A 122,215-nucleotide genomic window follows, 5' to 3' on the forward strand; every position below is an offset into this window, starting at 1 on the left:
TAAGGGAGTGTGAGTTTTATTCATTCAAAGGCACGAGGGATAGACATCGGGACTCCATCTCAGACGCTCTGCCAACTGTACGAGTGCAATATCGTTGCTATTGTCGGTTGCGTTGTAGGCGTAGTGCTTGACAGCAGTCCTTACTTGAAGCGTGTAGGTTCTTCCTTTTACAATTAGTTTTATATCATCCGGAACGACTCCTCTAAGACATCTGGCTGTGGTCAAAATTATACTTCTCGTTATGATAGTGCCCACGCATTTGAAATCCAAACCATATCGCCCAACCCAACCTATGTGAACCTTAAGGTAAAAATAGAAAATAGTTTTCATCTGAAAAAGCACAAACCTTTTCATCAATTCATACCAGTGATCCTTCTGACGACCTTGGCCGAATATTTTGCAGAACATTCGGACAAGCAGCTAACTCCGGATGGATATCGGACTCATCTTCAATATCATCGAGAGAACAGCAAATCACTGAGGTGGAAGAACAAAAATGGACACTGCCAGAGGATAACAATTGTTTGAGCTTTCTCTGACATTTAGAAACAGCCACGCAACGACCCACTTTTCTATTATCGTTACTACCCGGACAGGACAAAATATCATTCTAATATCACAACCAAATATTGGAAATACACCTCATTTTGATCTTAATATGGTTTACATAGTTGGTAAAATAACAAAAAATAATACCAAAATATTGTTCCTCCAAGACTATATGAATAACAAAGCTTGATATTTCAATAACAAACCATGAATTTGCATTAAAAATCACGAAAATGACCGATTCAGATATTTTCAACTTATTGAACACTGAATGCATAACTGATACATTATAAATAATCAATATCAAAAAATTTTACTTAAAATCTTACTTTTAATCAGATATTTTAAAATCATGTCAAACATCTCATTAAAGGCATGGCGAGATATGATATCAAAATTTTATGATATTTTCATAAGCACGTTTGAAACGTGAATATCTTTCGAATAACACGATGAGTCCTTATAACTAAATATGTTATTGATGAGTTATGATTTTGTTATCCTCTCCTGCCCGGGTAGCACAGGCATCTCCTTCGCGCAGTTCATGATCTAGAAACTGAAGCCCGTCATTTCTTTCGGTACTCGTACGATTGATCACAGACAGATTTCATCCAGTCAAGATGATTGGCGTATCCGGTTGCAACTGTGTGTTCCCCAAATCCACAATCTCTTCCAAACTGCACTAATCCGAATGTTGTGGGATACTCATTCCCTGCACGTAGCATAATTGCATCGATAGATCCCTCAATCAACAGGTCACAAGATTTTGGCACCAAGAAGAAATCTTCTCCGATACAAATCTGCTCGTTTTTCAATCCAGTTTTAAGTCTGCTTTGGTATCGATTGGAAATAGCACATGTAGATGAATTCTGGACAGTCAGACGGGGCTTCAGTAGAGTTATTGTGGGATCTAAAATTATCGATAAAATTGATTCATATTTGGTCCAAAGGCAGACATATTACCAATCAAAGGATCTTCAAGCTGAAGTCTGTTGATGTCCTCTCTACCGGTTCCGAAAACGTGCACTTCATTGGATGGCAGCTCTTTTTGGTGCCAAATGCATGCAGTTTGCAATCCATTAACATCCAAAAATTGTTCCATAAACAAAAATGCGATATTATTATATGCAGATCCATTGGTGTGTCCAGGGTGAACTTGAAATCCGGCAACTTTCATCCGTAGGTCTTTCGAATATAAAATATTATCAACAAGGTTTCTGGAATTATTATTATATAAGTCATAGTTAGTCATAAACGCAACAATGAAAAACGCATTCAGCCAATGTCAAAATTGTAGTTTCGTCGATTATGGCACCGTAGCAATCTTCACGACCTCCAGAACGGAATACCAGTTTCGCTACGTAGCTTGGAAAATCATCAGCAGCTTGCACATGCAGCTGGTCTAAGTCTGTCATAACGTAAGAATCAGTTCTTGAGGTGATAATGCCATCCTCGTTTTCACGTCAGTTTACATATCGGAATGCACAAAACGTAGCATTTTAAGTATTTTCTGAAATTTAGACAGAAAAATAATTATCTTCCTGGTTAAACCCAGTAGCGATAAATCTAACCGTTTACATTTTTCCCTAAAGTTCGCATGGTATCAATGACCCAGTCATAGTAGGACGACACCTTCGTGTACACACCAGGAGAAGAGGTGCCCCAAACCGTTCCAAAAGATGTTACTCCAACAATGAAAGGAGTCACCCTTCCATTGTACATCAGTTTGATTTGAAGTGGACCCCCTGAATCACCCTTCAAATATTGAAGCGTAAGAACATGATTCATTTTTTCAACGTGAAACAGTATACCGTCAAAGTGCATACCTCACATGTATCCATTTTTTCATCTACAGCACAAATGTGCTGATCCTGAAGGCCTTGGCGTAATTTGTGGTTGGTTTCATTTGTGTAAGTTTTACTACACTCTTCGTTGTCTATCGGCTTGAGGGATACCTTCAGCAGCGCCGGTGTTTGTGCATCGACTTAAAAATAAAACAATACGTGATAACGATAAGCTTTAAGATCGTGAATAATTACGAACCAAAACCCGTTTGTCCCCAGCCAGCAGCGTCCAATCGTTTGAATCTAACTTCCTCGTCAGTCCAAAGACAAGCGGGAGCAACCGTTTCATGAAGGCTATACAATAATCAGAAACAAACGAAACCAAATTCTGTTTATAAGAAGCACCTTTCAACTCTAGTATTCAGTACTAAGTTCGAAAAAAACACCTTTCGAGTTGAAAATTGAAAATCACTCAATTCGGAATCGCTTACTCACGTAACGTATTTCTCCAGCTTCATCAGTGCAATATCATGATACTGAGCAACATATCGATGTTTAGGGTGTCCAATAATGTCAATTATTTTGAGCTGTTGTGCATAATCGTCGTCCTCGGAGCTGTAGATATTCAGATCACCAAATCTAATAACATCAGGTCGATTACCGCTAAAAATAATTGAATAAAGTTGGAAATTCAATTCCCCTGGGAATTTAATGTGTGGCACTTAGAATCGACGGCACAATGGGCAGCTGTTAATACAATGTTATCCCAGATCAGGGTTCCACCGCATTTCCACGCAATGCTGCCATTCGACTGGACCCAGCCTATCGCTCCAATATGGGCGAACTCCTTCAGCCGTGCTGGTTCCCTGAAGCAGGTGCCACGGATGAACTTTGCGAATGTATAGGAAACCGGAGATGACAGTCTGTTACAAGCAAAATTCTTTTAGGATGCTTGAATCTTTCCATGCCAGAAATCGTACCATCTAAAGTTAGTCGATCGTTTGGGAGCATCAACAATGCGGAATCATCTACTGCTTGAACTGAAATGAACAAACGCAGTATTCGTTCATGTATGTAAATTTATATGAATTCATAACAAAGATATTGAAGAGCACATTAACGCTCGTAATTACCATAGTGAATAAAATACCAAAAGATCACCAGGTTCTTGACCGATGCCATGATAAATGCGCTTTAGTACTACACCTGACCTTAGTTACACCCTGAACATTACAACAGTAAACTCAAATTTGCTCGAATCAGCTCTAACAAGTCATAATCAATTACCGCTACGAGCCGCAACCTGATTCCAACTACCGCAAATAAATCGAAAGCCGCCGTTTGATATAAGTTGTCATAGACTAGTTTAATTGTGCTGCCAGGTTTTGTCTCACGAACAACGAATGCGATGAACCGGCCCCTTTGCGTCGCCATGCGTTCATTGTTGCGATGTGTAGCGGCTAGATGCCGTGTATTAATGTGATTCATTCGATAAAAACAGTGAACAGTGAAAACCCGATAATTACAGTAGCTAAATGCGGATGACGCTCATGCGTTTATGCTAATCAGGGGGTGGATAAAAGCGAAGTCGAAGCAGTTGCATTCACTTGCTCGGTAATCGTTGAAGAATGATCGGAAGGGTGATGAATAGTTTTACGTACGTTTTTGCGTCTTTACAGTAAGACGTTGTTAGCTTTAGAAGGTAATAATGTTAAGCACATATTTGTATATCATTGAAAAACACAACTTTGTAGAGGACACGAAACAGATAACTTTCACTTAGACCGAAAAATTGCCAAAAATGAGCTTAAAATCGTGTTTTTTCTTTCATTTGTACCCTAAACAGTAGTTTAATATACATGCTATCTTTAAAAGATATTCAATATATAGAAAACCTCATAGAACGGCAACAAGCTATAATTCGTAATACCCCCGCTAGGGGTCCTGCAAAATCTAACTTTTGAGTTTTGCACTTTAGAGAAATTGTGTTTTCAAGAAAGTTGTAGATAATGCTATCACAAATAACTTTGCTAATGACACTTTTCTAGTGTCACTTTTTATTTTGGAGAATAACATTTTAAACATTTCTAATATAAATTAAAATTAGAATTAAATTAGATATTTGAAAAATCATCTAAAAACGGTAATATTAAGAAGGTAACTATTTTCAGCATATATTTGTATATCATCCAAACACACAACTTTGTAGAAGATACGAAAAAGATAACATTTACACAGATCAAGTCAATGCCAAACATATATAAAAAACATGTCTTTGAATTGCAACAAACGATTCAATCAATTTCGTAGAGTGATTATGATACTTATTCATCCTATGTCCGTCTGCTAGGTTTTGCCTAAATGCGATCTGGGGATGTACAAACACAGTAAAAAATTCTGAATATCACACGTCACGTGAAATATTTTCACATTTGCATTTCTGTTGCTTCCGACGAAAACCACGATTTTAAATGAAAATTATATGCAATGTTATTTGAATTTCAGTTGTTTCTGACGTAAATCATGGTTTTGTTTGAAAATTACACGGAATATCATTCAAATTTACGTGGAATGTTATGGAATTTTCTATCATAAGCGATGGAGGCAATTCTTTACATGCGATTCGACATAAAGTTTTCTTACTGTGAACAATGATATAAATTTTTTATATTTTTTTGACGTCACTCAGTCTTTGTAGAAGCTATCATTTTTGAGTCTTCTACAAATTTGTGTGTTTCAATGATGTGCAAATATATACTGAACATTAGTGCCTTAAAAATCAGACAACTTTCTAGATATTCAAAATATGGAATTTTAAGGCAAGTCTTATACAAAACAGAGTATCTCCGAAACAAGAAAAGTTAGAAGAAAAATGTCTACAATCAACGATCTCGCACGACGCTTCGTCACTGACACCTCAAACGGCGTTCTATTTCACCTGTAACAGAATATAAAAATATTTTTATTTTCAGAAGGACGTTCTGTGTATAACTGTGCACTATTCCGTCCAAAAATAATTATTCAAAATATGTAGATTTGAAAATACTCACTTTTCTCTACTTTTTTCGCAATAATAATGTTAAAAAATTTAAAAAAATTTATTTTCCAATAACTGTGGTGAAATAAATGCACATTTTAGTTGTTTTTGTAACGAATGAAATTTTATATAAATAGCTTAAATAGTTTTTTTTTTTCAAACAATTTTTTCTCACGCCTATTTCTCTGTGTCGCTTTTTCGTCTGGATTACAAACTCAATAGGGAACTGCTCCATTATTCATCTCAGCTCATATATTCATCTTATGAAACATGAAGACACAATGGGACACCCGAAACAATGTTAAATTCTAAGAGATGGCGCTGTGGTGGTAGTGGTAGTAAAATCGAAATTTCTACGAGCATTTTGCTTATTGACCGGAAAAACTGCGATTACAGGAAAAACGCATATTTTCTTCTTAAACCAATCTGCTAATCCATTGAATGGACTATTCTTAGTTCACTTTAGATTCCTCATAAAGTATAACCATCTAAAACTCACTTAAAAGCACCAAAATTGATATTATAGTCGGGCATCTGCACTCGAAAACTCATTTAATTCAATCACCTAAATCACTCACTACACTAAGAATACTTTAACCCTCTAGTGCTCAAGTTAATTTTCGGACGGACTTCGAGCAAATCACTATGAATTTTTATAAACATTTTTTAAGTATTGATTGAAGCTTTTTAGATGTTCAACTGAAGACCGTCTAAAGGCGGCACTGAGCACTAGAGGATTAATCTTTGGAATGTTCTCCTCAAATTTCCTAAAACAAGCTTGAATTAGCAAAAAGCGTCTACTATTCAAAGAATTCACTTCCAGAGGCAGCCATGCAAGAGTTTCAACGGAAAAGCTCTATATAGTTCTAAGTCAATCTTCTGGCCGTAGTTTACTGCTTCTGCTTGCATACGCTGCGCACTGCGCAAATTTCTCGATCTCTTTTGTTCTCACACAGTAAACGACAGAGTGGCTTTTTTACAATTAATTTAAGAAGCTCAGTTGAACTTTTTGTGTCTTTTCTTAATTTTTCCAATAAGATAAAAAGTTGGAAAGTATGATAAAAAAATAATATATGAAATTAGGCAGCTTACTAAAGAAGATGACAGTTTAAAACATTACAATCGACATAGACTGACGAGAATGGGTAATTTACCCTATATCAAAAACCGAAACCATCGAGAGCGTCACGGAAATTGTCCTCTTGTGTATGTTTAAAACTGAGTCAGTTTCCAACGGATTTTCTTGATTTTTATAGCAATCGATTGAAAAATCGGCTGTGTGTCCACCAAAACGCGAAAAATTGTGATTTTGTGATGCTATTTATTGTTCTATTGAAAAATGTAGACTTATTGAACTCATGTTTCGACCAGTCAGAGCTAAAAAAGCAAGTGCACAAACGCAGGTTCGACCAGAAGTTCCAGAAAGAACCGTTCGCTTTGCCGGCCAAGGAACGAATGAGAAATTCAATTCTATGGTGTGCGCTTTTATAAGCGACCAATATTTGCCTTGCCACCACAGAAAACCGGTGGTGGCTTCTGCTGCTTCGGAAAAAACAGAACCTTTCTCCTCCTTTCTGCTTAAGAACGAGACAGCACACACGCTTTTGAGATACTCTTTCTTCTTCATGCATTCCCCTGAGTAGCAGCAAGCACGCACCGACACGAAAATACTCTTTTGTATTGCTACTCAGCCACTGTAAAAGAATACGCGAGTTCCTGCAAGTGAGTAAGTATACTCGACTAAAATTGCTCGACTAGGAGGAGTGCTTGGAAAACTGTGCTCGAAAACGGAAATGCTTTCTACCCGGTTTTGCTTTGTGCACTGACAGCCGAACATGGGGGAAGAATCTGTAAAGTATCGCATACTGGAACGTGTAGGGTATCGAACTGCTTTGGTAAGTTTTTTATCTCTAATCTGTCTAAGGGGCCATCCATATACCACGTGGACAGATATTTAACGATTTTGACCCCCTCCCCCTCCGTGGACAACAGTCCATATAAATTCTAAAAAAAAATGTATGGACCGTGGACATTAGCCACCCCCCCCTTTCCAAAGCTGTCCACGTGGTATGTGGATGGCCCCTTAATGCAAAACCAGCCACAGCTAACCGCTACCGGAGTAGTTCGTTACTCTATTTGAAATATTTTTTTGTCTCTCCGCAACTATCGTAATGCATCTTGAAACAATTATACTCGGTTGGTTGTGCTCGTGAGAAGGGGACTACACGCGAGTAAAAGAGTAGGCACGCGTGGGTTCATATGATCTCGGGAGCAAATGCGAGCAAAAAGGACAGCGAGAAAGAACGAGAAATAGCTTGAATGGAGAATGCTCAAGTGTGTGATATCGGCAGCTACGAGAACCTTACTTGAGGTAATGCATGCTGTTCATGAGTGATTACTGTACCAAGAGGATGATTACTGTACCAAGAGGATGATTTACTGGACCAAGAGTAAGCGGCAGATCAGCAGCTGATTTTAGCGTAGCCAGCTTCACACCATTCAATTGGCTAACCCCAATCGAGTGTATTCCCTAACCTATTGCAAAACATACATTCACATATTCTACATTCTTCATTAACCATGTGGTTGTTATAAACAAAGTCTTCAACTATTTATTTCTATGCAGTAAGAAAATTCCTCAGAATGAAACATTCTACCCATCAATTGGTATTATTAAGCAGCTTGCAAAGGGTTTTAGAACGATCTTTTCTTGTTCCAAAAAGTGACAAAATGGATCAAAACATATAGCTGGTATGAAACGAAATTTACAATATCGGTACAATAATGAACTTGTGTTAAACTATTTTTAAATTATTTCAGTTATGCTATGGTTTTATGGTGATGTTCAGTTTATGCTCGATATAAACTGTTGATAACTTTTCAAGTTATTTTATTGTGGAATTCATCTTAGCTAAAATTCAACTAATAAACTGTCCATTGCTGTGCTAGAGTTATCCTCACAAATACCATTCATCAAATAGAATATCACTTATCCACTGTGAGTAGGATGAAAATCTGGTGAATATCATATAGTAACGATCTTCACAATCCGGCAGAGTTGTTGATAAGCCAACAACAAACACTACTCCATCACTCCGCTGCCAGGACAACATGCTGGACAACCCAGAACAGGTGTAATTTTTGAAAGGATCTCGCGCGCAAAGCTGAGTTTCGGGTAGCTGATAGTCGTTTGTTCTCTGACAGTCCGAATTGTACATCGCTAGCACGGGTCGATTGAGTAACTCAGCTTCTTCATCTACACTAGAAATAAACAATATTTAAAATATACTTTCTTGGAATATCTCAGTTTGAAGTAATAAAACTTTCCCATGAATGCCATATCCAATACTAACGGAGTGTGAGTTTTATTCGTCCATAGGCACGATGGGTATACATCCGAACTCCATTCAAGCTCATCTGTCAACTTCACGAGCCCAATGTCGTTACTATTGTCGGTTGAATTGTAAGCGCTGTGTTTTAGAATAGCATTAATTTCAAAAAAATATTCTGTATCGTTCGAAATTAAGTTTATAACATCTGGTGCAACATCCTCAAGACAACTTGCAGTAGTTAAAATTATACTTTTTGTGATGATAGAACCTATACAACTGATCGTCATTTCGTCATCTCGATCGATCCAGCCTATGTATACCTGTGTGATTGTCAAAGTAAATATTTCTACTAAGAAAACACGTACACCCAATTTGACCCTTCCCTACCAATGAGCCAAATGGCGCCTCCGGCTGAATATTTCGTAATATATCTGGACAAGCTGCCAAATCCGAATGTAAAACAGATACATCTTCGATTGCATCAACTGGACAGCAAATAACAGAGGTGGAAGAACAAAATTTAACACTTCCCGTAGTCAAAAACTGCTTCCATTCTCGTTGACATCTAGGAACAGCAACACAAACCCCACTTTTTCTATTGTCGTTAAAAACACAGGAATCGCCTTCGTGCAGTTCTTGATCTAAGAATTGAATCGCATCGTTTTTACCGACATGATTATCCAGCAGTACAGATTTCATCCATTCAAGATGCGTTGCGAATCCCGTTGCAACTGTATGTTCGCCGAATCCACAATCTCTTCCGAATTGCACTAATCCGAGAACTGTAGGATAATCAGCATCAGCGCGCCGGTCAATTACATCTATGGAACCACCAATCAACAAATCACAGGACTTGGGTACCAAAAAGAAATCTTTCCCTACACAAACGTGCTCCTCTTTCAAACCGGTTTTAAGTCTGGACTCATATAACTTAGGAATAGCACATGTAGACCTGTTCTGAAGAGCTAAACGAGGCCTTAAAAGTCCTATTGCAGGATCTAAAAATAGCAATAATGTCGGTATGTTCTTGGCAAACGTAGGCATCTTACTAATCAACGGAGGCTTCAGTAAAAAGTTGTTTATATCTTCTCTACCAGTTCCGAAAACGTGCACTTCTTCGTAATCAGCCGGTATCTTTTGTTCATACCAAATGCATGCAGGTTGTAGTTTATGAACATCTAGCAAATACTCCAGAGACAAAATAGCGATGTTGTTGTACCCAGATCCAACCGTGTACTCAGGGTGGATATGAATCTTAGTCACGTTTATTTTTTCGTCTTCTAAATATGATATGTAATCAACAGGGTTCCTAAAATTTACGACATTGTAGTTCGTGAAAGCTACATTGAATGCATTATCCTACCCTTCATAGAAAACGCATTCAGCTAACGTCAAAACCGTAGTTTCATCAATTATTGCACCGTAACAATCATCACGTCCACTTAAACGATACCCTAGTTTGGCAACGTAACCAGGAAGATAGCCATCTTGCACATGAAGGTTGTCAAAGCTTGTCGAAACGTACGAATTATTTATTCTATTGATGATGGCATCTTCATATTCGCGAAATTTCACGTATCGCAACGCACAGAATGTGGCATTATAGGTGAACTCTGAAATTAGGAATTATCAAAAATTCATTTTTAAAGTTTACAACAGTAATACCAACCGTTTACGTATGCCCCGAGGCTCTGCATTGTATCAATAATCCAATCGTGGTAGGAAGACACCTTGGTGTATACACCTGGAGCTGAGGTGCCACAAACCGTTCCGAACGATGTAACTCCAACTAGGAAAGGAGTTACCCTTCCATTGTGCATCAATTTGATTTGAAGTGGACCTCCTGAATCACCCTGCAAAAATTGTGTATAAACACTTGTAACAGTCTATATTGCAATAGATTCACTTCGCAAGTATCCATTTTCTCATCAACAGCACAGATGTGATGATCCTGAAGACCAAGACGTAATTTGGGGTTTGTATCGTTCGTGTAAGTTTTACCACATTCTTCGTTGTCTATCGGTCTCAGGGATACCTTCATTAGCACCGATGATTTTTCATCAGCTAGAATGTAAACTAGCTTTATTCGTGTCGCAATGTAAAAAACATTAATTACGAACCAAAACCAGTTCGACCCCAGCCAGCAGCCTCCAACCTTCTGAATCTGACTTCTTCATCAATCCAAAGGCAAGCTGGAGCTACCATTTCATCTAGACTGTATAAAAAGGAATGTTAAACAAAATTAATTGTCGAAACATAATCTAACATAATTTAACAATAATAATTTTATAAACATATCTAAGTACAGGAGCTGATTCATTAAAAAATAGATCATAAGTTACATTTCATCCGTATATATTTACGTAATATTTTTCTCCAGCTTCAGTAGCGCAATATCATGATATTGAGCCGCATATCGATGTTTAGGATGCCTCACAATGTCAGTAATTTTGAGCTGTTGAGCATAATCGTCGTCCTCGGAGCTGTAGATGTTCAGATCGCCAAATCTAATAACGTCCGGTCGTACACCGCTAAAATTAGATTAAACATGATAATCATTCTTTCGAGTGTTTTGAAAACCACACCTGGAGTCGGTTGCACAATGGGCAGCTGTTAATACAATGTTATCCCAGATCAGGGTTCCACCGCATTTCCACTCAACGCTACCATTCGACAGAGTCCAGCCAATAGCACCTATGTGAGCGAACTCTTTGAGCCTTGCAGGCTGTCCGTTAGCTGCTCCCCTCCCACTGAACTCCGGAAACAGGTGATATCGAAGATGGCAATCTGTAACAAATAAAGTTTTTCCCGATTTGAATAAATACATTCTAGGGTTCGAATCTTTCGTTGGAAAATGTACCATCCAGTGTGAAGCGATCATTTGGAAGCATCAAACTTGAAGAATCATCTTGCGCTTGAGCTAAAATATAAAAATAGATTTACTATTGAAAAACTTGATTATCCTTCTAAAAACAAGTTGTACTTCTTGGTACTTAAAGATTGGTTTTTAACATGAGAGTAAATAAACATTTGTACTTACCATAGTAAATGAAATATCCAAAGGCTACCAGATATTTGACCGTCTCCATGATGAATGATAAAACGATGAAATTGTACTTTATTTGAAGTAACTTGAACCCTCACTCGAGCTACCGCTCGACGCTTTCCCGGCATCAACAGAGTGCATGAAACTGCCGTCACTGACTAAAACGTTATTACAACTACTGCCAATGTATCGTGTGGTGCAATGCGTTGCAACCGAGATAATTTACGCAATCAGTGATGTCACGAACAATGCACGGAATATGAAACTGTTTTATAGTGCACCTTAGGATTTTACTTGCATCTGTGCTTTAGGTGAATGTAGAATCATATACCCATTCCAGGTGCTAGTAGCGCCTTGTCGATATTTCTGCGAGAGACTCATTAGCATTGAGTTCCATAATGGAACAACTTTTTACTTTTTCATTAACTGCTACCGCCATTAATTTCGCGCTGGCGTGCCGCTGAGCTGAAGTTAAGGTAAATTTTGTGTCGATATCCTGCCTCCAGTCGGTCCAGTGTGTAGAATTAAAATTATTAAAAGGTTTATTATTATTAAAAAAAAGGTTTATTAACCTTATTATTAAAAGGTTATTATTAAAAGGTTTATTAACCTTATAATATTTATTAATCATTTATGGTTCATCATTCAGTGTATTGAAATCTAATCCCACTATTAAAACCAGTCAAAGTAACAAAATAAATCGAATTCTTGAGAAAGTTAGTTTTGAACTTCACAGCATTCTTTCTTTTCCCATTTTGTCTGAAATTTTGTGATTTGAATTAGTTGCCTTTCATACTGCTTTTTAGTACTTTTTATACTACTTTTGATTTTGGAATCTAGATAAATTTTTATAATTTTAATATTAGTTCTAACTCTCGCTGACACATTCTTTTTTACTTTTCCACACTCTCCGTTAACTTGGCTATTTTACACCAGTGCATCCCACTGTGTGCAACTTGCATACCAGCCGCTTAAAAGTGATAGCTCAAAGGGTGGAAGTAAGTCCTCCACACGGGCAGTCAAGTCATCCGAAATCAACAAGCTGTTCGAAGTTATATATACCTAGAATACTACTTTACTTAAACTAAAGGTAAAGATAAAATTTATTTCTAGTTAAACCCAAACTAAGCGACAGGGACATTTACGAATAATTATCGATGATTCTTAATTTTGTACTGTAAAACACATGCGCTAAGCTAAACCCAATTGAAATAACTTGATTAGAATTATCTAAATCAACTTAACTCTAAGATGTAGTACGGACTGGAGTCCGTACTACATCTTACAGTAGTCTAATAGTTTTTAACCTTAACTAGCAATAAATCTATAACCAACAGCTGTTATATACCTCACAGAAAATTATAATCCCTCTTATTAGAGAATCCCAAATCACGGTCAATATATTTGGGGATTATTATCTGACATGCACAAAATTGTCAAAATGGTGATCAGAATATTAGGAACATTCATGGTAGCGCCCATCATAATGAAGAGTAGAAAGCTTAATATGAATGTGACTATCGAAAATGTGAATCAATCTACAACAATAAATCAGTATTTCGTCTACTATTGAACCCTATCGGAGTAGCAGAAAATTTAATATACATTCATGTTGGTGTTTACACTTTTAATCACAAAATTAACCGGTTTTCTTCTGTATTATGTTTATTAGCATCTTGTTAATTTGCAAAATGAACATTTTTCAGTAACGTTATAGAAAAACCTGTATATTATTGGATTTTGAACGTGCTGTCAACCAGTTACGTAGACATACTTATTTTATATCGTTAAAAAAATAAAACATTCCGTTAAATTTTATCATCAACTAAATATCAGAGCCAGTTCACGAGAGGCACAATCGCACGTTGTATCGAGGGTCCTATCGTGCACGTTCATGCCATAGCGGGTACAATTCCTAGATATTACTATGACATCTTGGTTATTTTATCGCTGAAATTTGTAAAATCTAGAGAAGCATTTCGAAAAGTCCTACCTGTTATGATCGATTCTTTGATCGATCACTCTCATTTAATCACCATAACTCATTGAACACCTTTTACGACACGTTATTTGCACCAGTTGATAGCGAAGGGAACCCTCTAACCTTTTGAAAAAAAAAACACGCTTGGGAGAGTTACTAGAGTTGAACCATTACCAAAATGAAAGAACACTCCGGAAAAACGATGGAAGAAGAATTCTCTCAGTAAATCTTGAGTTACGTTTTTCCATCGAGCACTGTTGGTTACCAAATCTGTGTAGAATAATGTTGAACAGTTCCACAAAAAATGTCCATTTTAATATATTTTTTTGAATTGACATTTTCGATTAGGCTGAAATTTTGCTTAGACGTTTCTATAGGCAAGAGTTGCCATTTTGTGCTGTTGGTTTAATTTTTTAGAACACGACTCATTTTTGAGAAGCTGTTGAAAACACTATTTTGGGAAGGTATTGATGATGACAAATATTTTTAGGGCGGTTTGTTTGATCGGTGTGACGTTTTCGACGAAGTTGTAGATCATAGTTTTGTCTTTTAGAAAAAATATACACTCAAAAAAAATATTAATTTTTTGCAAAAACCCAAATCAATCCACCTAGTGGTGAGACCCAGCCTTTCTCATTCGAACTTATTATATTTTGGTAAATACACCTTGAAAATTTCTGCTGGATTTATTTTCCACTTTAAATAACGAATTTCTGGTAGCCAACAGCACTATTATATCGACTATTCAAAACCTAACATTCACACACATATGAGCGTACATTAACACTTACACATCCAAATACCATGAAACAAATATGTTTCATATACATCACGCGAAAAATCCACTGCAAACTTATTCCATTGCTCACCCCTAACTACACACACTGCTGTGGAGGCGTTGTTTATGCGACTGAAAGGAATGTCTCATCACACACAGGAGAGTCAGCTGACGCTGATAACTCTTATAGACCTGTGTGATCGAGACCGAAGCCAGTCTGAGTCTTCAAGACAGGCCGTTCATTTGGCACCAGTTTTGTTTAAATTGGTTGTTTAGTTTCTGAGATAATGAAATTTCGTGATTTTCACATTTTGATACACGGTGCCTGAACTAAAAATCCGATTACAATGAAGTTCAATAGGGTGTTATGAGGCCACTAGACCTTTCATTTTCAACTAATTTCGTGAAAACCGGTCAAGCCATTACTGAGAAAAGTAAGTGAGTTTAAGCAGGTTTTGGTTTATACTTTGCTTTTATAACGTGATTTGACATTTTTATAAATAACGGACAAAGTTACAAACCGATTATAATAAAATTCAATAGCAACCTATGGGACAGCTAGGCCTTCCATTCGAGACTAGTTTTGTGGAAATCGGTCCAGCCATCTCTGAGAAAAGTGAGTGAGAAAAAAAGTTGCACATACACACATACGCACACACACACACATACACACATACACACATGCATACATACACACATACATACAGAAAATGCTAAGCTCGTCGAACTAAGTCGAGTGATATACGACATTCGGCCCTCTGGAGCACTTTAATATCTTTAGTTTTTTTCAGGCGAAAGGCAATAGGAGAAAGGCAAAAACACAAAAGATTACCTGAACAATACAACCGGTTCGATCATGGAGAAATCAGGAAAAAAAGTTATGTTATTTTGAAAAAAAAAATGATTTTTTTTCACAGGGTACGTTTTTTATGGAAAGACAAAATTATTATCGGACCAGTTGCATTGTTTAAGTAATCTTTTATAGTTTTAAGGAAAATAAATTATATTTTAATTTTAATTGTAATTAATTGTGCTTTAAGTTTTTTTATTCTAAAAATAAATTTTCAGAGTCTATATTTTTTTTCGGAAAGACAAAATTATTATCTACAACTTCAAACTCTCTCTTTCTCTCTGTATATATATATATATATATATATATATATATATATATATATATATATATATATATATATATATATATATATATATATATATATATATATATATATATATATATATATATATATATAGGAGAGATATATATTCCCCTATTTTTATTTCTCTATTTCTCTCTCTTTCTCTATCTCTCTCTCTCTCTCTATCTATCTATTTATCTCTCTTGTTCTCTCCCTCTGACTCTCTATCTCTCTCTCTTCCCTCTCTCTTTCACACTCTCTCTTCCTTTCTCTCTCCCTCCATCCCCATCTCTCTCCCTCTCTCTCTATTTCTCTCTTTCTCTCTCTATTTCTCTCTATTTCTCTCTTTCTCTCTCTATTTCTCTCTCTCTCTCTCTATTTCTCCCTCTCTCTCTATTCCTTTCTTCCTCTCAATTTTTTTCTCTCTCTATTTGTCTCTCTTTCTCTTTCTCTCTCTTTCTCTTTTTCTCTCTCTCTATTTCTCTCCCTTTCCTTCTTACTCTTTATTTTTCTCTTTGTTTCTCTCTCTCTCTTTCTCTCTCTATTTCTTTTTTTCTCTTTCTCTTTCTTTCTTTCTCTCCCCCGATCCCTATCTCTTTCTCTCTATTTCTCTTTCTCTCTCTATCATTCTCTCTCTCGCTCTCTTCTTCTCTGAACGTCAAATTCACTGTTTTCTAGCTCACTACGTGCATGTCAACATCGCAGGTACTACAAAAACTGGAAAAAACCGTAGCGAACAACTAAAATCAATTTCCTCAATAAATCCAAGTTTTTGCAAGCGTTAGATACCCTGGCATCACATGTTACGTGTAAACTAACTGTGTGTCTTAGGATTTTCAAAGTTTTAGCAAACGTCATGAAATTTTTTTCCACAAGGTACATATGGATTTTAAACTGCGCTACTACACGATGCTCCGCGCGTAATGTGTATCTGGAAGAAAACCAAAATTAGCCAAGCTCTATCAAATATGGATATTTCCGGGATCGGGATGATTTAAGATGGTGACTTCCGGTTTCCGAAAAATAGCTGAAATTGTCCAAAAACCACCTCATATGAGTAATTTCGGAATTGGGACGATGTCCAGAGACCTGAAAACTAACTTAGTGGCCATTTTGGATATCAAAATGGTGACTCCCGATTTTTGGAGAAAAACTAAAATTGGCCGAATACCGACGAATATGGGTAATTCTGGAATCGGGATCAAAGACCGCAAATCAACTCCAGATGGCATTTTGAAAATTAAAATGGTAACTCCCGGGAAACTTCCAAAATTGACTAAATACCACAAAAACAAACAAAAAATCGTTTTTACTTCTATACACGGACAAAGCAGAAAAATCTTCAAAATTATTTGCTACAGTCGACAAACAAACAAGTTGTATATTAGTGTTTACAGTTAAAGATAAGTAAAAAGTAATTTGATCGTTCGGATTTCTGTTGAACAAAGCTCTAAGCATTTTTGGAATAATGAGTTGAGAAGAAGTGTAACAAGGTGTCTCTCCATGTCTCACGGGTTCTGTTCAAGCACGTTACAAAGCGTTACAAGGTTCCGTTCGGTCGATAAATATCGTGATTAATCTATGGACTAAGCGATGTATACTTTTCAAACATCCGCGTTTGCTGAAGTGCGTTTGCTTTCTCGAAGATATTCGGGATTGGTAGGTATGGAATTTAAAACAGATAATTAGATGCTTCGGTTGGTAGATGATTTCGGTGTTTGAATCATTCATTCGTTCCAATAATGCGCTAGCTTCGCGCGCAACATCATTGGATTCCGTCAATTACCGCAGAGACATGATAACAAAAACCTCTCTTTTTCCCGCAGTCGTAGAGATATAGAAATAAACTCGGTCTCGGTATGACCGTTTAGCCGGAAATTGCTAATCCGTTACTTGTATATAGGCGTGATGCAAATCGGAGCAGATTTCTTTCGATCCACAAAAAACGTGATTAATCTAACGACTACGCGATATACACTTCAGTGCGATTTCGTAATAAGGTCACTTCGCGCGCAACTTTGTTCGATTCGTCACTTACCTCGGTGACCAAACCCTACCTTTTTGTCGCAGTCGTGGAGATGCAGAGGCAAACTAGGGTCTCCGATAACAACGACTGTTACACATCCTTCCTTACAATACCCTTCCTTACCCTAACAATCGTAAGGACGTGGCCGGTACCGTTATCGATCTATACTAAGCGGTAGCTACTAAACTGTTATACACTGAAGATGGCAAACTAATCCCAGGTAGCCATATACGTGGTTCCTTCTGCAACTTTACTAGCTCAGATCGATCACGGAGGAGCAACTACGAAATGTGCGGTCGTCAAGCTCAACTATACAACCGATTTGAACAAAATTGGTGTCAAAGGAACGAGCCGATGATGAATTTGGTAATGATGAAACATGTGGTTTGAAAGTTATGAAGAGAATGTGTTCCGGAGGCTGTATAAACTAACTTACCTTTTTTCAGATATGACTTATTTGAACAAAACTAGTGTCAAACGACCGGGTTGTCTCTCAAACTCACAAGTAATTTTATATTGAGTTATTATGTGATTTGAATGTTATGGAAAGAAACGTAACACAAAAACTGTTTGAAAACAACTGCTTTGACCAAAATATGTGGTCTCACATCATTTATATTTGATGAGATACCAGTTGAACGTTTCCGGTGCTCGGGATTAAATTGTTTGAAATCATTACTTTCATTTCACTACCTCACCAATTCTACATATTATACTTCAGTTATTACTATAAATACAACATTAATATGAGTGGAAATACCTATATCGGGTTGTATTCGCTAATTTTCGAATGTTTTCCAGAAAACGTCTGAAGTTGATTTCCGGCGTACAGGATAATTACGGGGCTGGCGCTACGATCCTTCTTACACTAACAGTTTCTTTCAAGTCTGGCTTTTTAGGCCAGCATCGCACGTCGAAGTAAACTGGAAGTAAGCCTCTGAGTATCATATATATTAAAATGTTATTTGCATGCGTGTGTATCTTAAGATGTTAGTATTTGTGAATGTATGTTCATATATGTGTGAATGTTTAGTTTGAAATATTCGGTGTAGATGTGCTTTTAACTTCCAAAAATTTATTATTCAGAGCAGAGGTTCCCAAAACCTTCGGCGGAGCACTTTTTCCGGCCAAAACATTTATTGTATAATATATAATATGCAAAAAGTGCCGAGTGAAGGATAATAATTTCTGACTTGATGAAATGGTATTTGATGACAATAGTGAAATATAAAAATCATAAATAATAGAGACCAAGAGGTTTGTTCTTTAACACCCCTACCCTGCTGCGTGGTCTTCCGTAGTATTTTGAGTATTCCATCCCGAAAATGACCACTCTCCCCGAAAATGACCACGTGGTTAAGGTACAACTCTCCATCACTAATCCATTGCGAGTAGGCTGAAAATCTGGTGAATATCATATAATAACGCTCTTTGCAATCCGGTAGAGTCGTTGACAAGCCAATAACGAATGTTACTCTATCGCTTCGTGTCCAGTGCAATACGCTGGGCAATCCCGAACAGGTTGGCCTCCGCAAAGGGTCACGCACGCAAAGCTGACTTTCCGGTAACTGATAGGCGTTTGTTCTCTGGCAGTCCGAGTTGTGAATCGCAGGCACGCAACGATAAGATTCATCAACCGGTCGACCTACGTGAGAGATAAGAATCAATCATATACATTTTTCTTATAATTTTAGTCTCAAAACAAATACTTGGAGAAAACATATTCAGTACTAACGGAGTGTGAGTATTATTCGTCCATAGGCATGATGGATAAACATTCGGATTCCATTCAAGATTATTGACTAACTTTACGAGACCGATATCATTACTGTTGTCGTTTGAATTATAGTCTCGATGTATGAGAATAGCATAAATGTAGTACAATGAATCTATATCGTTTGAAATCAATTTTATAACATCTGGTACAACATCTCCAAGACAACTCGCTGTAGATGAAATTATGCTTTTTGTTATTATAGAACCAACACAACTGAAAATCAGTTTGTCATCTTTCTCTTTTCAACTTATGTAAACCTGTGTAATAGTAAAAATAAAAACATTTTTACGAAAGTAACTCCAAGAAACTTCCACTCATCCCTACCAATGATCCATATGGCGATTCCGGCTTAATATTGTGTAAATAATCTTAGCAAGCTGTTAACTCCTCATGTAGGTTTGATACATCTTCGATTGAATCATATGGACAGCAAATTACTGAAGTGGAGAAACAAAATTGAACTTTTCCTATGGATGAAAACTGCTGTAATTGTCGGAAACATCTCGATTCATCAACGCAAATGCCCGCTTGTCCATTTTTGTAATTTATACATGCATCCTCTTCATGCAAGTCTCCATCAAGAAAGTGGAGCTTGCTCTTTTTTGCGATTTGATTATCCAAGAGCATAGATTTCATCCAATCAAGATGATTCGCAAATCCAGTTGCAACTGTGTGTTCCCCAAATCCACAATTTCTACCAAACTGCACCAATCCGAAAATTGTGGGATAATAATGATCTTCGCGCCATACAATTGCTTCAACTGCTCCACCCATCAACAGTTCGCAAGACTTGGGCACCAGGAAAAAATCCTTTCCAACACAAACGTGCTCCTTTTTCAATCCAGTTTTGAGTCTGGTTTCGTACTGAATAGGAATAACACAGGTAGAAGAGTTCTGGACAGATAAAAAGGAAGTGAGAAATGTTATTGCAGGATCTGAAAATATCAATAATTTAGTGTACGTTCTAGCCAAATGCAGACGTATTACCAGCCAAGGATGAGTTATCTTCATGGCTGTTTATGTCTTTTCTACCAGTCCCAAAAACATTCACATCATCAAATGGTATCCTCTGTTCGTGCCAAATGCATGCTGGTTGAATTTGTTGTACATCGAGCAAATGTTCCAAAATCAAAATGGCGATGTTGTTATAACCAGATCCGACTGTGTATTTAGGGTGAATATGAAACTTGTTAACGTGCATCTTCTTGTTTTTCAAATATAAAATGGAATCAACAGTTGTTCTGGAATTTCAGACATTTCAGTCATCGAAAGCTGCAATAAACATATTATATTACCCATTATGATAAACGCATTCAGCCAATGTCAGAACAGTAGTTTCGTCAATGATTGCACCATAGCAATCATCACGGCTACCGGAACGATATCCTAGTTTTACTGTGTAACTTGGAACATCGACAGCTTTCACACGTTCTACGTCGCAACCTATCGATCCGTACGACAAAATTTTAGCACCGTCGAATTCGCGAAAATATTTATATCGCAATGCACAATACGTAGCGTTAAACGTGAGCTCTGAAATACAGAAACACCAAGCATGTGTTTTTTGTTAAAATCTAAATCAACAACTCAACCAACCGTTTACATCTGCGCCAAGGCTTTGCATGGTGCCAACAATCCAATCGTGGTAGGGAGCAATCTTCGTGTATACGCCAGGGACTGCAGTGCCACAAACCCTTCCGAACGATGTAACTCCAACAATGAAAGGAGTAAGCCTACTATTGTGCATCAATTTCACTAGGAGTGGACCTCCTGAATCACCCTACAAATGTATACAGATTATTGTTACATATAACGGGTAGAAGAAGACCGACTGAAAGTCTCGATTCTCTGCATGTGACAATCTCTCTCTCAGTCAACAAGCAGAACTCTCGCGAGATAGTGTGTGTAGCTTATAGAAATGTATTTGTAACGGGACGCAATAATAGAGGGAGATACGATGTTGGGCTCTGAAGCACGTACCTTTCCAGTAGTTTAACTGGATAAAACACTATGCTGGAGACATCGGAGATTGCGGGTACGAATCCCGTCTTGATGAGGTATAAATTTTTCAAAGCCAAATTCACATCCTCAGTTTTCAATAATTTTTCGCATTTTGCCTGCTTTACAAAAACATAAGTTGAAGTGATTTGAGATGCGACATCAAATTTGTTCATATCGTTTGAGATTTGAACCATAAACAACATTCAATCTCTTTTAGTACAACATTAGGCTCAATTTAAAAGTTAGCTGAGTCCGCTAGTCAATCAATTACAAAGAAAATAAACATACCTCGCACGTATCCATTATTTCGTCAACAGCACAGATGTGTTGATCCTGAAGACCAAACTGTAATTTATGGTTTGTATCGCATGAGTGAATTTTACTACACTCCTCGTTGTTTACTGGTTTGAGGGTTACCTTCAGCAGCACCGATGATTTCTCAGCAGCTAGATTAGTACCAGATACTTGTCTTTACATAACGAAAAACTTAATTCATTACAAACCATAGCCTGTTCGACCCCATCCAGCAGACTCCAACGTTTTGAATCTCATTTCCTCATCAGTCCAAAGGCAAGCTGGAACTACTGTTTCGTGGAGGCTAACCAATTATGGAAATTAATCAAAACTTAACTTAGACGTTAAAAGATATTTTCACCATTTAGCTATTTTAAATTAACCTACAAAGCTCAGTTCAAAATGAACAGATTAAAATCTTTATTCTAAATTTTTTATAGGAACCTAACTGAAACTCAACCATTCAATCCTAAATAGTCATGAATACTTACATTACATTTTTCTCCAATTCCATCAGTGCAATATCGTGATAATGAGCCAAATAACTATGTTCAGGATGTCTAATAATATTGACAACTCTAAGCTGTTGCGCGTAACGGTCGTCAATGGACTACATCAGGTCTCTCACCGCTAGAATTAGGTAAAACATGACGATGAACTCTGTATGCTTTTTAAAAGCTGTACCTAGAATCTACTGCGCAATGGGCAGCTGTTAACACAAAATTTACCCAGATTAGGGTTCCCCCACAGTTCCACTCGACAGTACCATCCGATTGAATCCAACCATTGGCTCGCTCATGGGTAAACAGTTTGTGATATCGAAGATGACAATCTGCAGCCAAAATGGTTTTCAAATATTAAACTTTTTTTCGAAGAATTTCTTTTTATTGACAACGTACCGTCGAGAGTATTACGAACATTTGGAAGCATCAATTCATGCGTTTGTGCTAAAAAAAACGATTCGCTTGTTGTTCATTACCATTATTATCCAAAAATCGCACTATTTATTACTACTATTTTCTTATGAACCGCATTTTGAAATTAAAATAAATAAGGGTCGGGCATCGAACTTCTTCGGCAGCGGTTTTTCTAACAGTTTTCGTGGAAATCCTACCGAAGTAGTCCCATACACCGCACGGAAGTAAAAATCAATATGTAACTGAAATGCAGTTATGCGCGATAACACTACATTTTCACTCATCATAGTTAATAAAACACCACAAAGTCACCAGATATTTAAACAACTTCATGATGAATGCGAAAAATGAAAAATATTCGATTGGTTTGAACCTCACTACTCACCAATCTCTCGACGATTGTTCAACCTGAAAAGTTGAAAGGTTGTTTGGATTCACCCTGATTTTCAAAAATGCAAATGAATGTATTAAAGGGTTACAACCGATGCATCGATATGCCTCAATCGTAACTACTCTAACTAGTTTGTGTTATCTTTTTGTTTAGGTCGACAAACTTAAATTTCGAAAACAAACATGAGCCGTATTTGAAAAAAAAACTTTGCTACTTACTTTACATTACTGTATTGCACACCAAGCAAAAACAACAGCTGAGCTTTTTAGAATTTTGAACAAAATGTTTCTTATTCAAGCTCGCATATAACCCCTTAATAAAACTGATCGACTAATGGGCATCTTTGAATATACAACAAATCATAAATTTTCAAGTCATCCTACTTCTTGGCGCTAATAAAGTCAGGCGCTAGTAAACTTCCTTAATGATTCATTATTACCGTATTCGCTTTATAAATCCATACGCTTGCCCGACCTTATGAACGCGAGAGCTTTTATAAATGGACTTTATTTGACACAACACGACACAATTTGAGTTCGAATGAGCCAGATAAGAGACGTGTTAACTGGAAACCCGATGCGAATAGCCGATACGAATACGTATCGATTACGCTCGCCTAAGACGTCAAAGCAAAAGCGACTTTATGATAATTCAAGCTTAGCGTTCAATCCATTCTCTCGACTGCGAATCGCATGGATGAGCCGAAACATCTCTTTTCTACGTCACTATTGTTGGCACCCACGTCACTGTGTTCTTCTTAAACAGAAGGCACGATTAAAACCTGATTCACTTTTGACGTAGGGCTCCTTTTTTTGTTTCCCACGCTGGAGTTCATTCTGTAAGAGTGAAATTGAACCCGGCAAAATTCCGTCACTGGTTAGAAAAACAAACTATATGGAGCAGAAAAAAGTCGACTATCAGTGTAACGGAACACCTGATTTTTTAATTGTTTTTGAGTTGCTTTTTTGAGTTGCAAAAATAACGAAGAAAACCGTTTTAAAATGTTTAAACCAAAATTCAACATAATAAATTTTCAGTATTTACACGAACATTTGTGAGTTTTTTTGTTTTATTTTGAAAACGGGCACATTTGATTATTTTTGGCCTAAAACGGAAAACGTGATTGAAATGAGGTAGATATCGTGTACCGTTTTTGAGTAATTAAGAAAAGCAGCCCGCGTAAAAAAGACCTTACTGTATTTTAAATCCAGAGAAAGTCGTTTAGGTATTGTAAAATAAAAAATAAATTTATGGGGAGCGTGGTAATATTTAAACCCACACTAAAGTCACTGGACATCGAATAGTCTAAAAATGATTCTTCTGAGATTCAAACCTCGCTATTAACCAGGCACGCGGCAGGCCACTTCCTGGATTTTTTTGAAGTAGAATACTTCTCTCAGGAAGTTCGGCTACATAGGGATGTGAAATGAAAATCTAAAACAGAAAAAAGTGAAAAATATGTCCAATTTCAAATGCTAATAAATCGGTTAGTATTCGATGGGTTTCCTTCGTTCTTGCAGCAATAGATTGGAAAGTCTTCTAAGATTCTTCCCAAAATAAGATAATTGTAATTTTATTATTCACACTATTGTACTATTGAAAATAGTCAAGCCTTGTCAAAACGAAAAATTCGACCTCTGATTGGTCGTTACATGCTTGCTTCCCAAGCACGGTCGACAGGATCATATACCTTACAATTGAAAACATGCTATTTGGCCTATATAAGAGCCTGTTTCAGCCGGAGCCGCTCATAATAGGTCTAGACAGTGACAACAGCAGTCGTCCTTCCTTAGCAGCAGCGCTAGCCCTGTGGTTGGTCACCACGTCTCAGGAGCAGCGCGGGCTTTCTCAGCGTGTGTCGCCAGACAGCCATTATTCCCCCCGTGTTGGGGCAGCATGAAGATTGCCATCAGGAAATCTAATTTTGAACATCAAAATGCCTTTTTGAAGGCAAATAAACAAGTCATTAAATTTAATAATTTTTGTCAACGCAAGCAAGCATTCTGTGTTGCATATTAGCAATTTAAATTTGTCGCACCCGTCTAATTAACTGAATGTGAAATAGCTTCCATAGTGCATGTTGTCCGTGTATCTTAATTCCCCCAATGTTAGGGCAGCTCAAAGGTTGTAATTAGCAACCGATTTTGAACCGCAAAATGCTTTTTTTTTAAGGCAAATAAAAAAATAATTGAAGGTTAATAATTTTCTGGCATCAACACAAGCAGACATTCTGTGCGGGATGCAATCAAATTCTGTTGTAGTTGTCTAATTTTTACTTTATTTAGTAAACCCCCCACTGTAGGGTCAGCGCAAAGGCTGCGATCAGCATAACAAACTTTGAATAACAAACTGCCCTGTTAGACCGCATTGACAAAGACAGTTAGTTCGACTATGCAGAGCTAATATGAAGTCGATTCAATCAATCAGCAGTAACAGAATTTCGTCTCCCAGTTGCCAAGTTGGCAACATGATGCAACACGCAACAGCGAGCAAACGAAATCGCTTGATGTTACAAACCGCAATAAGATACGGGGTAAAACCGTTGCGTGTGTGAGAGCACCATCGGTGTTTAATCGCTGGATACAAAAATCAAATGTGAACTGTGGAATAATTCGTCTAAAGCAGCGGTTCTCAACCTTTTTTTGTCCGCGTACCCCTTGGCGATATTTTTCATATCAATTGTACCCCCTGGCTTGAAATGTTCTTGCAGAGTGGGAGAGAGTAATGGTAATTCATGTTGTGGTAGTCTAGTTAAGGTTCCAAATTAAACTGTAGCTTGTTTGATTGCTACAATCATGTTTTAGGGGCTAGATTGACCAACAAATGAAGTATTATTGAGACTAATTGCTTTGTCCGCCACTACTGATTTTTCTTTCGCGTACCCCCTGAAGGCTTTCGAGTACCCCCAGGGGTACGCGTACCCCAGGTTGAGAACCGCTGGTCTAAAGAACATAAGGAAATGGTAAACCTAAACTGAAAGGCGTGGCCTATTACGTAGCACCCATTCTGTGTTGCATCCTAGCAATTTAAATCTGTCGCACCCGTCGAATTTACTGAATGTGAAATAGCTTCCACAGTGCATGTTGTCCGTGTATCTTAATTCCCCCAATGTTATGGCAGCTCAAAAGTTGTAATCAGCAACCGATTTTGAACCGCAAAATGCTTTTGAAGTAGAATACTTCTCTCAGGAAGTTCGGCTACATAGGGATGTGAAATGAAAATCTAAAACTGAAAAAAGTGAGAAATACGTCCAACTTCAAATGCTAATAAATCGGTTAGTTTTCAATGGTTTCATTCGTTTTTGCAGCAATCGATTAGAAAATCTTCTAAGATTTTTACCAAATGCATGAAATTGCAATTTTATTATTCGAACTATTGTACAATTGAAAATTCTTAAGCCTTGTCAAAACACAAAATTCGACCTCCGATTGGTCGTTATACGATGGCTTTCTTAAGCTCGGTCGGCAGAGTTATGGACCTAGTAAATTGGGAATGCATCATCTGGCCTATATAAGAACTTCATCAGATAATAAACAGACATTTCATCGGATATTAAATTGAACAACTGAAATTTGAAGAACACAAATGAATATTTGAAGAGTTAATATTTTCTCGTTTTGCGCTATAATCCAAAGTTAATTATCTTCATCTACATGCATACTCTGACTATTATTACGTGTTTGCGTCGCTTAGTGTTTGGCTACGGTTATGCAGAACGCAAATAACGGCACGATGCGATTCGGCAAGACGAAATGTGTTGAAATGTATAGCTCTACTTCGCCTTAAAAAGAGCTGTACATTTCACCACGGTAAGGCGAATCGCATCGCGCCGTCATTCGCGTTCTGCATAACCGTAGCCTTTGTTCCGTTTCCGTTTAATGATGTCGTATTAAATGTGCATATTACAATTCGGCAACACCTCAACTTTTCATTTGCACAAAATTTATAAATATTCAATGAACTTCATTCAAAATATCAAACAAAAAGAAATTACAATACTGCCATTGAACGGTCAACGTTTATATACTAGAAAAAATGACTGACACGCATGAAGCCGGGTTATCTTTCTTGTAAAAGTATTCTATTTCAACCTTGCGGTCGTGGCTTTGCATACAACCTTCCTGTGATTTTTTTTTTGTTCTAACCTTGGTAAATCTGTTTGATTCTTAAAAAAACTGATGCATTTGGCCGGCGAAGAGACTTTGTTGGAATTGATCGCGAATATGTCCGATGAATTGCGTTGGAGAGAAAGAAGATCTGTATAAGGAAAGTAATTCGATCTCTTGCAGATGTCGGTGTGCGGCCGCATGATTTCGAAGAGAAATGAATACCGAAAGTATAATCGAGATCGAAGCTGATAAGCATTCTTGCGCGCCGATAGCCACGAAGATTTGCGATGCGATCTTCCAAAGTGGGAGTGGTTTGGAAGATATTGCGCTCTGAATTTGAGCATTTCTGTCTGTCGCTTAAAACGTGATGTTCTCTGTGTGAATACGAGAAAAATTCGCTATTTAGCAATGATATCGGGCGATATAATCCAGCTGTGCTTCCACATACGACGGAGAGAGATTATCGCTTATTGCCTCGTTCTCCATCAGATTCGTCTCTCGGTGGATGCTATCAAATATGCGGTGGTAAAGTTCTCTCAGAATACCATTGCACCCGGGTGATTTTCGGGGTGCGCTTGTTCATATTGCTGACTATATATCTGCCGCCATGATGTCATTCGAGCAGGCTTCGTTTGACTAAGTTCTCTGGATTCCGAACCGGAAATAGGTGATATCGAAAATGATAATCTAAAACAGAATTTTCTTTTCTTTTCGATTTCAATATCTAATGAAAAGCTTTAGAGCGGTTTCAGACCGCAGCAGTTAACCACCGTCTTTTTTAAAGCTAGACTTCGCGATACGAATTTTATGAAAATCGTTCGCCTACATCTGGTATTTATAAACAGCTAGCAGCCAATATTATGTGCTGGTTGGTTACACTTCAACTAGTATCCGAAATTCGGATATATGAATTTGTTTCACTTCTACGGATGCACAAGTATACGTGAATTCGGTGGAAATCAGAGAAAATCAGGGGAAATCCGTAGAATCTACGGTCAGCTGAGCAATAATTTGAAAAAAAAAATTCAAGAAAATTTCCACATTCATTACTCCAAGTTCGAAGCATGATTGTTCAGCTAACATCGTGCAGTTTTCATAGAAAATTAAATCTTTGAGAAGTTTTATTTATCACTTTGAACATTTTTTGATCTTTTTTTAAGAACATGATAAAACTGGGACATTTTTTGTGGAAACGCTCATGTAAAAAATCAATGAAATACAAATCTGGACCTTATTATCCAAACCATTCTGAGCTCTCTAGAAAGGGAAATGCAAATAATGAGCTTTCTCATACAAATTCCCATACAAATTTGAAATGTAATGCGCCAAACGGAGACAGAACCAATAGACTTTTGATAAATTTTTGAATTGTTTGGTGCCTCAAATGGAACAAAAAAATTGGTTCTGGCTTTATGCTATCAAGTTTCATTTTTTCCATATACCGACGCCCCACTCATTTATTCATTTTTATTACATGCTTCATATTTTCGTTACAATAAGAGCTCTAATAATTATAGCTGAGTATACGTTATGTGAAAAATCACCCGCTAATTTCACTCACGAAGAAGAATATTACTGATCCATTGCGAATTGGCTGAAAATCTGGTGAATATCATATAATAACGCTCATCACAATCAGGTAGAATTGTTGATAAGCCAACCACAAATATAACTCCATCGCTCCGTTGCCAGTGTAGTATGCTGGGCAATCCCGAACAGGTGGGCTTTTTCAGAGGATCTCGCACACAGAGCTGACTTTCTGGCAACTGATAAGCGTTCGTTCTCTGACAGTCCGAATTGAACATCGCTAGCACGCGTCGATGGAATACTATCAACCGGTCCACCTACAAAGAAAAACAGAATAATTAAAAAATCATTTTCTTCGGATAACTCTTTAACATTATATACACAAGCATCGCCTTCGTGTAGTTCATGATCTAAGAACTGAAACTTATCATTTTGTCCGTTATGATTATCCAAGAGTACCGATTTCATCCATTCAAGATGAGTAGCAAATGCAGTTGCAATGGTGTGTTCCCCAAATCCACAATCTCTTCCAAATTGCACTAATCCGTAAACTAAAGGATATGCATAATTAGCGCGCCATACAGATTTATCAATGGAACCACCAATCAATATGTCACACGATTTTGGCACCAGAAAAAAATCCTTTCCAATACAAAAATGTTCTTTAACCAATCCGGTTTTTAATCTGTTTATGATCGGAGATAATGCATGATGACGAGTTCTGAACAGCTACACGTGGTCTGAGATGCGTTATTGAAGAGTCTAAAATTGATGAAGAATTTTCGCATGTTCATACTAATAGTAGAATCTTACCAATCGAGGGTTGTTTAACTACAAAGCCATTCACATCTCTTCTACCAGTCCCAAAAAAGTGCACCTCCTTCGATGGTAACTCTTGTTGGTGCCAAATGCATGCCGGTTGAATTTGATGAACATCCAGCAAATGCTTCAGTGACAGAATTACAATGTTATTATACCCAGATCCTTCAGTATATTCAGGGTGAATGTGAAACTTGGAAACGTTCATCTCTTTATCTTTTGAATATAAAATATGATCTACTGGGAGCCTTGGTCCCCGTGGCTCTGTGGTTAGCGATGTCGGTCGGCTAGCTTCCCACACGGTTGTGATATCGGGTTCGATTCCCGATCGAGTCGAGGATCTTTTCGAGCTGGAAATGGGGCACGGTGTATCGTTGTACTTATCCTACACATACAAAATATGCCAAAAACAATATCGATAACGAATTCTCTCAACTAATCTAGTTGATCGAGACCGCTATTAGCCCCAAGGCTAAGCGTGCGATATTGTTGTTGTTGGGAGCCTGAAATTATGACCAATTTGGTTAGAAAACAATCTACGTTCAACAATCTGAATTCACCCATTATGAAAAACGCATTCAGCCAATGTCATCACCGTAGTTTCATCAATTATTGCTCCGTAACAGTCATCACGACCTCCAGAGTGCCATGCAAGTTTCGCTACGTAGCCTGGAAGAGATGCAGTTTTCACATGCATTTGTTGCAAGTCAACCGAAACATACGAATCAGTTCCACTGCTAATAATGATATCTTCAAATTCGCGCAAAAGTACATTCCGCAGTGCACAAAACGTGGCATTGTAAGTGAATTCTGATATATGAAGTCGTTAAGCGTGATACTATAGATGACCCCTACAGCATTAGTGTCAACCGTTCACATTTTCCCCGAGACTCTGCATTGTACCAATGATCCAGTCGTGGTAGGAAGCAACCTTGGTGTATACGCCAGGAGCTGCAGTGCCACAAACCGTTCCGAACGATGTAACTCCAACAATGAAGGGGGTTACCCTTCCGTTGTGCAACAGTTTAATTTGCAGAGGGCCTCCTGAGTCACCCTGTAAATTTTTACATATTGCAAATGTTCACATATTAATATTGATTACGAATATTTTACATATTAAAACCAAATGCATACCTCACAAGTATCCATTTTCTTATCCACAGCACAGATGTGATGATCCCGAAGCCCAAGTCCCAATTTGTGATTGGTATCGTTCGTATAAGTTTTACCACACTCTTCGTTATTGATTGGCTTGAGGGCTACCTTCAGCAGTACGGGTGATTGTTCATCGGCTAGAGTATGACCCAATTTTATAAGTGTGCTGTGTGGGGAACGATAATTACGTACCAAAACCTATTCGGCCCCAGCCCGCAGCTTCTAACGTTTTGAATCTGACCTCCTCGTCAATCCACAGACAAGCTGGAGCTACTGTGTCATGGAGACTTTTCAATTGTAAACGTTAAAAGTATTAGCGACTTCGGGTATAAGAGAATGATTACACAATTTGATGAACTAGAACTCGACTATTAAATCCATGATCAGTAGTAATTACCTACGTAACATTTTTCTCCAGCTTCATCAATGCACTATCATGGTATTAAGCAGCATATCTATGTTTGGGGTGTCTAATAATGTTGACAATTCTAAGCTGTTGCGCATACTCGTCGTCATCAGAGCTATAGATATTCAGATCACCAAATCTAACTACATCAGGTTTCTCACCACTAAAATAAGATCAAACATTAAAATGAACTCTAAGTTTGTTTTAACAACTGCACCTAGAATCCACTGCACAATGGGCAGCCGTTGAAACCGATCCAGCCGATGGCGCCAATGTGAGCGAATTCCTTCAGTCGTGCTGGTTGACCGTAAGCTGCTCCTCCACTCCACGAGATCGGAAATCGGTGATATCGAAGGTGGCAATCTGCAAAAGGTTTTTGATTCCCTAAACTTTCTTTTAACATTATTAATACCTTAAACGGAAACATACCGTCCAGAGTGAAACGTTCATTTGGAAGCATCAAATCATCTTGCGCTTGAGCTAAAGTAAATCAATTCGTATGTTATTTTTAACATAAGAACATTTAACATTTTTACTAACCACACAGAATAAAATAATCCAAGGTCACCAGGTATTTTAACAACCTCATGATCGACGCGGCAGATCACATTTAACCTTGCGTTAGCTTGAACCGTACAATCTGCTCGATCACTCGGTGCTCGGCTAAAACAGATCGCATATGGGATGTCTTATGATGACTGCAACTTGATTACAACTACTGAAAATGTATCTATTACTGAATCGAATATTGGATACTTGTTTCGCGATCGGTGCAAGTAACTACAGGTACATCACCAGTTTAGCGGTACATCCCAGTTATTGTTATGCAACGAAACGTCAGTTGACGCCTGCTAGCTTTCGTGCCGTTGCAAATATACATTCAGTGCTTTAGTAGAGAAAACAAAACTTCACCTTGTAGAATCGAATGATCGATTTTAAATTCTCGGACGGTGTTGTAGAACGAGATGCACTTTCAACTTCAAACAGTGGAAAAAGGTCATTCTTATTCTAATGAATTGGATGGTTAATGAATGGTTCGGAGAGGCGAAACCGGTACAGCTAGGGGATGTGGTTTTGATTATCGATGATTCAAAACGAAATGGATAAGTTCGAGGAAAAGTACTGGTGGTAATAACAGCGAAAGATTTCACAGGCCAGTATCCAAGTTGGCAGTACTAGAAGTGAACAGAAGCGATGAAGCTGAGGCAAATACCCATCTTTACGGGGCGGGGGATGTAGGACTACTGGCAACTTCTTAACCAGATAATATTTTAGATAAAATATTGAGAAAAATAGAAATTGTTAGGAGAAGAGAAAGGAAGTAAGAGAGAAAAAAAATCATTCTTTGGTGGAAGAAGCATTTTACAACGTGTATGCAAATAAAGCTCAGTAGTCCTGCTAGAAAACTTAGCAGATTAAGTTATTGCCTACTAAATAAAAGGATAAGTTATTGCCTTTTAAATGAAAGGTAAAACTTTATAAATAATAATATACAGCAATTAAAAAATCCTCTCTACTTACAGAACTAATCTTAAGTAAGAAGCTAATCGCTAAACCTAACCTAACGTTAACCTTGTTCGTGGGATAAGAAAACCGTAATCCGCTGAATTTGTATGTATATTTATCGTAAAAGCTATCTAACATACTAAAAAAACTATCCTTGCAGCTTAAAGCATTGGAGTAACGGGGATATTTTAGCCAGCTTTTAGAAGTGATTGCACAATTTATTAGAAAAAAGCACGATTTTTCACCATAAACTTCTACTCTGTTATACTATTGTTAAGAACTTCATGTCTATTTTAAAATATATCGTTCAACAATGCAATTTATCGGAAAAAAACCTAAAAATATCAAAATTTCTACGCAGTTATTTTGGCCCACCTCTATATTAAGGACCCTGTGTGGGAATATTTCGGACTAATTATATTTATAGATCAGCATCGATATTATTAAAGCACAAATAACGGATTTGAGGAGATCATCCTTCTGCTGCGAGTTTTTCGATATTTTAGGCATCTAAAAATGGAAAGAGCGGGCTTATAGCGGTTTGACTGGCATTCCCAGGCAATTATATATCGTATAATAATGTAAGTATAATAAACCAAAAAGTAATTAACTGTAAATTGCCACAAGTTACTTCTCCGTTCAGCGCGTAACGGCCGAATGGTGAACGAAGAGCTGGCAAAATATGACATGGTCTAAATATATTCGCTTCAGATATCGACTTCAGACATATTGTGGCCATGCCTAAAACAACTATTTTGACTTTTTCCAACTTGTTAGAGTATACAAACTGTTTCTATGGTATTTTATAGATGTTTCTACAACAATGACTTGTTTTTAAAGCAAACGTATCTGTTACAATAGCTTTCGGAAGTTGACTTAATTATGACCACTTCCTCTTGACTTTGGGTTGACTCAGACATATCTTAGAATATGTATGAACTAATTTCAAAAAATGCTACCTAGAGTCCGTATTTTGCCAAAAACTGCAGTGTTTGTTATGATTCTCAGGTATAGTTTTTTAATGATGCATGCATAGCTTGCTAATATTCATTGGATTTATCAGTTAAAATGCGTATAATATTTCCGGGTGTGCTTAAATATACAAGTGAGCCAAAATACCCCGTTTCCCTACGCTAAACAGAATTAGTGCATTTTACCTATTCGTCCCTCAACACCTACACGCAAAACTTTTTCTTATTACTTTAAAACCAACAGTGCAAAATTGCCCTTAAGGTAACAAATACGTTACTAAAAAGGCAATAAAGTTCTTCCCCAGTCAAGTAACAACACATACTGTCATATATTTCACACGTGTTACGGGAGTACGACTACCTAATAATAGTCGTTTCGATCACATGCAAAATTTTCTCTGTCGAAAAATGCTCCCTTTCCATCTACAGTCAAGAAAAATCACACACCGTCGCATATGTTGCACATGTTAGGCCTGAAACATGCTGAATGCTAACGGGAGCAATCGGGCGAGATTCTTGCCGTAGATTGATGAACAGCCGTAAGTAGAGCGGTTCATTAACCTACGGCAAGAATCTCGTCAGATCGTTCGCGTTAGCGGTCAGCATGTTTCAGACCGTTTCTTCTATCTTCAATTCATCCGGTATGCGTGTATTAGTTCGCTCGTTGTATGCATACGGAGTAGAGAAATAATTTGACAAGAGCTGCCAAGCAGCATTTTTCCCTGTCATGCAGTATGCAAACGTTGATGATTTCAAAGACTTCAAATGCGTCTTGAAATCACATCACGATCTGTAAACTGCGTAAGAGAAAAACACAAACATTCGCTTTCTTGCAAGCTATCTAAAACACACACTCATTGGTTCATGGAAACTCATTTGAACCTGTTTAAAGATACAAAACTCGTGCCCGTCTAGAACAATATTCGCAAATCCGGCAACTCTGATCACATGGTATTACATATTTTCATTTCATGTAAACACTGGGGAACGAAACGAAAGTGTTTCTAATTAGACATCTGAGGTTGACGGTTGAGATTCTGATTATGTGTGGATGAAGGAGACAGAAATAAACCTGATCGTTGCATCAATACAAATGCAGCGAGTGAAGTCTCGGTACACATGCGTTGCGGTTCTTGGTTGTATGTTCGCCGGCAGAAACACATACATGCTTGTAGCTGTCATATATTTTGTTACTTTTCGGTTATTAGGTTTTGTGTATAATGCGGGTCATAGAACACAAAAAGTAATGAAATATTGCAATAAAGTAATAAAATCTTCCTCGTTTCTGTTGGGTGTATACATTTATATTTTTTTATATAATGATCATTATAACGAATGTAATTTTGTAGAAATAGCCTAATAAGTTTTATTTGATCATGTAATCTAATGCAACAAATTTGTGTTTTTTTTTTGGCTGTTCACACTTTCTTTGTTATAATTGTACAAGGTTATTTCCCTATGTCGCTCTTTTCACTTGAAAAAAAAAGATTGATGAGGAGACTCACTTGAGATAACGCAATGGATTTCTCGCTGTTTGTCAAAAGATGTCGCTAGCCATAAGTGCTGGTCGATTTGGCAGATCTAAAACTAATGGAACCAAGCTGATGTATATGATAGAAAACTGCTTTGACACGTTAGTCTTTTAGTTGTGTAAGAATGCCTGATTTTATACCAAATAATCAGAGCCAGGAAATGGTTACCTCTCTCATTTTTTTTCAAAGAAAACGGCGATTAAGCGCATCGAGTGTTAAAAAAAGATTAGTTCCGTCGCTTTAAAAACGGCAATTTCGATGTTGATGACTGTTCGCGAAAACCTCCGAAGACACGGAATGGGGGCAATCACTCGATGGGGGTCCATGAAAAACGCAAGAACAGCTTGCTTCGGTATTAGAAGTTACCCGTCCATTTATTTTTATGCAGCGGCTTGGCTCGCCTAAGCACCATCCTTCCAGGATGCCAACTCACCGTTTAAAAGCAAATTCTTAATTTTAAATCACACTTTGAAGGCTCTAGAATGATTTAAAAACCACACTGAGTACGTAGCAAAATGTTAAATAAATTTATTATTTTTCAAATTTGAAAAAAGGACCACCACTTTCGGAAAGATGAAACTTTTCCAAAACACGTGCGTACAAGTATAGAATACGCTCTGAACTGTTATTTTGAACCAAGGTGAACTCAAGTTTTGTTGCAAAACGTTTGATTCGATATTTCATCAACATTGACGCCATCTGTAGAACACATAATTAAAATTTTCATGCCAACATAAGTTTTAAAAGACGGTGGTACAAGTTTTATAACCAATATTCCGTAAGACCTCAAGTTATTTCACTGTTTCATCATGTCTCCAATCCCATAAATCAATCGATTGCAAAAGTTAGGCATCTTACACAAATTACGCAACGCATGAAGGGGGGGAAGGGCGTTACTTATTGCTACAGAGGAGGGAAGGGAGGTTGTTGAGACCGTTACGTTACTGAAATGTTTGCTCGAAATTGAAATTTTGGAGGGGGATCAGGTTGTTCAGAATTACGTAATTTTAGAGGGAGAGGTGGGCAGAATCAAACGTTACTTATTGTTACATAGGGGAGGAGAGGGTCTGAAATCTAGATTATTAGCGTTACGTAATTTGTGTACGACGCCTTAATAGAGTCACTATCGCCGGCGATTTTCAGTTAAAAATGACTTCTTCAAGCCTTCAAGGTTGTGATATCAACTCAAGATTTGTCAAATTAAAAAATCCAGCAAAAGAATCATAAAAGTTTAATTCGTTACAAACAAATGAATTTCATAGGAAATTACAACGTATATCATTTTCCTAGCATATTCGTTTAACTAAACATCTATGGATGTATAACCCTAATATAATGCATAATATAATGGAGTGACAAAATTTCTCTAATCAATTCAACTTTTGGAGAATGTTGCTTATCCATTGAGAGTAGGCTGAAAATCTGGTGTATATCATATAATAGCGCTCATCACAATCCGGTAGAACTGTTGACAAGCCAACAGCAAATATAACTCCATCATCCCGTTGCCAGTGCAATATGCTGGGCAATCCCGGACAGGTGGATTTATCCCGAGGATCTCGCACGCAGAGCTGACTTTCTGTTAACTGATAAGCGTTCGTTCTCTGACAGTCCGAATTATACATCGCTAGCACGCGTCGATAGAATACGTCAACGGGTCCACCTATTCGAGAAATAACAATCATTAAAACAAAATTTCCTAAAATGAGTTATTCCCGAAAAAACTACTTGGAAAAACCATATCCAATATTAACGGAGTGTGCGTATTATTTGTCCATAGGCACGATGGGTACACATCCGAACTCCATTTAAATTCATCTCTCAACCTCACGAGACCGATATCGTTACTGTTGTCGGTTGCATTGTAGGCGTAATGTGTAAGAGTAGCATTAATTTGATAATAAGAATTTGTATCGTTCGAAATCAATTTTACAACATCTGGTACAATTTCTCCAAGACAACTGGCTGTAGTTAAAATTATGCTTTTCGTGATGATAGAACCTATACATTTGAATGTCAAACTGTTATCGTCCTCGACCCAGCCTATGTGAACCTGTGTTTTTTGTAAAAAAAAGAATTTTGGTTTGTAAAAAATATCAAACCATTCCTACCAGTGATCCTGTAGTCATCTTCGATTTCATATTTCGTACAACATTTGGACAAGCGACTAAATCCGGATGAATATCGTATGTACTTTCGATTGCATCCAATGGACAACAAATTACCGAGGTGGAAGAGCAAAATTGAATACGTCGTGTGGATAAAAATTGCCTCCATTGTCGTGGACATCCAGAAACAGCAACACAAAAACCAGATTTGTTATCATCTACACAGGCGTCACCTTCGTGCAGCTCGTGATCTAGGAACTGAAGCGCACTATTTCCTTCGGTATGATTAGCTAAAATCACTGATTTCATCCAGTCAAGATGATCGGCAAAGCCTGTTGCAACGGTGTGTTCCCCAAATCCACAATCTCTTCCAAACTGCACTAATCCGAATATTGTAGGATAGGTATTACTTACACGCCACATGGTTTCATCAATGGGACCACCAACCAACAGATCACAAGACTTTGGTACCAGAAAAAAATCCTTCCCAGTACAAACGAGTTCCCTTTTTAACCCAGTCTGGAGTCTGGGTTTATACAGGTCAGGAATTGCACACGAAGATGAATTGTGGACAGCTAACCGAGGCCTGAGTAGGGTTATTGTGGGATCTAAAATTATCAAATAATTAGTGTATGTCCATGCTAAGAGCGGACGTTTTACCGATCAAAGGATTTCCCGGCCAGAAAGTGTTAATATCCTCTCTACCCTTCCCAAAAATGTGTACTTCATTCTTTGGTAACTCCTGTTCATGCCAAAAACATGCAGGTTGAATTTGATGTACATCCAGTAAATGCTCCAGTGACAGAATTGCAATGTTATTATACCCAGATCCTTCGGTATATTCAGGGTGAATGTGATACTTGGTTACGTTCATCTTTTTGTCCTCTAAGTATACAATATGATCAACAGGAGCCCTGAATGTATGGCCGTTACAATTATAGCATGACTTAAGCTAAACATTTACGAAGCTTACCCATTGTGAAAAACGCATTCAGCCAATGTCAAAACTGTAGTTTCATCGATTATTGCACCATAACAGTTATCCCGACCTCCGGAACCCCAAGAAAGTTTCACTACGTACGATGGAAGCTTGTCGGCAGCTTTCATATGTCGCAAGCTTGAGTCTGCAGAGACGTACGAATCAGTTCTACTGGTGATAACGGCATCCTCATATTCTCTCAAATGAACATACCGTAATGCACAAAATGTAGCATTAAAAGTGGACTCTGCAATGCAAAAGAATTGTGCTAGCTTCAGAACAAAACACATAGCAACAGTACCCACCGCTTACGTTTCCCCCAAGAGTTCGCATTGTTTCGATAATCCAGTCGTGATAGGAAGACACCTTCGTGTATACGCCAGGAGATGAGGTGCCGCAAACCGTCCCAAACGATGTTACTCCAACTAGAAAAGGAGTCACCCTTCCATTGTGCATCAATTTAATCTGAAGTGGACCTCCTGAATCACCCTACAAAAATTGTGTTCAAGAATTATCACGGCCTACATTACAATAGATTCACCTCGCAAGTATCCATTTTTTCATCCACAGCACAGATATGATGATCCTGGAGACCAAGGCGTAACCTGCGGTTTGTATCATTCATGTAAATCTTACCACACTCTTCATTGTTCATTGGTTTAAGGGTTATTTTCAGCAGCACTGGGGTCTGTGCTTCGGCTAGAGTGCGAACAAAAATTTTATCATTAATCAGTACGAAGATCGTCGATCAGCACAAACCAAATCCTGTCTTGCCCCAGCCAGCTGCTTCTAACGATCTAAATCTTATTTCTTCATCAGTCCAAAGGCATGCTGGAGCTACTGTTTCATGAAGGCTAGGTAATTTTGAAAGATCAGAAAAAGAAAAATATTTTCAAATGCGTTGTAGTCGAAAATCGAGTACTAATTTTTTAATCACCCAGAAATACTCACGCAACATTTTTCTCCAACTTCATCAATGCAATATCATGGTATTGAGCAGCATACCGATGTTTAGGGTGTCTTATAACATCAATGATTTTAAGCTGTTGAGCATACTCATCGTCATCGGAGCTGTAGATATTCAAATCCCCAAATCTAATCACGTCCGGTCGTTTATTGCTGAAAATAAGATCGAAAATAATATTTCGTTTTAAAAATAATTTTCACACTGCACTTGAAATCCACGGCACAATGGGCAGCTGTTAGTACAAAGTTATCCCATATTAGTGTTCCACCGCAGTTCCACGAAATGGTGCCATCCGACTGAGTCCACCCGATTGCTCCAATGTGAGCAAATTCTTTCAACCGCGCGGGATGACCAAACGCTGGTTTCGGTAAAGGGCTGTATACCAGTTTGTGAAACCGAAGATGGCAATCTATGGACAACAAAGTTTTCAAATATTTTTTTATTGCTTGAACTATTGGGCTGAAAACATACCATCTAAAGTTAAACGCTCATTTGAAAGCATCAACAGTGAAGCAGAATCTTGTCCTTGAGCTAAAATAAACAAGTTAGTGGAAAAACCCATATAATTCAACGTCATACAAAAACACCATCGAAACACTTTGAACAGTATTGTTTTTTATATAGAAATACAACATTGGAACTGACCAGACTGTATAAAATACCCAAAGGTCACCAGGTATGCTGCCAACAACTTCATGATAAATGCTGTTTGAGAAGAGACAAATTACACTTGACCTTAAGGCTTAAACTTCACTATCAAACAATCGCACGATGCTTGCCCGGTTTGAAGCCGTTCGCATGCAACTAGCGTTACGTGCTGCAACCGATTGCAACTACTGCAAATGAATCAGTTGGAAACTTGTTTTGCAACTGAGATAAGCTGTCATACGTTACAAATTTAACCGTGTAACCCAGTTGTTGCAATAGAATCATTCTCATCATTAACGTTGTAAGTTACCCGAGCAGGAGAAAATATCATAGTAATATCATAACCAGATGTTGGAAAGACGCTACATTATACAATACCTCATTTTGATCTTAATAAAGTTACGATAGTTAGTAAATTAACAAAAAATAATACCAAAATATTGTTCCTTCAAGACAATATGAATAACAAATCCTGATATTCTAATAATGAACCGATAACCTGCATTAGAAATTACGAAAATAACTGGTTTGCTTTCCTACTCGGGTAGGGTTTGATTTAAACGCTAACGTAGCATTGATACTACTTAATATTATCATGTCGGAACTTACACCGCATCCAAAAAATTGGTTCGCGACGGTTAATATCGCTAGCCGTTCCGAATTTTTTTATTATTTCTTTTCCTAAAAATTTATTGCCTTAAAAAACCAGAGTATAATGTGGAATTCCTAGCATGTACACTATAAAATTACCAAAAAGTGGTGATAAACTATACAGAATTGAAAAAAAACACTGTCTTTAGATGATGATTGGATTCTTGTTTGGAGAATTTCAGGAGCTGATAGCGTGCCACATTTCATGAAAAAAACTCTTCTACGCATATGCCCTAACAATAATCTACTCGGAGTTACTCAACTTTTAAGTTTTTTTGGATACTCTTCCATAAAGTGGCTGTAACTATGATTGTATACCACTCAGAGCAACTCTATTGGTTTCATTTGAAAACTGTGAAAATTATCTACTGGATAGAGTCTTTACATGTCACTGTTTAAACGTATTTTGATGTTTTCTCATAAAACAACGTGATTAACATTGTTGTTGTATTTAGCTCAAATGAAACGTTTTTAGCCACCTTTGCAGTTTGTTCTTTGACACCAACTCTCTATCTGCTTCAGTTTTCAAGAAATTACAAATCCAAGTAGCACTTTGATCAATTGCAGTGCAATTACATTTTTAAAGTGTACCTAGTAGAAAATTTTCTCAACTTTCAAATAAAACCAATAGAATTGCTCAAAGTGGTATACACTTGAAGTTAGAGCCACTTTATGGAAAAGTATCCGAGAAAATTAAAAGTTGAATAACTCCGAGTAGATTAACGTTAAGGCATATGCGTAGAAGATTTTTTTTTCATTAAATGTGGCCCTCTATCAGCGCCTGAAATACAACAAGGAACCATCATGTATATCCCTAAGAATTCAGTATTGAATATTTTAACATAATCTTTCATCGTTACAAGTAAAACTGATATTTTGCTCGAAATCCGAGAATGTCTTCCAAATATCTAACAAATTTAACTTCTTCAGACAAAAACTTGCCACAATCTTTACATATTTTGAGATTTTCGAGGATAAAAATGAGCACAAAACTAGGCAAGCCAACAAATGTCTGCATTTTTATAAAATTTGCATACAGACTCCGACAACCTGCGTTCAGCGAACAAATTTGCAAATTTGGAATTTTTGATTTACCACACACAACAATCACTTTGTTTTCTACCAACAGAATTTAAATTGATTAATCAGATTTGTGATTATTTTATTCTACACCGTCTTTGAACAAACGGTCCGAAAAAACGGCCCTTGACTAGCAATGATGTGCTACGGAGTCGTCGGAGATGAAATTGTTCAAGTAGTGTCAAACAGGAACAGCCAAAGCCGATCCATACAGGAGAGGCGTACTCCAGAATGTTGCGCACTAACGAGCAATATAGAATTTTGAGAGCATAAATATCAGTAAAATTAAAGGTATGGCGACGAAAAAATTCCAACACAAAAAATGCTTTTGCGGTGATGATTCCAATGTGTTCGTTAAATTTGAGTTTTGAATCAATTGTGACTCCCAGGTCACAGATGGATTGTACTCGGTCGAGACCCTCAGAGCCCAATAAATATAGATTTTCAACTGGGTCGTTGCAACGAGTGAAGGATATATTTTGCATTTTTTGCAATTAACACGCATGCCGTTGTTATCGCACCAAATCATCAAAGTATTCAAATCTTCTAGCAACTCTCCAAAGTCTGCCAAGGCAAAGATGACACGGAAGAGTTTCAAATCATCTGCGAAAACTATCTTTCTCGACGAGATCAGTCCATACAGATCATTAGCAAATATGTTGAATAATAGGGGCCCGAGCACGCTGCCTTGAGGTACGCCGGATTTTTTTTTTTTATTTCAGGTGGAGGGGGCAGGGGGCGTTTGGTTGCACCTGAGGTGACCAACCTCAGGGAGTGTGGGGTTAGTTTGAATCGGTGACCGGACCCGCTGAAACGCCTGCTGTCTCCACCCCATAAAACTCCCCGGGACGACCGCTAAGTATCGCTTCGGGGAGCGGCTTTTATGCTTTGTGCAACCTCCCATCAAGTTTCTTAGCTAATTAGCTAACTAACCTGGAGACTGGCAGTTAGCTAACACTGGCGTGTTGGTGGTCAACCTGTCGCCTGGTTTGCAACTCTATGACTATTTGAGAGGCTGCTGCACAAACCGCCCTCCAGATGTTCGGATCTTCACATATCCTCTGAACTAGGTTGTCCGGAGTAGGGTCTGACCCGCTCATTACCATCATGTCGCTCCGCGCACGCGTAAAACGAGGACATACGAAAAAAAACATGCTCAGCAGTCTCTTCCGCATCCACGCACTCGGGGCACATGGGGAACCCCGCATGCCTAAGCCTGTATAGGTACTGCCTGAAGCAACCATGACCTGACAGGATCTGTGTCAGGTGAAAGTTAACTTCTCCATGGCGTCTCCCGACCCACCCGGATACTACCGGAATAAGTCGATGCGTCCATCTACCTTTCGTGGAATTGGACCATTCCTGCTGCCATCTGATCATCGATAGTGATATTCTGGTACTCGTCTCACGTTGGTCGAAGCATTCTACGTCCTCCCTAATAGCTATGCTGATAGGCATTAAGCCGGACAGGACGCAGATTGCATCGTATGATACTGTACGAAACGCATTCGCAACCCTCAGGCACATGAGCCTGTAGGTACTTTCCAGTTTACCACGATAACTGTTAGTACCTAACGCTTTGGACCACAATGGGCCTCCATAGCTGAGTATGGACAAAATCACGCTGGCAAGAAGTTTACGCTTGCTGCCATTCACCGCTGAGCTATCCGACATCATTCGAGATTGTGCTGCAATAGCCGTTAGTTGACGTGACTCTTATATGTGAGCTTATCGTCAACCATAACCCCCAAGAGCTTCAAAGATCGCTTTGAGGTGATGGTGCAGTCTCCGACTCTAACCACCGCCTATTGCTCTGATTTGCGGTTTTTCACAACCGTGACCTGGTGAGCTAACTCCAGTTTACTGGAGTGCATCCAGTCTTCGACCTTGCGTATACAGTGCGCGGCCGTCAACTCGACCTCCTCGATCGACTCGCCGTAGACCTATAGCGTTATGTCGTCTGCAAAGCCGACAATCACAACTTCTACAGGAAACTTGAGTTTCAACACCCCGTCATACATGACATTCCACAACACCGGTCCCAGGATAGAACCTTTCGGAACTCCTGCGGTAATTGGGATGCACTTCTGGCCTTCCTCCGTGTTGTAAACAAGTACTCGCTTCTGGAAGTAGTTTTCCAGAATCTTGTACAGCGACACCGGTACATGGATGCTCCTGAGCGCAAACGCTATGGAGTCCCAACTGGCGCTATTGAACGCATTCTTCACGTCGAGCGTGACGATTGCTCAATAGCGTTTGTCCCTTCTCTTGTGCTAGAGTGCTACCTCCGCCGTCTTGGTGACGGAGAAAATAGCATCCAGTGTGGACCTGCCCTTCCGGAAACCGAACTGGTTACTTGCCAGACCGTTTACACCCTTCGTGTACCTCACCAGTCGGTTGAGGATAATCCTCTCAAGCACCTTGCCCACAGTGTCCAGCAGGCAGATAGTCCTGTATGCCGATGGGTCCCCTGGCGGTTTCCCGGCATTCGGCAGTAAGACCAAACTTTGCCGCTTCCACCTGTCCGGGAAGAGGCAGTCATTCAGGCACCTCTGTATGACTGCCCGAAACAGCCCGGGGGGCGTTTTAATCGCCAGCCTGATTGCCAGGTTAGGGATTCCATCCGGTCCCGGTGCGTTGCTCATCTTTAGGGAGTTGGCGATCACGATGAGTTCCTCATTCGTAACCCTAACCTCTCCCTCAATCTCGACGCGGCTGTCGTCACTCACGGATCGGATGTTCGGCAGGTTGGCCGACCATCCCTGGTCTGTGTCTGAGATACTGGAACGTCGGACGTGAGACTCGACGCCCGGAGGCCAAGGACTAGGCTGCTCCTGCATCGCTGGTGATCGCTCTGCGGGCGCCAGCGCGCCTTTGGTCTTGGCCATAGGCGTTACCCCACGGGTTCGTATTGGCACTCGCGCATAGCCTATCAAAGCAGGCCCTCTTGCTTGCCTTTATCGCACTCTTTAGCGCCGATCTTGCAGAACCGAATGCTGCGCGGCGCTCAAACCTCTGTTCGTCTGTTCGCGCACGCTGCATCCTCCGTCTTGCACGGAGGACGCACTGTGGAGGTCCGCTATCGCAACGGTCCACCAGTAAGCCGGTGGCTTCCCATTCCAAGGTTGGCGGGTGCTAGGCATGGTTGCATCGCACAGTGCGTTGAATGTATGAGTACGCGGAACAAAAATCAAAACAGCAATCAATTCTAGTATTTTTTTTTTTTCAATTGGTGTGACACGAGAAAAGTGACGAATGTCAAATACGTAATCGCAAATATGTCTCAAAGGCCATTTTTACTTACAGGAGCATAAAATGATAATTTTTCAAGAATAATATCCAACCAGAGATAAAAGGCTGGAAATGCATGTTCAAATAATTTCTAGGCGATGAAAAAGTGACCTAATCCTCTCAAGTACCTTTCCCGCAGTGTCCAGCAGGCAGATAGGCCTGTATGCCGATGGGTCCCCTGGCGGTTTCCCGGCTTTCGGCAGTAAGACCAAACTCTGCCGCTTCCACCTGTCCGGGAAGAGGCAGTCATCCAAGCACCTCTGCATGACTGCCCGAAACAGCCCGGGGGCCGTTTTAATCGCCAGCCTGATTGCCAGGTTAAGGATTCCATCCGGTCCCGGTGCCTTGCTTACCTTTAGGGAGTTGGCGATCACGATGAGTTCCTCATTCGTAACCCTAACCTCTCCCTCAATCTCTACACAGCTGTCGTCGTTCACGGATTGAATGTTCGGCATGTTGACCGACCATCCCAGGTCTGTGTCTGAGATACTTGAACGTCGGACGAGAGACTCCTATAGGCGTTACCCCACGGGTTCGTATTGGCACTCGCACACAACCTATCGAAGCAGGCCCTCTTGCCTGCCTTAATCGCACTCTTTAGCGCTGATCTTGCAAAACCGAATGCTGCGCGGCGCTCAATCCTTTGTTCGTCTGTTCGTCTGTTTGCGCACGCTGCATCCTCCGTCTTGCACGGAGGCACACACTGCGGAGGTCCGCTATCGCATCGGTCCACCAGTAAGCCGGTGGCTTCCTATTCCTAGGTTGGCGGGTCCTAAGCATGGTGGCGTCACACGCCCGCGATAGTACGGCAACTAGTTGGTCAGCAGTCGGGCGAAGCCAACTGCCTCCATTGCACTCTCTTCCCATTGCTTCTTCGAATACCTTGGCATCGAAATGTGTTGGTTCTACCCGTCACTCGCCACTTCGCGTTGTTTTCTACACTATAGCAACCCATTGGTGATTGCTATTGGTGTAGCCATCGTCTACCCTCCAGTTCGTGATCAGGGGGCTGGAGAACGTCACATCGATGATCGACTCCGCACCGTTTCTGCTACATTTGGTTCCAACGTTGGCCAGATCTAAGTTAGAACTTAAAATTTCTCGACCTCAATTGCAAAAATCATACTTTCCTCCGCAAAGTTCTATCATCACCTATGTATTTTATCGAACAAGAAAGTTTAGCTCAACCGGACTTAAAACGGGGTGGCGCAAAGCGATTGAAGTTTGACCTTGAGAAATTCGAAAATAACCAAACTAATAATTTTTTTTATCAGATGATACCAAATCTCGACGTTTCATGCATTTTCAAGTTATCTGGGACCAGAAAAATTTCCAAAAACCGAAATTTCTTGCACCCCCTTCGTCAGGTTAATTTTTGGATTTAATGGCCAAAATTAAATCGCTTTGTGCCACCCCATTTTAAGTCCGATTGAGCTGAAAATTTGCACAGGGTGTTTTTTCGGGCAGTTGAGCATTTTGTATAGGGTTTCTCAAAATGACCATTTTGATTGGCACCCTTATGAAGGTGTATGAATTTCTATTCAAAATTGTACGGATTCAGGTTCAATCAAGAAAGAGTTTAAGTGGGAAATATTTACATGATTTAAACACGATTAAGAGCTGTTTTACTGACCTGTGATGTTATTGTAAATATCGATAAAATGAAGAACGAAACGTTACCAGCAACTATCATGAAAAAGGTACTGTGATTATATGATTTTACATTGATCAATCAATATTCTCGAATGTAGGTTTTTATATTTGTAGAAGCATATCACTTATCCATTGCGAGTAAGCCGAAAATCTGGTGAATACCATATAGTAACGCTCATAACAGTCTGGCAGAACTGTTGATAAGCCAACAGCGAATATGACTCCATCGCCCTGTTTCCTGGTAATATACTAGGCACTCCAGGGCAGGTGAAATTCGACACAGGATTTCGCACGCAGAGCTGGGTTTCTGGTAGCTGATAATCGTTTGTTCTCTGACAGTCCGAATTGTACATTGCGAGCACATTGCTATACGACAAATTGACGGCCCCGTCTACCCGAAACAATGTGATCATTAAAATATAACTTTTTGTAAAAAGTACTCACGTGGATAGAGTATATCCATCACTAACGAAGTGTGTGTTTTATTCATCCATAGGCACGAGGGATACAGATATGGAGTCCATTTAAACTCATCTGTCAACTTCACAAGTCCAATATCGTTGCTGTTGTCGGTTGGATTGTAGAAATGGTGCTTGAAAGTAGTGTTAACTTTATATAGAAAATTTGTTGCGTTTGAAATCTGTTTAACAAAATCTGGTACAATTTCTCCAAGACAACTTGCTGTAGTCAAAATAACTCGTTTTGTGATTATAGAACCCAAACATTTTAATGTTGAAATATCTTTCTCTATCCAACCAATGTAAACCTGTATAGTGATACAAGTTATAATTATTTACAAAGTAATAAGAAGAAAACATCTTTAATCATTCATACCAGTGATCCTCCAAACCATGATGGCTTAACTTTTCGTACAACATCTGGACAAGCGACCAAATCTTGATGAATATTAGATTCACTTCCGATTGCATCCAGTGGACAACAAATCACTGACGTGGAAGAACAAAATTGAACACTTCCAGTGGATAAAAACTGTTTCCACTTCCGGGGACATTTCGAAACAGCAACGCAAAGACCCGCTTTTTCACTATCAAAATTTATACATTCGTCGCCCTCGTGCAGATCATTATCTAGAAACTTAATCATGCTCTTTTTCTCAGTATTATTTAGCACAGATTTCATCCATTCGATATGATTAGCAAATCCAGTTGCAACTGCGTGTTCTCCAAAACCACAGTCTCTTCCAAACTGCACTAATCCGAAAACTGCAGGATATACAGAATCGGCGCGCCGCACAGTTCCAGCAATTGGACCACCAATCAACAGGTCACAAGATTTTGGTACCAAAAAGAAGTCCTCCCCAATGCAAACGTGCTCTTTTTGCATTCCATTTTTGAGTCTGGATTCATACAGATTAGGAATAACACATGTTGATGAATTCTGGACAGCTAAACGAGACTTAAGTAAAGCTATTGTGGGATCTAAAATTGTACGTATGCATATATAAACTCTGCCTTTTCTTGCTAAAAGCAGAGATTTTACCAAGCCTTGGTAATCCAGGGAAACTATTCATATCTTTTCTACCATTTCCGAAAACGTGCACTTCATTGAATGGTATATCCTGTTCGTGCCAAAGGCATACAGGTTGAACTTTTCTAACATCCAGCAAATGCTCCAGAGACAGAATTGCGATATTATCATATCCAGATCCATTAGCATAGTTAGGATGAATGTGAATGTTGGTAACGTTCATTTTTTCATCTTCCAAGTATAAAATATGATCAACGGGAATCCTAAAACATTATTATTTTAGCTAAAGCATGTTATACCTGCTGCATTTACTTATTATGAAAAACACATTCAGCCAATGTTAAAACCGTAGTTTCGTCAATTATAACACCGTAGCAATCATCACGTCCTCCAAAGTGCCAGGAAAGTTTTACTACGTGTCGAGGAAGTTTTTCAACTTGAACATGTCTCAGTGCTGGGTTTCCAGAAAAATACGGATGGATTGTATTTCTATTACCGATAACGGCATCCCCATAGTCACGAAAACTTACAAATGGCAATGAACAGAATGTGGCATTCAAAATCAACTCTAAAATTCAAGATTATCATTGTTGAAATTTACAAGAATGATACCAACCGTTTGCATGTGATCCGTGGTTTTGCATCGTATAAATAATCCAATCGCGATAGGAAGACACCTTCGTGTATACGCCAGGAGTTGAAAATCCGCAAACCCCTCCGAAAGACGTGACTCCAACAATGAAAGGTGTCAGCCTTCCATTGTGCGTCAATTAAACTTGAAGTGGACCTCCTGAATCACCCTACAAACATTGTGTTCAAACAATCATCACTCTCTAGAGGACAATGGATTCACCTCGCAAGTATCCATTTTTTCATCCACAGCACGAATGTGATGATCCTGGAGACCAAAGCGTAACCTGCGGTTTGTATCATTCGTGTAAATTTTACCACACTCTTCGTTGTCCATTGGTTTGAGGGATACTTTCAACAGTACAGGTGTTTTCTCCGTAGCATATCCTGTTTTGCCCCAACCGGCAGCTTCCAACGATCTGAACCTCATTTCTTCGTCAGCCCAAAGACATGCCGGTACTACCGTTTCATGAAGGCTATGAAATTTTGAAAGGGAAATTTTCATTGATTCCATTTTGCAATGTATAGTAAGGTTGAACAGTATTCTAATTGAAATTGATAATTATTTTCTACATAACTCACAAAAACTTACGTAACATTTTTCTCCAGTTTCATCAGTGCAATATCGTGGTATTGAGCAGCGTACCGATGCTCAGGGTGTCTTATAACTTCAATAATTTTAAGCTGTTGAGCGTACTCATCATCATCGGAGCTGTAAATATTTAAATCCCCAAATCTAATCACGTCCGGTCGTTTATTGCTGAAAATAAGATCGAACATAATAATTTGCTTTAAAAATAATTTACAAACTGCACTTGGAATCCACGGCACAGTGGGCAGCTGTTAGTACAAAATTATCCCAGATTAGTGTTCCACCGCAGTTCCACGAAATAGTGCCATCCGGCTGAGTCCATCCGATTGCCCCAATGTGAGCGAATTCTTTCAAATATGCGCGTTCAGCGAAAACTGGTCTCCTTGTTTGTTCATACGACAATTGATTGTACCGAAGATGACAATCTGCAGGAAATAAATTTTTCACAGTCATATTTCGTTTCTACAGTTTTTTTTAAACCATACCGTCCAAAGTACAACGATCGTTTGGAAGCATTAACAATGAAGAAGCGGTTTGTGCTAGTGCTGAAATAAACCATAATAAATTTCACTAACAAGAAAATAATACAGCTGGAGAAATTGGCACCAATAGATGATTAATAAAATTTTTGTGCATCAATTGAGCCCTGTTACTAACCGTGGTATGAGAAATACCATAAGGTAACCAGATATTCAATGAAATTCATAATGAATGCGAACTTAGAAGATTATACTTGACCCAAAAACTTTAACCCCGCAATCAAGAAAGTGCTCGACGCTCGTTTAGCTCGAACCTCGAACAGATCGCATGGAACTATCGTTACTGTCTGCAGTCTGATTGCAACTGAAGTACTACATGCATGATTGCTAATCGATCCAGACTGAGCATTTTTGATCTATCTGATACCTTGCCCTTTTCACAGGGAAGCGGGGGTTTTTTGGTAAGTTCAGTGTTTCATACTAAACTATCAGCTCATTATTTTGTGTTGGCAATCACAAATGGTGATCTTTAATAATTTGTTTACATTTGCAGTTACGGCTTTTCGTTCGTAGTGATGAGAGAAAGGAAATAACCTTATAACTAACTTGAATACTAACTTATTGACTATAACAAGAGCTTATAGTATCAATTGAAAATTGCAACAATTTTTGTTGAAAGTTTGAGAGCTTCAAAATCAATTACAATTTTTGGAAATAAGTACAGATATACAAAGCGAATTGAATCGAATTTAATTTAAAAAAAATCAACCATTATTTTTGATTCTGTGCCGAACACGCATCAGTACTGGACGTGTTTGGTGATCGGTCCGATAGAGTATAAAACAAAAGACGTGTGAACAAGTGTTGGCATTGTTTGCCTGGTCGAGTGAAATAAATCCGGGTTCAAGGTCGTTCCTTTGTGCAACTGTTTCGCATCGTGACTGCCAGCTGGTGCGTAAGCCGATTTGGCTGCTGGCTGGATTGTGCTACAGCAGTGGACGAGACACAAACGAGGAAAAAGAAGAAGCCATCAGTGTCAGCGAGTTGTATCGCTGTGTGGAGTGATCTCACACCTGGCTCGCTGCTGGTGGCTGTTTGGTGCCGCTGTATTGGTGCTGCTGGCTGTAACGGCTGCTACTTCGAACGATCGGACAACCAACCTTACTGGAAGGGTGAAATAAAAAGGTACGTGTTCTTGTCAGCGCTAGTGCGCTAAACTTAGCGCGATGGATGTAGATCCCTCGCCTCCCGCGCCACCATCCCCGAACCCCTCTGACCCTGACCCTTCTGTTACCCCCTCCCCTGTTCATTCTTCAGTCCCCCCTCGCCCCAGGCTTTACCCAGACGGAGCCCAGGGCAGCTATACTGTTTATTTTCGGCCAAAGGCAGGACCGAAATCGAAAAAGTTGAACCTCTTGCAGATTTCTAAAGACCTGACGAAGGAGTACAAGGGCGTGACCGAAATTTCCAAGGTCCGGCCTAACAAGCTCCGTGTCGTGGTCGGTAACCTGAAAGAGGCCAACGATATAGCTTGCTCTGAGCTCTTCACACGCGAGTATCGCGTTTACATACCCGCACGAGACGTGGAGATCGACGGTGTCATAACCGATTCGAGTGTATACTGCAAAGTGCCAAAGGGTGCTTTAAGAACAAAACGTGTCCCGAAGTAAAGGTGCTCGACTGCAAGCAATTGCGGTCAGCATCGATCATCGGTGGCAAAACAGTATACACTCCGTCAGACTCGTTTCGAGTTACGTTCGCCGGGTCTGCACTACCAAGCCACGTCTCGATCCACCGGGTTCGTCTCCCTGTGAGGCTCTACGTGCCCCGCGTCATGAACTGCCTGAATTGCAAGCAGTTAGGCCATACAGCCGCCTACTGCTGCAATAAGGCACGTTGTGGCAAGTGTGGGGAGTCTCATGCGGAAGATTCTTGCAGTGTTAACGCTGAAAAGTGTATTCACTGCGGAGAAAATCTGCATGAGCTCTCGACATGTGCGGTGTACATGCAGCGCAGGGATAAAATAAAACGGTCTCTCAAAGAGCGTTCAAAGCGTTCCTACGCTGACATGCTGAAGAAGACCGTTACCACTTCTCCCGTTACTTCGAACCCCTTCGATCTGTTGCCCTCTGAGGAAACCGATACTGACGATTCACCAGCGGGAGCATCTTACGCCAATCCTGGGGAGTCTAGAAAGAGGAAAAATATTTCCTCTCCTAAACTTCCCAGAAAAGGTCCTAAGATTTCTCAAAGTGAAATGAAAGTTACAAACAAACCAAACAGTGCTGCGGAAAAACCGAAGCAAACTCCTCCTGGGCTGGCAAATTTAAAGTCCCAGAAGGAGTTCCCAGCACTGCCAGGAACATCTAAAACCCCAGTTGCTCCTTTTACACTCCCAGTTGATGAAACAAACTCTGGATTAGTGAAATTTTCTGACATTGTGGACTGGATTTTTGAAACTTTCAATGTACCCGATCCAATTAAAATTTTTCTTACAGCATTCCTCCCAACAGTTAGATCATTTTTGAAGCAGTTGACTGCCCAATGGCCTCTCCTTGCAGCGATTGTATCCTTCGATGCCTAATTCAACTGCGTATATGAAGGATTCTATCTCTGTCTTACAGTGGAATTGTAGAAGTATTTTACCAAAAATTGATTCGTTTAAAGTTTTGATAAATAAAAACAAATGCGATGCATTTTCCCTTTGTGAAACTTGGCTTACTTCAAATATTGATCTCAACTTCCATGATTTTAATATTATTCGCCTTGATCGAGACACCCCATATGGAGGAGTACTTTTAGGGATTAAAAAGTGCTATTCTTTCTATCGTATTAACCTCCCCTCGATTCCAGGCATCGAAGTTGTCGCATGTCAAATGACAATACAAGGTAAAGAGCTTTGTATTGCCTCAATATATATTCCCCCCAGAGCACAGGTTGGGCAACGGCTGCTCTTTGATTCAATAGAACTTCTTCCCTCGCCACGTTTGATTTTGGGAGACTTCAACTCTCATGGCGTGGCTTGGGGTTCCCCATACAATGATAACCGCTCCTCTTTAATCTATAACCTTTGCGATGACTTCGACATGACTATTTTAAACAACGGTGAAATGACACGTATCCCGAAACCTCCAGCGCGCCCAAGCGCTTTGGATCTATCCTTATGTTCGACGTCGCTACGGTTGGATTGCACATGGAAGGTAATCCTCGATCCTCACGGTAGCGACCATCTGCCTATTCTTATTTCAATTACTAACGGGTCAACTCGCATGCGACCAATTGACATTCCGTATGACCTCACACGAAATGTCGATTGGAAGTTATACGAGGAAATGATTTCAAAAGCGGTCGAGTCGATTCAACATCATTCACCACTTGAAGAATACAACCTCCTCGCGGGCTTGATTCTCGACGCCGCGTTGCAAGCCCAAACGAAGAAATATCCCGGCGTAACGATCAAAGAACGGCCTCCCACTCCGTGGTGGGACCAAGAGTGCTCCGATGTCTACACGCAAAGATCCGACGCGTTTAAGGCCTACCAGACGGGAGGTATACCTGGCGACTATTTACGGTATTCGGAGCTTGATACCAAGCTTAAAAGCTTGGCTAAAGCAAAGAAACGTGGATATTGGCGTCGGTTCGTGAACGAGACGTCGAGGGAGACATCGATGAGCACTCTTTGGAACACAGCCCGAAGAATGCGGAATCGCGTAACGGTCAACGAAAGCGAGGAGTCTTCAAGTAGGTGGATATTTGATTTTGCCAGGAAAGTATGTCCGGACTCTGTTCCTGAGCAAAATATTGTTCGCGATGCGTCTCCGGGCCACGACGCGATAGAATCACCTTTTACGATGGCAGAACTTTCAGTTGCCCTCCTGTCCTGTAACAATAACGCGCCTGGATTAGATAGAATCAAATTCAACTTGTTGAAGAATCTACCCGGCAATGCCAAGAGGCGCTTGTTGAACTTGTTCAATAAGTTCCTGGAGCAAAACATTGTACCGCAGGATTGGAGGCAAGTGAAGGTGATCGCCATCCAAAAACCAGGGAAACCAGCTTCTAATCACAACTCTTATAGGCCGATTGCAATGCTATCCTGTATCCGGAAATTGATGGAAAAAATGATACTCCGTCGTTTAGACCACTGGGTCGAATCAAATGGTCTACTATCAGAAACTCAATTTGGCTTCCGCCGTGCCAAAGGGACGAATGATTGTCTTGCGTTGCTTTCAACAGATATTCAGCTGGCGTATGCTCGTAAAGAACAAATGGCGTCTGCGTTCTTGGACATTAAGGGGGCTTTTGATTCCGTTTCTATTGACATTCTTTCGGGTAAACTTCACCGACAAGGATTTTCTCCAATTTTGAACAATTTTTTGCACAATTTGTTGTCCGAAAAGCACATGCATTTTACGCATGGCGATTTGGCAACTTTTCGCATTAGCTACATGGGTCTTCCCCAGGGCTCATGTTTAAGCCCCCTTCTTTACAACTTTTATGTAAATGACATCGACGAATGTCTGGCAAATTCATGCACGATAAGACAACTTGCAGACGACAGTGTAATCTCTGTTACAGGAGCCAAAGCTGCCGATTTGCAAGGACCATTGCAAGATACCTTGGACAATTTGTCTGCTTGGGCTTTACAGCTAGGTATCGAATTCTCTCCGGAGAAGACTGAGATAGTAGTTTTTTCTAGGAAGCATGAACCTGCTCAGCTTCAAACACAATTAATGGGTAAAACGATTTCTCAGGTTTTGGTACACAAATATCTTGGTGTCTGGTTCGACTCTAAAGGCACCTGGGGTTGTCACGTGAGGTATCTGATGAAAAAATGTCAACAAAGAGTGAATTTTCTTCGTACAATAACCGGACAATGGTGGGGAGCCCATCCAGGAGACCTTATAAGGCTTTACCAAACAACGATATTGTCTGTTATTGAATACGGGTGTTTCTGCTTCCGCTCCGCAGCAAACACACATTTGATCAAACTGGAGCGAATACAATATCGTTGTTTGCGTATCGCCTTAGGTTGCATGCAGTCGACCCATACGATGAGTTTGGAGGTTTTAGCTGGAGTACTACCATTGAAAAACCGCTTCTGGAGCCTGTCTTCTCGTATTCTAATCAAATGTGAGGTCTTGAACCGTCCCGTGATTGAAAATTTTGAAAGGTTAATCGAACTTAATTCTCAAACCCGTTTTATGACATTGTATTTCAATCACATGTCCCAAAATATTAACCCTTCTTCGAATATTCCAAATCGTGTCGACTTATCAAATACTTCTGATTCTACTGTGTTTTTCGATACATCCATGATAGAAGAAACTCGTGGAATCCCGGATCATTTACGCGTGCAGCAGATCCCTAAAATTTTTTCCAATAAATATCGAAACATCAACTGCGACAATATGTACTACACTGACGGATCACTTCTTGATGGGTCCACTGGCTTCGGTATCTTCAATAACAATTTAACCGTCTCCCATAAGCTCGATAATCCTGCTTCTGTTTACGTCGCAGAATTAGCTGCAATTCAGTACACCCTAGGGATTATCGAAAAAATGCCCACGGACCATTATTTCATCTTTACGGACAGTCTCAGTTCCATTGAGGCTCTCCGATCGATGAAAGATGTTAAGCACTCTCCGTATTTCCTGGGGAAAATACGGGAACATCTGAGTGCTTTATCCGAAAAATCTACTCAGATTACCTTAGCGTGGGTCCCTTCTCACTGCTCGATACCGGGTAATGAGAAAGCGGACTCTTTGGCTAAGGTGGGCGCAACAAACGGTGATATTTATGAAAGACCAATTGCCTTTAATGAATTTTTCGCACTTGTACGTCAGAATACGATCATCAGTTGGCAAAATGCTTGGACCAGAGGGGAATTGGGAAGGTGGTTACATTCCATAATCCCCAAAGTATCGACGAACCCGTGGTTCAAGGGGTTGGATGTAGGTCGGGATTTCATTTGCGTGATGTCCCGGCTTATGTCCAATCACTATAGATTTGACGCGCTCCTCCGTCGTGTTGGGCTCGGGGAAAGTGGTATCTGTGCCTGTGGTGAAGGTTATCACGACATAGAGCATGTGGTTTGGTCATGCCCTGTACACCGTGACGCCAGGTCTAAATTAATAGCTTCCCTGCAGGCCGAGGGTAGACAGCCGGCTGTTCCTGTTCGTGATGTCTTGGCGAGCCGTGACCTATCCTACATGTCCCTTATATACGTTTTCCTGAAATCCATCCACGCCCCAGTCTAGTCCCGTTCCCCTCCGTCTACACCCAACAAAACGACAAGAACACGTTTGAACCTTAAGCACAAAACCAGCAACCAGACCCCGCACAATAGAACCAGGACCCAAGGACTACGAGCCTCTGTCCCAACTCACGACATCGTGGCTCAGCAGAACGAATCCATACATGCCATTCGACGATTATCAGACGACCATTGAACAACAAAACACTGATTGGAAATCCCATGCTAGTTTTAAGTTAGACTTAATTTCAGCTCGTAGTCGGCAGCGAGGATAAAAAATTTGCTTTAGTTTTTAAGTCATCAGATATAATTGGCGCCGTTAAACATTAAATTGTATTTGTGCCGTGTCAAATAAATGTTATGTGAAGAAAAAAAAAAAAAACCATTATTTTTGTATTTTATTTCATTAAACGGACACTTCAATCTTTAAATCCATTGGATCACCTTTTTTAACGTTCGTTAAATCAACAAGCTACAAACGTATTTTACTACACTGTTTCACACTTGAAGAAGCATATCACTTATCCATTGCGAATAGGCTGAAAATCTGGTGAATATCATATAGTAACGCTCATAACAATCTGGCAGAATCGTGGACACGCCAACAGTAAATGTTACTCCATCGCTCTGTTTCCAGTGCAATATACTTGGCACTCCAGGGCAGGTAAAGTTCCAGGCGGGATTTCGCACACAGAGCTGTGTTTCTGGTAACTGATAGTTGTTTGTTCTCTGACAGTCCGAATTGTACATTGCGAGCACATTAGTATACAATAAATTGACGGCTCCGCCTGCACAATAATAAATTATAAACATGTAATTTTTGTAGAAAAAAAAAACAAATATTCCGAAAAACTCACGTGGAAACATCATATCCAACACTAACGGAGTGTGAGTTTTATCCATCCATAGGCACGAAGGATAAAGGTTTAGAGTCCATTCAAGCTCATATGTTAACATCACGAGCCCGATATCGTTGCTGTTGTCGGTTAGATTGTAGAAACGATGCTTGAGAGTAGTGTTAACTCGATATAAGAAATTTGTTGCATTTGAAATCTGTTTAACAAAATCGGGCACAACTTCTCCAAGACAACTCGCTGTAGTCAAAATTACACGTTTTGTGATTATAGAACCTAAACATTTCAATACTGAAGTTTTTTCTTCAATCCACCCTATGTAAACCTGTGTACAAGTTAAAAGTATTTTGTGAGTTATAAGTACAACATATTTTTAATAACTCATACCAGTGATCCTCCTGACCACGATGGCTTAATTTTTCGTACGACATCAGGACAACCGGCTAGATCCGGATGGATGTTAGGAGCACTTTCGATTGCATCCAATGGACAACAAATCACTGACGTGGAAGAACAAAATTGAACATTTCCTGTGGATAAAAACTGCTTCCACTTCCGAGGACACTTCGAAGCAGTAACGCAAACACCCGCTTTTCCACTTTCGTAATTCCTGCATGAGTCCCCTTCGTACAAATCATTGTCTAGAAACAGGAGCGAATTCTTTTTTTCTTTGGGATTCTTCAGCAGCACAGACTTCATCCAATCGATGATTAGCGAATCCAGTTGCAATGACATGTTCCCCAAAACCACAATCCCTTCCAAACTGCACTAATCCAAATATTGTAGGATAATGATTACTTACGCGCCACATTGTTTCATCAATGGGGCCAGCAATCAACAGATCACAGGACTTTGGTACCAGAAAGAAATCCTTTCCTATACAAACGTGTTCCTTTCTCAATCCCATTTTGAGTCTAGCTTCATAACGATTAGAAACAATACAAGAAGACGAGTTCTGAACAGCTGCACGTGGTCTAAGGAGCGTCATTGAGGAATCTAGAAAATAAAAATAATTTTGTGTGTAATCTCGGTAAATGCAGTAAAGACACCTTACTAATCAAGGGCGGCTTCAAGCTGAAAGTATTGATATCAAATCTACCAGTACCAAAAATATGCACTTCATTGAAAGGAAATTTTTGTTCGTACCATATACATGCAGGTTGAATTTTTCTAACATCCAACAAATGCTCCAGAGACAAAATTGCGATATTATTATATCCAGATCCATTTGTATATTCGGGATGAATGTGAAACTTGTTAACGTTCATTTTTTGGTCTTCTAAATATAAGATGTGATCAACAGGATTGCTAAAATATTACCATTTTCGTTATAGCATGACACGTTAAACATACTTTACACACTTGTCATGAAAAATGCATTCAGCTAATGTCAGCACCGAAGTTTCATCAATTATTGCTCCGTAGCAATCATCACGTCCTCCAAAGCGCCAAGAAAGTTTCACAACGTATGGTGGAAGATTTTCAACTGCTTGCACATGCCGCAAGCTTGAGTCTGCCGAGACGAAGTTATCAGTTCTACTGGTAACGATGACATCCTCGTATTCCCGAAAGCGTACGTATCGTAATGCACAAAAGGTAGCATTGTAAATGAACTCTGAAATTAGTAACTGTTGAGCAAGTTTCTACAAACAACCTTCATAACAACCGTTAACGTTTTCCCCGTGACTTTTCATTGTATCAACAATCCAATTGTGATAGGAAGATACCTTCGTGTATACGCCAGGAGATGAGGTGCCGCAAATGGTTCCGAAAGATGTAACTCCAACAATGAAAGGCGTCACCCTCGCATTGTGCATCAATTTGATTTGAAGTGGGCCTCCTGAATCACCCTAAAAAGTTTGTATATAAAAAACAACACTGCACATATCAATTACAATACCTCACAAGTATCCATTTTCTCATCCACAGCGCAGATATGGTGGTCCTGAAGACCAAGCGGTAGTTTTCGATTTGTGTCATTTGTGTAAGTTTCACCACACTCTTGGTTATCTATCGGTTTGAGGATTACCTTCAGCAACACCGGCGTTTGCTCAGCAGCTAGAATATGATCCAATATTCTATCATCGTACAGTACGAAAACCCTTAAATCGATACGAACCAAAGCCTATTTTTCCCCACCCGGCCGCTTCCAACGATTTGAATCTCACTTCTTCATCAGTCCAAAGGCAAGCTGGAACTACCGTTTCATGAAGACTAACCAGAAAACAAGAAATTCAAAAAGTTTGAGTTAATACAGATAAACGAAAAACAGATTTGGAAAATATCGTGAATCAAAGATCAAATTTACACAACATTTTTCTCCAGCTTCATCAATGCAATATCATGGTATTGAGCTGCATAACGATGTTCAGGGTGTCTTATAATTTTTATAATCTTTAGCTGTTGCGCGTATTCGTCATCATCGGAACTGTGTATATTCAAATCACCAAATCTTATCACGTCCGGTCGTTTACCGCTAAAATTGTTCCAAACTATGAAAAAACCAAGAGCTCTTAAGTATTCCATAAAAAGCACCTTAAATCCACGGCACAATGGGCGGCTGTTAGTACAAAGTTATCCCAGATTAGGGTACCGCCACAGTTCCACGAAATCGTGCCATCCGTCTGAGTCCGGCCAATGGCACCAATATGAGCGAACTCTTTCAATCGTGCAGGATGTCCGAAAGCAGGTTTCACGGGTACATCGATCGACAAAATGTGATACCGAAGATGGCAATCTGCGAATAAACAAGCGTTAGAATACTAAACGATTGTGTTTGCTTGAAATTGTAACAATAAGAACGTACCATCCAGAGATAGGCGATCATTCGGAAGCATCAGTAATGTAGAAGCATCTTGTGCATGAGCTGAAATAATCTAATTCGTAATAAATTCATTTTTTGAACAGCAAAACAAAACATCAACAACATTTGTCATCAATTCAGAAACCAAATGAACTCCGATACTAACCATAGAAGAAAAAATACCCTAAGGTCACCAGATATTTCAATTTCATAGTAAATGCGAGTTGCGGTGATTACACTTGACCTAAAGACTTGAACCTCACAATCAAAAAACTGCTGAAAGCTTGCTCGGGTTGCACAAATCGCATAGGGCAGCCGTTACTGGCTGCGGCCTGATTACAACTATTTACTGCGAAAGAATGGATCCGAGAGATGAACTGAATATTCCGAAATTGCTTTGCAACTGAGATAAGTTGGAGTATATTTTTCTTTTCCTAGTGCATATCAGCTGTTTGTCACAGAAGCACTTGTTTCTACGCACAGTGTACGAGTGGCGTAGGTACAGTGAACTGGGCGCTTGGGAAATAACGCTATTTTATTTATTTATAATGTGCTAATGGAATTTACTCCAATCTGCATTCAAAACTAAATTTTATTCCGAGCTCCTGACGGGAATTGATATTAAACACAACAAACATCTTTCAACAATGACAATCGAGAAATAATATCTACATAAGCCGCAAATAATCTCCATCCATCTTTCTTCAGTTCATTAAGCAGCTTCTCGTTGTTCAGAGGCACAATGGGCAGCTGTTGGCATGAAATTAACCCAGATTACTGTTCCACCGCAGTTCTGAGAAATGATGCTATCCGATTTCCCCAACGAATTCTTTCAACCGTGCGGGATGACCATGCCGGATGGCTAGATCCGGTGTAACCCTTAGAGACAGCAGCGGAGCATTTTTGAAGAAGTAGGTACTGTCGTACAGGCCATGAGCAGTTGATAAGCGTTCGTGGAGAAGACGTGAAACCATTATGATCGCTTTTCAATAAACTGTTCCTTGTTCGTAACGTCTGTCTGATTTCGTCTTTGTCCGTTCAAGTCAAAGTCCGAAGCTATCCTACAGGGTGACAAAAAAGTCCGGTCATACAGGAAAATCTCAATATTTCAAAGAATAAAAAGAAAATCTGAATCTGGCTTTCATAGCTCTATTCAGTAACTCATAAAGATACTTCACAGACGATATCTCGGAATTACACCACCTTTCTCTGATCGAACCAGCTTCTCGGAAAGTCGTCGCAAGCGGCGCGCACGTGCTCCATCGGCATCTCGTCCCAGATTTTCGTGATAACTCGCTGAAATTGCTCAAAATTTGTTATTTTATAGTCGTTCAGCTTCGACATCATATATCCCCACACGAAATAATCCAGTGGATACTTATCCGGAGACGACGGAGGCCATTCATTTTTCGAAATGAAATCGGTCAAGTTTTCCTCACATCACGCCTGAACAACCTTTGCGGTGTGGGATAGGGCGCCATCTTGCTGGAAGCAGTAGTAATCGTCTTCAAACAATAGTTCAGCTTGAGGCAGAACATTTTTATTCATAAACGTGTCCAGGTAGTACACTGCGTTGATTTTGACCCCTTACTTACCTTACCAGTCAGCTCCAGGCCGAAGTGTCCCTTGCTGTTCGATGAAATCGTCTCCATTCAACTCGGTCCATGGCTGTCTCGCCAGCCATGTCGTCTGCGGAGGCCCCGCAAGTCGTCTTCCACTTGATTGAGCCACCGTGCTCGCTGCGCGCCCCGCCGCCTTGTTCCAGTCGGGTTGTTATCAAGAACCATTTTCACCGGGTTGTCGTCCGACATCCTAACGACATGCCCAGCCCACCGTAGTCCCCCGATTTTCGCCGTTTGAACGATGAGTGGTTCTCCCAGCAGCTGATGCAACTCGTGGTTCATCCGTCTCCGCCATGATCCATCTTCCATCTGCACTCCATCACAGATGGTACGCAACACCTTTCGTTCGAAAACCCCAAGGGCGCGTTGGTCCTCCACGAGCATAGTCCAGGTTTCGTGGCCGTAGAGGACTACCGGTCTGATCAGTGTTTTGTAGATGGTTAACTTCGTGCGGCGGCGGATTTTATTCGAGCGGGTGTGCTCCGGCGTAGGTACAGTGACACTGTCTTCTCTGGAACCTCTTCCTCTCATGTACTTGGTCTTCGATGCGTTTATGGCCAGTCCAATTCGTCCGGCTTCAGCCTTCAGTCTGACGTACGTCTCCGTCATCTTTTCAAAGGTTCGTGCTACAATATCAATGTCATCGGCGAAACCAAAGAGCTGAACAGACCTTCTAAAAATCGTGCCACTCGTGTCGATACCAGCCCTACGTATCACACCTTCCAAAGCGATGTTGAATAGCAAGCACGATAATCCATCACCTTGCCGTAACCCTCTTCGAGATTCGAAGGGACTCGAGGGTGTCCCCGAAACTCGAACTACGCACATCACCCGATCCATCGTCGACTTGACCAACCGTGTCAGTTTATCCGGAAAGCCGTAATCGTGCATAATCTGCCATAGCTGGTCTCGAACGATTGTGTCGTATGCCGATTTAAAATCGATGAACAAGTGATGTGTGGGCACGTTATACTCACGGCACTTCTGTAGGACCTGCCGTACCGCGAATATTTGGTCCGTGGTGGCGCGGGCACCCATAAATCCCGCTTGGTATTGCCCCACGAATTCCCTTGCAAACGGTGATAGTCGACGGCACAGAATTTGAGAGAGTACCTTGTAGGCGGCGTTCAGCAACGTGATTGCGCGGTAGTTGCAGCAATCCAACTTGTCGCCTTTTTTGTAGATGAGACACACTGTACCCTCCATCCACTCCTCCGGTACTACCTCCTCCTCCCTAATCTAGGCAATAACCCAGTGTAGCGCCTTAGCCAGTGATTCACCACCGTGTTTTAACAGCTCGCTGGGGAGTTGGTCAGCTCCAGCGGCTTTATTGTTTTTCAGCCGGCCGATCTCCTCTCTAACCTCCTGGAGGTCAGGGCCTGGGATTCTGTCGTCATCTGCGCGTACACCGAGATCTACTACCATGATTTTGACCCCTTTATCGATAAAAATAAGAGGCAGTTTACCTCTCTTGCAAATGGCTCCCCAAACCATCACTGACGTCTTATTTTGGAACCGGGAAACGTTCAGCTTGTCCGCAGGAGCTCGTTGGAGGCTCACACTCCAAACTCGATCATTTTGGCGATTGACTGTTTGCTCCAAAACGAACAGCTTCTCGTCCGAAAAAATAATCTCGTCATCTGCGCGCCAACCGAGCAACTCCCGCGACCGTTGGTACCTCATGTCCTTTGTAGCTTTGGTAACCCCATGAACCACCTGTTTTTTGTACGGTGTAAGTTTTAAATCCTTGCGCAGAAGCAGGCGGATCAATTCTCGGTTCATTTTAAGGTTCCTGGCCAGCTTCCGTGCAGATTGGGCGGGATTCCGGCGAATCCGGTCTCGTATAATCTTTTTCAGCCTTGGAGTTCTCACAGACCTTGGTCGTCCAGATCGTGCCTTGTCCTCGGTGCCTCCAGTCTCTAGGTACCGATTTATGGTCCGGTACACGAATTTCCGGTTGATTCCGAGCGGTTTTAGGTGTTTGAATATGTGTCCGGGTTTGTACCCTTTCACATATTCAGCGATAACAGCTGCTCTTAACTCTGCCATGGCTCACAAATCAATGTAAACAAACTGCACAGAAACGAAACTCTGTCACTTTGGACAGCAAAGTTAACCCTTTCATTTGACATATAGATGGCACCAGAGAGATGCAACGTGTAGGCTACAGGCGACCCCAAAAAAGTGTGACCGGACTTTTTTGTCACCGTGTAGAGGTTAAGGATAATTGAAAAGAATGCCAACGAACGCATCATCAGGACAGGAGCTTATTTTCACGAAAAAAATGATCGCTAGTGGACTGCAGCAAATTTGCGACTTACCGAATACCCATGGGAGGCTACTAGACTTGGCTTTTGTAAGCAACAGCAGCGAAATTGAACTGATCGGCGTGCCTTTTACTATTCTACCCTGTGACCGTCACCATAAACCTTTCGTTCTACGCCTAGCAATGCCATGCTTACCAGAAAATCCTATTTTAACTCCTGCAAACCGTAACCTCGATTTCAATCGATGCAACTATGACGCTGTTGTCGCCGAGCTCAGCTTGCTTAACTGGGATGAAGCTTTTTATGAAGCTAATATTGACGAGACCGTTGCAATTTTTTATGACGAGCTATCTAAAATAATTGCCAGAAATACACCTTTTCGTACAACTAACCTCCGACACTCGAACAATCACCCGTGGTGGAACGCCGCACTTCGACGCAAACGTAATGTCCTCCGTAAAGCTCGCCGCCGATTTATGCCCCATCGAGCCGCCAGAAACAGAATAACCCTTCGCATACTGGAGACAGAGGTCCGAGGTTACCATCGCTCTGTCTGCTGTCACGCCCATTCACAAAGCCGGAAGTGCTCATAACGTCACTAACTACCGACCAATCTCGATTCTCTGTTGTCTCGCCAAAACGCTCGAGCTTCTAATTCACGATAAATTCTACGCAGCCGCTAAGCCCATAATAGCCGCTAAGCCCATGCTGTAGGAAAAATGAAACGACTTGGCATGCCTGAATGGATAACCAATTGGCTATTATCATATCTTACGGGTCGAACAGCCTCCGTTCATGTCCTAGGGAGCCATTCTTACTGTTTTCCCATACCTTCCGGAGTACCCCAAGGTAGCATACTGGGACCGCTTATCTTCGTACTCTTTGCGAATGACATCTGCGACTCCATCTCCTCCAAAAAATTATTGTATGCAGACGATCTTAAAATCTTTCGCACTATTGCATCTGTTTCTGATGGCAATGCCCTGCAGCATGATGTAGACAGCATATTGCATTGGTGCCTTGTGAACGGTATGGAAGTGAACACGGACAAATGTTACATCATTTCGTTTAGTAGGCTTCGAAGCCCACATCACTTTACGTACAGAATAAACGTAAGAAATTTGATTCGATGTGACTCTATAAAAGATCCTGGAGTCTCGATTGACAGTAAGCTACGATTCGACGAGCATATTACCACCGTTTCGTCTAAAGCATACGCCATACTTGGTTTCATTCGACGAAACGCCTCGGATTTCGAAGACATCTACGCCCTGAAAACACTCTACTGCTCTTTGGTTCGCAGCATCTTGGAGTATGCCGCCCCTGTTTGGGCACCGTACAACACTGGACTAATTAACAAAATCGAGAGCGTCCAACGTTCTTTCGTCCGATACGCTTTGCGTCGACTTCCATGGCAGAATCCCTTACACCTTCCTGCTTATGAGCATCGTTGTCAGCTGATAAAACTAAGCTCTCTAGCCGAGCGTAGAGTGTTATCGCAGAGGTTACTTATTTATGATCTTCTGATGAACACAGTCGACTGTAGTTATCTTCTTCAACAATTAAACATCCATGCGCCCCATCGTCGCTTACGCAACCGAACGATTCTCTGGACTCCAACCCACCGCACCACGTATGGTCAGCATAATCCGTTAGATTACAGTTGTAGGCTCTTCAACGAAATTAGCCACGAATTCGACTTTAATATAAGCAAAACTAGATTTAAAAAAGCTATATTTTAATTAAATTTAGGTTGAATTGTCTGTACTGTATTATACTGAAGACTAAACAATAAACAATATCCCAACACCAACACGGCTTTGTCAAAAATCGTTCTACTGCTACCTCATGACATACGCAAGTTTTCTTAACGCTAGTTTGGACAAACACTGTCAAGTGAACAGTATCTACGTAGACTTTGCCAAAGCCTTCGATAAGGTACCCCACGAGCTGACGTTGAAAAAGCTTGAGAAACTGAGCTTCCCTAACTGGCTTATCTTGTGGTTGTACTCCTACCTACGGGACAGATCCGCTTTCGTGAAATATAAGTCCGTAAAGTCAGGCCGGTTTCCGACACCATCTGGTGTGCCGCAAGGTAGCCACCTTGGTCCTTTATTTTAATTTTATTTGTGAACGACTTGACCAATTGCCTTGACTCTCATCATCTGATGTACGCCGATGATTTGAAAATATACCGAATAATCAGTTCTTTGATCGACTTACCGCTCTGCAGCAGGACATCGACATCGTAACAAGCTGGTGATCATGAACAGCAAGTCCAGTTTTAATGAGCACGTCGCAGCGACTACGAGTAAGGCTTTCGCTTTGCTCGGTTTCATCCGCCGACACACACGCGATTTCAGCGATGTATACGCACTCAAAACGCTTTACTGCTCTATTGTTCGAAGTGTCCTCGAGTACGCTGTTCAAATTTGGGCTCCCTACCACGAAACCCAAATTGTTCGCATAGAGAATACAGCGATGCTTTCTCCGTTTCGCACTACGACGACTACCTTGGAACGACCCACAAAGATCACCACCGTATGACCAGCGATGCCGTTTTATTAAACTGGAACCCTTGCACCAAAGACGGGCATACTTACAACGAATGTTTGCCTTCGACGTGGTACGCAACCATATTGACTGCCCGGACTTACTGCAACAGGTGAACTTCAATGCGCCAGCGCGTCGATCTCGCCAACGCTTGTTATTCCGGACAACTACGCACCGGACTGTATTCGGACAAAATCACCCTCTGGAAAGATGTTTTGCTCTACTAAATAATATTAATGTGTTTGATTTCAATGTAACTAGACATCGTTTTAAAATAAGTGTTAGGTATTTAAACTAGTTAGGGATAAGTCAGTCTGTACAGCTTGGTCTGAAGACGCAGTAAATAAATAAATGATTTTCAAATTCAGGTGCCTAACTTCGAGATAGACGGTAGTCCAACGTCAAAAGTCAACAAATACTGCTTACCATTCAAATTATTAAGGTAGTGTAATTAAAAGTTTTAAAAACAAGTTGAAGGTTATAGTTATCTGACACACAATCACATTATTAACGTAGGATAACGAGGAGTTATTATTCATGAACACACGACACAGTGAGCAAGAGGGTAGAAAACTAATATTATCACGTCCTAAATTGATACCTGCTAAAATCATTGGTTTCAATTCATCTTCGCTTTAAAAGTCAACGCACGTGTTTTTCCAACAGGTGCAGGAATAATTCTTTGCTTCTAACAACGCTTTCGGCAGTCATAAACGTACTTCGCAAGCGTGTACTTCGACATTTCAGATAAAATTTTATATTCACCAGTCTTCGGAATAAAAAACCATCCATCTCATTCGCTTTAAACTTAATGAATGAGCGGCCAACCCACTGCGTACTCACTTTATGAGCCAAGAAACATTATCCGATTTTAGTCAAAAATTGGTGTATTTTGCTGAGAATAAAAGTTTGAGAAAGTTTAAAGGTTTCGTAGAAATAAAAATGAAAATTGAAATTTACAACGCTAATTTTCCAACACTTTCTCCTCTTTAATACTTATGTATTTGTAAAGAGAGGAACCATTAACTATTCAATTGTAGATGTGTTTGCCCGATAGGGACAGTGTTTGCATTGGATCAATTAACCCCAATCATGGAACAAGAACCGCATTTCGTTTTGGTTTGTAGTTAATGAGCACTTTTCCTGCTGCGTTCACAGCAGCTATCATTCACTTTGTCGATTCTGCAGTCGGAAACTGAGATCTGATTGTCAGTTGCAATGTTGGTGAGGGAACATAGTCTCACGATTCTTTTCATGCATAAAAGCAGTACAGACATGCGGTGCGCGTTCATTTTCAATCTGACTTCTGAAACAGAAGTGCCTGCAGCAGCTCTTGAATCTCCCCCGAGAGATGATGCATATGAAGCGCATACAACTATTCAACTTTTTCTAGTTCCGTCATTCTCGCTTCTGCTGGACGTCGTTTGCTATGAGGCAATAAAAACGACCAGCTTCGCAATGCCCATAAACAGTTTAATTCAATTCTCTAGACAATGAAAATGACCAGCTTCGTAATCATAGAAGTGAGTATGATGGAACATGCAAAAGTTGTATAGTTGTATGTGCTTCATATGCATCATCTCTCGGAAGATATTTAAGGAATGCTGCTGATGCTTCTGTCCAGAACCCAGTTTGGGAACGCGCGCGCAAGAGAATGACACCATCTCATTCACGGGAACAGTTGGATGATTAATGAAACGACCAATCACGTGGTAGCAATGAAGATGCGAGGTGTAAAGACAATATTTGGTGCATTTTTATGATATCTGTGTATGGGAAGCGTGCACGTTGTTGGTTGAATGATTTGATTTTGAAATTAATTTAGACTTGTTGATTGTTTTTTTTTTTTTTAATAATAACATTCATAACATATTATGTCGTACTGTTGATAACAAATTTTATAAAATACAGGAATCGAATGATGTATGAACCATAAATAAATGTGCCGATTTTAACATCGCTATACATGATTGAAATGTTACATATGAAACGTTTCACAAGATGCGAGAGAAATCTCAAAATAGACCCTTACGGGAAGACGTAGTCCTACGTCAAAAATGGTACAGAGATATATCACTTTTTCGCCATTAATATCGCATGAAATCATAAACAAATCACACTTATCGAAACATTATCTGTCCAGTTTACCGAAACAATAATTTAAAGTAATGAATTCATTCAAATAAGTATTTCGGTTTATTTGATCATATGTTAGAATTTGTATCATGATCGGAACAAAAATAATGTATCATAATCGGAGCCTGTTAATTTTTAAAAAGTATTTTTAGGTAGATAATTTCAGCTGCCTTAAACTATTCTTAACATTTCAAAGAGGGCACTCTCACGAAAAAAAAATTCTCACAAAAACTTTTCTATTAAATGTACCTACGTGAAATCCATCATTACAAAAAGCACAGGCAAAGTAAAGCGGTAAAGTCTCAGAAGTAAGCTGTTCCGGTTATGATACAAAACAAGCCTTCGCATTCCACCAATAGTTCCAACTTCAAAGCAAATAATTCACACAAGAAGTGTTCCTACATGAAAATCCTTGTTTTCCTACACCGAGAATGTATTGCAGTCAAAATGAATCGGAAAAGAATGATTCAGATCGCTGGATATTTCAATTTTTAGCAGATAACTAAACCCCCTTTATGAAGTTTAGAACGAACGTCTTAGCTCTTGTTCAACTGTCTTTTGAAAAAACATAGTCCATGAATCATTTTCTCGTTGGATTTTTCCTTTCGAAATCGTAAGAACACACTCCTTTTGACAGTCTAGAAGTTTTGACTAACACGTCACTTGGCGACTTCAACTAATCCGGTTGTATACAAAAAAACACATATTCGAAAAAAAAACATTCAAGGCGAGAGAATTTTTTCTTCTCCAACTATGTAAAATATATTGTTGAAGTATTGATAATAATCGAGTTATTTGATTCCATAAAACGGGCACTCAAATCTCTCCATAAGCATTATTACGTTGCGTGGACCTTTGTTAGATCAACAAACTACCACAGTGTTGCACTAAAATCTTACTGCACTATTTCACACTCGTAGGAGCATATCACTTATCCATTGTGAGTAGGCTGAAAATCTGGTGAATATCATATAAAAGCGATCTTCACAATCCGGCAAAATCGTGGATGATCCAACGACAAATACTACTTCATCGTCCCGTTCCCACTGCAATATGCTGGGTTCTTCCGAACAGGTTGGTTTCTGCATAGGATCCCGCACGCAAAGCTGACTTCCTGGTAACTGATAAGCGTTTGTTCTCTGACAGTCCGAATTGTACATCGCTATCACTCGTCGATAGAATACATCAACCGGTCCAGCTACGTGAGAGATAACAATCGTTGAAATACAATTTTTTTTGAGCAGTTGGATTTTTATAAAGAAATTTACTTGCAATAATCATTTCCAGTACCAACGGAGTGTGCGTTTTATTCGTCCATAGGCACGATGGATACACATCCGAACTCCACTCAAACTTCTCTGTCAGCCTCAAGAGTCCGATATCGTTACTGTTGTCGGTTGCATTGAAGGCGTGATGTTTAAGAGTAGCATTAATATGATAAAAGGAATCTGAATCGTTCGAAATTAATTTTATAACAGCTGGTACAACTTCTCCAAGGCAACTGGCTGTGGTTAAAATTATGTTTTTTGTTATTATAGAACCTATACAGTTGAATGATATAGTGTCATAGTTCTCGAACCACCCTATGTGAACCTGTGTTTTTATAAAAATAATAATTCTTGTTTGGTGAATCAGGTAAAATATTGAACCATTCCTACCAGTGACCCCACATTCGACTTCGACTTGATGTTTCTTACAACATCTGGACATGCGGCTAGATCCGGATGAATATCAGCTGCACGATCGACTGCATCCAGTGGACAACAAATCACTGAGGTAGAAGAGCAAAAGTAAATACTTCCTGCGGTTAAAAGCTGCTTCCATTTCTGTGAACATTTCGACACATTAACGCAAAGACCCGCCTGTCCCTTGTTGTTATTTGAGCATGCGTCCCCTTCGTGCAAATCATAATCTAGAAACTGGAGTGCACTCTTTTCTTCGCTATGACTTTTCAGGATCACCGACTTCATCCAATCGAGATGATTGGCGAATCCTGTTGCAACGGTATGTTCCCCAAATCCGCAATCTCTTCCAAACTGCATTAATCCGTATACTTCGGGAAAGTATTCTGCGCAGCCTGTATATGAATGGATGGGACCACCAATCGACACATCACAGGATTTTGGTACCAGAAAGAAATCATTTCCCATACAAATGTGTTCTTCTTTCAATCCATTTTTGAGCCTAGATCCATATTGCTTAGAAATAATACACGTGGTCGAGTTTTGAACAGCTGCACGTGGCCTTAGAAGCGTCGTTGAGGAATCTAGAAAATATCAACAGTTTTGTGTGTAGTCTCGCCAAATGCAGCAATGGCACCTTACTAATCAATGGCACGTTTGAGTCAAAGGTATTTATGTCAACTCTACCAGTCCCGAAGAAGTTTACTTCGTTGTAAGGTATTTTTTGGTCATGCCAAACGCATGCAGGTCGAATTTGATAAACATCCACTAAATGTTCCAAAGACAAAATAGCGATATTGTTATACCCAGATCCCTCAATATATTCAGGATGAATGTGAATCTTAGAAACGTCCATCTTTTGGTCCTTCAAATATAGAATATGATCGACAGAAGTCCTAAAACATGACAATTTTTGTTATAGAATGACACGTTAAAAATATTAAGCTTACCCATTATAAAAAACACATTCAGCCAATGTTAAAACAGTAGTTTCATCAATTATTACTCCGTGGCAATCATCACGTCCTCCAGAACGCCAAGAGAGTTTGGCTACGTATGGTGGAAGATTTTCGGTCTCGTGCACATGTAGTTGATCAAAATTTAACGAGACGAATGACTCATTTTTCCAGGTGATGGCGGCATCCTCATACTCCCGAAAATTTACGTATCGTAATGCGCAAAATGTGGCATTGTAAGTGGACTCTGAAATTCAAGACTGCTAAGCATGTTTTTGATTAAAACAGACAACCTCAAAATACCAACCGTTTACGTTTTCCCCAAAACTTCGCATCGTATCAATAATCCAATCATTGTAGAAAGATACTTTCGTGTACACGCCTGGAGCAGAGTTGCCACAAGCTAATCCAAAAGATGTAACCCCAACAATGAAAGGGGTGACCTTGCCATTGTGCATCAATTTGACTTGAAGTGGACCTCCTGAATCACCCTGCGAGAATTGTGTATAGAAATTGTCACCCCATCATTGCAGTGGATTCACCTGGCAAGTATCCATTCTTTCATCAACAGCACACATTTGATGGCTTTGAAGACCAAAGCGTAATTTATGGCTTGACTTATTTGTGTAAGTTTCACCACACTCTTGGTTGTCTATCGGTTTGAGGGTTACTTTCAGCAGAACCGGCGTTTGCTCAGCAGCTAGAGTATGATTCAATATTCTATCATTATGCAGTATGAAAACCCATAAATTGTTACGAACCAAAGCCTATTGCACCCCATCCAGCCGCTTCCAATGATTTGAATCTTACTTCTTCATCAGTCCACAGGCAAGCTGGAACTACTGTTTCATGGAGGCTAAGCAATTTAAAAATTTTGAAGTATCGTGAATCACAGTTCAGTTCAGTTCAATACTTACACAACATTTTTCTCTAGCTTCATCAATGCAATATCATGGTATTGAGCTGAATAACGATGTTCAGGGTGTTTTATAATTTCAACGATTTTCAGCTGCTGCGCATAGTCGTCGTCATCGGAGCTGTAAATATTGAGATCACCAAATCTAATCACATCCGGTTGTGTGTTGCTAAAATTTATCAAAACTATAAAAATCAGTTCCTTCAGACATTTCATAAATGGCACCTTGAATCCAAGGTACAATGGGCAGCTGTTAGTACAACGTTAGCCCAGATCAGGGTGCCGCCACAGTTCCACGAAACGGTGCCATCCGACTGAGTCCAGCCAATTGCTCCAATATGAGCGAACTCCTTCAGCAGTGCAGGAGATCCAGAGACTGGTTTTATACATTGCCTGTCCGGAAACGTGTGATACCGGAGATAACAATCTGCGAAAAAATTAGTATTTAAAATCAAATGTTATGTAACGGAAATCCTAGCACTAAAAACGTACCGTCCAGAGTTATGCGATCATTTGGAAGCATTAAAAGCTCAGAAGAATCCACTGCTTGTACTGAATTAAACCGGTATGTAAAACATTCTAATGTTTTTTTTTCAACAACAAAAAAACAAATAGTGCACACCGATACTAACCGTAGTAGAAAAAATATCCTAATGTCACCAGATATTTGGCTAAATTCATTTTTCGTCTGAGTTGCAAACTTTTGAATCAAAGACCTAAAACCTGCTCGTTTGGCTTGCACAAATCGTATGTGACGTCCGTTACTGACTCCAGCCTGATTACAACTCTTTACTACGAAAGAATTAATCCGAGAGATGAAGTGAATATTTTCAACTTACTTTGTAACTGAGATGAGCTGACGTTTTTTTATGTTTTTGTTTTGTTCTGTGCATATCAGCTATTTGCCAGGGAATCACTTTTTCTATGAATAATGTACGATTAGCGAAGGTATGGTGAACCGGTAAGTTGGGTTATAATTTTATTCAGTTTTATTATAATTTGCTATGGTAATAAATTTGATGTGAGATCACGCTAACGGAAATTGAACTGTGTGATACCAAAAGTTTTTCAATGGTTAAAATGAAGTTTCCCCGTAAGCAACCGTAGAAGCAACGAACTCGACGAGCAATTATTCTGCGGCCTTTTGACACACATCTATCTTTGCTAGGGGCACCAAAATTCACAGGAATGGTTAAAAAGCTGTAATTTTTCATTTTCTTCTGTCAGTTTGAGCTTTAGGGTATTTTTTCTACTTTTGTCGAGCAATATTATTAGTAACACGCTACAATAGCTCTGAAGAAAATTTAAATTTTTATCCTCAAACAAGAGTTTTCAAAACCAAAGAGTGTCCTGTATGAAGATTGACCTCGGCTCGGAATAGTGCAAGGAAAGTCTAGTTTACGTTTTTAATTTGGAATCTGATGTAATAAAGAATCATTCATACGCAGTGAGTGAATACAATCAGCAAACAGGGCTGACTTCAATACACGTGCGCTACAAAGCGATAGGTGACTTTAGAAAGTACTGTTATAGCGGGGGAGACTTGCCGGCCATGGGACGACCAGATCAGAAAGACAAAACAAACATGTAGCAGAAGCTCTTAGTTTGTTGCGAAAAAAACCTTTCAGGTTGTGTTTCCAATTTGATCCCGTTAGATGTTAAAATAACAGAAATTATAACAAAAAATTTTCTACTAGTATCAAACCCATATCAAACTTTGTTACTGACGTATCAACTTTCTAGCAAAATAAGATAGCCTATAGAACAGTATAATGACAACTGTTGTAAGAGACAACAGCTTTTGATAGAGACGACTTGTTTGAACTTGTTTCAGAAAAATTCAATTCAGGATTTGTTACTATAACTCATTCAGAGTCAGTTTTGTTATCAAAAGCTTATGGAAAAATACAAAATCGTACCAAATTTGTAATTTGTATCTCTTGTTGATAGAGTTCTGATTTTTTTTGGTCTACACATCCGATCGGGTTTTTCCTCAATGAATAGAAGGATGGACTGCTGCTTAGCTTTTTCTATTTCTAATCGATAAGCAATGAGTGTCAAACGAGTTAATGTTGAGAAAAAACTGCTACAAACTAAGACCAAAGACTTAATAGATCTGATGAACCAAAAATTTGGTATTTTCCTTAGCCAATATTAATATCAGCACATGTGAACAGCCATCCGGGATCAACAAATATTAGCAGTCATGGTCGGATCCTGTAGCTTTGAAGATTGGAAAGAGCTGGGTCGTCTCTTAACAGTTGTGAAAAAGAGCAGTTAGTAAAGGGCTTCAAAAATCGAGAGCTATCAACACCGGAAATTTAACAGTGACAGACGATGCAGGAATAGCTGAAATAATTGAAACGGCTTTCGTAAAATATAACATCAAGGTGAACTGTATAAAACGCACCAGCTAAGGATTTAAGCAGCATTTACAGCGCTCTTAATTACTTTTAAGCGACAGGTTCAAACAGGATTACCCCCTTCTGCATAAGCAATATGGACAGTGGTGCGCAAATTGACACGATATATACAGACATTAAAGCTGCTTTCGACACGGTAGACCATGAAATATTGGATGCCAAATTTCGACATCTTGGCTTCTCGGGTGGACTATGTGACTGGTTAAAATTCTACTTGACAAATTGAAAACTATACGTAAAGATAAGATCGGCTGAATCGGCAACGTTCAGTCCGCTGTGTGGTGTTCCTCAAGGTAGTAATATGGGACCAGTTTCATTCGCTCTTTTTTCAACGATGTCTCTCTGGCTCTACCCAAAGGATGTGTGCTGATCTATGCGGATGATTTGAAAATTTACTTCGTCGTTTGCAAGTTGGAAGAGGTGTGGATTGCCAGAATTGAGTCTGTGCAGCATAAGTTTGTCCGATACACGGTACGAAATCTTCCCTAGATGCGCCTTCATGACTTGACTTCCTATGGAGATCGATGTGCATTAATTGGCATCGAAACATTAGCTGATCGTCGAAATGCCAACCAAGCAGTTTTTGGAGCTAAAATTTTACAATCTGAGATTGACAGTCCCGCGTTGCTTGGTCAACTTCAAATCTACGCACCTCAACGCATTCTAAGGTACAGACAATGACTACGACAACCATCTAGGAATACTGTATATGGCGACAACGACCCTATGATTAGTATAAGCAGACGATTCCAAGATGTTTACCACTTGTTTGATTTCAACGTGTCAACAAAAACCTTCCATCGGCGTATTCGTGACAGAATGTGATATTTTATGTGTTTTACATTAGATCATTAAGACCATGTGTAGTCAGATGATTTTATACAATAAACAAAAATACAGGATGATTGTAGGATCTATATAATGTATGTTTATTTTAAAATACTTGACATTTCATAAAAATTGGGATTGCTACCAAATAAGTTCGCGGCCAAAACGCACCACATTAAAGGCCAGTATGCACAGTGTTTTATTTTACCATTTTCGTGCTCTGAATTAATAGCATACTTACATTTGATTTTTCCGATATACTTTATTTGGAAAAGTTTCTTTGTACGTTATTGCGCTTCTTTTGAAATGGATGATTCAGTGATTAATCCGTTTATGAAAGATATTAAGAATTATTTTTGGGGACAGCGAGATAGATAGCAGATGCTTTTTCTAGGAACTTTGTCAAAATCACCGAGTTCGCAAAGAAACTGTTAATTTTATGTATCCCAACACGTAAAAGTTGGATGGTGTAAAACCAATACAAAATTGTTCGTTTTCAGCGCAAAAGATGATGTAATTTGGCACCAGTACAATGATTGCGTGTTGGGCATAACGCAATTACTGCTCTAGCGTTTTTTCAATGTATTTGGCAGCTCCTAACTACTACACTCAAACAGTTTCAACTGGTATCAAGCAGCATTGCAAAGCGAGCGAGAAGCAAAACCTTTCCCCTTATTCCTGCTTGAGAACGAGACATATGCTACGCAAGTCTTTTGCACACACGCTTTTGAGAGAGTCTTTTTCTACGAGCGAGAGAGAAATTCCTCTCGTCGCTTGAGAAAAAATCGCGTGCAAAGGATGACAAATAATAATAATTCACAATTTACAAGTGTTGCCATAAAAAATCGGCAACGCTTTTGTGGCTTTGTGGAATGGAGGGTTTTGCTAGTTTTGCGGTGAAGCTAGCGTTGATTACAAAATGTAGTGAACAGAATTTTGTTTCGTTTTTTTTTTTGTCAAATCATTCAATTGTACTTTTCAATGACCAAATCCATCGAGATGAATCGTTCGAGTATTATAGCTATTTAAATCTAGTGAGTTCACAAGTAGTTGTTTGCTGCTTGCACTGCTCTATGAGTAGCATTCACTAATACACCCGACGTGAGAAATGAAGTGTCGGTATATGATACATATTCTGATTTCATTCTTTGTCAATGTATTCGCAGTACAACTGTTGCGTTATACGTTTCACACATTTATTGTGCGATTTCTGTGCAACATTTGTGCGAATCGGGAAGACACAATGATTGTACAAGACTTCAACTTTTGCGTGAATGTTCAACCACTTCATAACCTTTATATTAGAACATTTTGTTTGAAAGAATCCGTTGAACAGAATTTTATTCAGAGATTTTTCGAAAATTGATTCTCCTGAACAATTTGCGCGATGGCACATAGACACTAAGCAGTGGTTAAGTGGTTATTTCACTTATGAAAACTAATATGTAGTAGAAATAATGGCGAACTTCACTTTTCTCTTCTTTAGATTTACGCCTGAACGCTCGATAATATATATTTTCTAATTTATTAGAGTTATTTCAGCTTTGTTTGCCTTATTTCTCCTACGGCTTCAGTGAAACAGTTTTTCAAAATTATCAGTTGTAATGTTTATATATTCATTACCATTACAACAGCCGCAATTCCAGGAAACTAATAAACTCTGCTAAGAAAATTCAAAATAAACAATGAAGAAGGTTGCCTCACTTAAGATGACGTCATGTGTAAAACTTTACCAAAAATTACCATTTTTCATTACAACTTTTTCAAATGGTTTTTTACATTCTTCAATCCTCCCAAAAAATGCGCAATTTTTATGGGCTCATCTTTGTTGAAGATTGTGAAACGCTGTCTTCAAAAATAGCAATGTTATTGAAAAAAGTATCAATTTACCAAAAGTATAAAACAAAAGAATTTTCTTCATTGAAACAATCAAAAAGACTCTATTAAACAAATGATTTTGTATTCCTCTGGAATTAGAACAGATGTACTTTTAGAATACCAATTACAGTTCAAATAACCAATACAAGATATGTAGAAAATTATGGTTTAAAGAAACTATTAATATATATTTTTTATTTCTTAATAAATATAAGAGATATAAATTCGACTTCTCAAGCAAAGTTACTAGAAAAAGCATCTACTACATCTTAATCCAATATCACTAAAATAAAATGTGAGGACGCTATTAGTTTAGAACACGAAATCGGCAAAATAAAACACTGTGGTGCAAATATGCCTCTAGCAAAAATCAGCACACGAAGTGAGAAGCGCTTGAAGTCTCAGAAGTAAAAATAAAAGCAATGGAACATAACTACCATAAGTTGTCAAGCATTCTACCTCAAGTTCGATCGTTCTCGGGTAGAAACTGATTAAAGTTAGTGTAATAAGTTTATATATTCATAGTATTTTTAACTCCTAAACTGTAAGAATTAGAAAAACTACAGTTTTTTTTTTCAATTATTTGCTGCGGTCAGTTAACCATATAAAACTCATGTTGGACAGAGCCACAGACAATTCTACAGTTTTTCAAGTATAGTTTTTATGGCGCACTTGTTCAGGAAAGCTGGATTCACTTGAGAAAAATGAAATTCATCATTTGAGGCCTTAAGTATGAGTATTTAAGGGAGCTAACCGCACTGATCATCTTAACGCGCTGTTTCCGAAATTGAAAAAAACGCGCTCGAAATAATTTTGACCCATAAAAATTGATTTTAGAACCGCGGTATTTTCAGTAAAGTTGTTCCATTCATTATTCTCCAAACTATAGAAAGTGCAAAATTGTGATTAATCCACTTAACGATGAACAACAAATTTTACCTTTCTCATTTTCGAATATGAAAATTAACTTTGTTCGGCAAAGTTATGATTTTTTGCTCATAGTACCCTCGGAGAAGCCTTCCAAGCTGAATTTTACTCAAAATTGTTTCTCACTCGTAAGAAAATTTAGAACATCAACAAGCTGCAGCAGGATTGCTAGAGAAAATCCTTGTTAAGCCGTTCTTCGAATATTCAATAAGTTTGAAGTAAATAACATTTTCTACAAGAATGAAAATATTCTGAAAACATTCTGAAGAAAAGGATATTCAAAGTTACAACTAATGGAACACTTTTAAACGAGAAAAAAAAAGGAAACATGCCTATGCCAATATTCACTAATTAGCGTTACTTTGTTCCTAGATGCAATTAACATAATATCAACATGTTTTCCACTAAATACAAAGTTCTTAATATACGCCAATGATGTCGTACTGATAGCTAACGGTGCAAAAGTTGAACAAGCAGCACTAAATGACATACAAAATAGGCAAGAAAGTACCGGTTTTGAAATATCGGCTGAAAATCGCGCTGCAATAATATTTTGGCTGGGCAAAAAGACCACCATGACTGAAACACACAGAATCCTGAATGAGAATTTTCAGTATATCTATAACTCGGAGATGGAATCGTGAAAGGAATCGTTTCTGCGATACAGATAGAATCTGTTCGAAAAGCGTGTGAAAACCTTCTCATTGAATCCCCAAGAGCCCAAGTGTAGGAATCTTTAGGTTTCATTAAAAAAAAAATTTCGTGTCCGCATACACGCATCTGCATTAACTTTATATAGATGATAAAGGCGTGGCGTCCTGGTTGAACCTTTCGCGTCTCTGCAAACTCATAACACTAGTGGATTGCAATATATTCTACAATAAAAGAAAATTAAGATTGAGTTTTGAAAGAAGTGCCTGACATTTGGCAAATTTTGTCTGCAGAGCAATAGTACATACTGCTTGGCAAAAGATAACCCGGATTTGCGTTTCTAAGAAGACGGTGGACCTGATTGAGAAAATATAGATTTCATCTTAGCTATCTCTTTCTCAAAGTGTTATACTTTCTAATTTAATCCTGTAACTTTTTGATTACGTTCTGAAAATATAAAAAACCTATGTCTGGAAGTAATATTGAGCAAACACTCCTGCTGTAACTAATGGTAAGCATTTGAAAATTTCTCATTTTGAAAGATTTCATTTCTTCAAAACTAGATTCAATAATATTTTTATTTATCTTTCTCTGTGCTAAAACTGAAAGAAAATTATTCGAAAAGACCAAAACTTAAACATATACCTATATCAGCGAACTGAACACAGCGACTGTACATGGACCTTGAGTCCATTGGTTCTATCTTCTTGCTGTAACGCATGCATGATTCAAACGAAGTTTTCAGTAACATCAGAAATACTGAATGTGCAAGTTTGTCTGTAAAACCCAATGCTTGCGAGTTTGTGTTTTTTCAATTTGCCATTGTATAAAAGTTTCTTCAGAGTTTTGAGTTTATATATATTTGCGCAGACTTCCTGAAAATGTGTGCGAGAGCGTAACCTGAGAGGCAGATTTTTCGGGGTTTCACGCAGTTGCAAAAAATTTACAATCCTACATCTCACTATTTTGTGAACCGAGAATCAACATTCGACCGTGATGAAGTTCGAAATAGGGGGTTTTAGTTTGAAAAAATACCTGCTTTACGTAGGCATTACGTAATTTGTCTTAGATCTCTACGAGTTTTCTTTGATTTTGAAATTGAAAAATTCTATTTGTTTTAAATTTTCACTAACTGGCAAGTAGTGCACAGAGTGACATTGCTGTTGCTGGCTTTTTGGGGAATATAACCCTGATAAGCTAAGTGACATTTCTGCTGCTGGCTTGTGGAAAATATAACCCTGGTTTACGTGTCATAACAGGGATGCCAGATGTGAAGACATGTCTTAATATTGAAAACATTTGAGCGCGTGTGAATAAGTGGAAGTCTTATAGTCGGTTGTTTAACCTCACTCGATTTAATGTGTCACTGGAAGTTTTGTAAACTTTCAACGGGGACCGTGTTTACAAATTTCCTATGTATGAAGACATTATTTGTGGAGGGTGAAGATACTTGAAAAATGACCTGGCCTCCCTGTGTCATAGTTTCTTGACGGTAGGGTATGTCTTAAAACCATTTACAGTTGTTAAAATTCGAAATCGATTTTTTCAATAGTTTTGCTATTTAAATTAAGAAAAGTCAGTAGAATATGTATTTCTTTTGACATTTCTTATCAAAAGAAACAATAATATAAATACCCCTAGAACACTTTTGTAACACTATTGTAACCAAAGCCTTAAATCCAGGAAAGCCCAAGTTTAATAATCGAAGTACGCTAACATGATTATTACTTAAAGCTTATTGAATTTATTATTTTACTTCTATTTTAAGCAGTAAATGTGGAACTGACGATTGAAAAATGTACTAACTGGGGAAATAGGTAATTAGAAATTTACGAAAAATATTTTCCCATGTCACCTTCCAACGCCTGTCACCATTAGCCAGCAGTAGCGATGGGCGATACTTGTATCGATACCAGCGGTATCGATACCAGGAGCAGAAGTATTGAGTATTTTGGCATCGATACTCGTTGCTAGCGATTAGTAGTGGTATCGATACTTTGCCAACGATTCTTTGAAACGATACCGATACCACCGATGCCTTCTATTGGAGATAAGCGATACCAGTATCGATACCAGCGGTATCGATACTTCGGCCAAAAGCATCGAGTATTTTGGCATCGATACTTTCTATACCGATACCACGATACTTGGTATCGTTTTGTGCAAAAGTATTCGAGTACTCAGGTATCGATACTTCAGAGAGTATCGCCCATCCCTAGCCAGCAGGTTTGTAGGAAGCTACCAGGCCGGCTTCATGGAAGGACGGTCTACGACTGACCAAATCTTTACACTGCGGCAGATTCTCCAAAAGTGCCGTGAGTTTAGAGTCCCTACACGCCATCTTTTCGTCGATTTTAAAACCGCATACGATAAAATAAACCGACAAGAGCTATGGAAAATTCTCGACGAAAACGGCTTCCCGGGGAAGCTGACAAGACTGATTAAGGCTACGATGGAGGATTTGAAGTGTTGTGTGAGAATTTCGGGTGGAACGTCGGACCCATTCGAGTCTCACAGGGGCTCCGACAAGGTGATGGTCTCTCCTGCTTATTGTTTAACGTCGCGCTAGAGGGGTGTTATGAGACGAGCGGGGTTTGACATGCGGGGCACGATTTTCAACAGATCAGGTCAATTTATTTGCTTTGCGTAGACGTGGATATTGTCGGCAGAAAATTTGAAACGGTAGCAGACCAGTATACCCGACTGAAACGTGAAGCAGATAGGATCGGACTGTAGATAAAAACGTCAAAAACTAAGTATATGCTTGCAGGTGGGTCCGAGCACGACAGGGCACCCCTAGGCAATACGGTATCAATCGACGGGGATGAGTTCGATGTGGTCGACGAGCTTGTGTACTTCGGCTCTCTGGTAACTGAGAACAACGATACCAGCCGGGAGATAAGGAGACGTATTATCAGTGGAAGTCGTGCCTACTATGGGCTCCATAAAAAACTACGGTCGCAAAATCTGAGTCTTCGCACCAAGTGTATCCTGTACAAAACGCTAATAAGACCGGTCGTTCTCTACAGGCATGAGACGTGGACAATGCTCGAGGAGGACTTGCGACCACTCGGAGTTTTTGAACGTCGGGTGCTAAGAACCATCTTTGGCGGTGTGCAGGAAAACGGAGTGTGGAGGCGTAGGATGAACCACGAGCTTGCGCGCCTCTACGGTGAACCCAGTATTCAGAAAGTGGCTAAAGCTGGGAGAATACGCTGGGCAGGGCATGTAGCTAGAATGCCGGATAGCTACCCTGCAAAATTGGTGTCGCTTCAAATCTGGCGGGAACGAGAAGGCGAGGGGCGCAACGAGCGAGATGGGTGGACCAGATGGAGCACGATCTGCAAAGTACCGGGTGCCCGCGGAACTGGAGGCAGGCAGCCATGGACCGAGTGAATTGACGGAACCACGTTATGCAGGCCATGTCTTAGGACGTACGGCCATCTAACAACAACAACAACAACGAAAAATATTGTCCAGCAAGTGGGACGAAAAGTGTGCAAGCAACACAAAATAGCTATTTAGCGAGGCCGATCCGGTTTTACGTTCCGGAACTGCGGAATTTTATGAATATTTAAACAAAATCTTACAATTATTGGTTCATCAAATTACTTTCACAGACCATTTGTATGGCTTTGGTTACTTTGGTGATATGCCCTCGAAATGGTCCTTCCGGAACAGTTTCTGGATCTGAGAATTTAAATAAAAAATCCTCGAATACCATCCAATGTGACCGAATGACGTCCTGAGACCCGAAAACGATCCCAGACGCCCTTTTTAACTTCAAAATGGTGACTTCCGGTTTCTGGAAAACAACCTAAAATGTGCCAAATACCACCCAAAATAAGTAGTCTCGGAATTGAAATGATGCCCTAAGACCGCAAATTAGGATGATGATTGGGCAGTTTTGAGGATTCGTTTTTCAGGATTCCTCATCGAAAACGCTCACAATTCCAATGTGGGAAGAATCTATGTGAAACTAATGTTTTCGTCCAGGCGTTTCCAATTCTGAGAATTCTTCAATGTGAAAGCTTTCGAATCCGACGGATTCTTCTAACGCGATTCTCATTCAAGAATCCAATCATACAGACTGAGCAGTCTTGGGGATTCTTTTTTCAGAAATCCTTACCGAGAACGCCCACGATTCCAAAGTTAGGAATCCTAAGAAATCTTTGCGAACCTTATCTTTCCGTCATTATTAATATTAATAATACACTACTCCAAGAGCCAGCGTGTAGCAAAAAGTATTTGGGTTGGAGATAGATCTACTCTCCCATAGTTATACAAATCAATCTATTCTGGATTCTGGAATAAAATGTACACTGCTGAGTGCCAAAAATATTTGAATGTTAGGAACAATTCACAATAGAGGGTTGTGAATGGTATACGGAGCATTTCACACCACTCCTACAATGAACAGACAAAAATGAAAATATCCAGTCTATGCACATGGCTAGAACAACGATCTGCAATATACATAGCAAGGGTAACAGCATTTCGGAATGAAAGTGCGTTCGACGAAGAAAACTCATTTGAAGAAAATAGCTCATAAATATCAATTGAGAGCAGTAGCAGTTCTGAAGAGACATGGACACAGTTTCGGAAATTAAAACCGCAAGGAGAGATCAATAAGATTGATAACCGGAACATAGAAAAGCGAAACTCGGCCTTTTGTTTATTATTCATATACTTCCCAGCCAACTGTTTGATATAGGTACAAGATAATTGCTTGGAAATAAAGGCCCTAGTCTACTAGTGCACCATGGGAAAGGTCTAAGGTACTATCAGATATATTGATTTTCGGAAGAGCACGATGACACTTCAACATAAAAATGAGAACTGCTTAAAATTAGCACCGGTTATTATTTATAGAACCATTTTATTTCTTCTCTATGAGCTTAACAATCACACATTTTGTGCTATCCAATTAGTGAACGAAGATATTCGGGTAAACATCATGTAATACCAATCCCTGCAGTCCGGGGCATCTACCGCAGAACCAACGACGAACTGAACTCCATCGTTTCTATACCACATCAACTGACTGTGGGTGCTAACGCAGGTCGAGTTGCTGCCGCGATCTCTAGCGCATATTTGCGTCCCGAGCACCTTATTGATGTGTGTTCTCTGGCAATCCGAATTGTACATTGCTAGCACCAGGGAAGACTGGATTTTTCCGGTTTCTTCTGTTGGAAGTAAACACAAAGTTTAAATTTACTGGCTGCTCGACCATGTTAAACTTACCTGAGTAAACCATTCGCAATTCTACAGGGGTATGTGTTTCTTTGGTCCACAAGCACGAGGGAAACACTTGAGAGCTCCACTCCAGTGTATTATGTAGTTTAACCAAAGCCAGGTCGTTGATGTTATCCTCGGAGGAGTTATAACCTGGATGTATCACCATGCAACTCACTTCGTATCTAACCTCCGATACATTCGCAACCAGTTCAACCCAATCCGGGGTGACACTTCCAAGACAGCTGGCCGTGGTTAAAATAACGCTATTTGTGATGATAGTACCAATGCATCGAAATTCCAAACTGTCTTCAACCAACCAGCCCAAGCGAACCTAGAAACAGACACCAAAAAGCGTTAATTTTCGAAGGCAATTTTAATGGAATTACATTACCATTGATCCATTGCGAGAATTTGGCATCAAACTTTGAACAGTTTCCGGGCAGTTTGCAATGTCTGGGTGGATGCTTTCATTTTTTCTAACGTGATCGAATGGACAACAAACTACCGAACTTGACGAACATAGCAGGAAACTGTCTGTTGGAAGCAGTTGGAACCACATTCTCGAACATTTTGATACATGCACACATATGCCTAACAGTTCACCACTTAGGGTACAAGGATCCCCTTCAATAAGACTGGTATCGATAAACTGTAACGCTGCGTTACCTTCAGAGCGCTTAGGAAGCAACAAGGACTCCATCCATGCGACGTAACTTGCCAAACTAGTGGCTATAGCATGTTCTCCGAAGCCACAATCTGGACCGTACTGTACCAACCCGTAAGTCGTAGGGTAAACATTGCCGCTACGAAACATTGATTCGTCAATAGCCCCTCCGTGTACTAGCTGACATGAGTCAGGAACCAGGAAGAAATCTTTTCCGAGACATATGTGCTCAGTGCCTAAGCCATTTTTCAGGCTGGCAGAGAAACTGTCAGGAACTAGACATGTGGATGCGTTCTGAACTTTTAACTGCACTTTAAGATAGCCAGGCGTCTCATCTGATTCATCTGGCCAAAATGCATTGATATCTGCTCTACCGAATCCAAAAATGTTCGCTTTTTCGTAAGGAATTGTATTGTCGTGCCATATACAAACTGGTTGAAATTGGCTAATGTCGATAAATTTTTCCAAATCCAGGACAGCGATGTTGTTGTATGCGGAGCCATTTTCGAAGTCGGGGTGGATGTGGACGGATGATACATTAATCCGTACGTTTTTCGACAGCACTACGTGAGTTACCGGGAATCTGAAAACGAACAGTTTCAAAATTGCCAAGCGGCCTTAGGTTGCCATCAATTTACCCATCGTGATGGACACAATCAGCCAAGGTCACTACCGTCGACTCGTCGATAATTATCCCGTGACAATTGCGAGCTTCCTTCGTATGCCACGCTAACTGCACTACGTACGAGGGAAGTTGATCTTCCAGTGACTTGCTGCGATGCCCAAGGTTAATACTAACTGAACTATTACTTTTGTGCATAATGATGGGATCTTCATAATCGCGGAACATCACAAAACGTAACGCACACGAGGTAGAGTTGTACGTGGCCTCTGCAAATATTTACAACAAATACGCAACTGCGCTCGCGCAAGCTAGTTTAAAATGCTTTATAATACCATTTACTGGGATTCCATACGATTGCATAGCAGTCACTATCCAAGCGTAATAGTTGGACACCTTAGTATATGCTACGGTAGCACTAGCACCACAATCCAACCCATCGGATGATATTCCAACCAGAAATGGCGTTATCCGTCCATTGTGCATTAGCCGGGTTTGGAGTGGAGCTCCTGCATGAATCTAGAAATGGAAGACTTCATGACGAATGGACATTTAGTATTGAGCGACATTATTTACTTCACATTTCTCATCGTTCTCGACTAACACGCAGACATGTTCACTCATGCTATCTGTTTGATTCGTACAACATTTCGAGAGTTTGGTTGTTCTGAATGATACTCTCAGCGGTCTTTGTTCCTGTGCTGAGTAGTTAGAAAAAATTAACTGAGACTCAAAGTATTCCCTGAGTTAAGTTTACCCCAAAAAGCAGTTTCTAGTGTTTTAAACCGAAACTCTTTCTCTGTCCAAAGGCATGTGGGTATCGCCGTACTATTGATACTGTAGATAATCATTACATAAATATTTGATTTCAACATTGTACAGTATTCTCAAACATACGTTACGTTTCTATCCAACCTCAGAAGCGCAATATCATGGTTCGAAGACTTTATATTATATTTTGGAAATCTGGTGACATTGACTATTGCAAACTGTTTAATGTCCTCAGGATCATCATAATCATCAACATTCAAACCTCCGAACCCTACCACATTCGGTTGCTGACCACTGGGGGGAAACACTGTTTGTTAAACAATCGATTCTAGACAACATGACTAACTTGAAATCCATCGTACACCGAGCAGCCGTCAGTACGACGTCAAACCAAATCAACGTTCCCTCACATCGCCACTCGACTGTCTGATCTGGTAGGGTCCATCCTATGATGCCCAGGTGAGCTGTTTCCTTCAAGCGAGATGGATGTCCCAAAGCTGGACCCACTAAACGAAACTTGTAATGCGGTGGAAGGCGGTAACGTAAATGGCAGTCTACGAATGATCTACAAATAATAAATTAAAGTTAACTCTAAGTCGCGTCTACTCACCATCCAACGATGTCCGCTCATTTGGGAGCATGGGAGGTCCATAATCAAAAATACCTTGAACTAGATAAATTGAGTTGGGGAATGTATTAATAGCACAGTATTATGCTAACCATACTAACCTTGTTGTATAAAATAGTAACCTATCACCAAATATACTGTGTAAAACATTACAATATTTATTCACGCTAACGTGGTTTAATGGGGACTGCTGCCACTTCAATCACAGTAAAAACTGCATTAAACATGCAGGGCGTTGCAACGCTGAACTTGCACTATAAGTCCGAAGCTGAATGATATGACATTGTGCAGCCTTCAAATGAAGGAAAAACCCGCGATTATAATCAAGTAAGTATAACGAACGCTGACATGTGTGTTGGCTGATAGCATTTCTATTGCCACAAACAACTTCAGCTATCGTTGAAAAAGCCTTAAGATCGCACGATCTGGTTTGTTTCAGTTGTTTGTTTTTTGCTTCCCCCCGAATGAAGATTAGAATTTATACATAAAATAAGCTAGCACATACCAAACAGTGATTTTTGGATATCAAATTGGAATGAAATATTAGTTTTACGTTTTGCCTTTCTCCTAGAAAGGTATAGCAATCACTGGAAAAACCAAAGGTATAAAAGTGCTCCAAAGTGTCGAATCTCGTGTATCAATCGACTTAGTTTGACGAGCTGAGCATTTTCTGTATGTGTGTGTGTGCGTATGGGTGTGTGTGTATGTGTGTGTAACGCTCTTCCAATCTCACTCGATTTTCTCAGAGATGGCTGGACCGATCTTCATGAAATTAATTGCAAATGAGAGGTCTAATTGCCCCATAAGACCCTATTGAATTTCATTGCAATCGGATTTTTAGTTTAGAGGTTATGTTCAAAAATGTGAAAAGCACGAAACATCATTATCTCAGAAACTACTCAACCGATTTTAACAAAATTAGTTTTAAAAGAACGAGCTACTTAAAAAACCCTTAACTTTTGAGTTTCATGAAGATTGAACTTGCGGTTCAGAAGTTATTTAAAGAAACGTGTTCTGGAGGGTGTTTAATCTCACTCATGTTTCTCAGAGATGGCTGGACCGATTTTCATAAAATCAGTGTCAAATGGAAGGTCTAGTTGCCTCATAAGATTCTAATGATTTGTTTTGCAATCGGACTATTACTTTGCCTGTTTTGTTTAAAAATGTGAAATCCAGCTATGAAAAGGAACATATTCCGAAGACTACTCAAACTCACTCACTTTTCTCAGAGATGGCTGAACCGATTTCAGTTACATAAAAAAAAAAAACATATGGCCACAACAAAATTTAAATTTGGTATTGTGCTATTCGTACGTTCCCGGTACTGCTCGTGATTGAAGTGTACGAAATTCAAAGTCATTTCTTTTATTTCGCTATTTCTTCACACGTATATTTTACTCCTTATTAATAATTTTTTTAACTTTTTGCCTTTCTCCTAGAAAGGTATAGCAATCACTTGCAAAACCGAAGATATGAAAGTGCTCCAAAGGGCCGGTGGCATATATCACTCGACTCAGTTCGACGAGCTGAGCATTTTCTGTATGTGTGTGTGTGTGTGTATGTGCAGATTTTTATTTTCACTCACTTTTCTCAGAGATGGTTGGACCGAATCTAATGAAATTATATGCAAATGAAAGTTCTAGTTGCCCCATAAGACCCTATTAAATTTCATTGTAATTGGATTTTTATTTTGGAGGTTTTGTTTAAAAATATAAAAATCACGAACCATCAATATCTCAGAAGCCACACAACCGATTTCAATAAAATTGATATCAAATGAACGGGCTATTTTAAAAACTCTTAACTTTTGAATTTTATATAGATTGAACATGTGGTTCAAAAGTTATGAAAAGAAACGTCTTCTGAAGACTGTTTAATTTCACTAATGTTTCTCAGAGATGGCTGGACCGATTTCCACAAAATCAGTGTCATATGAAAGGTCTAGTTACCCCATAAGACCCTATTGATTTTATTGCAATCGGACTATTACTTTGCCTGTTATGTTTAAAAATGTGAAATCTAGCTATGAAAAGAAACATATTCCGAAGAAAACATAAACTCACTCACTTTTCTCAGAGATGGCTGAACCGATTTTCATGAAATAAGTGTCAAATGAAAGGTCTAGCTGACTCAAAACACTCTATTGAATTTTACTGTAATCGAACTGTAACTTCGTCTGTAATGTACCAAATTGTGAAAATCACGAAACTTTATTATCTCAGAAGGTACACAACCGATTTGATCAATTGTATTATCAGATGAACAGGCTAGTTAAGGGTTAACTGATGAATTATGATTTAACACGTGGTTTCAAAGTTTGGCTGCCCTATACGTTCCCATTTCATTTGATTATAATCGAATTAAGCAACCGTTATGTATTAAATTGTTAATAAAACAACGAAATTCTATTATCTCAAAGTTTACACGACTTATTTGAACATTACTAGTGTCATACGAACGAGTCATCTCTCAAACTTACAAATAAAAAACTTCATAACAATTTGATATGTGGTTCAAAAGTTATGGAAAGACAAGAAATTCAAAGGCTATTTAAAACTATACCTGCTTTGATCAATATATGTGGCCACAATATAATTTAAATATGCTATCGTACCATTTGAATGTTCCCGGTATCGCTTGTGATTGAATTGTTCGAAATTAAGAATCATTACTTTTATTTCGCTATTTATTGAGCATTTACATTACGTCAAATTTCATATTTTATACTCATATTACAACATCATTATTTTAGAACCCAAAAAGTGAATACACATTTATTGGATTGAAGCGTTCATGTAAATCTATTTTTACAAATAATAAGTTTGAATGAGAAAGGCTGGGTCTGACCGATAGGTGGATTAATTTAGGTTTTATAACAGGTTTCGCGCCAGTCTATAAAAATACAATGAAACGACCCGGACGAACACATACGATTCACATAGATTCTCTAGGATTCCTCGCATTGGATTCGTGAGCGTCATTGAAAAGGATTCCTAAAAAAAGATTCCTGAGGAATGCCCTGTATATGGCTCTAGGATTCTTGAATAAGAATCGCGAGTGGGAATCCTCCGAATCGTGTTTGCGATTCCTTTCACGATTCCGTCACCGAGTTAAAGGTATCCTGGGGATTCTTACTCAGGATTCTCTGCCTGTTAGTTAGGGGAGACTAGCAGCACTGTTCCAGAATTCTAGAAAACTTAATGGATATTGATGAAAGTTATTTCTGAACAATTTTGTCATTTTCATTTTGGAACAACAATCTATCAATAAATATGTATTAACGATTCGAAAAAAAATGTCTATGGGTAACTTCTAGATAACTACAACTCCAGTCACTCGATCTTGAAAAGATTTTTTCGCATTGCAGGATCCTGGTAAAGGATTTTCAACCGTTCTCGTATAATATTCAACCAATTTTCTAAAAAAATATCTATCGACTGTAGAAAGTATTTTTTCCGACTTTTTCATCCAAACAAGCAATCTGCTGGCCTCAACTTTTTGCCTTTCTCCTAGAAAGGTATAGCAATCACTGGAAAAACCAAAAGTATAAAAGTGGTCCCAATGGCCGAATGTCATATACCACTCGACCCCTTTCGACGAACTGAGCATTTTCTGTATGTATGTATGTATGTATGTTTGTGTGTATGTGTGTGTGTGTGTATGTATGTGCAACTTTTTTTTCTCACTCACTTTTCTCAGAGATGGCTGGACCGATTTTCATAAAATTAATTGTAAATGAAAGGTCTAGTTGCGCCATAGGTTATGTATCAATATGTAAAAATCACGAAACATCAATATCTCAGAAACCACACAGCCGATTTTAATAAAATTGGTTTCAAATGATCGGGCTGTTTCCAGAACCCTTAACTTTTGAATTTCGTAATGATTGAACATATGGCTCAAAAGTTATGTAAAGAAAAGTTATCCTGAGGTTGTTTAAACTCCCTCATTTTTCTCAGAGATGGCTGAACCGATTTTCACAAAATTAGTGTCAAATGAAAGGTCTAGTTGCCTCATAGGTTGCTATTGAATTTCATTGCAATCGGATTGTAACTTTGTCCGTTGTTCATGAAAATGTGAAATCACATAATGAAAGTAAACATATTGACTTCCTCCTAACGATCACTGGCTAATTAAAAGGTAGAAAAGTGATCCAAATGGCCGAATGTCATATACTACTCGACTCAGTTAGACGAATCGAGCATTTTCTGCATATAAGCATGTATAGGTGTATATGTTTGTGTGTGGGTGTGTACGTGTGTATATGCACCTTTTTTCGCACTCACTTTTCTCAGAGATGGTCTGACCGAACAGATTTCAATGAAATCAATTGCAAATGAAAGGTCTAGTTGCCCTATAAGACCCCATTGAATTTTATTGTAATCTGATTTCTAGTTTAGAGGTTATGTATCAAAGTGTAAAAATCACGAAACATCAATATCTCAGAAACCACACATCTGATTTGACTAAAATTAGTTTTAAATGAACGGGCTACCTTAAAAACTTAACTTTCGAATTTTATGTAGATTGAACATGTGGTTCAGAAGTTATGGAAAGAAACGTGTTCTAGAGACTATTTAATCTCACTCACTCACTGTTTCTCAAAGATGGCTGGCCCGATTTTTATAAAATTAGGGTCATATGAAAGGTCTTGTTGCCCGATAAGACCCTAATGATTTTTTTTACAAACGGATTATTACTTTGCCTGTTATGTTTAAAAATGTGAAATCCAGCTATGAAAAGAAACATATTCCAAGACAACTTACTTGGACTCACTCATATTTGTCAGAGCCCTATTGAATTTTGCAGTAATCGGACTGTAACTTCGTCTGTAATGTATCGAAACTACACAACCGATTTGAACAATATTGATATCAGATGAACGGGCTAGTTAAGGGTTAACTGATGCATTATGATTGAACACGTGGTTTCAAAGTTTGGCTGCCCCATACGTTACCTTTTCATATGATTGTACTCAAACTTAAGCAAGCGTTATGTTTTAATTTGTAAAACAACGAAAGTCTATTATCTCAAGTATTACACGATTTATTTGAACTTAACTAGTGTCATACAAATGAGTCATCTCTCAAACTTACAAATAACAAACTTCATAACAATTTGATATGCTGTTGAAAAGTTTTAGAAAGAAAAGAAATTCAAAGACTATTCAACACTTTACCTGCTTCGATCAATATATATGGCCTCAACATGATTTAAATGTGGTATCGTACTATCTGAACGTTCCCGGCATCGCTCGTGATTAAATTGTTCGAAATTAAGAGTCATTGCTTTTATTTCGCTATTTCTTAAGTACTAACATTACGTCAAATTTCATATTTTATACTTCTATTACAACATCATTATTTTAGAACCCAAAAAGTGGATAAACATTTATTGGATTTAAGCATTCATGTAAATCTATTTTTACAAATAATAAGTTTGAATGAGAAAGGCTGAGTCTGACCGCTAGGTGGATTAATTTAGGTTTTTTTTTTAAAGAAAAGATGATTCAATAGCAAAAATTAGTTATTGAAATATAAAAAGCAATCTTAACAAAATTGGACGTGCCAAGTTGCATTTCAAATTTTTCACGAGTGGTTTATTTTTGCTGAAAATAAAGAATTTTTGCTATAAAAAAAAATTAGTGCCATTCATAAGAAGATTGAGATAATAATGCATAATGCACGTTCATTGGAAAAATGTTGTTTCAAGAAAAACTTGTGTAAATATTTGAAAGTAGGATTACATTGATAAACACAGGTTTTACCCTAGAGCTCACCTTGGAAAAATGAAAAATTATAGCGTTTCAACCATTTCTGTGAGTTTTGGCGCCTCTGGAACATTAAACTTTTCTGGAGACATAAGTGGGTTTTCTCGTCAAACATAACGTTGAAACGACAAAGCCGGCAAGCAACATCTATGCGAAACTCTGACGTACTTTAATGCACTTCTGCATTCACTCCAAAATTCACAGGAATGGGTTGAAGCAATAGTCTTGCTAGGGCAACTATTTTGAGCTTTTGGGGCAACATTTTTTTGCTTTTGTCGACCAGTATTATCAGCCATTCCTTTCAAAAAAGTCCTCTTAATTTTTTCCGCTCCAATCATGTTCGAAAGCGCTATAGTAGTTTATACCACAAAAATTTAAATTCTTATTTTTTTGTTCGACCTTTAGGGTGAGACTTTCAGAAATTCAGTGGTCCAAAAATAACATTTTCCAAGCACCGTGTCTTTTTTAGCCAAGCGCCTCCATTGAAGAGTTGCAGTAGCTTTCCCAATGGAGGCGCTTGGCTACCGTGGTGTTTGATAAAAACTCATCTGATATCCTCAAGCGTCGTTCACAAATTACGCAACGCTAAAATTCAGATTTCAGACACCCTCCCCCCCCCCCCTATGTGACGATATGACTCCTTTCCCCATAAAATTACGTAACGCTGAACAGCCTGACCCCCTCCGAAAGTTTCAGTTTCGAGCAAACATCACAGTACTTCAATTACGAGCAAACATCACAGTGTACTACTCATCAGACGTCGGAAAACATTTTTTATTTTTCTCCATTACAATCTTTCTTTTTATAACAATTAAACATTTTACACTTACAAATGGCTTTGTGCATCCTATCGGTCCTGTCTGACTAAACTCTCGATGTAAGGTAAGGGAAATAGCAAGCAAATAGAAAAATACTCTAGACCGTATTGTCTTTAGACACGAAAAGTGGATCAACCTCCGAAGTTGAGTCCATAGGTGTTTCGTCAAATTCGCTATCGCAATCGCTTTCATCCGAATCGCCTTTCTTCGATCGACTTGACATTTGAACGAAATAAAACTTCATCTCTGTTTGAAATAGCGTTAATAATTATTCTAATTATATAAGCAACAGAGTTACAATAAAAAGTGATAATAATATAACACCCTTTATTTCCAACATATCTGAGAAAAAAGAGGACGAATGGCAATTTTCAATTTGAACGCCTCCATCGAGATTGCTCAAAAGCAGACGCATTGTTGTTTTTAATGATAGTGTATTACTTTGAAGCTCCACCAATTCCATAAAAAAGTGCAACCAATTTAATCGACCATTTTTGAGTTGGCAGAAATTTTGCATAGACGTTTCTATGGGCAAAAGATACCATTATGTGCTATTGGTTTAATTTTTTGAAACACGATTGATTTTTGAGAAACTTGCTATGTTGGGAAGGTATTGATGATTACAAATATTTTTAGAGCAAAAATGTTTGATAGGTGTGACGTTTTCGGCAATGTTACAGATACTAATTTTGTCTTTCCGAAAAAATATAGCCTCAATAAAAAAATTTGAAAAAGTTTCAAGAAAAATTAGAAATTCATTATCTAAAAAAGTTAATATTTTAAAAATTTATTTTTTTTTCTTCGAAAACGGACTTTCCGATCCAGGAGGAATCAGGCAAAAAGATATAACTAGAAAAAAAAATTCGGAGGGTATATTTTTTTAGAAGGAGAAGATCTCTATTGGAGATTAAAAATATTTTTACAGTCAAAACGGTTTGTTTGATTGACATGATGTCAAAGTTGTAGATAATAATTGCGTCCTTCTAAATAACATATCCTGTGGTATTTAGCAGTTTTCTCTAAGAAAAAAGATTTTTTTAATGGAGTTTTTTTAGAGAATAGATTTTCAATTTTTCTTTTAACTTTTTTTTTCAAACAAAAAATTTGTAGAAAATATTTTGTTTTCCGGAAGACAAAATTACTATCCTGAACTATGCCACAAACGTCACACCAATCAAACAATCTGTTTTGGCTCTAAAAATATTTGTTATCATCAGTACCTTCTCAAAATAGCACTTTTAAATAGCTTCTCAAAAATAAGTCGTGTTTTAAAAAAATCAAACCAATAGCACAAAATAACATATTTCGCCCTTAGAAACGTCTATGCAAAGTTTCAGCTAAATCAAAAAAGACAATTAAAAAAATAATAAAACTGGGATATTTTTTATGGAACTGCTCATTACTATTGAAAATTGAGCGTTTATAATTGTGTCAAAGTAATATTTGTTTAGTGTCTAAAGTAATATTTTAAAAGGGCGTAACATACACTTCATTCAAAATATCGTTGCTCAGAATCCTAAGAATTGCTAGAAAAACTCTCTGGAAACGAGTTAAAGGGAACTAATTTAGCTTTATAGTTTAGCAGCCTTTTCCAATCACAAAGTTAATGGTGATAGACTTTTGAAATACATCCTTTTAAGTTATTTTTAATTTAGAAAATCTGAATATATCTCGAATAATTTTCCAATTCTGCGGGATATGTTACAATAATATTGTTATGAATATTCTAGCAATTGCATTAGAACTCTTTTTTTTTTGACGTAGGACTACGTCTTTGTTTTCTATACTACATTACATTTTGTAAAATTGAAAATGAAACTGGCAAATGTTGCGTCAGATTTCAAACGATTATAGCAAGCGTACGACTTAATGCATCTTAGTCATTTATATGTCGGTAGATAGACAAAATGTGTGACAACTGTTTGATATAATGTTCAACATTGTTGCTTTACTGCTTAATGGTGAAAAAGGGGGAAAAGTTCCAAGGCCAAGCTTTCCCATACATTTTCCTCGCTATTGCCTTGCTTCCCGAGCACGCGTAACAATAACATGGACGAAATAAATTCAACGGACGGAACAATAACATGGAATACATATTCTGACTCAACAAAGTGTTTTGTTTCGTTCCTCTTTCTTGAGACTGCGTGGCCACGCCTTCAATGCAAAAAGCTACGCTCAACTCAATACAAAAGACTGCATGTAGACAAGTCAGCTTCATTCTTGTTCGTCACTCGGTAGCGAGAGGAGTATAACTGTTATAGTTACGCGACATAAGGAAACGAGAGCTGCATATTATTCAACTTTGCAACGTTGCACTTGATTTTTCGGAAAAAAAAAACAATGAACGGTATGGGAGCATCGAATGGAAGACCTGAAAGCTAAATTTTTATCAATTTTAACCAGCTGCAACAAAGGTGAACGATATTTCCGGATGCTCATGAGCTGTCAAAAGATTCAGTGGGCGTCAAACTTCAAAATGATACTTTGCAGAACATGGTGAATAAACTTTTGCTTTTTTGACTTTTGATCAGGTTTTTCCTTGATTCACTCCTATGTGCGGTGGTGCGATCATCAGCGTTCTGTAGCACACATTTCTAGTTGGAAATTATTTATTTATTTATTTATTTATTTCGTCAAACAAAAGTAGACTACATATGTTTAAAAACTAACTTACATGCTATATGCTATTTATACTAGTGGAAGCAAAAAAAAAGAGTTTATACATAATTGAATAATAATTTCTTCACTTGACGGATTATTACAATGAATGTTTTCTATCGATTTAAATTGCGCGTTGAGTTGAAATATTGTTTTAATTTAGTTCTCGACATAGAAAAGTCAATTGCTTCACAGTGTTGGTTATACACTAACATCATTTGATTAATTGGCCCGTATTTAGCATAATTGTTTCGTTGATGATTTAAAGAAAACAAAGTCCGAGTTCGTAAATTTCTAGAAGGTACATAAAGATTGAGTTTTGATAATATTTCGGGTGAATCGACACGTTGAGATACGATATCGTTAACAAATGACATCATTGCGAATTCACGACGGGCTTTTAATGATTGGATGTCAATAAGTCTGCAGCGTTCGTCATATGATGGTAGGGGAAACGACGTCCATCGTAGATTACGAAGTGCATATAACAGGACTTGTTTTTGCACTGATTCTATTCTGTTTACATGTGTTGCAGAAAACGGAGACCATACAATGCTACAGTATTCTAAAAGTGACCTGACATAGGAATTATAAAGTGTTTTTATTGTGTATGGATCTTGGAAATTATAGCAGAAACGTTTTATAAAACTGAGCATGTTACTAGCCTTATTAATAATTGTATTGTAGTGATCAGTGAATGTTAATTTTGAGTCGAGTATGACTCCTAGGTTCCTAACTCGTTCACTTTTCTCTACTACCTGATCTCCTAAGGAAATCATATTGCTTGGCATGTTTCTTTTTCTGCCAAAAGCCATCGAACTACATTTTTTAACGTTTAGCTGAAGAAGGCTTTTTTACACCAAATGTAAAAATATTTTATCTCGTTACGAAAAATATTTACATCATCAGCGTTTTTAATTTCAATGAAAAGTTTAATATCGTCGGCATAAATAAGAATTTTTACATGTTTTAGAATAAAGGAAATGTCGTTTACAAATAATATAAATAGTAGAGGGCCCCATTGAGAGCCTTGAGGAACTCCTGAGGTTTCCTGAATAGGTTTCGATATTCTACCTTTAAATTTGACTGTTTGTTGACGATCTGTCAAATACGATTCAATCCAGTTGAGTAATTGTGGATGAATTCCAATTTTTCGTAACTTGAAGAGTAGCAGGGGTATAACAATGCGATCGAAAGCTTTACTGAAGTCAGTATATAAGGTTTCAACATAATTACCTTTATCCATTGCGTTCAAAGAAAAGTTAATAAACTCGAGTAAGTTAGTTGTTGTTGAGCGCCCTTTGAAAAAATCGTGTTGCGTTGGGGTAATTCTATTTTTTATTTGGTGGAATAACTTTTTGTTTATTATTGCTTCAAAAAGCTCAGGTATACAGGAAAGAATGGCTATGCCTCGATAGTTGCTATTGTCGGTTTTTTTACCAGATTTGAACACAGGCACTAGATATGAGTTTTTCCAGAATTTCGGGAAGCAACCGGATTCCAGCGACATATTGAAAATCAAGAACAGTGGGGAAGTTAGCTCTTTAGCTAAATGTTTCATGAATGCTGGCGGAATTCCGTCTGGTCCCGGACCTTTAGACGCATCCAGAGCTTTTAAAATATCTTCAATTTCGCGTGCGCTGACATGTTCAATATTGAAATAGTTGGGAAACTCAGGAAAGTTGGTGAAGAATGTATAGTCACGATCAGATTCGGAGAAAGTTGTATAATTTTGTTGAAAAAAATCAGCAAATAGATCAGAGATGTATGCCGGGTTCTCTTCAACTTTGTCATGCAGTTGCATTTTTGAAGGAAAATTTTCAGATTTTAACTTTGATTTAACATATTTGAAAAAAATTTTTGTACAGGATTTGATTTCAAGCTCAGTCTTTAATGTGAACTCTTCAAACGCGTTACTAATGGCATCGTTTAATTCGCCGCAAATGTTAAGATAAGTTGTTAAAGCATCACGATTTTTATGAGTTTTGTATTTTTTATGTGCTTTTTGTTTTTTGTTTTTTAAGTTTTTAATTTGTCTATTGTACCAGACTGGGTATTTGGAATTGCCATGACGTCTTATTCTTTTCAATGGTATTTCGCTAATAAATAAATCAGTTAATATGTTATAAAAATTTTCTATAGCCGAATCGACGTTTCCGTCTTCAAACAATACATCTTGCCAGTTGATACTATTTAGTTTATGTTTTAATTCATCATAGTTTGCTGACTGAAAGTCAAAAACATCTTCGAATTCATATTCGTCAGGTCTTTTATTCACATGCACAAATAAAGAAAACTCTATTGCTGTATGATAAACTTCGTTCTTCCATAATGGTTGTAATGAATTCGTCACACAAAAGTCTTCACTAATGTTGGACATTAACAGATCTAGATAACAATTTTGTCCATTTTTCACATGATTTATTTGACTAAGACCAAGACTAGAGGTTTTATCAAAAAGAAGTTGCAGCGTTTCATTTTCGCCAATAATAGGAAGTAAAATGCTATGGTTATCGATGTCCGGAATAAAATCAATGTTGCGTTGGTTGAAATCACCGTATATGTGGAGTTTTACTACAGGTAACAGCTTAGATGCAATATTTTCAACAACATGAAGAAACTTTTCAAAGATTTCATTCCGCGCATTATTTGGAGGGAAATAGACAGAGACAAATACGTGTGTCTCTCCTGCTAGTTCTGCTTTCACCCAAACATGTTCGAACTCTTTAAACTGAATGGTGTCAATAAGCGCTGAATTAAAGTCTACTGACACCGCAATCAACACACCACCACCGGATTTCATTACAGATAATTGATAGTTACGATCATTTCTATAGACATTATATCGGCAACCGAAGACTTCTTCGCTGCGAACACCCTCATCCCAGCTGGTTTCGGTTGCTAAAATAACAGAAAATGAACAGGATAGTACATTTTTTTGAATTTCGTTAATTTTGTGAGCGCCTCGCATGCGGTTAAAATTTTGGCAATATACAGAGATCTCGGTAGTGGTGGGGTGTTCGAGTGTAGAAGCTAAAGAATGAGAGTCATTATTAATAGAAGTGTTTACCAGAGCAGAGCAGGTCGCGTCATTTCCTACATCTCTAGGTTGAACAAAATTATCACCAGCAACGGTCCTCTGATGAGTGAGTCAATTGCGTTGAAGACACGAGTGCCTAGATGAGCACGCAATGCATTGTGAAGTAGGAAGGTGTGCAGGATCGCTGATCATCTGGGGTTGAGAAAGTGAAAACTCGTCGTTCGCCGGGTATGGGTTAAGAGTTTCGCCTCTTTGAAATTGAATCGTAGGAATGAAGTTAGATTGAGGTCTGGAGAATCGGTCTTTCGCTGCTGCAAGAAGCACTCTGTCAGGTGGTAACAGTTGATTTGCATGGAAACGATTAGAGTTGGTGTGTTGTTGATTATTGTAGGAGTTGGTGACGTTATTCTGTTGCCTGTTGGCCATGTTATAGTTGGGGCTATTGTTATTATTCCAAAAACTGTTGTTGACGTGACGGTTGTGGTTGGTATATCTACGGTTACTATTGGTGTTGAAGTTGTAGTTGTTTCGATTGGTACTTTGATGGTTATTATCGAGATTTCTGTTAAAGTTGAGGTTGCGATTCTGGTTCTGATTGTTGTTGTTATTGTTGAAGTAGTTCTTATTGTTGCGGTTGTTGTTGGAATTGTTATAATTATTGTAGTAATTGCTGTTGTAGTTATTTCTATTGTTATTGACAGAGTTGTTGTTATTATCGTTGTTGTTGTTGTGAATGATATGGTTATGCCTAGGGTTGTTGTTTCTGTTGTAATTATTTCGCCTATAATGATTTCGTCTTCTGGCCCTCCGTTTTCTTGCTTTGTCAGCTTGTTTTTGCTGCTGCATAATACGGTGTAATTTTGTATCGTACGCTGTCCAGTCCTGTTTCCAAACTTTTCTCGAGCCAAGGAAACGCCATCCACTGTTTGGAAGATCATTTGAAGGCTGGCCGGCCATAGTTATTTCCTCTGCCACACTTGGATAGCCAATGCTGTTTTCGATGGGCATCATTCTTGGCGTGTACTCAGAAATTCTGCTGCTAATTATTCGAAATTCTTCCAAGATTTCAGGAACACTACATTGAGTCTTAGAAGTGGTCACATCGATCAAATTTTCATTAACAGCTTCAAGCTGTTCGTCGACTTTATTAGTTATTTCATCAATATGACTGGTCAGCTTATTTGTAATCGAGTTGCTAAGTATCCCAAGCGACTCAGTCATGTTAACTTTAGCGGAAGTTATAGCATCGTCGAAAAGTATCGTCACGTGGTTATTGATTTGTCTCACTACTTTTGTAGGAGAGTTCACTTTTTTAACAGACGAAAGCTCCTGTTTTAGTTCATCGAATAGAGTTTCTTGTCGTTCGAGTGCCTCTTGAACGATTCCAATTTTCTGCAATGTCGACGTCGATTTGTGTATTGCGTCGCTATGCTTTTTCACTAAGTCAGCAAGAAGAGCCTGCTGGTGTACCAGGTGACGAAAATTTAATTCCATCGCGATTCGCTCCTGGCAATCATTGCAGGCTGGCATCATGTAGGACCTAATCTGGTCTTCCTTGTTTCGTTGAACACCTGCGCACGCGGCATGGAATCGTAGGGAACACCCCTCACACTTCCATAAGTTCCGGTTGTCCGAACCCAAAACCAAAACAAATTATGGAATCGGTTTTTTTTTTCAGAACTATGAATGCTTGAAGATAAGAGTTATGAGAATTTTTACAACTACTACTAGTGTGAACTGTTCATGAAATTCTCAATGATCAATTTTACAATAACGACCAGGGCACCGAAGATAAACGGTAATGTTGCCTATGAACAGTTTATCGCAGCAAGATATAACCCTCATTTGAATTTTGAATTTTGCTAAATTGAGTGATTTTCCGGTTCATATATTCCTTTGTGCCCACTCGAACAACGTCATCGGTCCAATATTAATAACGCAAATTAGTTAATCCAAAAACCAGAGTATCGGGAAAGCAAAAAATTTTTTTTGGTGCTTATGAAAATCGCTTAGTAGTATCGAAGTTGTTTTGTTTCGTTTCTCTTTCTCGAAACTGCGTGGTCACACCTTCAATGCAAAAATCTACGCTCAACTCGATACAAAAGACTGCGTATAAAAAATTAAATTTCATTCTTGTTCATAACACGATAGCAAGTGGAGCCTTATACCTGTATGAGGTACACGGTGTATAACCAGACCGATGTCATGACAACTGTTTCCTGAAGCCGGCACCGATGATGATGGCGCTAGTGTTAAAAGTATGGTCATAAGCTCCGTCCATTGTGCCGCATGTGTTAATATACGGATTTTATGCGTGCTTCTACTATATTGAATGTAGGGCTCTCCAGAACGTGTTGAAACATGTTTGAACGTAATCACTCATGTCCTGCACAAAATCCATGAAACGTTTAAAACCAAACAATCGTTCTTCGTTGTTTGCATTTCTACACACCACTTGCAGTTGCAGCAAAAGTTGATCTCGCATGGACGGAGCTTATTCGGCTGTTTCGCAAGCACTGATCGCCTTTTGACGTATAATCGAGCCAGAGAGCCAGATAAAAACGGCTCCAAGCAAAATGTATGGGAATGACGTTCGTGACAGGGATGTGTGTATAACAGGCGTAGTGAAATATGTTAAACAAGAGTTAAAATCAATATTTATATTTGACCTACGTCACCATTTCATACAACCCCTAGGGCTGTATACCTTGTAGTATTTTTTTTTTTTCAAAAAAAGATTCTGAGTCTTAATAAAAAAAATTCTGATAAAACACCAAGCGTTCTCAACGTTTTATACATTTGTCAGGGATTTGGCATAAAAAAAAACAATTTCGCTTTCGATTTTAGAAATTTAATATACCTACTAACGGGTGACAACTAAGATTGGAATGTTTCCAAAGGTTCTCTTCCTTCACAACAAACACTCTCAGAACTAGTGGTCATATAAATTTTAATAAATTATAGTTAATAATTATCAGTGATCTATAGCTTAGCTATTATTTGGCAACTCTTTTTTTAATTATGAATTGAATTTGAATTTAAGTTATGAAGTTTCAAAATTCTAAAATATTTTTTCTTGATTTTCCAAAATCCAATTCAACAATTCCTTCTGAAATTCAAATTTTGCTTGTGTTTTTTGCTCATCAAAATACGTTGGCGTTGATCCAATCTAAGAAGGAGGAGACTCTCGTGAAAATCATGTACCGCCATTCACTGCACTCGGGTTCGTTCACCGCGAGTCCGATCAGGTATGACTCCCCGGTAGGGGAATCCCACCGAAGCTGATCAATACCTGTCATGCATGTAAAGGGCCGATTGTACGATCGTGCACAAATCTGCGAGCTTTGCACCGCCAGAGGATGCGTGCGTTGACAGTCGCTATTATACATGGCAGTCACATGCTCGAATGCCACCGGATGTTCTCGATCTTGGAATAAAGAGTTAGAAGGTTTAGGTTCATGGTTGGAATGTTAAATTGTGCGCGCTTACCTGGAAAGACCATGTTCATTACCAACGGCACGTGGGTGAGGTTTGTCCAAAGGCACGTTGGGTGAACGTGTTCACCCCAGGTAAGCGGAATCCGCAGCTTCACCAGCGCTATGTCGTTGGTATGATGTGTGCTGTTGTAATCTGGATGTTTCAAGATGCCATCTATAACGAGTCTTGCATTTTGAGACTCACCCTCACCCAGCAGTTCTACAATTTGGGGTACGGTGCGTCCCAAGCAACTGGCTGAAGTAACCACTGTTAGTTTTGTGATGATTGATCCCAGACACCGGAACTTGATACCGCTCTTAGTAGACCATCCTATTATTACCTGGAAAATAGTTTTAATCAGCACTATTCTCCATATTAACTAAATTAACTAACCATTGAAGCTGGAGGAATACTGCGCTTCATTTTCCTCACCATTTGCGGACAAGCGAGTAACTCTGGATGCATGCTATTGCGCTGTGGATTATAAGATAACGCTAGCGGGCAACATACAATTTTGCTAGACGAACAAAACTTTAGCTGTCTCCACGGTACTGAGCAATTCGCGATCGGCACACATTGACCCTCTGTTCCAGTTCCAGTTTCACATCGACTGTCTTCGTGCAAATCAGGATCGAAAAAAGTCAGCGCACTCACCGTATCCTCATAGGCCGATAACAGCACTGACTTCATCCACTCTATATGGCTAGACAAACGGGTCGCTAGAATGTACTCACCAAACCCACAATCTCTACCAAACTGGCTAAGAGCAAACGTAACGTGATATTTCCGATCTTCAACATACTTGTATTCGTTGACAGGAGAACCTAACAAGAGAAGGCAAGAGTCCGGTACTAAAAATATGTCATTCCCTATGCAAAGGTGTTCTCTGGATAGCTGCATTTTAGAATATTTTCCCGGAAGAACACAGCTGCTTTCGTTGAAAATTGTGGAAGACATTGTTAGAAGCGTCGGAGTCGCATCTGCAAGAAATGATGTGTAATCAATAATATGAAGAACCATTTCCATTTTCATATTCTCTACCAAGTACAGCTTTGTCGCCATCGTAAAAAAATTCATTGATATCGGTTCTTCCGTAACCAATGGCTCTCAAAGCAGTTTCCGGAATGTCGTGATCATGCCAAATGCAGGACGGTTGAAACGGAATCGGTAAGTCCAAAAACTCAACCATTTTAAGGATAGCTATATTGTTATACGGTTGGTTTCTACTAAATCCAGGATGGACGTGAATCTTACCAATAGGCGCGGCTTTTTCGCCGAGATACGTAACATACGTTGGGGGTACTCTGAAAATGAAAATGTTTTGCGATGCCGATCGGAAACAAAAATTTTGCATGTCATTTTACCCTTTGGAGTCGGCACATTCTGCGATGGTGAGAACAGTATCTTCGTCTATAATTACACCGTGGCAGTCATCGCGAGTGTCATTTTCCCAATAAATTTCCACAAAATGGTTCTCATGATTTATAACTGTAATTCTCATCAAGTCAGAATTATATGATGTGAAATCGACCTCTTTCAATGTGATTACAGCATCATCGTATTCCCGTAAATGGACATAGCGAAGAGCACAAATCGTTGAATTGTAAGTATTCTCTGTAATGGAATATGCCGAACATTTAGTTGTTTAAACTAAACTAACCTCGTTGTAGATTTACCATCAACTTTGGCACCTTTCTTTCGCATGGTCGATACGATCCAATCGTGATAGGGCGCTACCTTAGTGTAGACTCCGGGCGAAGAAGTTCCACAGGCCGAGCCAAACGAAGTAATCGCAACGATGAACGGAGTTATTTTGGAATTGTGCATCAGTTTTACCTGCAACGGGCCACCGGAATCACCCTCACAGGTATCCATCCTGTCGTCGACCGCACAGAGGTGCTGGTCTTGAAGTCCATGACGCAGCTTTCGGGTGTTTTCTTGATTGTAAACCTCATCACATCGGTCATTCGGCATAGGCTCCAACACCACCTTCAGCAAAATGGGTGTCTGTTCTTCCGCTAAAAATGTACATTGAATCATTCCCCCTCACACACGCAAAAGTTCGAACCATAGCAATTATTGCTTTCTGTCAATTCGCACAAATATTGTTCTGATTTCGCACAAACATTGTGCGAAAAGCACACCAGTTATCCAGTGGATACATCGGATACAAATCTATTTGTTGTTTTACATACCAAATCCAGTTTTCCCCCAACCAGTTGCTTCAAGCTTCCGAAATCTAATTTCATCATCCAACCATAAGCAGGCAGGAGCTACCGTATCATGCAGTCTACGAAAATTAAAAAAACAAAGACAAACATTACATAACTAACACCAAAACAAACCCACTACACAAAGTACCTAACATTTTTCTCCAGCCTCAGCAACGCGATGTCGTGATAGTAGCTGGCATACTTGTGCTCTGGATGTCTAATGATTTCCGCAATTTTCAACTGCTGGGCGTACATATCATCATCGGCGCTAAAGAGATTGATGTCGCCGAATCTAACCACATCCGGTGCCTGATTGCTGTCGGAAAATACACTTATGTTAATTCGTTACCTTAACGCTGGAAGACTATTTAACACAAAATTAAACCTCGAGTCTACGGCACAATGTGCCGCTGTTAGAACAAAGTTATTCCAAATCAGTGTCCCACCGCACTGCCACAATATTGTACCATTGACCTGTGACCATCCTATCGCTCCCATGTGGGCGAACTCCTTCAAAGGAACTGGCATACCGAATGCAGGCTTAACCTCTGGTTCTTCCAGTAATTTATAAAATCGTAGATGACAATCTAAAGTAAATCGATATCAACGTCAACTTTTAGAACAGGTCAAAAATTTAAAAAAAGTTTTTACCATCCAAAGTTGTCCGCTCATTAGGAAACATCTGAACTGAGACTCCTTTCTGGGTAGCTTCATGTAAATACATTTAACGTAAATGTCTGACAATATCTTATGAACCTAAATTTGCTTACCTCCCAATACGAACGAAAGACTTATGCAAAAAAGGGCGCGCACCGAAAAAATCTCCATTTTGCAAACGGTTGAAAATCCACAACAAAATTAAGAAAAGCGCAATGCCGAAACGATCCTCCTTACACGGCGTAGCGATCGTAACTGATCTGGCTCGTAAGCACATATTACAGATAAGACGATAATGTAATGAGGAAAACCCGATTGTAACAGATGCAAAACAAAAACCTGCCTTCCGTATGTATTTAGCTTAAACCCTGACTGAAGTGCATCGACAGTAATGAATGAAACTACTATCAATATGTATTACTTATAGACCTGAGAATACGAATTGCATTAAACTGTTCTTCGCGGTGCTTAACCACTTCTACACGGCTTACAGTGCGGTAGGCTGAAACAGTGTTTAGGGTACTCCTGGCAGCACAAAGATTTTTGCATTAAGTGCCACATGAACATGTGTTTTGGTGATTTGTGACAGGTTTTTCCTAAAAGTACTTAGAATATGTGTAATTATAGTGCAAATATATGTGTATTGTTCATTGCTCTTCTAATTTATTGCAACCACCTGGTGAATTAATTTTCATCAAAACATGAATGTTAAACTGATGAATTCACTTCAATTTATTAGCTATCTTAAAGCAAAAATGAGTACTGCGGAGGCGGCAAAATCAATCCAATTCAAATGCAAAATTTTGTCACAAAGGTAGTAAAATGTTGACATTGATGACAAAGGACTCTTGATCCTACCGATCAAGTGATTGCAGTTCGTTGCTGTCCAGTTATTACTGAACACCCTAAAACTCAAGGGACTTGCGTAGGGGAATTATAGTTGGCGGGACTCCGGACGAACAGTAATGTTCACCGGGCTTGAGCGGTGATCTTTGGGTATGCAATCAGACAAGGCACAGCACTCTAACACACGGGAGGCCCATCCGCTTTCAAACACATCACCACAGACGTGTTTGCTCTGCCCGTTGTATTTCGACATCAGCATTAGCATATGCGCATTTGTCAAATTGGGAACCGCAAAAAATATAGGAGATTGCATGACAACGCCCAAGACGGTGTTGTCGTGCGATGACTGTTATTGGATTGGAAATTTGAAATGACCGTTTTTTGTGGCGATGAGCCTAGGTACAAGTGTTACGTCTGTTAGTCTGTGACTCCCCTATTTTTCGATGTACGAAAAAAAAAATAACGCGGTTTGCTACTATTCTTTAGGGCTACTATTTTAGGTTTCCGAATATGAAAAAATGCATAATATCAAAATGTAAAATACATTATACAAGGTTAGTGATGAATGATCACTCTGAACGTCATATTTTTCAACCTAAGATATAAAATCAAATTTCTTTAAAACTCAAATTGGAATTGTTCTTGAAAAAATAAAACAAGAACATTATGATACAACGAAGAACCTCTAAAGTTATGTTAAGGTCACTGAGAAAAAACTGTTAAGTAAAAAACGGAAACATGTGTAAAAATATGCATGTGTGTGATTGTGTGCGAACTCGCAAGATTGAGCCGCAAACTATTGCGATGCTTGGTTTCGCTCTTTTGCTCTTTGAATGCTCATTAGGCCTCATTTTGTCAAGGAGGCAGAATTCGCACAAGTCATATGTGAAGCACTTGTAGAGATACTTAGGTTCCAGTGTTACGTCTGTTAGTCTGTGGTGCTAGTGTTACTAACGTAAAGTACTGGAATCGTCCGAACGATGATTTTATTGAAAATTTGTTCGAAGTGTTATGTCTGTTAGTCTGTGCTAGCACCATCTGCTGCCGTGTTCACGCTGCGTCATGTATTTCGACATCAGCGCTAGCGTTACTGCATGTGTAAAATTGGGGAACCACAAAATATGTATGAGATTGCAATGCAATAAACCTTCAAGTGGCGGAATCATAGCTCAAATTCTTATTGTGTTCATGAGCAGAATCATACTTCCAGCTGACTTGAAAATACGCATAATTTTATCGACCATTTTTGTTTCGAATGAAACTTTGTACACGTAATGTGCTTAGAAAACTGAGCATTTTCACAGATGGAGAGATTTCTCAGACACATGAGTTATTTTCTTGAAGAACGTATGTGTTCTTGCTTAGGTTTTATTCAAAACATTGTACCTTAGAAACAGTTGGTTGTATAGAAAACTGTCTGAGAATGGGTTGTAGGGAAATAATGAAGCCTTATAAAAAAACACCGTGAAAAAAAAATTTCTTGACTAACAAAAATTAAATCAGCACAAAATTTCAATTCAGAAAAAGAGTTAAATTTTCTTTTATTTTTTTAAGAAACTTGAAGCACAGACTAACAGACGTAACACTGGATTCTAGCTCCATCGCCACAAAAAACGTTCATTTCAAATTTTTAATCGAATAACAGTCATCGCGCGGAAACACCGTCCAGGGCGCTGTCATGCAATTTCATACATATTTTGTGGTTCGCCATTTGACACATGCAGTAACGCTAGCGCTGATGTCGAAATACAGAACGCAGCGCGAACACGGCAGCAGATAGGGTTAACCACGAAAGACCAAGGGGAGGTACGGGGGGTATAAAAAGTGATCAAAATATGACCACGTGGTTTAGGAACGGCCCCAAACGAGCATGTAAAATCTGAGCCAAACGAACAAGAACGGTAACACATTGACAGATATTGCTTGCTATTTGCTTGCCTATTTTAGTTTTCTGCTTCTGCACTATTACATTAAAAAAATACATTTCGACATCATTGAAAACAAAAATGGTAGTTACGGACCCTCCTCTAAATTTTGGCATGTGTCAAGTGTTGCAGTTATCGAACGGCATTCGATAACTGCAATGTAAACATGTTGCAGTTATCGAAAGACGACTGTATTACTGAGTTTCAATGCTTGTTCATCTCTCATTATATGAGCATGACGAACACATTTTTCGTTGAAACCATAATTGCACGTGATTCACAAAATTTAATTAAGCATCACCGGTGTAATCCTTCAAACCTGTATAGGTACCTTGTGAAGAATATCAAAAATAGGTTTTCGCTTTTACTTGATGAAAAACAGTACTGTATAGTTCTTGACAACAAACGGTACAAAAACTGTGTTGCCGGAACGATAAATTTTCTCTTTAAGCGACTCTATATAAACATCAAGGGGCTCTTGTGGCTGTCAAACTCTACACATTTTCCATTTGACACTCATTTATCCTGGTACCAGCGTTTCTGGTACCCACTTTCTGGTTGGTTTGCCCTAAAACTAGTGCAATAGAGTAAAAGTCTCAAATTGTCGGTAAACTCATTCTCGAATAAATATCGTTTTAGATGGGAAAAACAAGAACTCAATATTTGTTTTCAGTACAATACGCACTTTCAATGAATAAGATAGGTTTTGTAAGCATTTGAAATAAAATATTGACGCCGTAATGAATTGATGATTGGTAGGCAAAATGTTGACGTTTATAGTCCCACAATAAACATAGACTCTGGTAAAACAGTCTATTTCCCACCAAACCAAAATATTTTACCAATACAGTGACATCTAGGCATCAAACGAACCATTTAATTGCGAATTTCACCGAAAATAAATACAGCCCTGATCTTGAACACCTCCAGAGGTACCAGATGTGCAGATTTATCTGCAAACCACAGACTTCTGAAGTCCTTGCAGAATTTATTCAAAATACAGTTTTTTTATGATGTTATGCAGATTTCTGCTTAGGTCTATTTATATCTACGTGGACTTTCTCAATATATGTGCCGATTTCTCAGTCTTTTTTTGCTGAAAAAAGTAAATGTGGTTTAAGGCAGATTTAATTCATTTACAGAGTTTTTAAAAAAGATTGGCAACTCTGGCGCTGTACCGGGCAGAAACGTAAACAAAAACATAGCGCAAAGGATATGGCCAACGTTTCGTTTCACGTGTTGATTTTCATTCGTTGAATAACCAGGAATTACCTTCTCTCATTAAAAAAGAGTATTATTCTACTTTTGAAAAATCGTCAGACTGTTCCAGCCTAAAAGCTCTTCATCAAAATGCCTCCCAAAAGTGCTAAAAAGGAGAAGACCGGCTGGTGGAAGTGTGAACGTTGCCAATTTCATGTTCTCGTGTCGGAACTAACCCAGCATCAGTCAGAAGGCTGCCAGAAAACGGACGCTCTGAGCGGGTTCATAACAAGCACAGGCGTATTCCACAGTAGAAGTGTGGAAATCACCAACGTGACCAACGTAGATGACTTGAAAGACATTGGTGAACCTCAATCGAGCGCGTTGATTCTGTTCAGTCGAACAGTGATGGACAAGCTTAATTTGGTTCTCGGCGATTTGGTAGAGATTACTATTATTGGTGGAGAATCCGGTTCCAGTACATTTGTCAGAAAGGCTTGGCCAATAGAAGAGAAAAATGGTTCAAGGGTAATCATGGTTCATTCAGGTGAATTATTTTTCATAATCTAGGAATGACAATGATTCTTATTTGTTCTTTTTTTCTAGGTGAAACACAGATTTTCTCGGTAAATATATCAGATGTGTGCATCAAACTCTTTCGAGAACCAGTTAAGGATGCCAATGAGGTAATATTAAGTTTGCAAGATGTCTCACAGTCAGATCAAATTGTCACAAATCAGCAAACATTTGAGCGACTGCTTCGTAGACAATATTTCGGTAGGGTAGTTAGTGAACTGAACACGCTTAGTCTCAAGCTTTGCAATAAGTTATTTGTTTTTAAAATTGCTAAAGTTAACTTGAAACAGACTAGTAATCAAGAAGAAATCGAAACTAGGCTACAAAACTTATCGTTGACCAATAAGTACTTTTATATAAACCGGGAAACGAAGCTTGTTATTGGTTCAGAACAGCGAAGCGATTTATTAAACACCAAACAACGGGACTATTCGACCGAAAATATTGGTGGAATTGATAGCGTTATCAGGGAAATCATAGACATTGTAAATTTAGCTTTAGGAAAAACGAATCAACCCCCTCGGGTCCCTGTCAACCGAGGCGTACTTGTGTACGGTGTGTCTGGCGTTGGAAAAACTCTGCTGGTGGATTCAATCGCTCACCACATGCAGTGTAATACGATAAGAATACGGAGTACAGAAATTTTCAGTAGGTTCTATGGTGAATCCGAAAACAATATAGCTCAGTTGTTCAACAAAAGCTTCAGCAACTACCCTGAACCGACGATAATCATTGTAGAAGAAATACAAAATCTCTGTCCGAAATCGGAAGCTTCAGACATTGTCAGGCGTATTTCGAATTTTTTCGTGAATTTATTAGATAGTTTGCACACTAGAGAACAAGGATCTAGATCGATAGTACTTGCTACCACTGATAATGTGGACAACCTGAACCCTGCACTGCGACGGAGTGGTCGCATGGAGTATGAGTTCGAAGTTCCTGTACCAAGTGCGGAAGGACGTGAGCAAATATTATCAAAAATTCTGTCTTCACACCGGCATACAATGACACAGGAAGAAGTGAAAAACATTGCGCGAGTTACTCACGGATTTGTCGGCGCAGATCTTGTTAGCTTGGTAGGGCGCGCGATGCACGAGACGAAAGCACCTATCGGTTATAGCGACATGATTTCCGCACTGCAGTTTGTCAAGGCTAGTGCTATGCGAGAGATACTTATCGAGTGTCCCGAAGTACACTGGGATGACATTGGGGGTCAGGACGATTTGAAGCTAAAGCTTCGTCAAATCATTGAATGGCCCATTCATAGACCGGAAATATTCGCTCGTCTCGGTATCTCACCTCCACGCGGACTGCTAATGTTCGGTCCTCCTGGATGCTCGAAAACAATGATTGCGAAAGCAATCGCCACCGAAAGTAAGGTGAACTTCCTCTCTATAAAAGGTTCGGAGCTGTTTTCAATGTGGGTCGGCGAGTCGGAGCGTGCCGTAAGGGAGCTGTTTCGCAAGGCACGCCAGGTCGCCCCGTCGATAATCTTTTTCGATGAGATCGATGCCATCGGCGGCGAGCGGTCGGCAGATGGTGGGGGTAGTTCTGTTAAGGAACGTGTTTTGGCACAGATTTTAACCGAAATCGATGGTGTGAGTGCCCTCAAGAACGTTAAGATAGTTGCCGCCACAAATCGACCCGATTTGATTGATAAAGCGCTGATGAGACCCGGTAGACTGGATCGTATTATCTATGTTGGATTACCCGATGCGAAAACTAGGGAGGAAATATTTCGGATTAAACTTGCCAAGATTCCAACGAGCGAGGATGTCAGCTTGCCGACATTGGTGTGTAGCACTGACGGGTATTCCGGGTCGGAAATTGAAGCTCTCTGCCAAGAGGCAGTCATGGAGGCATTGGAGGAGTCATTTGATACTCTTGAAATCGGACAGAAGTATTTCGATAGGGCGCTGCGCGTCGTTAAACCTCGGACTAGTCCAGATTTACTACAACTGTACGAAGATTATTTAAAACAGCATCAGTAGGGCACCAAAAATATGTGCTTTAAATCAGTGATTAGTGGTTATCAATCGCAATAAAAAGAATTCCTTAAGTCGAAGTCTGAACGAAGTTTTGTAAGATAAAAAGTATTTTACACAGTTACTCTTCAGTGGGTAGAAAGTTTTTATTCTACATTCTTTTGAATCTTATTTTACATTCAACTACGACAGGGCGTTTTTATAACATGTGAGCTACCTTCCATCAACGTGCAATGTGAATTTACAAGCAATGCTCCTAAAAAGGTTCACAACACTTAGTGGAACTAGTTTTAAGGGTAATTGAGTTAAGGGAATGTGCTTTTAACGATGACTCTTGTTTAAAATATATTCACAATTTGTAATACGACGCAATTGCTTGAACTATTATTTCTCTTCTACGTTAGCTTGTGGCAATCAAAATATGACATTCTCTAGTGAAGGGTTTTACTTTAAGGCACATTGAGGTTTATCATTCATATTTCTTGTTACTGCTGTTAAACGTTGGTAGAAAAATAATATGCACTCATTAAAACAAACCCCTATTCTGGGGTGACTGGAGGATAAAATAGCAATATGCGACAAATATCGTTTATAAAACATCGACTATCAAAAAATTTCATCATCAAAAAAGTGATCATGACTTGTCCTCTTTTCGGTGTTCTGTCGGTATATTTATAAAAAACGAAAACAAATCAAATACGAAATCCCTATACTTTCTCAGCTGTAGCTGATTTTGTTTGGTTGGTGGTTTCTGGTTTACTGATTGTATAATCGTTGTTTGAGTTCGACTTTGCTTGTGGCCGCAAAAGATTCACAGTTGCGAGCTTTTGTTGCTAGTTAGGATGTTGTACGCGCAGCCAAGCGCCCAAGATATCTCGTGGCCATCGATTTTCTTGTATAGCTGTAAGAAAAAAGGTGTTTAAAAAAACAGTTCCATATTTAAGCTTGGTATCATACCTTCAATGGCGTTTTTGGCTTGAGCCCATATCCCTCTTCCAGGAGAATAGAGATAAATGTCAAATCGATACACATAAATGGTTGCTCTACATTGGCCTCCTGGCAGACTTCTCGAGCACGCATCATAAAATCGTGTACGGTTGCTTCACCTCCCTGGAATGGATCTGATCACATCACATCAGTTAAAACAAAGTCATCGATTTGAACTAAAGAATGCAACCTACCGACTAATCCCGTCTCGATAGCCCGATCGAAAAAGTAGCTGAATGCGGAGATCTCATGCTGCTTTAGTGTTACTGGTTTGGGTTTCAAAGTGGGCAGCACCTTGCTACTGACGATCGACGCACACAGATCGTAATCCACCTGGGGTTCCCCAGTTGTTGAGCTTGGATTATCCTTACCACTAATGAAAAATTGCTCTGCACCGTACCGGAACAGCTTGTTTTTGACGATCGGATTAACACACTCACTCGACAGATTTCTCGCATTCTCCGAAGCACCATTTGTGAATACTGCATGTCGAACAGCCATTAGACCCGCCCCTAAATAGCTATTGGTAAAAACATCAACGTGCGAATTGAATGTAGGAACTTTGTGCATGAAATCTTTGTACAGTGGCGTCTGTGAGACATCTTTAGGCGCGAAGGTGACTTGTGTGCTGCCGCCACCCAAATCCAATGCCGCAACTGTATTGCGTCCGTTCAATTTTCCCAACAGGAAATTAATTGTGAACCATGAGAAAATGCCTTCATCTGTGCCATCCATAATTTCCACCGATCCGTCATTTACTAGGAACCCTGATTTTTTAAACAAGTCTCTACATGCCTGAAGCAATCCTTCCGCTTGTTCAGGCTTTAGCAGTCTCAGTCCTGCCGTTGCTTTCAGTACCAGTGGCGTGTCTTTCAGCTTGTTTTCGGGAATAACATTTTTTGCCTCCTGCAGCAACTTCTCGATCGTAGCCGCCCCTTCCTCGGGTCGATCTGCAAAAGCGGATAAACCGGGCTTAGAATGCCGGAACAGTTCATAATCCAGCACTAGCCGGCCATCCAAGTAACCGCGATGAAACTCAAAGGCCAACACTCGGCTTCCCGTTGAACCGGCGTCCACTACTACGGCGTACGTTTTCTCATGGTAACCGAGCTGCCCGGCAATGCTGTCCACGATCGGATGGAATGAGTCGGTGTAGGTAAGCAATAGGAAAATGAGCAACGATGCGCTCACCAGCAGGCACAAAAAGGAAAAGCGTAGATTGTTGGCGACGATCTTAGGATTGGTCTTCCGCCTGGCTCCGGGTGGAGCCTGTGTCCGATCTGACGAATCTTGCTGCTGCAGCTGGAATAGAAAGATGCATTGATTAGCTCAACTATAATCCAGGCTTATAAGAGTTAAAAATCTACATGCATAACAGACTAATAACAGAACAAGTTCGTTGTCTTCCTTTTTCAAAATAACCTAGACATTCACTTAAACGGAATGTTGAAAATCATTAATAATTGGGAAAACTGCACTACGCTTGTGCTAAGTGACAAGAACTTTGCGAAACTAAAAATATGCCCCAAACGTTTCCGCATAGAGAATTTCAAGACAAGCTGCGTGATTCACGTAATACACTTACTGCTTTTCTCTGGCAGGAACGCCTTGCTATCGCTGAGAAAATTTAAGGCTTAACTATCGAAAATGATAGTAAAGTGAATTAGTGAATATTCTTTTCGCTGGTGCAAACCCGAACAAATGTTTGAAACATGATTGTGGCCTGCCTTTGACATCATTGCTAAGCTTCAAAGACCGACGACCGTTTATTGCGAGATATTTCATTTGAATTGCCGTGCCAACGTCGTCGTTAATACGCTCGTACAAAATGACTAATATCTTTTAACAAATTGCCAGTCATTGTCGTCGCCACCACTGCTACCAGATTTCCAAATAAGCAGCAAAAAAGATAAGCTCGAACAAATCGTTATCAGTAAAGATGAGGCACTTGTTTGCTTGAAATTGTATGTCATTCTATGGCTTTTAGAATAAAACCGATGTTGTGACCTTCAATAAACTTCATTAAAAAAGCATCGGAAACTCCAAACTATAATGCCAAGGTCACCCACCAAACAAGTTACAATTTGCATGTTCCATTATGTTTAGTTCAATTCAGTAAGAGATAGTTTTTAATTTTGTTTTACTAATCAACATAATTTACCAGTTGATACTCGAACCTCATAGTGGCCGTTTTTTCAGTCGAGAACGTGATAATAAGCTCTACCACTTAATTTCTGTCCAGCATCCACCGCGCGTTAGTACAAAAGCAACAAGCGACATCCGTCAAGGATTATCAACACACATATTTGTTCCACTTGTGCAACAAAAGGCAAATCGTGCCAACTTTTTTTTTCCATCAGTTCTTCAGATAGAACAAAACAAACATATAGCAACAGATCCACTCCAACTTTCACTGGTTTTTGTTGCAACGGATAAGCGGTAAAATACGACTGCAATATTGCCCTGATATGATGCAAAATTGCTGACTATTGAATTATCTTCGAAAACTGCGCTGGTTTTGATTGGATTTGATGGAAAATTACTGCAAAAAACACACAACTCGCACGATTTTTGACAATTATTCGCTCTCTGAGAGCATAATCATCACCGTCTCGCAATCGTGCCACAACACGTTCGGAGTTATCCGGTTGCATAACATGAGCAAGTTGTACTAAACGAAATCTATACGAAGCAAGTAAATAATCGGCAACTAATATGTCGATACTAACCTTTCGATTGCGCAGATTTTGATTTTGCGACGGCATTCTGCTCGTTATGTCTGTCTATCGTGCACTATCACTGTACAAAATTGACTGATGATAAAAGATAGAAACTCTCAATGATTTATAGTACTGAACCAAAGGCTATCCGTCAAAATAATCTAAAATACTGCTCATCAGCGGACGGACATCACAACAGACTAGTGATGGGAAACTTATCGATAATATCGATAAATGCTGGTCATCGATATTATCGTTAATTTTTGTCGTTAACGATAATTATCGATATTATAAGGGTAAGCACAAGTCAGTGCGGCTGGTTACTGGAGGAGACCCAAAAGAAGGAGACCTCACCTACCCTACCCCAGGAGTTGCTTTTGCCGCTAGGTATTTGTTGGGTGCTGTTATTCGACACGATTTAGCATTGTTGGGGGTGGTGTAACGGTTCGCCCCGGGTGTCACTGAGTTTCTGAGAAATATAGGTAACTAAAAAGGTATTGATAGTTTTTAGTTTCCTAAGAACAGATGAATTCGACAACTTAGTACTGGAGAACTTTGAAAAAATATCCAAACTTTTTGCACTATCTCATAAAAAGCAATGATACGAAATTGTAATAAAATGCATTTTCTTTGGCTCGCCAACTCTTATAATATGATGGACATGCATAGCGGCAGTCTATTGGTAATTGTTTAGTTTAACTTGGAACTGTTTAAGTTTAAAGTATCTGTTACCCAATAAACAATTTTTAGTTCCACTAAAAATCCAAATCAACGAAATTGTTGCGCCAAAAAAGTATCCTGATGTATACAGGAGGTAGACAAAATAATTGAGATAAATAGAATTCTCTCGGATTTTAAATGGCCAGAACTTTACGAAAAATGAATCAATTTTGATAACTGGTTTCATTTCACTGAAAAACAGTATTATATTAGTATTACTTGGGAACTTGGTATGACCTACCTACACCGAAAATGTTTCGGATTTCAAGAGTGTGTGTCAAAGTGTACATTTTTGCAACGCATAGAGCGTTTTAGGCAACTAAATTGTCTATCTAAAATACTTCATTTAAAAAAATCTGAGATCACCGATATTTTCTAAAATCCTTTTTTGTTCTTAAAATTATATTTTTTTCAGAGCAGGATCTTAAACTCATTTTTTTATATTTTCGAAGGAAAGTTCAGATAATTTTTACTAAGATATATTGATTCATAAGAAAAAGGTTCAAATACAGTTAGGTTTTCTTACGCGGGGGATACATGCCTCGTGAAAAAACCATGTTAATTCAAAAATCCGCTTGATAAACCGCTTTAATTCAAAAATTCGCGTAAAAACCACGTTAATTTGAAAATCTGCATAAATAACCTTTTAGAGAAAATCCGTGTGAAAATAATCTGATCTATTTAAATGTTAATCCAGATAAATTGCTCTATGACCTACACACCCACAATGTTCGATTGAATTCTGCTAGAGTGCTGCAAGCTCAAAGAAAATTAGTACCCAACAGGGAAAAAACCGCCAGAATCAACACCCATACTTAATAAATTCATACCTCGATGATTCCTTGGCGAATTTCCAATCTTTGGCTACCAATGAACCCGAAATAAATTCTTATTTATTGACAACATATAAACCTAAGTGAAACAGAATATCATAAAAAGTTCTACGCGTTGCAAAAATGTACACTTTGGCACACACTCCGGAAATCCGAAACATTTCCAGTGAACCTTGGTCACGTCCAGTTCTCAAGTAACAATAGGAAACTAGGACAGTTTTCCAGTGAAATGAAACCTGTTTTGTCAGAATTGATTCATTTCTCGTGTAGTTTTGGCCATTTAAAAATTGACAGAATTTTGCCTGCTTCAATTATTTCCCTTATTATACAACCTTCAAAATAAACTTCGGCTTGAAACTACTCCGTAGAAAGCACTCTCGGCGTAAAACCCGAAGACTTTCCAAAACAAACTGTTTAACTCGTCCGGTTATTTGAATTTTTATTTGCAGTATCGTAAGATTTGTCATTCAAGGCCTTAACACAATGGATACGTTGCGGCTGCGTTTGCGGCAATTTGACAGTTAGCCCATACATTTACTGTCACATTGACGTCAACGCAACGCAACGTATTCATTCTGTTTGGGCCATCACTGTCTCTGTTTTTAAAGAATTTATATAGCAAAATTGCATTTGTCGAATAACGTTTGCGGTAAAAAAAGTAGGAGGGTGGTATTCAAGACACGACCGCATGACGTTGACTACCGTATTCTTAAAAAAAAATATTCCATTGAAGCAAATAGTAGAGGGAATTGCAACGCTTCTTTTACAAAACTTCTGTAACAAAATTTCGAGGCTCCAAAAGGTACCAGTTTCCGATTTTTCTCGTCCAGAATTCCAGCCATTTTAGTATTTTGCAGTAGCCATTTATTACTAACAGCCACCAGCATAACAGGTGAAACCGGCACGAGATGACCGGTACTATTTTGTCTTTCCTCCTTTCAGCTGCTAACACCTAGCGCTGTCGTGAAATTAACATCAACATAAACATGCATTTTTGCAAAGTTTTTTCCGCTAGCAACAGCAATTGTAAAACATAAAATTCAACTAACCGCTTCTATTATAAAACTGCTAGGCACCAAAAGGTGCCAGTTGCCGATTTCTTGTTTACTGGTTTCCGTCCAGAATTCCAGCCATTTTAGTATTTTGCAGTAGCCACCAGCATCACGGGTCAAACCGGCACGAGATGACCGGTACTATTTTGTTTTTCCTCCTTTTAGCTGCTAACACCGAGTGTCCGTATGTACCCGGTACGGTTTAATAATGAAACTGATGGGGTGAAATGTTCGAACGATACGTTTTATACCAAGGCTTCGTCAGATAATTAGAAAAAGGGAGGGGCTACATAGATGATGGAATGGTAGAGACAAATGTTTCTTGAAAGCTGCGCCGGCCGCTGTCGTAATATTAACACCAACACAAACATGCATTTTTGCAAGGTTTTTTCCGCTAGCAGCAGCATTTGGTAAAACAGAAAATTCAATTAGCCGCTTCTGTACCAAAATTTCGAGGCACCAAAAGGTGCCAGTTGCCGATTATAGTTTCCTGGTTAGTCCGTCCAGAATTCCAGCCATTTAAGTGTTTTGCAGTAGCCATTTACTACTGAAGCCACCAGCATTACGGGTGAAACCGGCACGAGATGACCGGTACTATTTTGTATTTCCTCCTTTCAGCTGCTATCACCTAGCGTCCGCATGTCACTGGTGCGGTTTTGGAATCAGAATGATGGGGCGCCGGCCGCTGTCGTAAAATTAACACCAACAAAAAGATGCATATTTGCAAGGTTTTTTCCGCTAGCAGCAGCATAAACATCGGAAACAGAAAGTGACAACAACAATAACAACAAAGTCAAAACGATTGTATCCGTTAGTGTCGACTGTGCTTGGGAAGAGAGGTAGTGATTGGCTGCGCGGTATGATTTAGACAATCGATATTAATTACCAATTTTTCAATAGTGTATCTCAAACAATAGTTTGTTTTTGTTACATAAATTTAACCGTAAAAGAATTTCTGATCGATTGATGCCAAAACCTCGAAAACCTGATTATAGATGACTGCAAAATAAGCGCTCAAAACCTGACCACTTTTCTCTGGTTTTCCCTGGTTGAATTACTAGATTTTCAAATTCAGGGGCCTAACTTCGATATAGACGTTAGTCAACGTCAAAAAATCAATCTTAGTAACCCATGAGTTAGCAAAAAAAATTGACAGCCCTATCAGTCAAACTCTAACTGTGATGGCGAAAAAAGTGAAGCTACTCCGTTCAGAAGTGTGCGCGTTCAAAGAACGGTACCCCGCCGCGTCAAAAACGGACATCGTGCGGCACTTTGTGGACCCCGGGTATGTCGGCATCTACAACATCTTGACACTATTGGACAACGATCAGAGCATCGGAAGAAAGCCCGATTCCGGACGGCCAACGACCCTGAGCGACAAGGAGCTTCCAAGGATGCTGAAGAGGAAGACCGAGGGAAAAGTGGTTAAATCGCTGCGTGCACTTGGCAGAGAGATTGGTGCGTGCTCAAAAACAGTGAAAAAGCATCTGGAGAACATGGACATACATGTAGGAAGCGGCAGTCCCGTCCACTGGTCTTGGAGCTGCAGGCAATGACGCAGCGACAGCGGTTGAAGATGGTCAAGTCAATTTTCACGGCGAATCGCGACGCGGCAGTGGTATTGGACAACTAGACCTATCTCACCCTGGATGGCAACGACTAGCAGGGCTCTCCGTATTTTACCTCCCACACGAAGGAAGTGAGCATCGAGGTAAGGTTTATTTCACAGACCAAGTTCCCCAAGAAGGTGCGGCTGTTGCTGTCAATCAGCGAGAAAGGGATGTCAAAATTGCTCTTCTTTCGCTCCGGGCGAAAGTATGTTCAATTTGCTCAATATTTAATGAAATAAAATTTGGATTGTTTTTTAAAATTAATGTTAATCTGTACATGTGGCATCCCTGAGTACGAAGTGCCTGACAGAAGTTGCGTCGTTCATCAAGAAATACCATAAGCGCGAAGACACGGTGTTCTGGCCAGATTTGACGTCGGCCAACTATTCGAAGCGATCGTTGGAGAAGATGGAGCGGCTGAATATTGATGTGGTACCGAAGTCGGCGAATCCGCTCAATGTCCCCCAGCTGCTTCCCATCGAGAATTTCTGGGCAAATTTGAAGCGCAAGATCTATTCCAACAATTTTGTCTCGAAAACGGAGGAGGAATTAAAAAAAAACGAAGAAAGAGCTTAAAAACATGGCTACACGCATGTTTTCGTCCGCCATGGCGAATGTTCCGGTTAACTGTCGAAAGGCTGCACGCAAGGACGTAATATTTTTTGTGAGGAAGCTAACATGACAACCTTCCATGGGAAATTTATCCAACTCAATTATCTGTCATAGTTTTTTTTTCATCGCCATCTGAAATAGTTTTTTTTCATCATCTGAAAAAAAAATTTCACCGCAAACGTTAGCTGTCAAATTATCGATACTTATCGATAATATCGATAAGAGTCCCGGAATTATCGATTGTTATCGATGTCCGTTCTGGGCGATATTTCCCATCACTACAACAGACTACCCACAAAATACTCAGCGACCGCCTAGTTGAGCAGTTAACTGCGGCGGGTAATAATAGCAATATTAACTTGACAGTAGTACAACACATACACACTCGGGTACGAGATAGAGAGAGAAAAACATGCCTAACTCTCCCCGCTCATTTGTTCTTAAAATTACACTCTAACAAAGTATTGGCTCACTGAACTGATAGAATCACCTGAAATGGATTCATGGAAGCATTAATGACAGATTCTTCCTGTAAATTAAAATTTTTGTTTAATACTCCCAACCCCAACGTTACCGAACTTATAATGACATGCAGGAACTGCTCGATATTCATATAGGTCTGTACAGTTGTATCCGGTATGTTTTTCTCATTTTTCCTCAGTTTCTTGAGCATTTTACTTGCATTCTTCACTTTCTCCTTGGTTTTTCTGAGTTCCTGTTTCATCATAGCCTAGTACGTTTCGGTAGGCCGATTCATGGCTTTAGGAACAAACATTACCGAATTCGCCTCAAACCATTCCAACACAGTTTTCGAATAGTGACAAGACGCTAGAGCTGGCCAAAATAGTGGGCTTTCTCTATACTGTCTCAGAAACAGCAAAAGAGTTTTCGAGACAATCAGTCTTGTAAACTTCACTGTTGATGGTACATTTTGTGCAGAGCTGTCTGGCGCAGTTTTTAGCAGCTGTTTGCTGGCGCTCATAACGATTTGGGAACTTTTGAACCTTGTACGAATGTAATCTTCTTTCCTACCTTGACCTTCTGGACGTATGATTTAGAAACTCCAAGCTTTTTGGCCGCATCACGTATTGAAGCGTTGGGTTGGCAGGTGAAAATTCTTTTGACCTTCCATTTTCCTGCATGTTGGTCCCGGTTTTCTTTTTACTGCACTTTTGTGATCCAACGTCAGCTTGTCCTTGACCTTTTTAAAATTCTCGAGACGGTCTAATTACACATGTGAAGCTCCGGGTTTGCAATATGTGCGTACATATTTTTTTTCGCCATGTCACTTGTTCAACGTCCATATGCCATTTTGCTTTTATAAAACTGCTGCACTTCTCCAGTCGCCTAAATTCCGGGAGCATCCTCATCGACAGCACACATCCAACGAGGTCTACCCCGAAATTGACGGTCTCTATCGTGATTCCTGCTAACTATAGTTTTTGCTGATCGTTCCTCCGGCATCCTAGCTACATGCCCAGCCCATTGTAGCGAGCCGTATTTTATCCGTTTGACTATATCCGCCGATTTGTATGTCTGGTACACTTCATGGTTCATGCGCCAAACACCGCATGTTTGCCGCCAAGGATCCGATATCTCACCGGTTACCCTCACGCTTGATGTGGAACCATGAAGGAAGGCACGAATTAGTCTAATTAGTTTTGTTGAAAAACCATGCTCGCGCATTATCTGCCATAACTCATTTCTCCTAACTGAGTCGTACGCTGCCCTGAAGTCTATGAATAGATGGTGAGTCTGCAAGTTGAAATCTTGGAATTCATCGAGGATTTGTCACAAGATAAAGCGAGCTCAGTCGGTAGAACAGGATGCGGGAGAGAATTTTGTACACGGTATTGAGAAGAGTAATGCCCCGATAGTTACTAAATACAAACCCGGCGGTGGCCTATCATGTAGATCGGGCATATAAGACCCTCCAACCGCTCCGAGGGCAATTCTTTATCAGCCCAAACTTTCAGCATGATCCGATGTAGATAAAGCTGTTCGCTTCCGACTTTGGAAAGCTCGGTGGGAATGCCGTCCTTCTCAGCTGCGTTGCAGTTCTTCAGCTCTTTAACTGCTTTCTTAACCGCGTTCATGGTTGGTGGATGACAGTACACCCCATTTGGGTGTATCCAGGTGTGCTCATGAATATTCCGACGTGCAAAATAAGCGCTACAGATAACCATGCCCCTGGCTGC

At 39.3% G+C, this 122,215-nt stretch overlaps 10 protein-coding genes and 1 long non-coding RNA gene across 26 annotated transcripts in view; 1 reads left to right on the forward strand and 10 right to left on the reverse strand.

Annotated features, from left to right (window-relative positions):
- LOC129729504 (uncharacterized) overlaps positions 1-3,718 on the reverse strand; it is a 4,126-nt gene extending 408 nt beyond the window's left edge. The window contains exons 1-10 of one of the 4 annotated variants that reach the window (XR_008728683.1): positions 3,467-3,718; positions 3,314-3,373; positions 3,056-3,256; positions 2,829-2,996; positions 2,593-2,687; positions 2,376-2,533; positions 2,121-2,304; positions 1,513-2,059; positions 365-1,459; positions 1-300 (exon numbers count right to left, since the gene is read on the reverse strand). The exon at positions 1-300 is cut by the window's left edge and continues 22 nt beyond it. This is a non-coding gene — a long non-coding RNA (uncharacterized LOC129729504). Of the gene's footprint in view, positions 301-364; positions 1,460-1,512; positions 2,060-2,120; positions 2,305-2,360; positions 2,534-2,592; positions 2,761-2,828; positions 2,997-3,055; positions 3,374-3,466 lie in introns of all 4 variants that reach the window. The other 3 variants (XR_008728680.1, XR_008728682.1, XR_008728681.1) reach the window with 3 other exon arrangements.
- Positions 3,719-7,970: 4,252 nt separating this feature from the next.
- On the reverse strand, positions 7,971-12,007 carry LOC129728109 (uncharacterized). Of its 2 annotated transcripts, none has more exons than XM_055686501.1 (12): positions 11,743-12,007; positions 11,563-11,622; positions 11,288-11,489; positions 11,066-11,233; positions 10,823-10,917; positions 10,609-10,766; positions 10,372-10,555; positions 10,066-10,315; positions 9,752-10,011; positions 9,090-9,700; positions 8,724-9,022; positions 7,971-8,631 (listed from the first exon to the last, which is right to left on the reverse strand). In XM_055686501.1, exons 1-12 carry the CDS (start codon positions 11,789-11,791, stop codon positions 8,328-8,330), a joined length of 2,640 nt encoding a protein of 879 aa, XP_055542476.1. In that variant the 5' UTR covers positions 11,792-12,007; the 3' UTR covers positions 7,971-8,327. The 2 variants fall into 2 exon arrangements, with proteins under 2 accessions (XP_055542476.1, XP_055542477.1); XM_055686502.1 differs by having other exon boundaries at positions 8,608-8,626; positions 11,743-12,006.
- A 16,603-nt stretch (positions 12,008-28,610) lies between these two features.
- LOC129730036 (serine protease snake-like) lies at positions 28,611-31,768 on the reverse strand. 2 transcript variants are annotated; one of them, XM_055689008.1, is made up of 11 exons: positions 31,606-31,768; positions 31,495-31,545; positions 31,283-31,428; positions 31,057-31,228; positions 30,852-30,946; positions 30,639-30,796; positions 30,375-30,558; positions 30,065-30,314; positions 29,499-30,007; positions 29,067-29,425; positions 28,611-29,002 (listed from the first exon to the last, which is right to left on the reverse strand). In XM_055689008.1, the coding sequence occupies exons 4-9, from the start codon at positions 31,065-31,067 to the stop codon at positions 29,977-29,979; spliced, it is 729 nt and encodes a 242-aa protein (XP_055544983.1). In that variant the 5' UTR covers positions 31,068-31,228; positions 31,283-31,428; positions 31,495-31,545; positions 31,606-31,768; the 3' UTR covers positions 28,611-29,002; positions 29,067-29,425; positions 29,499-29,976. The 2 variants fall into 2 exon arrangements, with proteins under 2 accessions (XP_055544983.1, XP_055544982.1); XM_055689007.1 differs by having other exon boundaries at positions 29,067-29,447.
- Positions 31,769-36,287: 4,519 nt separating this feature from the next.
- On the reverse strand, positions 36,288-48,724 carry LOC129730773 (uncharacterized). 3 transcript variants are annotated; one of them, XM_055690338.1, is made up of 16 exons: positions 48,556-48,724; positions 48,252-48,507; positions 47,952-48,202; positions 47,286-47,890; positions 46,896-47,217; positions 39,600-39,659; positions 39,336-39,537; positions 39,113-39,280; positions 38,921-39,015; positions 38,703-38,860; positions 38,467-38,650; positions 38,156-38,408; positions 37,843-38,096; positions 37,186-37,790; positions 36,803-37,127; positions 36,288-36,737 (listed from the first exon to the last, which is right to left on the reverse strand). In XM_055690338.1, the coding sequence occupies exons 1-16, from the start codon at positions 48,581-48,583 to the stop codon at positions 36,445-36,447; spliced, it is 4,059 nt and encodes a 1,352-aa protein (XP_055546313.1). In that variant the 5' UTR covers positions 48,584-48,724; the 3' UTR covers positions 36,288-36,444. The 3 variants fall into 3 exon arrangements, with proteins under 3 accessions (XP_055546313.1, XP_055546315.1, XP_055546314.1); XM_055690340.1 differs by lacking the exon at positions 48,252-48,507 and having other exon boundaries at positions 48,556-48,679; XM_055690339.1 differs by lacking the exon at positions 48,556-48,724 and having other exon boundaries at positions 47,952-48,170; positions 48,239-48,395.
- LOC129730775 (serine protease snake-like) lies at positions 48,567-50,037 on the reverse strand. Its single transcript, XM_055690341.1, has 6 exons — positions 49,819-50,037; positions 49,647-49,706; positions 49,385-49,586; positions 49,162-49,329; positions 48,793-49,045; positions 48,567-48,739 (listed from the first exon to the last, which is right to left on the reverse strand). The coding sequence occupies exons 1-6, from the start codon at positions 49,865-49,867 to the stop codon at positions 48,710-48,712; spliced, it is 762 nt and encodes a 253-aa protein (XP_055546316.1). The 5' UTR covers positions 49,868-50,037; the 3' UTR covers positions 48,567-48,709.
- Positions 50,038-56,282: 6,245 nt separating this feature from the next.
- On the reverse strand, positions 56,283-59,954 carry LOC129732284 (serine protease snake-like). 6 transcript variants are annotated; one of them, XM_055693022.1, is made up of 12 exons: positions 59,723-59,952; positions 59,560-59,619; positions 59,289-59,490; positions 59,062-59,229; positions 58,873-58,967; positions 58,654-58,811; positions 58,420-58,603; positions 58,116-58,368; positions 57,808-58,061; positions 57,141-57,749; positions 56,757-57,078; positions 56,283-56,687 (listed from the first exon to the last, which is right to left on the reverse strand). In XM_055693022.1, the coding sequence occupies exons 1-10, from the start codon at positions 59,766-59,768 to the stop codon at positions 57,388-57,390; spliced, it is 1,782 nt and encodes a 593-aa protein (XP_055548997.1). In that variant the 5' UTR covers positions 59,769-59,952; the 3' UTR covers positions 56,283-56,687; positions 56,757-57,078; positions 57,141-57,387. The 6 variants fall into 6 exon arrangements, with proteins under 6 accessions (XP_055548997.1, XP_055548998.1, XP_055549001.1 ...); XM_055693023.1 differs by having other exon boundaries at positions 59,560-59,629; XM_055693026.1 differs by lacking the exons at positions 56,283-56,687; positions 56,757-57,078 and having other exon boundaries at positions 57,616-57,749; positions 57,900-58,032; positions 58,107-58,368; positions 59,723-59,954.
- An 8,901-nt stretch (positions 59,955-68,855) lies between these two features.
- Positions 68,856-72,481, reverse strand: LOC129727726 (uncharacterized). Of its 2 annotated transcripts, none has more exons than XM_055685824.1 (12): positions 72,321-72,481; positions 72,181-72,240; positions 71,914-72,115; positions 71,690-71,857; positions 71,534-71,628; positions 71,315-71,472; positions 71,080-71,263; positions 70,767-71,019; positions 70,459-70,712; positions 69,793-70,400; positions 69,403-69,727; positions 68,856-69,332 (listed from the first exon to the last, which is right to left on the reverse strand). In XM_055685824.1, exons 1-12 carry the CDS (start codon positions 72,367-72,369, stop codon positions 69,043-69,045), a joined length of 2,646 nt encoding a protein of 881 aa, XP_055541799.1. In that variant the 5' UTR covers positions 72,370-72,481; the 3' UTR covers positions 68,856-69,042. The 2 variants fall into 2 exon arrangements, with proteins under 2 accessions (XP_055541799.1, XP_055541798.1); XM_055685823.1 differs by having other exon boundaries at positions 72,181-72,267; positions 72,321-72,475.
- A 10,682-nt stretch (positions 72,482-83,163) lies between these two features.
- LOC129728067 (uncharacterized) lies at positions 83,164-86,573 on the reverse strand. 2 transcript variants are annotated; one of them, XM_055686442.1, is made up of 11 exons: positions 86,420-86,573; positions 86,301-86,360; positions 86,037-86,244; positions 85,817-85,984; positions 85,677-85,756; positions 85,496-85,620; positions 85,255-85,438; positions 84,936-85,188; positions 84,025-84,880; positions 83,640-83,964; positions 83,164-83,581 (listed from the first exon to the last, which is right to left on the reverse strand). In XM_055686442.1, the coding sequence occupies exons 1-11, from the start codon at positions 86,466-86,468 to the stop codon at positions 83,301-83,303; spliced, it is 2,589 nt and encodes an 862-aa protein (XP_055542417.1). In that variant the 5' UTR covers positions 86,469-86,573; the 3' UTR covers positions 83,164-83,300. The 2 variants fall into 2 exon arrangements, with proteins under 2 accessions (XP_055542417.1, XP_055542418.1); XM_055686443.1 differs by having other exon boundaries at positions 83,166-83,581; positions 86,037-86,255; positions 86,420-86,489.
- Positions 86,574-101,439: 14,866 nt separating this feature from the next.
- LOC129728079 (uncharacterized) lies at positions 101,440-105,222 on the reverse strand. The gene is made up of 11 exons (XM_055686459.1): positions 105,065-105,222; positions 104,946-105,002; positions 104,680-104,881; positions 104,443-104,610; positions 104,277-104,371; positions 103,758-104,099; positions 103,446-103,695; positions 103,123-103,385; positions 102,475-103,061; positions 102,094-102,421; positions 101,440-102,031 (listed from the first exon to the last, which is right to left on the reverse strand). Exons 1-11 carry the CDS (start codon positions 105,120-105,122, stop codon positions 101,748-101,750), a joined length of 2,634 nt encoding a protein of 877 aa, XP_055542434.1. The 5' UTR covers positions 105,123-105,222; the 3' UTR covers positions 101,440-101,747.
- A 3,646-nt stretch (positions 105,223-108,868) lies between these two features.
- Positions 108,869-111,850, forward strand: LOC129730664 (ribosome biogenesis protein SPATA5). Its single transcript, XM_055690179.1, has 2 exons — positions 108,869-109,469; positions 109,529-111,850. The coding sequence occupies exons 1-2, from the start codon at positions 109,073-109,075 to the stop codon at positions 111,487-111,489; spliced, it is 2,358 nt and encodes a 785-aa protein (XP_055546154.1). The 5' UTR covers positions 108,869-109,072; the 3' UTR covers positions 111,490-111,850.
- Positions 111,605-115,400, reverse strand: LOC129730665 (ectonucleoside triphosphate diphosphohydrolase 5). Of its 2 annotated transcripts, none has more exons than XM_055690180.1 (4): positions 115,200-115,400; positions 112,665-113,772; positions 112,441-112,604; positions 111,605-112,384 (listed from the first exon to the last, which is right to left on the reverse strand). In XM_055690180.1, the coding sequence occupies exons 1-4, from the start codon at positions 115,233-115,235 to the stop codon at positions 112,295-112,297; spliced, it is 1,398 nt and encodes a 465-aa protein (XP_055546155.1). In that variant the 5' UTR covers positions 115,236-115,400; the 3' UTR covers positions 111,605-112,294. The 2 variants fall into 2 exon arrangements, with proteins under 2 accessions (XP_055546155.1, XP_055546156.1); XM_055690181.1 differs by lacking the exon at positions 115,200-115,400 and adding an exon at positions 114,632-115,070.
- Between the last annotated feature and the right edge of the window lie 6,815 nt (positions 115,401-122,215).

This window comes from Wyeomyia smithii, chromosome 3 (genome assembly GCF_029784165.1).
Source record: "Wyeomyia smithii strain HCP4-BCI-WySm-NY-G18 chromosome 3, ASM2978416v1, whole genome shotgun sequence".
In the NCBI taxonomy this organism is placed as follows: domain Eukaryota; kingdom Metazoa; phylum Arthropoda; class Insecta; order Diptera; family Culicidae; genus Wyeomyia; species Wyeomyia smithii.

Excerpts from the sequence above, each read along its gene's own strand:
- LOC129730665 (XM_055690180.1), bottom strand. The coding sequence starts at position 115,235 with ATGCCGTCGCAAAATCAAAATCTGCGCAATCGAAAG. Across the intron at positions 113,773-115,199 it reads AAAATCTGCGCAATCGAAAG|CTGCAGCAGCAAGATTCGTC; the intron begins GTTAGTATCGAC and ends TTTCTATTCCAG. Across the intron at positions 112,605-112,664 it reads TATCGAGACGGGATTAGTCG|ATCCATTCCAGGGAGGTGAA; the intron begins GTAGGTTGCATT and ends TGATGTGATCAG.
- LOC129732284 (XM_055693022.1), bottom strand. The coding sequence starts at position 59,768 with ATGAAATTGAAATATCTGGTGACCTTAGGGTATTTTTTCTTCTATG. Across the intron at positions 58,968-59,061 it reads AAGCTGGAGAAAAATGTTGT|TCTTCATGAAACGGTAGTTC; the intron begins GTAAATTTGATC and ends TTTTCTGGTTAG. Across the intron at positions 58,812-58,872 it reads GTGGGGAAAAATAGGCTTTG|CTGCTGAGCAAACGCCGGTG; the intron begins GTTCGTATCGAT and ends ATCATATTCTAG.
- LOC129728109 (XM_055686501.1), bottom strand. The coding sequence starts at position 11,791 with ATGGAGACGGTCAAATATCTGGTAGCCTTTGGATATTTCATTTACTAT. Across the intron at positions 10,918-11,065 it reads AAGCTGGAGAAAAATATTAC|TCTAGATGAAATGGTAGCTC; the intron begins GTAAATATATAC and ends CTTTTTATACAG. Across the intron at positions 10,556-10,608 it reads AGAAAATGGATACTTGCGAA|GGTGATTCAGGAGGTCCACT; the intron begins GTGAATCTATTG and ends CAATTTTTGCAG.
- LOC129728079 (XM_055686459.1), bottom strand. The coding sequence starts at position 105,122 with ATGGAGATTTTTTCGGTGCGCGCCCTTTTTTGCATAAGTCTTTCGTTC. Across the intron at positions 104,611-104,679 it reads CATTGTGCCGTAGACTCGAG|CAATCAGGCACCGGATGTGG; the intron begins GTTTAATTTTGT and ends ATTTTCCGACAG. Across the intron at positions 104,100-104,276 it reads TTGGGGGAAAACTGGATTTG|CGGAAGAACAGACACCCATT; the intron begins GTATGTAAAACA and ends GTACATTTTTAG.
- LOC129730775 (XM_055690341.1), bottom strand. The coding sequence starts at position 49,867 with ATGAATTTCATTGAATATCTGGTTACCTTATGGTATTTCTCATACCAC. Across the intron at positions 49,707-49,818 it reads ATGGTATTTCTCATACCACG|CACTAGCACAAACCGCTTCT; the intron begins GTTAGTAACAGG and ends GGTTTATTTCAG. Across the intron at positions 49,046-49,161 it reads AAACTGGAGAAAAATGTTAC|CCTTCATGAAACGGTAGTAC; the intron begins GTAAGTTTTTGT and ends AAAATTTCATAG.
- LOC129728067 (XM_055686442.1), bottom strand. The coding sequence starts at position 86,468 with ATGTTTTACACAGTATATTTGGTGATAGGTTACTATTTTATACAACAA. Across the intron at positions 85,621-85,676 it reads ACTAGAAACTGCTTTTTGGG|CACAGGAACAAAGACCGCTG; the intron begins GTAAACTTAACT and ends CTAACTACTCAG. Across the intron at positions 83,965-84,024 it reads ATTCTCGCAATGGATCAATG|GTTCGCTTGGGCTGGTTGGT; the intron begins GTAATGTAATTC and ends GTCTGTTTCTAG.
- LOC129727726 (XM_055685823.1), bottom strand. The coding sequence starts at position 72,369 with ATGAATTTAGCCAAATATCTGGTGACATTAGGATATTTTTTCTACTAC. Across the intron at positions 71,629-71,689 it reads AAGCTAGAGAAAAATGTTGT|CCTCCATGAAACAGTAGTTC; the intron begins GTAAGTATTGAA and ends TAAATTGCTTAG. Across the intron at positions 70,401-70,458 it reads CTCAAACGTGCCATTGATTA|ATTCCTCAACGACGCTTCTA; the intron begins GTAAGGTGCCAT and ends GATATTTTCTAG.
- LOC129730036 (XM_055689008.1), bottom strand. Across the intron at positions 30,797-30,851 it reads CTGGGGCCGAATAGGTTTTG|CCGATGAACAATCACCCGTA; the intron begins GTACGTAATTAT and ends GTCATACTCTAG. Across the intron at positions 30,315-30,374 it reads TCTCGGGGAAAATGTGAACG|AATTCACTTACAATGCCACG; the intron begins GTTGACACTAAT and ends TTCATATATCAG.
- LOC129730773 (XM_055690338.1), bottom strand. The coding sequence starts at position 48,583 with ATGCAAAACCACGGATCACATGCAAACG. Across the intron at positions 47,891-47,951 it reads CCCTGGATTACCAAGGCTTG|ATCCCACAATAGCTTTACTT; the intron begins GTAAAATCTCTG and ends GTACAATTTTAG. Across the intron at positions 39,016-39,112 it reads AAGTTGGAGAAAAATGTTGC|CCTTCATGAAACAGTAGCTC; the intron begins GTGAGTATTTCT and ends AAAATTACCTAG.
- LOC129730664 (XM_055690179.1), top strand. The coding sequence starts at position 109,073 with ATGCCTCCCAAAAGTGCTAAAAAGGAGAAGACCGGCTGGTGGAAGTGT. Across the intron at positions 109,470-109,528 it reads GGTAATCATGGTTCATTCAG|GTGAAACACAGATTTTCTCG; the intron begins GTGAATTATTTT and ends CTTTTTTTCTAG.